This window comes from Ovis aries, chromosome 1 (assembly GCF_016772045.2).
Source record: "Ovis aries strain OAR_USU_Benz2616 breed Rambouillet chromosome 1, ARS-UI_Ramb_v3.0, whole genome shotgun sequence".
Classification (NCBI taxonomy): Eukaryota; Metazoa; Chordata; class Mammalia; order Artiodactyla; family Bovidae; genus Ovis; species Ovis aries.
The window spans coordinates 208,420,986-208,539,778 of NC_056054.1; the positions used below are offsets into that span (position 1 = coordinate 208,420,986).

Below are 118,793 nucleotides of genomic sequence, written 5' to 3' on the forward strand. Positions count from 1 at the left end.
AAAGATGAACCTGGGAAAGTAGGTTGGAGTCAGATTATATAAGGCCTTGCAAGGCAGATATATTCAATTCAGTAAGTAAGTGGAAAGCGCTGCAGGTTCTCTGAGCCAAGAATGAATCTAATCAGTATTGTGTTATGGGAAAACTCATTTGACAGAAATGCATGGACTGGATCAAGGTAGAGAAAGGCAGGAGATAACATGTATGCATGACACTGAAGAATTTACAATAATAAACTGCTATGATGAGGTACTACTACACACCTATTTGAAAGGCTGAAATTAAAAAAACAAACACTGACAATATCAAGTGCTGACAAGGACTCAGAGCAACTCGAAATCCCCATACATTGCTGGTGAGAATGAAAAATGGACCAGCCGCTCCAGAAAATGATTTGGCAGTTTCTCATACACTAATCATGTAATATAACAATCCCACTCATGGTTATCTGCTCTAGAAATATAAAAACATAAGTTAACATAAACACTGCCATTTGGATAGTACATAAGTATTTATAGAAATTCTGTTCATAATTGCCCCCAATTGGAAAACATTCCAAATGTCATTGACCAGGTGAATAGGTAAACAAACTGTGGTACTTTCATACCATGGACTACTACACAGTAATAAGATGGAACAAGGCATTAGGCTGAGTGAAAGAGGCTAGTCTCAAAAGGTTTCATACAGTATGATTCCATTTGTATATTAATAACATTCTTGAAAAGACAATGCTGTAGGGATGGAAGACATACCAATGGGTTTTAGGAGTTAGGGAGGGAGGTAAGATAATAGTAATAATGAAAGGATGGCATGAGAAAATTGGGGAGGATGATAGAACTGTTCTGTATCCTGATCGTAGTTATGGTTACAGGAATCTGTACATGTTTTTAAAATCATAGAACCACATACCAAAAGAAAAAGATCAATTTCACAACATGATAATTTAAAAAAAAATTTTTTTAAACCCCAAAACCAAACTAGCATAGAAAACAAGACATTTTCCATTGTTTGAAATATCTACTAGATATTAGCATAAATAAACAAAAGCAATGTTAAATGGGAAAAAGGAATGGAAAGTAGAATTTTAGATTCACACATTAATCCAGGGTCAGAAAATATTCAAGAATGGCTGCAACAATAGGTGTCAACCTACATACTCTTCTAGAACCTTGCTATTCCTCCGTCAAGAAGTTTATGTCGCTATATACAATGGATATTACTCAGCCATAAAAAGAACAAAATGACATTTGCAACTACATGGATGCAAGCATAGATTATCATATTAAATGAAGTAAGTCAGAAAGAGAAAGACAAACGCCATATGATATCACTTATAAGTGGAATCTAAAATACGGCAGAAATGAATCTATCTACAAAACAGAAACTGACTCATAGACATAGAGAACAGACTTGTGTTTGCCAAGGGGAGGTGGGGAAGAGGGATGGACTAGGAGCTTGGGGTTGGTAGATGCAAGTTATTACATTTATACTGGATAAACAACAAAGTCCTAATGTATAGCCCAGGGAACTGTATTCAATATCTTGTGATAAACCAAAATGAAAAAAGATCTAAAAAAGAATGTGTATATGTAAATAACTGAGTCACTTTGCGGTAAAACAGAGATTGGCACAAAATTGTAAATCAACTAAACTTCAATCAAAAATATTTTTTTTCTTAAAAAGAGATTTATGTTCCTATGACTTGAATTTGTGACTATTCAGACCAAGAGAGAATGCTGAATGCTACACTATGTGCTTCCCAAAGTTAAGTCATAAAAATTCTATACATTTCCTCATTCTCTTAAAAGCCTTGCTCTTGGAACCAAGCCACTGTAGCGTAAGGAATTCCAAGTAGCCCACAGAAAGGCTTAACTTTAGAGGAACAAAGACCCTGGCTGATCTTCTAACCAACAGCTAGCCCAATAGTGCCAGCCATATCACCCAGCCATCTTGAACGTAGAGTCAAACTAACTGACACTGTCCAGAAAAGAGCAGACAGTGTCAGCAGAGCCCTGCCTAAGCAGGCTTTTGTGAGCAATATAAACAATTGCTGTTGTGGTAATCCACTAAGTTTGGAGAAGGCTGGTCACACAGCATGCATGCATGAGTGCTAAGTCGCTTCAGTTGTGTCCAACTTTTTGCGACCCCATAGACTGTAGCCCACCAGGCTCCTCTGTCCACGGGATTCTCCAGGCAAGAACAGTGGAGTGTGTTGCCATGCCCATCTCCAGGGGATCTTTTGGACCCAGGGGTCAAACTCACATCTCTAAATCTCCTGCATTGGCAGGCGGGTTCTTTAACCACTAGCACAACCTGGGATGTCCCCCACTAGTGCTACCTGGGAAGCCCCCTAATTCAATGCTTTTTCTCACTTATAAGCCAGTAGATCAGAGTGCCTTCCTGGTGTGTGGTACAGGTTTCCCCCACTATTCAAAAGCAGAACCTTCTTAGGAAACCATTTGTAAGCCAAAATGGTCTAAAGTGAAGAAGTAATTATGTCAGGACCAGTCTTGCTAATAGAAGCACAAAATAAACCCAGATAAAGCCCAGATGTTCACAGACACAGTTCAAAGCTATGGAGGCTGGATGCTGAGTGTGTTTCTCAGGAAAGGAGCTGGGTGGTGCCACGCTCCCTGCTGCTCTGGGTGTGCACTCCCTCTGCCAGGGCTGTTGGAAAACAAATGCTGAATGCTATTTTCGCCTTTGCCTTTTTTCCCCCATAAAAGCAAAAATCATTCTTGGATTTCTTTCAGTTAGTAAAAAAACAGATTCTAATATATGTCTTTCATAAATGTGAAGTGGTATTAACTGTTGAAAAGGTTGGGGGATACCTGTATTCAGAAGAATTTGGGGGATGGTAATGAGGCTTAGAGGGAAAAAGTCCTTTTCTGATTAGTGAAATTATATGTAGGGCACAGTACTGAGTGATGGCATCACTGCTATTTGCCAATCCTGTTAAGATCCAGCACTCCCATTTTGTATACTGAAGAAGTCAGAATGCAGGCAGGTTATGACCTGCTCACACAGATATTTAGTACAAGAGCCAAAGCTCTAAATCAGGTTTTCTGATGTGCAGTTTAGTATTCTTTCCAATTTGCCTGTCCATTTTCAATAACAGATTCCAGAGACATGAACCATAGGACCTAGTGCGGCAAATATACACTTGGGTGATTCTGTTTCCCCTCCTATGCCTGAGACAGACATTATTAATCAAATACAGTGACTAAGGTCACTGATGTGCATATAGACAATAGACCCAAATTGCCATTAGAGAACCTGAGAAGAAAGATGCAAGAGCTTTAACTTATTTGTATTAGAGAACAGATCAGAAGAACACGGTAAAGGCGGGTTCAAAATATAAACTGTAAAAAGAGCTGATATCAAAATGCAATGTGTGTGAGCAAGAGGGAAGGGTTTGGACATGACTGCCCAGGATTAAGGATGTCCGAGACAACACATCAACTCACTTCTTAGAGTCTAAGGATTTGCTTCTTACATCCTTAAGGAACTCTGCTACAAATCCTATTAAAAATTTTCCATTAACATTTTTGAACTATTTAGTTGTAGTTAGAAGAAAACCTGTTACTTTAGATATGCCATTTATAGAACTTGGTGTCATCCTGAATACAATATTGGAATGTATACAACACATACAACAGTCCTGTACTGGGATATTGTACACTTTGACTGTTGTGTTCTTCATAATGTACTTGGCATTGTCTGACAGCAAAATAGGCTCAGAAAAACAAAACTAGACTATTTCTAAAAGGCAGAGGAACCAGAAATCAAATTGCCAACATCCACTGGATCACTGAAAAAGCAAAAGAGTTCCAGAAAAACATATATTTCTGCTTTATTGACTATGCCAAAGCCTTTGACTGTGTGGATCACAATAAACTGTGGAAAATTCTGAAAGAGATGGGAATACCAGACCACCTGACCTGCCTCTTGTGAAACCTGTATGCAGGTCAGGAAGCAACAGTTAGAACTGGACATGGAACAACAGACTGGTTCCAAATAGGAAAAGGAGTACTTCAAGGCTGTATATTGTCACCCTGCTTATTTAACTTCTATGCAGAGTACATCATGAGAAACACTGGGCTGGAAGAAGCACAAGCTGGAATCAAGATTGCTGGGAGAAATATCAATAACCTCAGATATGCAGATGATACCACCCTTATGGCAGAAAGTGAAGAAGAACTAAAGAGCCTCTTGATGAAAGTGAGAATGAAAAAGTTGGCTTAAAGTTCAACATTCAGAAAACTAAGATCATTGCATCCAGTCCCATCACTTCATGGGAAATAGATGGGGAAACAGTGGAAACAGTGGCTGACTTTATTTTGGGGGGCTCCAAAATCACTGCAGATGGTGACTGCAGCCATGAAATTAAAAGACACTTACTCATTGGGAGAAAAGTTATGGCCAACCTAGACAGTATATTAATAAGCAGAAACATCACTTTGTCAACAAAGGTCCATCTAGTCAAGGCTATGGTTTTTCCAGTGGTCATGTATGGATGTGAGAGTTGGACTATAAAGAAAGCTGAGCACCGAAGAATTGATGCTTTTGAACTGTGGTGCTGGAGAAGACTCTTGAGAGTCCCTTGGACTGAGATCAAAGAAGTCCATCCTAAAGGAAATCAGTCCTGGGTGTTCACTGGAAGGACTGATGTTAAAGCTGAAACTCCAGCACTTTGGCTATCTGAGGCTAAGAGCTGACTCATTTGAAAAGACCCTGATGCTGGGAAAGATTGAAGGCACAAGGAAAAGGGGATGACAGGATGAGATGGTTGGATGACATCACTGACTCAATGGACACAAGTTTGAGTAAGCTCTGGGAGTCGGTGATAGACAAGGAGGCCTGGCATGCTGCAGTTCATGGGGTTGCAAAGAGTTGGACACGACTGAGTGACTGAACAGAACTGAACTGAGGGTATGATTTAAAAGCCGAGGTTATGAACCTATGCACTGTGGATTCTACCGTAGCTTGCTGAGAATGGGTTTCAGATTCATCCAATATAGAACCAACAGCAGAGCTTCTCTGAATTTGGTTATAAGCGAGCAAAACACCCTGCAGAGGCAACGACAACTGAACTCCCAGAAAAATAGTGATCCCTCTTCTCCTTTCTATGATTCTGAGTAGGGGCCTGAGGAGGCAGGTATGAAGGCTGAGTAAAAGAAGTAGCCAGGTGCCTTTATTTATTCATTTGTCCACCGTGTACTTAGAATCTACAAGGTATTCTGCTAAACATCACAAAGAACACAAGGATGAAACAGACAGGAATTTTGTCTTCCAAGGTTCTCTAGGGGAGACCCCCTCTCCATCCTCTTTTAATAGAATAGGATTTGCCAACATGGGCTTAATGAGTTAGAAACCTAAATATCAGCCAGTGGAATCCAAACACAAGAACACTGGATTTAATTATTAGAAGCAGGCAGGATACATCATTACACAGTTGTCTACACAAATCCACAGGCTTGAAGAATATTAATAATACCTACCTTTCTTTCTTTCTCTCTTCCTTCTCTCTCTCTCTTCCTTCTTCCTCTCTTTCCTTCTCTCTCTGTCTTTCTACATGGATTACATTAGCATGTGAAAGATTACTAATTGCTGGATCAGTTAGATGTATCGCTGTGTTTTTAGAAAATTATTCCTGCTAAAGAAATTCTTTTCATCATTTCCACTTTCAGATTTATAATACAGGCTTGTCCTTTAACAAGTAAGTATTCTTTTCAGGGAAATGTGCAGCAGATGTGGCAAAACAGAAATGTAATATTCTTGGACGTGGACTAGTTTGGATAATAATTAAACTTTTCTTTCTTGTACTTGGACTTTATTCTTTCAGTAATTTCTCGGTCCACATCAAATTTTCAGGAAGGTTGAAGTGATCATTTTATGTAGCTTATTCATAAATCTCCAAATAATTGGCAATAAAATTCTTGTAACTTTTTTTTTTCAGGTTTTTGTGTTTAGGAGCTGTTGATTTATATTTCCCCTAATCTTTCCTGGAAGAGAATAACTCAGTATTTTCCATTGGGTTTTCCTAAATACCAGTAACTTGCTTTTCAACTGATAATCTTAACCCAACCACCTCTCAAAGAACTATAATATCTGTTAAGTGCCAGTGCACAGGCAGGGGACAGAAAAGAATCTGAAAGAAGGTGGGCATTGGAGTCGATCCAATCTGAATTCCATATAAAGTCTGTGACACTGTGTAATTCTATATAAATTACTTAATCTCACTGACCCTTATGTTTTTTTTTTTGATCTGTAAAACAAAGATAGACTGCACATTGAAAAATTAGTATGAGAATTAAGTACAATTCTCTAAGTACAAAAGAAAGCAGGGAGCCTGGTACATAATAGGAGTTCCTTAAATAATAATTTCCCTTTGCTTCCTCTTAAACATGACAATGATAATGCTCAGGATTTGATTAATAAAACATAAATAGTTACGGCTGCAAACTATTCAGGTCCCAATCAACTTTTCAGACACATATATGTAGAAGATTTGGCATGTCTCCTCCTTTTTCTTAATGGAAACAAGCACCCCACATTAAGGAAAATAAAAATCTGGTGGTGGGGGGTGGGGAACCACCTATAATTTCATCGTCCTAGCACCACAGCTGTTTCCATTTTTGTCATGGTCTGGCTTTTCTACAAAGCGGTCACATCTTCTCCACTGCTGCAGTCAGGGTGTGCTCATCATGAAGGTACTAAAAAATTTATTTCAGGGAGCTGCTGAAGAAGAAATCGAAGGCTGCGGAGGTGTTAAAGTTCTCTCAGGATATTGTTCGAACGTTTCTTCACAGAAACTCCACAAAGAACTCCTCTGCAGTTTTCGCTACCCGGGGCTGTTTCTTTAAATTGTTTGACGTCAGAGAAGGAATGCTATAGCAACAGTCTGTCAAACTGGATTTAACTCAGAAGAAAGATGGGGGTGGGGGGAGAGGAAAATTGCTCCCGGGCGGCACTGACTTCAGAGGAAGCAAACTGGGTAGATACATTCATTTTATGACATTTTAAACATAAAACAGCCCTAGAAATCTGGAAAAAGTCGGTTGCATGTGGTTTAACTCATGCAGAGATGAGAGAATTGACAGGGTTATCTGGAAGGCCCGGTTTCATCAACGAGAGCAGTAACAATAACTTCCAAGCGTTGATCATTTATTCAGAGGCAGGCTCTGTGCAACCGTTACCTCATTAAAAAATTTCGCACCTTCACGAGGTAGGTACACTAGCCCTACTTTGCCCACGATGAAACAGTCCATGAGACGGTACACGGTCACACAACTAGCGACAATAGAGCTGGGATCCCAAGGCAATTTTGGAAGTCTCGGGGCTTCAGTTCACAGAATGTGAAACCTAAATGGAACCTTGAGGTCTCCTAAGTCAGCCCCTCTATCCAGCCCAAGAGCAAGCTGAGGCCTGCGCGGTGGCAGGAAGGAAACTGGCCACATCACTTGGGCGCTCCTCAGAAGTGTGCTTCGGAGTCCAGGCGCCTCACCAAGAAAACGAAACTGCCCGGGGAATTAATGTTTTTCTTCTCCTTCTAGCAGGAAACGAGAGAAAAAATAGGAAGCAAAAGCTGCGCGCCGCGCCAGCAGCTTTCGCCCCCCGACCCCGGACGCGCAAGCTCCAGGATCTGCGCGCGCCCGCGGCGCGTCCCCGCCGAGTCCGCGCGCCTCGTGCCTCGTGCCTTGCGCCTCGAGCCACGTCCCCGCCCCGGCCCCGCGCGCCGCGGAGTTGGCTGCTGGGCGGCGCGGGCCTGGGTGTGGTCGGCGGATCTTCGCGGCGCTGGTCTTCGCGGTGCACTGCGCTCTGCACGCTGGCTTCGCGCGCCAGGGGCTGCTGAGCGCCCAGCCGACCTCCGCACCCCCAGTCTACGCGGGCCCCAGGTCCCTCCAGGTAGGCGGCGGCTGCGCGAGCTGCAGCTCGTCGGTGCGTCCCGCTGGGGCAGGAGTCGCCGCGGTTCCGCCCTGGCGGAACCCGGCCCGAGAGGCGGCGCGGGGCCGCCCGGGCGGAATCCGGCTCTGGAAGGCGGCGCGGGGTCGGCGAGGTCCCTCCTGACTCGAAGACTGGGGACTCCGGGAGGCGGACCTTGCCTGGGAGGGACGGGGCGGGTGCGCCTCGATGGCACTCCGCTCGGGTGCGGGGACCGCCGCTCGGCCGCCGCTTCGGGCACTTCCTGGGCGGCTCGGACCGCTGGCTCTGGGCAGCGAGGGGCGGTCAGTGGTCCTTGGCCTCCAGACCCCTAGTTTCTCTCCGCGCCTGGAGGCCCCTCCAGGGTATTGGAACGCGAGTTCTTGTTTGTCCCGAGAATAGCGGTTATTCAGGGCTGCCCAGAAGGGTTATTGGGTGGTGAGCGCTGGGAGAGAGGAAAGTTCTCTACCGAGTGCTAAAAATGAGTCCAGTATTTTCATGTTAGATTTATTTTGAAAAGGATGTGATGATCAATATTTGGTGGATATTTGGTGGAGGTGGAGATTAAGGATTTTGAATACTTGTAAGTTCAGTACATGATAAAATGTTTTTTCCTTTTCTCTCCGTAGTCTTTTTCTGCTTGGCGGATTCATGTTGATGTATGGCAAAACCAATACAATATTGTAAAGTAATTAACTTCCAATTAAAACAAATAAATTTATATTTAAAAAATAAAAAAAGATTGCCTTGTAGTTTTATTGCTATTTGGTAGAGGAAGATAGAATTTCCCAAAGTTTAAGAACAGACTTTCATTTGTTTATGGAAGCAGTGCTTTGTTATTGTGCGTCTCTCTCTCTCTCTTCCTTTTTTTCCCCACTCCTTCCTTTTCTCTTAGTAAAGGGTGTGGATGCGTCTTTCTCCCTCCACAAGCAAAATAGCTCTGTCTGTGGATTAGCACCCTGCTGGAAAGTTTTCTTAAGACATTCTGCATTGCGTTGTTGATGCATTCTAATCATCTTAGTATTGCAAATTGAGATTGTGACCTTTAAGCGCATCTTCTAGAACAGAAGTAGACCACACACCGATTTACTAAGATGAAAGAGAAATCATTACTAGTTGTCAAGGAAAACGACGGTCTATAGGATAAAATTGTATGCTTTGAGTCTCATTGCCATTGCACATATTAAGACTCTTATGTGGGGCTTTGGGGTTATTACTGATTCTAGGCACTGAAAGTTTATTGTATTTTTCAGTATTTAGTTAAAGGTCATTTAAGACTTTCCATGTTACATTTTGGTTTGTAGATTACTTTGAAAGTAAAATAGAAACTTAGAATACTGCTTTATTCAGTGTCCTTAATTCTCTTGTGTGTATACGAATTTATAAAATTATAAGATTGGGTAATATTGCTTGTAATACATTTATGTTCATTTCTTTGTGAGCTGTAGGCATTCCTTAGTTTACTCTGAGTTGTTAGCAGTTAACTTGCAGAATAATTTATATTATTACTTTCTCCAGCTTTATTGAGATATAATTGATACAATTAACATATAACATTGTGTAAGTTTAAAGTGTACAAAGTGATCATTTGATATATAAATTGCAAAATGATTGTGGAAGTTAAGGTTAGTTAATACATCTATCACCTGCTATAATTAGCTCTGTGTGTGTGTGTGTGTGTGTGTGTGTGTGTGTGTGTATAGGACATTTAAGATCTGTTCTACGGAGCTTTCAAGTATGCAGTGAAAGTGTTAGCTGCCCAGTTGTGTCTGACTGTTTGCCTCCCCATGGACTGTAGCCCACCAGGCTCCTGTCCATGGGATTTTCCAGGCAGGAATGTGGGAGTGGGTTGTCATTTTCTTCTCTAGAGGATTTTCCTGATCCATGGATTGAACCTGGGTTACTCCCGCATTGTAGGCAGATTCTTTACCATCTGAACCACACTGTAGTCACCATGTTGTACATTAAATGCCCAGAAGGTATTCATCTTATAACTAGAGGTTTTTAACGTTTGATCAACATCTCCCTAGAATGGTTTCTTTTAAATCACTGGCACTTTAGTATGTCAGCATATATTTTTATACCTTTAAAAATAGATTCTGGGACATTCTGAAAATTGAGAATTGGAATTACGTGGACATTTTTTTTTCTCTTACCAAGTACCACCTGCGTATGTGCATGATCAGTTGGGTCCCACTCTTTGTGACCCCGTGGACTAAGTAGCCCACCAGGCTCCTTGTCCTTGGAATTTTCCTGGCAAGAATACTGGAGTGGATTACTATGACCTCCTCCAGGGTATCTTCCTGACCCAGGAATTGAACCCAAGTCTCCTATGTTTCCTGCACTGCAGGCGAATTCTTCACTGCTGAGCTGCCCAGAAAGCCCCAAATACTGCCTGAGATGGTGTGATTTCACAGATTCCTTTCAGGCATGTTATTGTAGCACTTTACGTTGTTAATCTGCGTTTATCATAGGAACTACTTATTAAACATATGTTCTGGGCCAGGTGCAAGAGGCACAAATTCGATCCCTGGTTCAGGAAGGTCCCCTGGAGAAGGAAATGGCGACCCACTCCATTATTCTTGCCTGTAAAATTCCATGGACAAAGGAGCCTGGCATGCTGCAGTCCATAGGGTCACAAAGAGTTGAACACGCCTGAGAGTGCGCACTCATCTGGGCCAGGGGCAATGCTGTACGTTACTCTGTTTATGTCCTATGCTAACATGGTAAAAAGGACATTATCCATTTCTACAGGTAAGAAAACTGTGGCTCTGAGATGTTAAGTAATAACTTGCCAGTGGTTATGTAGCTATTAGGTAATTCATTTGGGATTTAAGGCCAGACCTCTCTGTGAAGTTTATGTTCTTCCCTCTGTGCCACACTGATAGCATCATGAGGAATAACCCTGTTACTCATTAGCATATAAGTAAAATTTCCAAGATGTTCCTAGAGATGTGAGCTTATTTTTCTAGTGCGATCATTGTTGTCTGTCAGTGCTATTATATAGGTCCTCGTCTTAGCCATTCTCTTCTCACCTCTTTTCCTCTTAAATGTCGTCTTAGCCATTCTCTTCTCACCTCTTTTCCTCTTAAATGTCTAGCTCAAGTTTGAAACTTCCCTCTTGCCAGGGCAGAATTTCTCCTACTGCCATTGATAGGTTGTAATTGTTTAGTTGCTAAGTTGTGTCCAACTCTTTTGTGAGACTCCTCTGTCCATGGGATTTCCCAGGCAAAAATACTGGAGTGGGTTGCCATTTCTTTCTTTAGGGGATTTTCCTGACCCAGGGATTGAGCCCATATCTCCTGCATTAGCAGGTGGATTCATTATTACTGAGCCACCAGGGAAGCCCAACATTAGTAGGTAGCGTTAGCTTAATTATCCTTCTAAATAATAACCCTATTTTTATGTGAGTTCTCTAGAGCCATAGATATTAGTAATTTGGAAGGTTTCAAACAGTATGGCAGTCTATTTTGGATTATGGGACTTCTTCGATGTCCCTCAAATTAAGCCAGAAAGAATTTTGATGGATATTTCCTTCTGTAATTATCCTGTCCCTTCTACATCTTCACTTTCAGTTTCTGTGGAATTATTTACAAAATAATTCAAACATTCTGTTATGTCTTCCGTCTTAAAATTCTTTCTTGATCCAGTATTCTGTCCCATTTCTCTGTTCCATATGGAGAAAACATAATATTTTGATATAGCAAAAGTAAATAGAGAAGAGATAACCATAAATTAATTAGTTATCTGTGGGAAATGGGTAAGAACAGAGTAAAAGGGATGGTGGAGGGAGTGGCTATGCTCTGTCACACCTTTTTGTGTAGTTATGAGTTTTGGAAACTTTTTAATATTTTATATATTTCTTAAATGAAATTAACAAGGTTGGGAAGGAAAAAACTTCTAAAACTGAATACAGACAGCAGCAGATGAACTGACTGTACTTTAATAACAAATTCTCAGAATAAAAAGAAAATGAATCCAAGTAAACTTTTAACACAGAATTTGATTAGATACCTTTAACCTAACATAAAAGGACTTACAAAAATAAAAACAAGAAATCTTGAACCAAGTGTAGTAGGCTGTTATGTATAGTGGTAGAGAAATAGCAGTTTTACAATTGTTCTGTGTGTATTGTAGGACTGAGCAAATGAGTAAATTCCTTGCTATGTTGGGAACTAGGATTTTCACTATAGAAGAAGGGAAATAAAAATAGGAAATAGAAGAGGGCAGTGAAGACCTCGGCAATGTTGGATGGGAATTAGAGTTATCCATATGAACTTGTGATTAAAATATCCATTCATACAGACATGCATATAATTGCTAATTCTGTGTAATGAAAGGGCTAGAACTAATGACACCCTAGTAGCAGTGAGCGCAGCTAGTTTGCCCAAAGCTAAATGGCAAATTCTAGGGCTCAGTTCAGTTCAGTCACTCAGTTGTGTCCGACTCTGCGACCCCATGGACTGCCAGGCTTCCCTGTCCGTCACCAACTCCCAGAACTTACTCAAACTCATGTCCATTGAGTCAGTGATACCATCCAAACATCTCATCCTCTCGTCCCCTTCTCCTCCTTCCTTCAGTCTTTCCCAGCATCAGGGTCTTTTCAAATGAGTCAGTTCTTCACATCAGGTGGCCAAGGATTGGAGTTTCAGCTTCAGTATCAGTCCTTCCAATGAATATTCAGGACTGATTTCCTTTAGGATGGACTGGTTGAATCTCCTTGCTGTCCAAGGGACTCTCAAGAATCTTCTCCACCACCAGAGTTCAAAAGCATCAATTCTTCAGGGCTCAGCTTTCTTCATAGTCCAGCTCCGACATCCATACATAACTACTGGAAAAACCATAGCCTTGCCTAGAAGGACCTTTGTTGGCAAAGTAATGTCTCTGCTTTTTAATATGCTGTCTAGGTTGGTCATAGCTTTTCTTCCAAGGAGCAAGCCGTCTTTTAATTTCATGGTTGCAGTCACCATCTGCAGTGATTTGGAGTCCCTCAAAATAAAGTCTCTCATTGTTTCCATTGTTTCCCCATCAGTTTGCCTTGAGTCATGGGACCGGATGCCATATTAGTTTTCTGAATGCCAAGTTTTAAGCCAGCTTTTTAACTCTCCTCTTTTACTTTCATCAGTTCAGTTCAGTTCAGTTGCTCAGTTGTGTCTACCTCTTTGCGACCCCATGAATTGCAGCACGCTAGGCCTCCCTGTCCATCACCATCTCCCGGACTTCACTCAGATTCACGTTCATCGAGTCAGTGATGCCATCCAGCCATCTCATCCTCTGTTGTCCCCTTCGCCTCCTGCCCCCAATCCCTCCCAGCATCAAAGTCTTTTCCAGTGAGTCAACTCTTCCCATGAGATGACCTAAGTACTGGAGCTTCAGCTTTAGCATCATTCCTTCCAAAGAAATCCCAGGGTTGATCTCCTTCAGAATGGACTGGTTGGATCTCCTTGCAGTCCAAGGAACTCTCAAGAGTCTTCTCCAACACCACAGTTCAAAAGCATCAATTCTTTGGCGCTCAGCCTTCATCACAGTCCAACTCTCACATCCATACATGACCACTGGAAAAACCATAGCCCTGACTAGACAGACTTTAGTCGGCAAAGTAATGTCTCTGCTTTTTAATATGGTGTCTATGTTGGTCATAACTTTTCTTCCAAGGAGTAAGCGTCTTTTAATTTCATGGCTGCAGTCACCATCTGCAGTGATTTTGGAGCCCCCAAAAATAAAGTCTGATACTGTTTCCACTGTTTCCCCATCTATTTCCCATGAAATGATGGAACCGGATGCCATGATCTTTGTTTTCTGAATGTTGAGCTTTAAGCCAACTTTTTCACTTTCCTTTTCACTTTCATCAAGAGGCTTTTAGTTCCTCTTCACTTTCTGCCATAAGGGTGGTGTCATCTGCATATCTGAGGTTATTGATATTTCTCCTGGCAATCTTGATTCCAGCTTGTGTTTCTTCCAGTCCAGCATTTCTCATGATGTACTCTACATATAAGTTAAATAAGCAGGGTGACAATATACAGCCTTGACATACTCCTTTTCCTATTTGGAACCAGTCTGTTGTTCCATGTCCAGTTCTAACTGTTGCTTCCTGACCTGCATACAGATTTCTCAAGAGGCAGGTCAGGTGGTCTGGTATTCCCATCTCTTTCAGAATTTTCCACAGTTTATTGTGATCCACACAGTCAAAGGCTTTGGCATAGTCAATAAAGCAGAAATAGATGTTTTTCTGGAACTCTCTTGCTTTTCCATGATCCAGTGGATGTTGGCAATTTGATCTCTGGTTCCTCTGCCTTTTCTAAAACCAGCTTGAACCTCAGGAAGTTCATGGTTCACGTATTGCTGAAGCCGGGCTTGGAGAATTTTGAGTATTACTTAACTAGCGTGTGAGATGAGTGCAATTGTGCAGTAGTTTGAGCATTCTTTGACATTGCCTTTCTTTGGGATTGGAATGAAAACTGACCTTTTCCAGTCCTGTGGCCACTGCTGAGTTTTCCAAATTTGCTGGCATATTGAGTGCAGCACTTTCACAGCATCATCTTTCAGGATTTGAAATAGCTCAACTAGAATTCCATTACCTCCACTAGCTTTATTCGTAGTGATGCTTTCTAAGGCCCACTTGACTTCACATTCCAGGATGTCTAGCTCTAGATGAGTGATCACACCATCATGATTATCCAGGTCATGAAGATCTTTTTTGTATAGTTCTTCTGTGTATTCTTTCTATCCCATCTTCTGCTTCTGTTAGGTCTATACCATTTCTGCCCTTTATTGAGCCCATCTTTGCAGGAAATGTTGCCTTGGTATCTCTAATTTTCTTGAAGAGATCTCTAGTCTTTCCCATTCTACTGTTTTCCTCTATTTCTTTGCACTGATCACTGAGGAAGGCTTTCTTATCTCTCCTTGCTATTCTTTGCAACTCTGCATTCAAATGGGTATATCTTTCCTTTTCTCCTTTGCTTTTTGCATCTTTTCTTTCTCAGCCATTTGTAAGGCCTCCTCAGGCAACCATTTTGCCTTTTTGCCTTTCTTATGCTTGGGGATGGTCTTGATCACTGCCTCCTGTACAGTGTCACAGACCTCCGTCCGTAGTTTTTCAGGCACTCTGTCTATCAGATCTAAGCCCTTGAATCTCCTTGTCACTTCCACTGTATAATTGTAAGGGATTTGATTTAGGTCATACCTGAATGGTCTAGTGATTTTCCCTACTTTCTTCAATTTGAGTCTGAATTTGGCACTAAGGAGTTCATGATCTGAACAGTCAGCTCCCGGTATTGTTTTTGCTGACTGTATAGAGCCATCTTTGGCTGCAAAGAATATAATCAATCTGATTTTGGTGTTGACCATCTGGTGATGTCCATGTGTAGAGTCTTCTCTTGTGTTGTTGGAAGAGGGTGTTTGCTATGACCAGTGCATTGTCTTGGCAGAACTCTGTTAACCTTTGCCCTGTTTCATTCTGTACTCCAAGGCCAAATTTGCCTGTTACTCCAGGTGTTTCTTGACTTCCTACTTTTGCATTCCAGTCCCCTATAATGTCCAATAATGAAAAGGACATCTTTTTTGGGTGTTAGTTCTAGAAGGTCTTGTAAGTCTTCATAGAACTGTTCAAGTTCAGCTTCTTCAGCATTACTGTTGGAGCATAGACTTGAATTACCATGATATTGAATGGTTTGCCTTGGAAACGAACAGAGATCATTCTGTCGTTTTTGAGACTGCATCTAAGTACTGCATTTCGGACTCTTGTTGACCATGATGGCTACTCCATTTCTTCTAAGGGATTCTTGCCCACAGTAGTAGATATAATGGTCATCTGAGTTAAATTCTCCCATTCCAGTCCATTTTAGTTTACTGATTCCTATAATGTCAGTGTTCATTCTTGCCATCTCCTGTTTGACCACTTCCAGTTTGCTTGATTCATGGACCTAACATTCCAGGTTTCTATGCAATATTGCTCTTTTCAGCATCAGACTTTACTTTCAGTTCCAGGGCTGGAGAAGGGAAAATACAAGATGAGGATGGAACACGAAGTAAGGAAGTGTTTTTTAAGAAAATGGGGGCATGTCAAATCTGAGAGAATTGGGGCATCACAATGAGTAATATCAGTAATGGATTATAACTGATTGAATACAATCAGAATCCCCAAGTCCATAAAAATAAATAAGAAAAAGGGAAAAATTCTTCCTGGTGGACAGCCAATAAAAACTGTAGAAGGAACAGTAGTTAGAAAAGTCACTAGTTTGCAACCATTATGGTAATACTGAGTCAGGCAGATGTTACTAGTGGAGGAAGTTGGATGGAGGAAAGGATATCACCAGTTTCCAGTGGACTCTCTTGAGATTAATGACCAAGGGGGATACAGTAACTTCACAGTGGAGAAGTCTGTCAGGCATCAATCACCACAACCAAGTGATCAAAATTAATATCACCAGTAGTGGGAAAAACATGTTCTTCTTGACGCACTTGAACTAGGGAATGTCGTTACTTTCCTGTGGTATTTATAAAATGCATAACCAAAATCTAATCACAAGGAATCAATAGACGAATTTTAATTGAGGATTGTTCTAAGTAACTGGCTTGTACTCTTCCAACATGCTAATGTTGTGAAAGACAAAGAAAGGCAAAGGAACAGTTTCAGATTAAAGGAAAGAGACCTGCGAATTAAATTCAGTGCAGAATCCTGGATTGGATCTTGAATTGGAAAGTCCACTCTAAGAACATTGTTGGGTTGTTGGCAAAATTTGCATACGTACTGAATATTAAATAATAGGATATCAATGTTAAATTTCCTGAATTTGTTCATTGTACTGTAGTTACAGGGCTTCTCAGGGGGCGCTAGTCATAAGGACCCCGCCTGCCAATGCAGGAGACGTAAGTAACGTGAGTTCGATCCCTGGGTTGGGAAGATCCCCTGGAGGAGGGCATGGCAACCCAATCCAGTATTCTTGCCTAGAGAATCCCATAGACAGAGGAGCCTGGTGGGCCACAGTCCATAGGGTCACGAAGAGTCAGACACAACTGAAGTGACTTAGCACAGCACTGTAGTTGCATAGGAAAATGCCCTTGTTCTTGGAAGGATACACAGTGAATTATTTAGGAGTAAAGGGTCAAAATACCTTCAGTTTACTCTCAAATGAATAAGCAATAATGATTATTACATATAAAGAGAGCAATAAAGCAAAGGTGGCAAATGTTAACGGTAAATCTAGGTGAATGGAATAAGAGTGTTCACTGTGGTAGGTGGTGGTTTAGTAGCGAAATCAATGTCTGACTCTTTCTGACGCCATGGGCTATAATCCACTAGTCTCCTCTGTCCATAGGATTCTCCAAACAAGAATACTAGAGTGGGTTATCATTTCCTCCTCCAGAGGATCTTCCCCATCCAGGGATTGAACTTGAGTCTCCTGCATTGCACACAGAGAGTGAGCCACCAAAATTTTTCGACTTTAAGTTTGAAATTTCAAAAACAGGCAAGTTAAAACTTCGAAAACTAATAAAGCTACCTTGTGTTCAGAACTTTTTCAAAGGTTGCATTTCGCCTGTGTCTGCTTCTCAACTCCTCACTTCCCATTTTCTTCTGAACCTGTTCCAGAGACTTTATCTTTCCTGTGTCCCAGAACCATTCTTCTCAGTGTCATCAGGGGTGGCAGATCTCTGAACCACGCAACTCCTTCCTTGTAGAAACATTCTTTCCCTTGACTTCCGGGACACTAATTCTGATCTTCATCTGGCCTCACTGGCTATGGCTTGTAATTCTTTTCCAGCTCAGTTAATGGTATCACCGTCCATCCAGATGCTCAAGTTTAAAACTCCTAAGAGTAATCCTGATTCACTCCTCCTATGTTTATTGGCAAGTATTATGGGCTCTATCCTAAAGAAAATCAACCCCGAACACTCATTGGAAGGACTGATGTGGAAGCTCCAATACACTGGCCACCTGATGCAAAGAGCTGACTCATTAGAAAAGACCCTGTTGCTGGGAAAGATTGAAGGCCAGAGGAGAAAGGGACGACAGAGGGCAAGATGGTTGGATGGCATCACCGGCTCAATGGACGTGGGTTTGAGCAAGGTCTGGGAGGTGGTGAAGGACAGGAGAGCCTGGCGTGCTGCAGTTCATGGGGTCACAGAGTCAGACATAACTTAGCGACTGAACAATGGGCTCTAACTTAAAAATTATTCCAAATTTGTCTTATATTTTAATCACTTCCACTACCACTATCCTTGTGTCAAACCACCATCTTTCCTGGCCCAGACAACTGTAGTAGCACCTAACTGGTCTTTCAGCTTCCAGTCGTGTGTCTCCTGGCAACCAGCACGAACTTTAAAAGGTATGAGTCAAATTAGATTGTCTCCCAGTTATCAAAACCCATTAGTGTTAGATAAAATATGAAGTTTTTATTATGGTCTAGAGGCCCATGTATCATGTAGTTGGCTCCTGCCTACCTCTGTATAGCTTCTGCTTTGTTCAATCCCCTCCAGTCTTCACCCCTGTCTCCTGTTGATTGAGCTTGCTAAATTAGTTTCTACCTCAGGGCCTTTGCATTTTACTGTTTTGTGTGTTTGGAGTGCTTTTCCCCTTTTAAGGCATGGCTCATTCACTCATTTCATTCAGGTCTTTAAAGATTAAATTATTTAGAAATACCCTTTCTGGTCATGCTGTAGCTTCTTTTTCCCCCTGCACAGTGCTTTACTTGAAATTGTTATTTATTCACATGCTTTATTATCCTCTCCTGGGCATATGTAGAATAAAGCTCCATGACCACAGGAAACTTCGTTTTGTTTACAGCTGAATCCCTGGAGCCTGTAATGTGCCCTGCATGTGGTTGGAACCCAGATATTTGTTGATGAATGAATAAATGCATTAATATTGCCACCTTTCTGGCTGTAGTTTATTTAACGCTTTTGCCATTGAAGACTGTCTCAGAAAACATCAGTGCTGTTTAAAGTCTTTTGGTGGCATCGCTCAAGATTCTCTGGAAGCGAATAAGTTATCAGCTTTGTATTTCACGACTTCATCTTTCTTTTGTCTGCCCTCTGGTGGAGGGAATACTTATAACCAAGAGATGAGTAGAACAGGTAGGAAGAAGTAAAAATGGACCAACCTTGATTACAAGCTGGACAATTAATTTTTAAACTACAAAGATTTGCAAATTTTATTTTAAAATTTAAAAAATAAAAAACTAAAAAAAAAAAAAGATTTGCAAATTTTAATTTTAAGTAAGCCTCAAACTTAACCATAATAAGACTGGAAAGAATGAAAAGAAAATAGGCAGTAGTTAAAGAAATATCTGGCTTAGGATGAAAAATGAAACTAGCTCCAAAATGGTTTGATTACTTAAAATAATTTCTGCTTAAATATACTTCCTCTCTTAAAATATTTTTAACATTTGTCCATCTTTAGTTCAAAGACATCTTTTTTTCAACTGTGCTAATATTTTCAGCTAACCTTTGTAAACTTTTCCAATTGTCAGTAAACATGTGCTAGAGGAAAAGCCATGTTCAAATCCGAACAGCTGGGTACTAGAGGCAGCTCTTTAACTACTGTGCTTCGCTACAGCCACCCTACAAATGTCCTGTGAATGGTGCGGGTACCAAAGACTTTCCTTTGGTGTAATAGTTATGAACAAAAAAATGCTTGGTAAGTTCACAGCTTGTGTTCCTCAGTGCCGTTTTCCTGATTTGCGTTATGGGGAGCCTCCTCTAGAATTGCTGAGAATTTTATCTTACTTAATTTGTTTTGACGTAGAAATCACATTAAAAGAGTTCAACACTTTGGAACTGTTGACTTCCTAAAATAATATGAAGTTAATGTCCATAGTTAATATTTAAGGCAGTATACAGCTTAAAATGTTTTCCCAGTTTTGCCTTTGTCTGGCCAGTTGATTTATATTTATAATTTTGGGTTATATGAACAGTTGGATAATAACTGTCTGTAAACATTCGTTCTTTTTCTTGTTTTTAATCTTTGTTGCTGCACAGGCTTTTCTCTAGTTTGTGGTGCTTGGGGGCTGCTCTCCGGCTGTGGTGTGCAGGCTTCTCGTTGTGGTGGCTTCTGTTGTGGAGCATGGGCTCCAGGGCGAAAGGGCATCAGTAGCTGCAGCTCCTGGGCTGTAGAACAGAACAGAGGCTCAGCAGTGATGCGCGCGCTTGGTTGCTTCTCACAATGTGGGATTTTCCTGGACCAGGGATGGAACCTGTGTCTCCTGCATTGGCAGGTGGGTTCTTTACCCCTGAGCCACAAGGAAAGCCCTAAACATTGATTCTTAGTCTTCAAAAATGCCATGTTTTTAGAAGCTTTACTCTTTCTTCTTCATCTAACTTGTAACACATGTTTAGCTATAGAGAAATAGAATCTGTACCATAAAGTGCACAGTCTACTTTGGGAGGGACAAAGATGAGGATAGTGGTCTCCATGCCCAAAGAACTAATAACCTCTGGGCTCTTCCATAAGAATTTTTGGTGTTTTTTGTTATGATGACTTTTACCAATGGCTTGAGTCAGTTTTTTTCCCCTTCAGTTTTTATGAGTTCCCCACCTAAACACCTTTACCCAGGAACTGTTTAAAATACAAAAATTGGGTATTAATTCCTTGGTTTGTGAAATTAAAAACCCAGTAATGCAACTAAAGCTGAATGAGGCTTTATTTTTCCAACTGGTATGTGACATAGATGATACATTGTATTTAGGATAATTAACATGGTTTATGGTGACCAGTTTTTATAAGAAAATGATTTTGAAACATTTTTTACTTTCTGGGCTTCTTTAAATGATTTTGAAACATTTTTTACTTTTTGGGCTTCTTTAAATGTATTTAAATGGAAAAATGGTAGACAGCTGATTACTTAAGGAAGTTGAAATTTGTCAACAGGGGATCTTCATTATGTGCATTGGTTACTAAATGGGCCTCTAGGGAAGCTGTTAGGAGGGAAAAGACTTTTTTTTTCTTTTTTAAAAAAATTTGTTTATTTTTTAATTGAAGGGTAATTGCTTTACAGACAGGAATAAACTTTTTGAAAAATGTAGTCTCCTTGTCATTTGATGTAAAAAAGCAAAAGCAGTCGATATTGTAAAAGTTTTAAACTTAGACATTAGTTTTCATGGTTATGTGTTAACCTTTACCTATGGGAATTAAACTTCACCAACAAAGGATTTCATTATGTTTATTAATAATTAATGTGCCACAAGGGAAGATTTGGGGGAGGGAATAACTTTAAAAACACACACACAAAGACTCCTCCATGCCTTAAGATACAAGAAAGGAGAGAAATGTTTGTATGTAAATTCCCCCCATGGTATAACTAATGTTTTCAAGAGGGAGCAACTTTATATATTTCCGGGGATGAGAGGTTATGATGAGATGGTGAAGCGCTAGGAATGTGTGTTTCCTTAATGCTGCTGAAGAGCAGTATTGGTATGTGTGATGGTAGGTGTGGCAGGATGAAAACGTCCATAGACAGCAGAGAAGTGGAGTAAAACTGAGTGTGGCTGCGATGTAAATGTAACTAAGAGCAGGATGTAGCGTTCAAAGCACTCGGTGGAGATAAACCCTGTATTGACTGATGGATTTTGAAGCCATTTTGTTGTTTAGTCACCAAGTCATGTTGGACTCTGTTACAACTCCATGGATTGTAGCCCTCCAGGCTACTCTGCCCATGGGATTTTCCCAGGCAAGAATACTGAAGTGGGTTGCCATGTCTTTCTCCAAGGTATCTTCCTGACCCAGGGATTGAATCTGTGTCTCCTGTCTAGGCAGGCAGATTCTGTACCACTGAGCCAAGAAAAGCCTTTGAGGATGTTACTTGGGATGGGGAACTGGGAATGGAGTGGAGTTCCAAAGAAGCTAATGTAGGTTATAAATTAGCTCTTGGTCTAAACCCAGGACAGCAATCATATGACATTTTGGTGAAGTATGATCCTGAAGTAGCATTGGTAGCCAATATCATATAAGTATACTTGCCGGTTTGTTTGTTTGTTTGTTTGACCATGCTGTGTGGTTTGTAGAATCTTAGTTCTCTGACCAGGGATCAAACATGTGCCCCCTGCAGTGGAAGCGTGGGGAGTCTTAATCAATGGACCACCAGGGAAGTCTCTCTTAATTAGTAAAACTTCAATGTTTTATCTCGTGGGTAGGCATAATAGTTTTGCATGCGTCATGCTCAGTCACTTCAGTCATTTCCAACTCTTTGCAGCCCAGTGGACTGTAGCCCACCAGGCTTCTCTGTCCATGGGATTCTCCAGGCAAGAATACTGGAGTGGGTTGCCATGCCCTCCTCCAGGGGATCTTCCCGACCCAGGGATCGAACCAGCATCTCCTGCAGTTCCTGCAGTGCAGGCAGATTTTTTTACCGCTGAGCCACTGGGGAATGAAATCTGCACTGGGAGGAAGATACTGAGTGCTATACTCATATTTCTACCTCTTATTGGAAACTTTTAAGAGATTTTATGTTTATAACTCTGAACATATGGAATTGTAGCTACCTGTCTATGAATATGTTAATTAAACAAATCACATTTTGTGCTCTCCAGCCAACTCAGCAAATGAGCTAGATCGTGATTGATGTATGTTGCTGCTGCTGCTGCTAAGTTGCTTCAGTCGTGTCTGACTATGTGCGACCCCATAGACAGCAGCCTACGAGGCTCCTCTGTCCCTGGGATTCTCCAGGCTAGAATACTGGAGTGGGTTGCCATTTCCTTCTCCAGTGCATGAAAGTGAAAAGTGAAAGTGAAATTGCTCAGTTGTGCCCGACTTTTGCAACCCCATGAACTGCAGCACGCCAGGCCTCCCTGCCCATCACCAACTCCCGGAGTTCACTCAAACTCACGTCCGTCGAGTCAGTGATGCCATCCAGCCATCTCATCCTCTTGTCGTCCCCTTCTCCTCCTGCCCCCAATCCCTCCCAGCATCAAAGTCGTTTCCTTAGTGGTAAGATTAATTAAAATTTCTTTTATATATAACCAAGAGTAATATGTAACCAAATCTGGTAAATTGAAGGTCTTGTTTCTGGTAAAACAAGCAAATTATGTGACTTTAAAGGGTGTAAGACTTTGTGAGTGAGTGATACAGAAATGAACGATGCATGTTCCTATTCAGAAAACCCAAGAGGTGATAACACTTGAGTGAAGTTATATGAGAAAAGACAGGCTGACAAGGTTATGATCTGTAATTTACATAATCATGATTGATTTTCCTAATATTTGGTTCACAAAGCCTTAAAAACACTAAAACTAGAGGAGTCTCAGTTTAGAGAAAATAGTTTGAGGACTAAATAAGAGGAGATACTCTACTAGTTTACATCACTGACAGTGAATTTACAGAACTAGTTACTTTAAGAGGTTGTTGTTTGTTATTTAGTCACTAAGTTGGTCCGACTCTTTCCAACCCCACAGACTGTTGACCACCAGGCTCCTCTGTCCATGGAATTTCCCAGGCAAGAATACTGGAGTCAGTGCCATTTTTTTCTCCAGGGATCTTCCTGACCCAGGGATTGAACCCTGCACTGGCAGATGGATTTTTGATATCTGAGCCACCAAGGAAGTCCAGTACAGCTAAAAAATACAAGCATACTGAAAATGGCTTCAGAATGTATTGCATTAAGTTTAAGGGAAATCCTTAGTGTGTTGAGTCTAGTCACATTCTCTTGAAACATTTGGTTCTGGTGACATACACTAATTATGTGCCTGGTGGCACTTAACATCCTAATATAATTATTCTTAACTTTGTTGTGAGAAGATGAATTTTTCTGATTGGGGTTACTATGTCTGGCCCAGAGTAGATGTTTAATAACATGTTTGTTGAGTGGAAGAATAAATCACTTAATGGTTTGAATTGACAATAGTTGGAATAGTCTCATTTATTATACACTTAGGACTATAGATAAGAATATAAAAAGCAGGAAGAAAATCCTTTTTTTGAAAGTCTTCCCAAAAAGCTAACTGGAAAAAAGCTATACCTATTCATTTAAAACTTCCATTGTGTCTTTATATATGTATGTGGAAATTTGAAAAGGACACCCTGAGAGAATAGAAACATCCACTCTATATTTATTAATATAAGATGTACTGTGCATCAGGTTTTCCTGTAATACTTGATATTACAGTAATTTTGATTTGTGTTAGCTTTGCCTCAAGACTTCTTCCCCTTCTTTTCTATCTCCTTGATTAAGGTTAATTTTTTAATTAAAATTTTAATATAATTTTAATTTAAAAATTAAATTTAAGGAACTTAGGGTTAAATCCTCAGCTTTTATACACGACAAATAGGCTAAGACATTGCATATGTCACATACATTTAATTTATAACACGGATGTAAAAAATATGTAGGAATGAAACAAAAATCCATTTGCTTGTAATTCCATGAATTTCTATTCCTTTTAAACATTTTTATGCATGACATTTTATGGGGTCCTGGAATTTACCATCTCAGTTTAGGTTTCTGCAATGATCACGTAGCCAGTTCGATGATAGAGCTGCAAATTGTGATCCAAAGTGTTCAGCCCAAGTGAATCTGTTTGTGACACTTGGATAAGGAACTTGGTTTCTTGCTCCAGGCAAGAATACTGGAGTGGATAGCCATTACCTTCTCCAGGGGATTTTCCTGACTCAGGGGTTGAACCCTGGTCTCCCACATTGTGGGCAGATTCTTTACTGTCTGAACCACCAGAGAAGCCCCATTGAAAAGAGGTAATGGCTGCCCCCCCAAAAAAGAGAAAATCAAGATTTTGCCAGATGGATAGTTTCCCTTGAGGAAAAGGAAGATAACGCCTGAAATAGATCAAGAAATTGTTAATGATTTCTTTGTAAAAAATGTGTTAAGCTGAGAGTGTTGAAATAGGAAATCTATAGAGAAACTCTTGTTTCCCTTCTAGTGCCTCTTTTCTCATTCTCAGGTTGTCCTTCAGAAAAACCAAAAACATCTTCATGTTTCAAATATGGGAAATAGTTTTGCTCTATTTTAAAACCAATTGGAAGGGGAATTATTTCTTTATTTATGTATTCCATCTATTATCTTTATTTTTAAAAAAGTATTTAGATGTTTTGCTTAACCAGCAAGATAATATAAATGTCATAAGTGCTTTTAGGAACTTCTTCAGGCATGAACGCACATCCTTGAACTTTCCTCCAATCGAGGGGTTTTAGACGAGAGTTTAGACCTGTAGTTCTCAGATTCCAAGAGGTGTCAGAATCACCTGAAGTGCATGTTAAACACTGGTTGCTGGGCTCCACCCTCAGAGTCTCTGATTCTTCAGGCCTAGCAAAGGGCCCACAAGTTTGCATTTCTGGCAAGTTCCTCAGTGATGCTGACGCTGCTGGGCCTCACCTTTTGAGAACCAGTGATTAGGCTATTGGGTTAAATTAGTGGCTGTCAACCGCGTTTCTTTCCTTACACAACTCATGGATAAGACATTAATTAAAATCTGAAATGCCCCAATCTAGTAGTGACAGTATTGGAGTGGGATGGGCAAGGTACTGTTGGAGAGTCAGGTATTGAGATCTTCAGGAGGTGGGTGTAGTTAGAGGTAGCCCTTTAAAGGACTGAATGTTTTCTCTCCTATCCTCTCCCTCTTTGAACCTTTCCCTCCTCCACGCCTGTTAAGAGAATCCTGGTCTGTAAGTAAGAGTGCAGATGGGGTAGGAGTAATGTAGGTCCTCTCCCAGCAAACTTCCAGCCTCTGGAGTCAGTGAGGAAGCAGTGGTGCTTTTCAAGGGGTCGAGAAGACAAAGAAGAGGTGACATGGCAGGAGAATTGAGATGCTGAGGCCTTGAACAGAATTCTTTATGGTGATAATTTTATTTTCCTTCTTTTTTAAAAAAGTATTGTTCTATCTATTGACCCATCAGCAGATGTGAATATGAACCTGAGTCGTGTTTACGATTATAGAAGTGAAGTGAAGTGAAGTTTCTCAGTCATGTCCGACTCTTTGTGATCCCATGGACTGTAGCCTACCAGGGATCACTCTTTGTGATCCCATGGACTGTAGCCTACCAGGCTCCTCTGTCCATGGAATTTTCCAGGCAAGAATACTGGAGTGGGTTGCCATTTCCTTCTCCAGGGGATCTTCCCAACCCAGGGATTGAACCCAGGTCTCCCGCATTGCAGGCAGACGCTTTACTGTCTGATCCACTACGGAAGCCCTCCGATTATAGCTTCTTCATATATTTCCCTCGTTAGGCCAAATTAGCTCTGACTTAAAGTTCTAACGATGTTTGTTTATGTGTGTTATTTAATCCCTAAAACAATCATTTAGAGGTAGATACTAGTGTCTCCCCTGTACAGATGAGGAAATTGAGACTCAGAATTTAAAACAGTTTCTGTGATCACACAGTAAGTGTAATCATACTCCAACACTTACGAGGTTGTGTGAACTGGGATGAGGTTCATAACCTCCAAAACATGTAGTTTCCTCATCTGTAAAATAAAGATGATATTAGCACTTACCTTCTGAGGTTGAATTGAGGTTGTTAAACGAGTTACTGTGAAGAGTTCTGAACAGTGTGTAAAACATAGTAAGCGCTCAGCAAATGTCATCTCTTAGTTGGCTAAATACTAAGGATCTTTTAAGTTCAGGGGTCATCCAGGTAATCTTTCCCCTATATACTATTACAGGTCAAAAATCTCTTAATCAGCTTACATGGTTGGTGTGCCATGAGAGTTGAGAATCATGAATCTAAATGGGTAGCTTGGCTTTTACAATGAGAAGGTGAAGGCTCAGAATCAGAATTTGGCTGCTTATAATCAAGAAGTTGATTTATGTTACTAGCCATGTGTCTCTCCCTCTCTCTCTGTCTCTGTCTCCATCTGTCTGTCTCTCTCGTAACTACCAATTTTGTAAGAAATTATTTGTTATACTTTAGTGGATTTGCTGTAACTTATAACGAGACAATATGCCAGTAAATTTGGAAAACTCAGCAGTTGCCACAGGACTGGAAAGGGTTAATTTTCACTCCAGTCCCAAAGAAAGGCAATGCCAAGGAATGCTCAGACTAACTCACAGTTGCACTTATCTCACATGCTAGTAAAGTAATGCTCAAAATTCTCCAAGCCAGGCTTCAACAGTACATGAACTGTGAACTTTAAATGTTCAAGCTGGATTTAGTAAAGGCAGAGGAACCAGAGATCAAATTGCCAACATCAGTTGGATTATTGAAAAAGCAAGAGAGTTCCATAAAAACATCTACTTATGCTTTATTGAATGCCAAAGCCTTTGACTGTGTAGATCACAACAAACTGGAAAATTATTCAAGAGATGGGAATACCAGACCGCTTGACCTGCCTCTTGAGAAATCTATATGCAGGTCAGGAAGCAACAGTTAGAACTGGACATGGAACAACAGATGGTTCCAAATTGGGAAAGGAGTATATGTCAAGGCTGTATATTGTCACCCTGCTTGTTTAACTTCTATGCAGAGTACATCATGAGAAACGCTGGGCTGGATGAAGCAGAGGCTGAAATCAAGATTGCCGGGAGAAATATCAATAACCTCAGATATGCAGATGAGACCACCCTTATGGAAAAGAAACCAAAGAAGAACTAAAGAGGCTTTTGATGAAAGTGAAAGAGCAGGGTGAAAAAGTTGGCTTAAAACTCAGTATTCAGAAAACTAAGATCATGGCACCTGGTCCTATCACTTCATGGCAAATAGATGTGGAAACAGTGGCTGACTTTATTTTGGGGGGCTCCAAAATCACTGCAGATAGTGACTGCAGCCATGAAATTAAAAGATGCTTACTCCTTGAAAGAAAAGTTATGACCAACGTACACAGCATATTTAAAAGCAGAGACATTACTTTGCCAACAAAGGTCCGTCTAGTCAAAGCTATGGGTTTTCCAGTAGTCACGTATGGATGTGAGAGTTGGACTGTGAAGAAAGCTGAGCGCCAAAGAATTGATACTTTTGAACTGTGGTGTTGGAGAAGACTCTTGAGAGTCCCTTGGACAGCAAGGAGATCCAACCAGTCCATCCTAAAGGAAATCAGTCCTGAATATTCATTGGAAGGACTGATGCTGAAGCTGAAACTAATACTTTGGCCACCTGATGTGAAAAACTGACTCATTGGAAAAGACCCTGATGCTGGAAATGATTGAGGGTGGGAGGAGAAGGGGACAACAGAGTATGAGATGATTGGATGGCATCACCGACTCAGTGGATGTGAGTTTGAGTAAACTCCGGGAGTTGGTGATGGACAGGGAGGCCTAGCTTGCTGCAGTCCATGGGGTCACAAAGAGTTGGACCTGACTGAGCAACTGAACTTAGCTGAATTGAACTGAACTGATAATGAGACTGTGATTAATCACTGCATAATAGATTGTACTTACTGGAAAAGTGTTCCTTTCTTGGGAATGCCTCAGACATCTTTTAGATAAACTGTTATTTGCTTTTAAAAGAGAGTCTCTTACCCATAATTTGGAGATCCAAAATGCTTTGAAACCGCAGGGTTTTGTTTTTTTCTTGTATCATTAGTGGCAAAACCGTATGTAATTTGAACTCATTTGATGGTACAGCCTAACTTGAACTAATGTGAAACTGTTGCTAGTCCATCTTTTCCCCACTTGATTGTGAAGATACTTATATTTTGCTGCAGAAATATTCCTTCTGGATTATGTGGGTGCTGCCACAAAGTCCAGTTGGGGTGTTATGAAATATGTGTTGATACAATAAGCTCTCAGATTCTGAATTGGCCTTTAGGGCTCAGGATAATGGATTATGGACCTAGGTGAATGTGCACTTAAATTGCTGTTTTCCCTCTTGGACTGCCGACTCCTGGAGAGTAATTCATGTGTAGTCTGGGTTCTTGGCATATAATAGGCATTCAGCAAATGGCTGGTGAGAAAATGAACTTTGCCGGGAATAGCAGTTAGGTGAAGGGAAACAGTGTTGAGAGCAGCATCTTATTTTTTCCTGGAGCACAGACAAAACAGACTGCCTTCAGTTTATAAGAGGCTGAATTGTGTTACTTTGGGGGTACTTAAAAATGTTCAGTGTAATGAGAAATTTGGTAGCAAAATAAAAAACTCAGTGCCTGTATTGTGTCAAGCATCTCTTCTGTTTTCTTCTGTGATTCACTTGTCTCATACAACTCTAGATTTTTGACTCATGAGGAAAGCCACATGGAGTATTTGTAATTGGAAGACTACTTGGGGTGGGTAAGCAAATATGTTTTTAAATTCCTTGGTGAAAATGATTATAAAAACTTCTGATTTTTATATGATTATATGAATAATTATAAAAACAAGTACCTTAACTAATTCATTATGAGCTTATGGGTTTTTTAAAAAAAAATAAAGTATAGGAGTTATGAATCAGGATTACAAAGAAAAGCAGAACATTAGAGAATTTAATTAAAAATAGTAAACTCCAGCCTTTCTGATAAACTCTAGTAAGTAAAAGTAGTTTATACTTAAAATTTTAAAGTACAATTTAAAATATTCTTTCCTGCCTTACATGAGTTTTTAAGATCCATATGAAAATTATTAGTAGCTAAGAAATACTTGTATGTCTTTGACTCATGTGGGTTAAAATAGCTGTTTGCTAACAGAGCAGTATAATTGTACAGTCTACATAATGCCTTGCTTTAGTAAAAATTCTGTGGACATTTAAAGAAATGGAGAGAGGAGAATGTTTGAATTATACAACTATGTTTTTTTTTTTTCATTTCCTTTAATAAATTGGCTTGGGTACAATAACCCATTGGTATTTTTTGATATTTGTTACTGGTACAGCTGAACTTTTAAAAAGATAACTGACAGGCTGCCTTCTGCTCAACTAACAGTGCTTTCACTGTGTGATCAAGTAATTTGAAATGTGTTAAATGAACCAAATATTCATGTTGAAAAAGAACTTAGTCAAGAAGTTATAGTAATTGAAAGAGCACTATGCTTATATCAAACTAATTGCTGTTAAATTATTAGTTTCAAATTGCTTTAGTAACTTCAGTACCATTTCAGAGACTGTGATAAACAACTCTGATTGGACCTTGACCAAAAATCAGCATTAGTGAAATTCCTTGACCATAACCTTCTGATGATTTTTATGTGTTTTTGTAAAGGAAGGTAGAGATGGCTCCTATGTATCTCATACACTTTTGTAACTTCCCTTCCTCCCAAGAGGGAAATTTCTTAACAGTTGGTTGAGGATAGATCTGGAAAAACATAAGTATTTAAGAAATGAATTGAGGAGTGGGGGCAGGAGGGACGAGTCCGCAGTGATGCAGAGAAGGAATAGTCAGTCAAGTACTAGGAAGATCTAGGAAGTGAAGAGTCTGGAAAGCTATTGGAGTAAAGCTTGAATAAGAAGGGAGTGTCATTAGATTCAGCGGAGAGAATTAATGAAATGCCCTTGCATGGAGTCAAAGGAGAGTGGTTAAGACTGGCTTCCAGAGTCACACAGGCTTGGATTCATGTCCTGACTTTGCTTCTAATCTTAGGCAAATCGTTGAACCTAATCTCAGCTTCTTTTTGTCTTTATTTTTATTTCATTCCATTACTTTTATTATTTCCCAGTGGACTTAAGGTGTGTTAAAAAGTATAACTGAGTCATACTGAAACGTTTAAGATTATTTTGTTTGTTCTTCTTTTGAGCAAAAATCGATTTAGATTGGGTACTGCCAAACCAGAAGTGGTTAGAGGTGCTCCGCCACCCACCTATGGAGGCAGGGTTAAGACTTGTATAGAGAAGAGGAGGAAGGGGAGCAAGGGTATTATTTGATTGGCTGTAGCTTCTATGGTTTTTCCAGTAGTCACGTATGGATGTGAGAGTTGGACTATAAAGAAAGCTGAGCGCCGAAGAATTGATGCTTTTGAACTACGGTGTTGGAGAAGACTCTTGAGGGTCCCTTGGACTGCAAGGAGATCCAGCCAGTCCATCCTAAAGGAAATCAGTCCTGAATATTCATTGGAAGGACTGATGCTGAAGCTGAAACTCCAATACTTTGGCCACCTCATGCAAAGAGCTGACTCATTTGAAAAGACCCTGATGCTGGGAAAGATTGAAGGCACGAGGAGAAGGGGACGACAGAGGATGAGATGGTTGGATGACATCACCAACTCAATGGACATGAGTTTGAGTAAGCTCCGGGAGTTGATGATGGACAGGGAGGCCTGGCGTGCTGCAGTCCATGGGGTCGCAAAGAGTCAGACATGACTTAGTGACTGAACCGAACTGAGCTTACATGGTTGCCTTATTTGGTAAACTAGTTAGCTGTAATTGGTTGTCCTTAGGTTTCGATTTCTTAACCTTGAGGCATTTATATGCTTAGGTTTCAGTTTGCTTACACAGGCTGCTTCCCAGGTGGCTCAGATGGTAAAGTGTCTGCCTGCAATTTGGGAGATGTGGGTTCATTCCCTGGGTCAGGAAGATTCCCTGGAGAAGGAAATGGCAACCCACTCCAGTACTCTTGCCTGGAAAATTCCATGAAGGGAGGAGCCTTGTAGGCTACACTTCACGGGGTCTCAAACAGTCAGACACAACTGAGCAACTTCACTTTCTTTTTCTTCAGACAGGCTGCTAAGATATTAGAATCACCTCAGTCTAATGGCTTCCTTGTTTGATTGAACTTGTCCAAGAGTTGTATTAATTGTAAATATATTCATGGATCCATGTATGATTCACTTTTATGTATTTATATTTGCTTGTTTGTTGATAATATAGAAACACCTATAAAGCAAATACCCAACTCAGGAATTTGTAAAATAACAATTGCTTGCAACTACTTGTGTGTTCCTTCCTCCTATTTTATCATTCTCTTGCTTCAGAAAAGTTTTATTGGATATGTATACACTCCTTGGAAGAAAAGTTATGACCAACCTAGATAGCATATTGAAAAACAGAGACATTACTTTGCCAACAAAGGTCCGTCTGGTCAAAGCTATGGTTTTTCCAGTGGTCATGTATGGATGTGAGAGTTGGACTGTGAAGAAAGCTGAGCGCCAAATAATTGATGATTTTGGACTGTGGTGTTGGGGAAGACTCTTGAGAGTCCCTTGGACTGCAAGGAGATCCAACCAGTCCATTCTGAAGGAGATGAGCCCTGGGATTTCTTTGGAGAAAATGATGCTAAAGCTGAAACTCCAATACTTTGGCCACCTCACACGAAGAGTTGACTCTTTGGAAAAGACTCTGATGCTGGAAGGGATTGGGAGCAGGAGGAGAAGGGGACATCAGAGGATGAGATAGCAAGATGGCATCACTGACTTGATCGACGTGAGTCTGAGTGAACTCCGGGAGTTGGTGATGGACAGGAAGGCCTGGCGTGCTGCGATTCATGGGGTCGCAAAGAGCTGGACACGACTGAGCAACTGAACTAAACTGATAGACTCCTAAACAATGTATTATTTAGTTTTAGTTGCTTATGCATTTTGTAAAAATTGTTACGCTGGTATGTGTCTTCGGGAACTTGCTTTTTTCCTCTTAGCAGAATTTTTCAGATTTGTCTATGTTGTATATACCTATAGCTCATTCATTTTTACTGCAATGTAATAAATCACTGTAAAAACAGTGTAGTTATCCATTTCCCTATTGGCAGGTATTTTATTGCTATTATAGGTAATGCTGTATAAATCCAGCTCTTGAGCACATGAGTATATGTACTTAAGTTTCTTTTAGGGCTCATCTATCCAGAAGTGGAATTAAATTATCAGATTGAAAGGTACACATATCATCACCCATGGTAGATATTGCCAGATTGCTTCCCAAAGAGCTATTCCGTCAGAATGTTATCATTTTCCCACAGCTTTGCCACCTCCTGGATGAGGGGGAAAAATTTTTGTTAATCTGAAAGGTATGAAGTTGTTTATTTTCATTTCCCTCTTAACTTGAGGTTGAGTGTCTTCTTGTTTGTATATTGGCTTCCACTGGTTTTCCTGCTGTGATCTGCTGTTTGTATCTTTGCACATTTTTCTTTTGGGTCGTCAGTCTTTTTTATTACTAGCTTGAAGGAATTGCTTTTAAATTCTAGGTGCTGTGGATGTAAAACAGATTGACTGCCAGATATTTCCCTAAGAGGAGTTTTTTGGATTTATTGTAGAGAATTGCAGTTCAGGGTGTGTAACCTTGGCAAATCATGTGCCAGTCTCACCGGGCAAGGAAAGGGGAACTCTTTTATGGAGTTGAAAAGGAAGTTGAGTAGGCTGTAGTAAACAGAGTCCTTGGCTTTCCATTAGCTGTGTCCTTGCCGGGAAAGAAGAATGCATCTTCCTTGGGGGTTCTGTGATGTCACAGGGTGCGAGAGCTCCCTCTTGCTGTCTCCCAACTCTCCTCTTGCTGTCTCCCAACAATTACTAAATTTCTGTTTGTTAATTCTTTACAATGCTAATCCTTTAGTTAAATTTTAGCTTGCAACTGTCCTTTCTCACTCAATCTATGTCTTGGTTTTTTGTTTTTTTTCTTTCTTTCTCTTTGGTGTAGAGTCTAAGTTCTTCTCATCATGCACACACTGTACTTACACAACTGAAGAGGCTAGCTCTTGTAGCTGACCTTTCCTCCTCTCCTCTGTGCTTTTGTTTATAAAGGTAATTGTTAAAAGCATCGTCAACTCTGTGTGTGTGTGTGTATGCATCAGACTGTTAGACTGTTTAATAAGCCTGGAGGGTGATTCTACTTCCATATGTTGGGAGCTGGTTTTTTTTGTGTGTGTTTTTTTTTTTTTTTAAGTGGTGTGTTTGATTCCTCTTTGTCTTCAGTTTTGGGGCTACTTGCCAGGTCTGAGTCTCTAGGAGAAGCTCTACTCAATTTTCTATTATACATATAACCAGTGGAGATGATATATTTTAATTTCAGTCTATAATCACTTTTTTTTTTGGTCAGTAACTCAGGAAAAGTCTTATGAGAGAATGTTTTTGGTTTACTCACTTCTCAGGTTGGGATCTTGATTATTTTAAATACTTTAGATTTAAATTATTTTAAATACTTTAGATAAGACTTTTCCTTATCTATTTGTTGTTATTCAGTCACTCAGTCTGTTTAACTCTTTGAACTGAAGCACGCCAGGCTTCCCTGTCCTTCACCATCTCCTGGAGTTTGCTTAAACTCATGTCCATTGAGTTGGTGATGCCATGCAACCGTCTCATCCTCTGTTGTCTCCTTCCTGCCTTCAGTCTTTCCCAGCATCAGGGTCTTTTCCAATTAGTTGGCTCTTTGCATCAGGTGGCCAAAGTATTGGAGCTTCAGCATCAGTCCTTCCAAAGAACACCCAGGACTGATCTCCTTTAGAATGGACTGGTTGGATCTCCTTGCAGTCCAACGGACTCTTAAGATTCTTCTCCAACACCACATTTCAAAAGCATCAATTTTTCGGCGCTCAGCCGCTTTAATGGTCCAACTTTCACATCCATACATGACTAGTGGAAAAACTTTCCACTAGCTTTGACTAGACGGACGTTTGTCGGCAAAGTAATGTCTCTGCTTTTTTAATACACTGTCTAGGTTGGTCATAGCTTTCCTTCCAAGGAGCAAGCATCTTTAAATTTCATGGCTGCAGTCAGCATCTGCAGTGATTTTGGAGCCCAAGAAAATAAGGTCTGTCTCTGTTTCCATTGTTTCCCCATTTATTTGCCATGAAGTGATGGGACTGGATGCTATGATCTTTGTTTTTTGAATGTTGAGCTTTAAGCTAACTGTTTCACTCTCCTCTTTCACCTTCATCATGAGGCTCTTTAGTTCCTCTTCACTTTATGCCATAAGGGTGGTGTCATCTGCATATCTGAGATTATTGACATTTCTCCTGGCAATCTTGATTCCAGCTTGTGTTTCATCCAGCCCAGCATTTTGCATGAGGTACTCTGCATATAAGTTAAATAAGCAAGGTGAAAATATACAGCCTTGACGTATTCCTTTCCCAATTTGGAACCAGTCTGTTGTCCCATGTCTGGTTCTAATTGTTGCTTCTTGACCTGCATACAGATTTCTCAGGAGGCAGGTAAGGTGGTCTGGTATTCCCATCTCTTGAAGAATTTCCCACAATTTGTTGTGATCCACACAGTCAAAGTCTTCAGCATAGTCAGTGAAGCAGAAGTAGATGTTTTTCTGGAATTCTCTGCTCTTAGTCTGCCTAGCTATACCCAGTGAAGACCTTTTCTTTAGTGGATGACTATCTGACTGGTTTTCCATCTCCTGTCATTATTTTCCATATTTTTCTTTTCCCCACATGGGATTCACGATGCTTTATAAAATGGTTTGCCACTTACCTTATTTCTGTCCTTTATTAATGATTGTGGGTGCAAAGGACTACAGGAGGGCAAGTAGTCTGATAACTTTGTTTTCTCCCAACCAAAATAAATGCCCATAGAGACTTTGCCTCTCTGCTTTTGAGCATGCTGTTAGGTGTATAGTTTGAGGGAGCTACTTAGTAAATTATGCCTCATGCAACAATATTGCCCTCCAGAATTCACAATTTTTGTAGCTATATATCCATAGAGCCATTTCCAATAACCAGATTGGCCACTTCTTGAGATCTTCCTCCTTCAAAGCATTTTATTAGGATTTACCATATTAGGTTTCATCTGAGGGTATCCTTTTGCCTCTTTTTACTCTTATCAGCCCCTGGACTTGTCTGGAAGTAGTTTATAATCCACTAGTCTCTTCTGGATGTAGTTTTTTGGTTGGGGGAGGTATATTCTCAGGAATACGACAGTTGTCAGATGAGACAAAAACATCAACAGAAAGTCTGTTTAATCAAAATATTCTCCCTCGTTAGTGACAGAACTAATAAAAATGGATCAGGTAGGGGCTCTCCAAGAAACAGAATCAGGCATGACTTTCTTAACAGAAGAGAATCCACTTTGATCTAAGCCATTTTGTGCTTGAACAGGTCTCAGTAATTGATGATCTAAGGGAACAAAGTGGTCATGTATGGATGTGAGAGTTGGACTGTGAAGAAAGCCGAGCACCGAAGAATTGATGCTTTTGAACTGTGGTGTTGGAGAAGACTCTTGAGAGTCCTTTGGACTGCAAGGAGATCCAACCAGTCCATTCTAAAGGAGATCAGTCCTGGGTGTTCTTTGGAAGGAATGATGCTAAAGCTGAAACTCCAGTACTTTGGCCACCTCATGTGAAGAGTTGACTCATTGGAAAAGACTTTGATGCTGGGAGGGATTGGGGGCAGGAGGAGAAGGGGACATCAGAGGATGAGATGGCAAGATGGCATCACTGACCTGATGGACGTGAGTTTGAGTGAACTCCGGGAGTTGGTGATGGACAGGGTGGCCTGGCGTGCTGTGATTCATGGGGTCGCAAAGAGTCAGATATAAAGGAGTCTGACACGACTGAGCGACTGAACTGATACTGAACTGATAATGGAACAAATGGCAACCCACTCCAGGTATTTTTGCCTTGAGGGTTCCATGGACAGAGAAGCCTGGAGGGCTGTGTAGTCGACAGGGTCACAAGAGTCAGACACTTAGTGACTAAACCAAGGGAACAAAAGAATGTCAGGCAAGAGAAGTAGCAATAGCAAAGATAATGTATCAGTTTTAAAGACTACCAGTTTTGTTTCATTGGTGAAGATTAGCCCAAAGGGCTCGAGATCAACTAGAACCTAAGGGATGATGATATTGACCTTTTCTGACCCTTGTGACTTTAGTCAACTAAAATTTAGTCTCTGTAGACCAGCCAGGCCCCTTCATGAATCTGCATGAACCCTTAGCTTAAAACTGCCTTAGTTTTGCTGCTGGGGAGATAACTGCTTCGGGAAAGATCCCCTGTGTTCTCCTTACCTGCTGTAAGTAGTAAATCTTCCTTCCAGTTTTTAAGTTGGTTGTGTCTTCTGGTGCAACACCCACCAGGAGGTGAACCCGGTTTTCAAGTAACACTAATCAGTTTTCATTAAAGAACGAAAAGTTAGTTCTTGTTTTTAGCGACAGGCTTGAAAGGCAGGGAAGGCTGCTGTGATATTTTTCAGAGATGAAAATTATGTGGTTGTTGTTTAGCAGAAGAAAAGTAATTTTCCCTCTTACCTTTCTGAGCTCTCGGCTGGGATGTCCTGTAATAAAAGATGAACAGGAGGAAAACAGAAGTATATTGTGAGATACCCAGGGAAAAATGAGTAACGCCCTGAGGTACCCAGGCCACCAGCTTAAATACCATCTTCAGCTAAAGACAGAAGGAAGTTTGGGAGGTTAGAGGGTGGAAACCAGTCTTGAGAGGTTCCTAGGAAAAGCAAGGGTAAGGTTTGATGTGCAGATTGAAGACCTTGCCTTCTCCAATGATAAGACTTGTCATTTGGAGTCATCCCTCACTTATGATACCAAGAAGTACCCTTAAAGTTGGAGATTCCCTTCATAGATGTTACTTTCCATTTCAAAGGGGGTAACTTCTACTGTTGTTTTCAGAGTTGCTCTCGTGTCTGTTTTTTCTCAAAATAATCCTCCTGCCCAAGAGGCATATTTTGGGGTGGCATATTTTGCTACCCTTCACTGGGTGCAAGCATCACAAGGGTTCTGATTTTGCTGTTGGGAAATTTTCTCAGAAAGTCCATTGCCTTATAATTGCCCCCTTATTTTCTATTATGCCTTAAACTTATGCTTAAACTTAGCTGAAGTTTAAGTTTTCTATTAAATAGAATATGAAGTTTACTATTAAATATGAAGTTTTCTGTTATGCTTAAACTTAGCTGAAGTCATTGGGCATGAGACTTGAGAATTCAGAATTCCGTATGAGGATATAGACTCAGATAAAGACAAGTCTGTTTGAAAGTTCCTCAAAAAAGGTCTGTAAGTGATGGTGAAACATAGAATCAGGGAGTTTTTTCTTTTTTTTTCTTAAAGGGAGAGACTTGAGTGTGTAGCCCCTAATGGAACGGATGCAATTAGAAGTGAAATGCTCCCCACAGGGTGTTTGTTGAATGAAAATGAGGATGTATGACTTTACAGTAGACACACTAGCTTTCAAAGCCTGAATACACTGATCAATCGTAGCTTCACTAATAGCAGCATAGACAGTAAGTTCATTCTGATGTAATATGAAGTCTAGTCTCACCTAAGAGTATTCTTGCCAAACACATTTAGCTTGAATATCATCTAGCCTGTAGATGTAACTTCTTCCAATTTATAGATATTACAGAGGATAGAGAAGTGATACCATGAAGAAGTTAACAGAATGTGAGATGTTCTACAGGATAGGTCTCTCCAATAACTCTATTATCATAGAGAAAAAGGAAAGCAGGAGATGGATTCTTCTAGATGGAGAGATTTAGGAAATATAACTAAATGTATTATAGAGTCCTTAGTTGGATCTTGATTTGAACAACTCTGACATAAAAGACCTTGGTGTGATAATGGGGGAAATTTGAAAATGGACTGGGTATTAGTTACTAGATAATTGTTAATATGGGAGGTTTGTTACTGGTATTAAGGTTTAGTAGGAAAATGTCTTGATATTTTTGGAAATGTGTACTGAAATATTTTAAAGTAGTTTGATATCTGTGTTTTAAAAAATTTATGGAAGTATAAAAATTTATTTTATTTATATTTGATTTATAATGTGTTACTTTCTGCTATATAGCACAGTGATTCAGTTATACACAAATGTATATATTGTTTTTCATGTTCTTTCCCATTATAGTTTATCACAGGGTATTGAATATAGTTCCCTATGCTATATAGTAGGACCTTGTTTATCCATATATAGTTTGTGTCTGCTAATCCCTAACTCCCAATCCATCCTACCCACGCCTCTCCCCTTTGGCAGCCACAAGTCTGTTTTCCTTGTCTGCAAGTCTGTTTTTGTTTTGTATTAATAGATAAGTTCATTTCTGTCATATTTTAGATTCCATATATAAGTGATATCTTAAGGTATTGTGATATCTTATGGTATTTGTCTTTCTCTGTCTGACTTATTTCACTTAGTATCATAATCTCTGGGTCCATCCATGTTGCTGCAAATGGCATTACTTTATTCTTTTTTTGGCTGAGTAATATTCCACTGTAGATATGTAGCATATTTTCTTTATCCATTGATGTCTGTGATTGACTTTAAAATACTTCAGCAAAAGGAACAAAAGTTGGAACAAATACAGTAACAATATTAACAATTTGTAAACCTTCATGGTGGACATTATGGATGTCCGTTATACAGATTTCTCTGCCTCTTTCTGTGTTTGCAATTTTTCTAAATAAAAAGACAAAAACAGTTGAGAAAAGTGAGAGTTTCATGAACTAGGTGAAAAGGGATAATCAGAAGTATAAGGTTACTAAAAAGATAGGGATAGATAGAATTTAAATCTCAGGGGGAAGAATTGACCCAAATGACAGAAAACTCAGCTCCTCTATCATGAGGAGGAGGAAGCTCCTTCTGTTAAGGAAGGAAACTCCTTCTGTTAAGCTTCTATTAAAGAAGCTCCTTCTTCCCTTCTATTATGAGAATCGTTGATACTGAGCAGACGCAATGGGTGAAAAGCTGCATAGAGTAGCCAGCTAAAAAGCTTGCTTGTATAAACTTGTAGTAGAACTAATGTGCCCTCCCCTGTTTGACTTTTCAGTCAGTGTTTGGTGGTTTGAGCGCTGACTGAAAGAAAGGAGGGTGTTGGGGTTGTTGAAGCTGTGATTTTTGTCTGTTGAATGTGACCAAATAGAAGGGCAGGGGAAACTAGGGTGCTGGCAGAGTTGTCCGTGAAGTGCTGGACCTGGAATCTAGCCTGAGTGAGAAGGAAAGTGCAACTTGGAACTCAAAGATGAGAAAGTTCTAGAGATCTAATGCACAGCATAGTGATTGCAGTCAGCCATGCTGTATTATGTACTTTAAAGCTGCTGAGAGACTAGACCTTAAATATTCTCTCCATAAAATAGAAATGATAATTATGTGATGCAAGAGAGGTGTTAATGCTTTGGTGGTGATCATATTGCAAAATACCAAATCAGCACGTTGTACATCTTAGATTTACACAAGGGGTAAAGGGGTCCAGTTGGGTGCATATGTGCTATCAGTGAAGGTTGTTCTGAGAACTAACATTTGAATCGAGGTAAAGGTGCAACAAATGAAAATATCAGGGGCGAGAGGCTTCCAGGCAGAGGTAAGAGCAGGTGCTGAGACTGAAGCAGGAGCCTGCCTAGTGTGTTCACTAAGAAAACTTTGTAATGTTAAGAAGGCTTTTGCGTGTCTGGACCAGAGAGAGGGGGAAGAGGGAGCAGAGATATCATGTTAGAGGGATATATAACAGATTGTGTAAGACTCTGCATTGATGTTGTTGTTTAGTTGCTAAGTTGTGTCCAACTCTTTGTGACCCCATGGACTGTCTCCCACCAGGCTGCTCTGTGCATTGGATTTCCCAAGCAAGGAAACTGGAGCAGGTTACCATTTCCTTCTCCAGGGAATCTTTCTAACCCAGGGATTGAACATGCATCCCCTGCATTGCAGACAGATTCTACTGCTGAGCCACCAGGGAGGCATAAAGCTTTGTAGGTCAAGATAAACAGACTTTACGCTGAGTGGAGTGAAAAGCTATTGTAGAATTTCAAGCAGAAGAGTGACTTGTATTTTCAAAGGATCACTAGTTTGCTATGTTTAGAATAGACTGGAGAGTGGGCAAGGGAGATAGGAAGGAGACCCGGTGAATGATAGTGGTGACTTAGACCAAGGTTGGAGAAGGCAATGGCACCCCACTCCAGTACTCTTGCCTGGAAAATCCCATGGATGGAAGAGCCTGGTAGGCTGCAGTCCATGGGGTCGTGAAGAGTTGGACACGACTGAGCAACTTCACTTTCACTTTTCACTTTCACGCATTGCAGAAGGAAATGGCAGCCCACTCCAGTGTTCTTGCCTGGAGAATCCCAGGGACGGGGAAGCCTGGTGGGCTGCCGTCTATGGGGTCGCACAGAGTCGGCCACCACTGAAGCGACTTAGCAGCAGCAGCAGACCAAGGTAGAGTAGAGGTAATCAGAGTTGGTCAAATCCTGGCTGTTTTTTGAAAGAATGCCTGACATGATTTGCTGGTGGATTAGAGGTAGGATATAAAAGAAACTGAACAGAGAAGGGTGACTCCAAGGTTTTTGGCTTAAACATTTGAAAGGACAGAATTGCCATTTACAGAGATGAGAAAGACTTCAGGATGGTGTGGGGTTCACTTTTGAAGTAAGTTGAGGTGCCTTTTAGGCATCTAGGTCCGAATGTCTCTTGGTATCTTTGGAACTGTTGTAAAGTGTTTCTCACTGGACTCAGTTCTAGTACTAATTGTCTGTAATTTAGTCTTGAATACTACTACTCAAGGTGTCTCTTCCATCCTCTCATCCCATTCCTCCATAAAATCTTAAGTAAATAATCTAGGTCTGTATTTACTAAGCCATTTTAAGTTCTAGTAGTAATGATTGCATTTGAGATCAGAAGAACCAATTATATGTCAGTATTTAAAAAGTAGGTTAATATGTAAACAGAGAAGTGAATCAGTCTTCCTCTTTCTCTTTTGTACAGGGCTTTGATTTGTTAGTTTCTACCGTGAGGAAATTCAAGGATGAGTGAGCTGGAACAACTGAGGCAGGAAGCCGAGCAGCTACGGAATCAGATCCAGGTAAGAGCAAACTTTTTCATTTTGAAACTGTATTAACACTTTTATGAACTACTAGTGATGAACAGTGGAGAAGGCAATGGCACCCCACTCCAGTGCTCTTGCCTGGAAAATCCCGTGGATGGAGGAGCCTGGTGGGCTGCAGTCCATGGGGTCGTGAAGCGACTTAGCAGCAGTGATGAACAAAATTTGAATATTAGTTTGCATATATTAAATAATTTTTGAAGTGAGAAATGGTCACTTTGTTTTTATCATGCCTCTAAAGAACACCCCAAAAGACATTTCTAACAAATACCTATGTGGACCAGTGACCTCTCTGTCCCTAAGAGGTTAATATTGTACATGTAATCCCTGCTGACATCATCCTCTTCTACTCACCTGGAATCACAGAATTAGTGCTTTTGAACTGTGGTGTTGGAGAAGACTCTTGAGAGTCTCTTGGACTGCCACTAAGTCACTTCAGTCATGTCCGACTGCAAGGAGATCAAACCAGTCAATCCTAAAGGAAATCAACCCTGAATATTCATTGTAAGGACTGATGCTGAAGCTGACGCTCCAATACTTTGGCCACCTGATGTGAAGAGCTAACTTATTAAAAAAGACCCTGATGCTGGGAAAGACTGAAGGCAGGAGAAGAGGATGACAGAAGATGAGCTGGTTGGATAGCATCATCAACTCAATGGACATGAGTTTGAGCAAGCTCCAGGACATGGTTAAGGACAGGGAGGCCTGGAGTGCTGCAGTCCATGGGGTCTCAAGGAGTCAGACAGACTGAACAACAACAATACAATGAGGCAGATATTATATTGTAATATACTACAAAATTAATCTCTAAAACGTTAGATTGCAGAAAAATATTAAAAGTAATTAGTGGCATAATGCTGCTTCTAAGTCGCTTTAGTTGTGTCCAACTCTGTGACCCCATGGACTGTAGCCCTTCAGGCTCTTCTGTCCTTGGGGTTCTGCAGGCAAGAATTCTGGAGTGGGTTGCTGTTTCCTGCTCCAGGGGATCTTCCTAACCCAGGAATCAAACCCGTGTCTCTTTTGTCTCCTGCATTGTCTGGCGAGTTCTTTACCACTTGCGCCACTTGGGAAGTCCAGTGGCATAATAAAGACAAGTCTGTCTGCTTTACTCTTGGAAGTCAACTCAAAACAGTAACGAGCATGAGGAACAAATACAACTTCATCTTTAACAAAATTTTAAAACACTCAGAACTTCAACCCTAATATAAGGAGGGAAAGTCATCAAATATCAGGGTGTGGACAGGCTCTAAAAGGAGAATTCTGAGGCTGTGAATCTTATATTCCCACAGGGACAGCATCATTCCTTTCTTTTGGAACAATGGAAACATGCTTCTCTGGACTGAAGAATAGCAAGGAAGGCAGAGATAAAAAGGAAAGGGTATAGACATGCCATCTTTTAGGAAGCTCTTGGTGAGCAGGGTAGAGGAGAGACTAAATTGTGTGTAGTGTGGTGCTACCTACTTTCCACAGGGAAAAGTAAGAGTTAACTTGTAAATGAAGAACCTCATTATGAAGCAGGAAGAATCCAAGTTATTAGTAACTTGGAGCACTCCTGTGATCCTCCAGTATGAGCGATATGAATCTTTTGCAGCAGTAATTTCAGAATACTTACCTAATTTAAAAGTTAAGATTTTTAAAAAAAGGAACAATTATAGGATCTATGCAAAGGTATTACAGGAAGGAGAGGAAGGGAGTAGAAAAAACAAGGGGTGGGTAAAGAACAGTCAGCAGAAAAATGTTGATATGAGTGGATTAAAACTATAATCAGTCTTCAGTTCAATTGCTCAGTCATGGACTCTGCGACCCTGTGGAGCGCAGCATGCCAGGCCTCCCTGTCCATCACCAATTCCCAGAGTTTACCAAACTCATGTCCATTGAGTCGGTGATGCCATCCAACCATCTCATCCTCTGTCATCCCCTTTTCCTCCCTTCAGTCTTTCCCAGCATCAGGGTCTTTTCCAACAAGGCAATTCTTTGCCTCAGGTGGCCAAAGTATTGGAGTTTCAGTTTCAACATCAGTCCTTCCAATGAACACTCAGGACTGATATCCTTTAAGATATACTGGTTGGATCTCCTTGCAGTCCAAGGGACTCTCAAGAGTCTTCTCCAACACCACAGTTCAAAAGCATCAATTCTTTGGTGCTCAGCTTTCTTTATAGTCCAACTCTCACATCCATACATGACCACTGGAAAAACCATAGCCTTAACGAGATGGACCTTTGTTGGCAAAGTAATGTTTCTGCTTTTTAATATGCTGTCTAGGTTGGTCATAACTTTGCTTCCAAAGAGCAACCAGTCTTATTCCCAGGAATTCAGGAAGTTAATAATTTAGGTGTGAATGAGAACTCTGAGTGGATACCTTAGGTGTCTAAACAAAGCTGTCAAAGGGGGATTTATTTTGCCTGGGATGATCAGAGAAGGCTTCATAGGCTAATCTCTGAGTTAGATGTTGCTGCCACCACCAGATCTCTTTATCTCACTTGTTCCAGATCCTGAGCAGGAATGACTGACTGGCCAAGCATATTGGTCATATGGCCATCTCATTTTTTAAAATTCTGTTCTCTGTATCTGTAAGCTTGGGTGTTTTTTTGTTTGTTTGTTTGATTGAGCATGTGAGATTGTATGGTATTTGTCTTTCTCTGTCTGACATATTTCTCTTTTAGTGTAATGCCCTCAAAGTCCATCCATGTTGTCAGCATAAGTGGCAAGATATTCTTTTTTATGGCTGAGTAACATTCCACTGTGTGTGTGTGTCCTTTCATCTGTCAACAGATACTTGGTTGTTTCCTTATGTTGATTATTATAAATAATCTGCAGTGAACATGGGGATGAGTATATCTTTTTAAGTTAAGGTTTTTGTTTTCTTTAGATAAATACCTAGAAGTGGAACTGCTAGATAATATGGTGGTTCTTTTTATAATTTTCTGAGGAACCTGTATACTAATATACTATTTTCCATAGTGGCTGCACCAATTAACATTCCCTAACTAACAGCACTCAAGTTTCCCTTTTCTCCACATCCTCATTGACACTTGTTATTCTGTCTCTCTTTAAAATTTTTTTTTTGTTTTTCTGTTTTTAATTTTTTTAATTTTTATATTTTGGCTGCACTATGCAGCATGTGGGCTCTTGGTTCCCCAGTCAGGGATGGAACCAATGCCCCCTGCATTGCAAGCACAAAGTCTTAACCTCTCGACCCCTAGGGGTGTCCTTCTCTTCTTTTTGATGATAGCCATTCTGACAGATGTGAGATACTGTCTCATTGTGGTTTTAATTTTCATTCCCTTGATGATCAGTGATTTGAGCAAGTTTTCACCTATCTGTTGACCCATCTATATGTCTTTTTTGGAAAAATGGTATAAGATAGTGGTCCAGTTTCATTCTTTTGCATGTAGCTGTCCAGTTTTCCCAACACCACTTATTGAAGAAACTGTCTTTTCCCCACTATATATTCTTGGCTCCTGAGTTGTAAATTAATTGATCATAAATGGGTGGGTGTGTTTCTGTGCTCCCTATTCTGTTTCATTGATCTGTGTGTCTGTTTTTGTGCCAGTATGATATTATTTTGATTACTATAATTTGTAATATGTTAATGCCTGGAAATTAAGGCATGTGATACCTCCAGCTTTGTTCTTTCTCAAGACTGCATTGGCTGTTTGGGGTCTTTTCTGGTTTTATACAAATCTTCGGATTATATGTTCTGTTCCTTTGAAAAATGGTATTGGGATTTTGATAGAGATTGCATTGGATGTAGGTTGCTTCTGGTAGCATGTGCTTTTAACAGTATTCTTCCAGTCCAAGAGCACAGAATGTCTTTTCACTTATCTGTGTCACCTTCAGTTCCTTTCTCAGTGTCTGAGTTTGCGGGGTACAGGTCTTCTGTGTGCTTAGTCTCTCTGTTGTGTCCGACTCTTTGTGACCCCCATGAACTGTAGCCTGCCAGGCCTCTCTATCCATGGGATTTCCCAGGCAAGAATACTGAAGTGGGTTGCCATTTCCTACTCCAGGGCATCTTCCTGACACAAGGATTGAACCTGCATCTCCTGTGCCTCCTGCATTGGCAGGCGGATTCTTTACCATTGCACCCTCTGGGAAGCCCACAGGTCTTTACCTTCTTGGATAAATTTAGGTGATTTATCCTGTTTGATGTATCTGTAAATGGGATTGTTTTCTTAGTTTCTCTTTCTGATGGTTCATTATTAGTGTATAGAAATGCAGCAGATTTCTGTATACTTATTTTGTATATTTCTGTGTAATTGTATGTTTACATATTTTTATATATATGCAACTTTACCAAATTCCTTTATTAGTTCTTAGTTTTTGATTGAGTCTTTAGTGTTTTCTGTATGTAATATCATTTTATTTGCAAGTAGTGATAGTTTTACTTCTTCCTATCAAGTTTTAATGCCCTTTGTTGTATTTTTGTTTGGGTTTGCAATACTATGCTGAATCACAGTGGCAAGAGTGGGCATCTTTGTCTTGCTCCTGATCTTAGAGGAAAAGCTTTAAGCTTTCCACCATTGAGTATGATGTTATATATGCATGGTGCTGTATACGTCATATTTATCATGTTGAGGTACATTCCATCCATGTCCACTTTGTTGTGAGGTTTTTTTTTTTAGCCATAAATGGATATTGAATTTTGTCAAAAGCTTTTTCTGCATGTGTTGAGATAACTGTATGACATTTATCCTTCATTTTGTTAATGTAGTTATATCACATTGATTTGTGGGTGTTGAACTGTACGTACATCCCTTGAAGAAATCCCATGTGATCATGGTGTGTGATCCTTTTGATGTATTGTTGAATTCGGTTTGCTAATACTTTGTTGAGGATTTTTGAATCTATATTCATCATGGATGTCAGCGTGCAGTTTTCATTTCTTGTGATGTTCTTGTCTGAAGCGCTTGGCCGATTATTTGGTCACATGTCAATTTCATTTAGTTCTCGTAGCGACCCTGTGAGGTAGATGGTCCTACTTCATTTCGTAGTTGAGGAAACTGAGCCTCAGTGAGATTAAGGAACTTGTGAAGGTGACATAACTTTGAGGTGGTAGGTTCAGGACTCAAGCCAGGTGTATTTTGGTTCCAGAACCGGTGCCATGGGTACCACTATGGACCTGCCTCCCAGCCGGGTCTAACATCTGGCTTTGTAGCCTGTGCTATAGCCACATGAGTTTCTTGTCATTCCCTGAGCATGCACAGCTCTTTTCTGCTTTCTTACTTTTTTCCAAATCTTTTACTTTGCTTACAATTATACTTCCTCTGCTCTAATTTTGCTCCTGGGACTTCTATTCATTGAATCCTAGTCTTCCTCTGAAAAGCCACCTCAAAGTCCTCCACTTGTATTTCTTTTTCTTTTGCTGGAAGGCAGCATGGCCTGGTGGAAAAGTGCATGGATTCCGTCTTTTAATTATTTTGTGATCAGGACACATTTACAGATTTTTTGATGCTCAGTATCTTTGCTGTAGAGTATGAATACTAAAGCCCGCTATGTAGGTTTATGGAGAAGAGTGAAACAAATGACACGTAAAGGATTTAGACCAGTGCCAGTAAGTGGCAGTTCTTTGTACAGCTTTTTAGATTTGTGTTATAGGGTTAATTGCAGCTTGCTTTGTATTATAGTTCCTTGTGCATGTTTGCTTCCACCACCTGTGTCTGACTGGAAAATTCTGTGTCTTAATCATCTTTATATCTCACCAGCATCCAAGTAGAATGTCATGAGCATATAGCTCACTGAATCATCTTACATGATTTCAAGTAACCACATATATGTAAAATACCACATACTTTTCAGTTTAATGTCATGCTATAATTAAAAACCCTTTCTTCCTTCTTTCCTTTTTTTCTCTCTTAATTCCAGAAATGTAACTTAACTGTATGTTTAACTAAGATATAAACACATGACATAGTAGAACTGTATGCTATTTGGTACAGTACATGATTCATTAAAAAAGTTTGTGTTTTATATTTGAGTATCATTGATTAACCGTGATTCATTTTAAATTGAAAAAAAAAACAGAAATAGAAAAAACATAGATTTTCTTTTGTAATTTCTGCTTGTTTGGAGTGAGAAGCAGCACTTTTCTCTTACTTTGCACAAAGATGTTAATATCAGAGCTTGCATTTCTTAAGATGAACAGTAAGAAATTCGGCTGTTAATTGGGAATGAACCCCTTATATTCAGTTTTATAGTGAATATAACTGTTCATTAGACCAAGTTCAATAATGTTCACTTGCAGTGTTTTAATTGTGTTGTTAATATTAAGGCTAGCTCTGTGAGGGCAGGGATTTTTGGTCTGCTGCTGTTTCCATGGTGCCTAGAGTAGTACCTGACACAGTGTACAGCAGACATTTTTTATTGAATGACTGAATTAAGAAAAATAACCTAAACAATGATAGTTCATTTTCATAAAGCTTAAAATCAGAGAGTTCTTTTTATAGAATTTAGTCTTCAACTGCACCATTTTTGGACATGGCTCAGGCCATCACTGTCATTTCTGAAAGTTCTTTTCATTGTAGGAGAGTGGGCTAAATTATTCCCTGCCAAATCAGGTTTCTAAACCCATAATTAAACTGAGAATGAGAGAATCAAATCATATGTTTGTGTAACTACTTATGAACACCTTTATATAGAAATATTCTAAGTGTTTATAAATAGGTCAAAGGCCACCAAAAAGATCATATATCCATTTAGCCTTTGTTGTAGGTGATAGGTGGCATTTTTCCCCTGAATGAATGGAACAAGTTGTCCTTTGGGGACATTAATTCAACAAATAGTGCCTGCAAAGCACAGTGGGGGAAAACAGAGTTGAAGACAATACTACCCTAACCTTTAGGGGAAAATGTTTGGAACAAATCTAGTTGGAAAAATGAATTGTGCTCCCCCATGTATATGGGGCTTCCCTGATAAAGAAAGTTGGTAAAGAATCTGCCTGCAATGCAGGAGACCCTGGTTTGATTCCTGGGTGGGGAAGATCTGTTGGAGAAGATCTGGGTTCGATCCCTGGGTTGGGAAGATCCCCTGGAGAAGGGAAAGGCTACCCACTTTAGTACTGGTTGGATCTCCTTGTGGTTCAGGGACTCTCAAGAGTCTTCTCCAACACCACAGTTCAAAAGCATCAATTCTTTGGTGCTCAGCTTTCTTTATAGTCAAATTCTCACATACACAATGACTACTGGAAAAACCATAGCCTTGACTAGACAGACCTTTGTTGGCAAATAGTAATATCTCTGCTTTTTAATATGCTATCTAGGTTGGTCATAACTTTCCTTCCAAGGAGTAAACATCTTTTAATTTCTTGGCTTCAGTCACCATCTGCAGTGATTTTAGAGCCCCCCAAAATAAAGTCAGCCACTGCTTCCACTGTTTCCCCATCTATTTGCCATGAAGTGATGGGACTGGATGCCATGATCTTAGTTTTCTGAATGTTGAGCTTTGAGCTAACTTTTTCACTCTCCTCTTTCATTTTCATCACAAGGCTCTTTAGTTCTTCTTCACTTTCTGCCGTAAGGTGTCATCTGCGTATCTGAGGTTATTGATATTTCTCCCAGCAATCTTGATTCCAGCTTGTGCTTCATACAGCCCAGTGTTTCTCATGATGTACTCTGCATAGAAGTTAAATAAGCAGGGTGACAATATACAGCCTTGAAGTACTCCTTTTCCTATTTGGAACCAGTCTGTTGTTCCATGTCCAGTTCTAACTGTTGCTTCTTGACCTGCATACAGATTTCTCAAGAGGCAGGTTAGGTGGTCTGGTATTCCCATCTCTTTCAGAATTTTCCAGTTTATTGTGATCCACACAGTCAAAGGCTTTGGCATAGTCAGTGCTTTTCTGGAACTCTCTTGCTTTTTTGATGATCCAGCGGATGTTGGCAATTTGATCTCTGGTTCCTCTGCCTTTTCTAAAACCAGCTTGAACATCTGGAAGTTCATGGTTCACATACTGTTGAAGCCTAGCTTGGAGAATTTTGAGCATTACTTAACTAGCGTGTGAGATGAGTGCAATTGTGCAGTAGTTTGAGCATTCTTTGACATTGCCTTTCTTTGGGATTGGAATGAAAACTGACCTTTTCCAGTCTTGTGGCCACTGCTGAGTTTTCCAAATTTGCTGGCATATTGAGTGCTCAAAGCATCATCTTTTAGGATTTGAAATAGCTCAGCTGGAATTCCATCACCTCCACTAGCTTTGTTCGTAGTGATGCTTCCTAAGGCCCATTTGACTTCGCATTCCAGAATGTCTGGCTCTAGGTGAGTGAACACACCGTCATGATCATCTGGGTCGTGAAGATCTTTTTGTACAGTTCTCCTGTGTATTCTTGCCACCTCTTCTCCCCACTAGTAGCCGCTAATTTGTTTTTTATTTTTAAGTCTTCCTTTTTGTTGTATTCACTAATTTGTTTTATTCTTTAGATTATACATATAAGTGATATCATGCAGTGTTTCTCTGGCTTATTTCACTTAGCATGATACCACCCAAGTCCATCCATATTATTGCAAATGGCAAAATTTCATTCTTTTTTATGACTGAATAGTATTCCATTATATGTGTATATGTGTGTATGTATTTTCTTAATGCATCATCTGTTGGCAGGCATTTAGATTGTTTTCATATCTTGGCAATTATAAAGAATGCTGCTATGAACATTGGGATACATGTATCTTTTTAAAGTAGTGTTTTCAGGGGTTTTTTGGGATAAATACTCAGGAATGGAATTGCTGAGTCAAGTGGTGTGTCTGTTTTTAGTTTCAGTTTAATTTTATTATTGGGGTATAGTTGATTTACAGTGACCATGTTAATTCCAGGTATACAGCAAACTGATTATCTTTCTGTCAGGTTAGTTTATTTCTCTCCCTCTGTTCTTATCTTGTTGCAACACAAATTTAGAATGGTAGACTAAGTGGTTTAAAACAACAGGCAAGTTACACCTCAGTTACAGCTCAAGCAGACAGAACTTTTATTAAACAGACACTCCCTAGACATGGGAGCAGGCTGACCCCAGAGTCAAAAGGCTTCCCTTTATACTTTCCCTCTCCTCCTTTTGGTTCTGCCCAATGCAAAATAGGGCTTTAACCACCACCAGTCAGGAAAGGGAATGCAAATGGACATATTCAAGTCTGATTGACAGTTGCAGGCTATATAACAACAGGCTTTGTTGCACATGTCTTCCCATAATTCAGCCTGTTGTTACCAGATGTATGTATGTATGGAACATTAAGTTCAGTTCAGTCCAGTCACTCAGTCGTGTCCAACTCTTTGTGACCCCATGACTCGCAGCATGCCAGGAATCCTTAATGGCTTCCTAGCTGCCTAAGGTTACTTAAGTAAGCCCCTGTGGTTTTTTTGTATCCACTGTGTGCTTAAGGCACTGGTGAGAAGTTGGAAAAGTCTCTGTGGTTGTTTTTGTAGGATATCTGTGAGCTTCCTTGGGCATGTCTGCGATGAGGTTTAAAGGTAAGCTTGCATCCTTTTCACCTAGGCCACCCCTCATCACTCATGCCTAACTTCCTACCTAACGTATCCAATCATTTTAAGATTCTTTTCCATATAGGTTATTACAGAATAATGAGTAGAGATTCGAGTGCTGTGCAGTAGGTCTTTGTTGATGATCTAGTTTATATATAGTAGTGTGTATGTATTAATCTGAAACTCCTGATTTATCCCTCTCCCTTCATCTTTTCTGTTTGGGAAGCATACTTTTTTTTTTTTAAGTCTGTGAGTCTTTTTCTGTTTAGTAAATAGGTTCATCTGTAATCATCTTTTTTGGGGGGTAGGGGAGGGGCCAGGCTATGTAGCATGCAGGATCTTAATTCCCTGACCAGGGATTGAACCCATGTCCCCTGAAGTGGACAATCAGAGTCCTAACCCCTGGACCGCCAGGGGATTCCCTGTAATCTTTTTAGATTCCACGTATCAGTAATTATCATACAATATTTGTCTTTCTCTGTCTGACTTACTTCACTTAGCATGATAATCTCTAATCTCTGGGTCCATTGTTGTTGTTGCAAATGGCCTTATTTCAGTGTTTGTTATGGATGCATAATACTCCATTGTATATATATGTACCATCTCTTCTTTATCCATTTATCTATTGATGGACATCTAGGTTGTTTCCATGTGTTGGCTGTTGTAAATGGTGCTGCAGTGAACATTGACATGCCTGTATCTTTAAAAAATTTTTTAATTTATTTTTGGCTGCACTGGGTCTTTGTTGCTGTGTGCAGGCTTTTTCTCTAGTTGTGGCGAGCAGGGGCTGCTATCTAGTTGCAGTGCATGGGTTTCCCATTGTGGTGTCTTCTCTTGTTGTGGGGCATAGTGATAGCTTAGGAGAACGATGTCGGATTCTTGATCGCCGAAGATTTAGCTTCAGGACCAGGGACCAGGCTTGATCACTCAGGAACTTTTGTGTAGCAGACTTTAAAAGTATAAAAGGGGACAGAGAAAACTGACATAGACATCAGAAGGGGGACAGAGAGTGCCCTGCTTCGCCCAGTCTGTGCAAGGGAGCTTTATACCTTGTTACAAAAAAGGGTTTTACCAGACCCACTCCCACAGTATAAAATAACAGGATTAGAACTAACAATAGAAAGATGTTACCAGACCCACCCCTCCAACATACATCTTAACAAGATTAGTCAGAAGGTCCTTGTTAAGGAGAAACGTGTCCTTAAGCAAGATATGTTGTTATACTGACTAATACAAAGCAATGTAGGAAAAAAAGCCCTTTTCTCCTCCTTGAGAACCTCAGACCCCTTTCTCCTATTCAAGAGCCCTGGACCTTTTCCTCCTCAAGGGCCCCAGACTACTTATCAACCTACCTAAGGATGAGCTTTGAGATTGGAATGAAAACTGACGTTTTCCAGTCCGGTGGCCACTGCTGAGTTTTCATTTCAATCCCAAAGAAAGGCAGTGCCAAAGAATGTTCAAACTACCATACAGTTGCACTCACCTCACATGCTAGTAAAGTAATGCTCAAAATTCTCCAGGCCAGGCTTCAACAGTACATGAACGATGAACTTCCAGATGTTCAAGCTGGATTTAGAAAAGGCAGAGGAAGCAGAGATCAGATTGCCAACATCTGCTGGATCATCAAAGAAGCAAGAGAGTTCCAGAAAACATCTATTTCTGCGTTGTTGACTATGTCAAAGCCTTTAACTGTGTAGATCACAACAAACTGGGGGAAAATTCTTCAAGAGATGGGAATACCAACCACCTTACCTGCCTCCTGAGAAGTCTGTATGTAGAACTGGACATGGAACAACAGACTGGTTCCAAATAGGGAAAGGAAGGAGTACGTCAAGGCTGTGTATTGTCACTCTGCTTATTTAACTTATATGCAAAGTACACCGTGTGAAATGCTGGGCTGAATGAAGCACATGCTGGAAGTAAGATTGCTCGAGAAATATCAATAACCTCAGCTATGCAGATGACACCACCCTTATGGCAGAAAGTGAAGAGCTAAAGAGCCTCTTGATGAAAGGAAAAGAGGAGAGTGAAAAAGTTGGCTTAAAATTCAACATTCAGAAAACTAAGATCATGGCATATGGTCCCATAACTTCAAGGCAAATGGATGGCTAAACAATGGAAACAATGAGAGACTTTATTTTGGGGGGCTCCAAAATCACTGCAGATGGTGGCTGCAGCCATGAAATTACAAGACGCTTGCTCCTTGGAAGAGAAGCTATGATCAACCTACACAGCATATTAAAAAGCAGAGACATTACTTTGCTGACAAAGGTCTGTCTAGTCGAAGCTATGGTTTTTCCAGTAGTCGTGTATGTATGTGTGAGTTGAACTATAAAGCTGAGCACTGAAGAATTGATGCTTTTGAACTGTGGTGTTGGAGAAGACTCTTGAGAGTCCCTTGGACAGCAAGGAGATCCAACCAGTCCATCCTAAAGGAAATCAGTCCTGAATACTCATTGGAAGGAGTTTCATGCTGAAGCTGAAACTTCAGTACTTTGGCCACCTGTTAGAAAGAACTAACTCATTGGAAAAGACCCTGGTGCTGGGAAAGATTGAAGGCAGGAGGAGAAGGGGACGACAGAGGATGAGATGGTTGGATGGCATCACTGACTCGATGGCCATGAGTTTGAATAAGCTCCAGGAGTTGATGATGGACGGGGAAGCCTGTTGTACCACACACAGTCCGTGGGGGCGCAGAGAGTCGGACATGACTGAGCGAGTGAACTGAACTGAAGGATGAGCTCTCTCAGTACGGTGCACTAGCTTCAGTAGTTGCTGCTCGCAGGCTCAGTAGTTGTGGCATGTGGGCTTAGTTACCTCTTGGCATGTAGAATCTTCCCAGAGCAGGGACTGATCCCATGTCGCCTGCAGTGGTAGGTGAATTCTTAACGGGTGAACCACCAGGGAAGTCTGTGCATGTATCTTTTTGAATTACAATTTTCTCTGGATATATGTCCAGAAGTGGAATGCTGGATTATTTGCTAGTTCTATTTTTAGTTTTTTAAGGAACCTCCATACTGTTCTCTATCGTGGCTGTACCAATTTATATTCTCACCAACAGTGTAGGAGGGTTCCCTTTTCTCCACACCCACGTCAGCATTCATTGTTTGTGGACTTTTGCACGATGGCCTTTCTTAACTCGTGTGAGGTGGTATCTCATTTTAGTTTTGATTTGCATTTCTCTAAAAATTAATGTACAACAAATGAGGCAAGAATATACAGTGGAGAAAAGACAGCCTCTTCAATAAGTGGTGCTGGAAAGACTTGAAGAGCTACATGGAAAAGAATGAAATTAGAACATTCTGTAACACAAGTGAAACCTAATTAAATTTAAGTTTTGTACAGCAAAAGAAGCCATAAACAAAATGAAAGACAACCCGCAGCATGGGAGAAAATATTTACGAGTGAAGCAGTCAACATGGGATTATTCTCCAAATTATATAAACTGCTCTTGTAGCTCAATATGAAAGAAATAAACAACCCATGCAAATAGTGAAAGATCTAAATAGAGATTTCTCCAAAGAAGACAGAGAGATGGCTAAAAGGCACATGATAAGGTGGTCAACATTGCTAATTATTAGAGAAATGCAAATCACAACTACAGTGAGGTATTATCTCGAAACAGTCAGAATGGCCATCATCAAAAAATCTACAAATAACAAATGCTATAAAAGGTATGGAGAAAAGGGAACACTTCTACACTGTTGGTGGGAAGGTAAATGCTCCATAAATATCAGTTAAGTCCATTTGATCTAATGTGTCTTTTAAGGCTTCTTTTTCCTTATTGATTCTCTGTCTGGATGACCTATCCATTGCTGTAATTGAGGTGTTAAAGTTCCCAATGATGATTGTGTTACTGTCGGCTTCTCATTTTATGACTGTTAGCATATTTGGCCTATTTGTTGAAGTTTTCTCATGTTGGGTGCATTTATATTTACAATTATTGTATCTTGTTCTTGGATCGATCCCTTGATCATTATGTAGTGTCCTTCTTTGTCTCTTGTAACAGTCTATATTTTAAAGTCATTTTCTCTGACTTAAATATAATACATGATACCATAATACTCCTGCAAGACAGCATGGGCAAAATATTCTCTGACATAAATCATAACAATGTTTTCTTAGGTCAGACTCCTAAAGCAATAGAAATAAAACCACAAATAAAGAGATGAGATGTAAACATAATTACCGTATGACCCACCAAGTCTATGTTTAGTTGTATGCCCAGGAGAACTGAAAACATACATACACACAAAAACTTGTATATGAGTAATCACAGCATCATTAATCATAAAACCACAAAGTAGAAACAGCATAAATGTCCATCCAGTTAATTAATGGATAAGCAAAATGTAATATATTCATACAATGAAATATTAGTCATAAAAAGGAATGAAATGCTGACACATGATACAATATGAATGACCCTTCGGAACATTACATTTCAATGAAGGGAGCCAGACACACAAAAATCATGTATTGTATAATTCCATTTGTGTGCATTGTCCTGAGTGGGTAAATCCATTAGAAAGTAAATTAGTGATCACCTAGTGGTGGGGGAAGAGGGAATTGGAAAGTATAGGGTTTCTTTTCTGGGGCGTGATGAAAATGTTCTGTAGCTAGGTAGTGGTGATGGTTGCCCAACATTGTCAATATCCTAACCAATCCAGCTGCACACGTTAAAATGATTAAAGTGGTTAATTTTATGTTACGTGAATTTTCTCAATAAACCAAAGATTGTGTAGTACACTAAGGAGTGTATTTCAAATCTACATTTCCAATGAAAACCTTATTTTAAATCATATCTAGGGATTTCCATGTCTAAATGTATAATCATCTTTATTTCAGGATGCTAGGAAAGCATGTAATGATGCAACACTTGTTCAGGTAAAGTTTTCTTCTTCCTCAGTTTCTTTTACTAATTGGCATGAAATAGCTTGACAACGATGCAAATGACAGATTCTATTTATTAGTATTTAATTGAAAGAAAAATGAGATCTCTATTAAAAAGGCTTTGTAATTTGTCAGATGCTGTTCAAGAGCCTTTTAAAACATACTTGTGAAAATGAAAGTCTGTGAAAAAGTAAATACTATAAAAATACATAGAAAATTAAGGATATTTTGTGTGCTTAAATGAAAAATTGGCTTTCTTTAAATGGTTAAAATTATAAATATTTTACTATATGATCATATATTAGCTTTTTATTTGTGGCTGTTTTTTTTTTACTAAGGTTGGACGGTATGTCTATTTTTTTACTTGTCTACAGAAGATGTTCTTATTGGAAGGTGTGCAAATAAATCATACGTTTTCTTGAGCATCATAGGAATTATTTATATTAAAATATCTTCAGTAACTGTCCATTTATTTTATGTCTACTTTAGTGCCAATTAATTGTTTCTGCTTTATTTTTTGAGCTGTGTCTAAGCTAAAGAATAACATTCTCATTACTTCCTAAAGATCACGTCAAATATGGATTCCGTGGGTCGAATACAAATGCGAACGAGACGTACGCTGAGAGGTCACCTAGCTAAAATCTATGCTATGCACTGGGGATATGACTCAAGGTTTGTACCTGCCATTTTCAAACTGCCTGCAAAATTATTTTCTTGACTCACCACTTGCATTGTCCATTAGAAACAACCTGTATCTATGAAGTGTTTGAAAAAAATGCATCTAATATGACTGCCTAGCTCTTAATAAAAATATTCATTGACACTTTAAAAGTTTAAAAACCTTTAATATGGAAAAGAAATTGACCTCTCAGAAATACCGTTTATTGAATGATTTAGGAAAAGTGTTTAGGATTTCTTTTCTTTGCAGTGGGGTATTATACTTTGTTTATTAACGTGTCAAGGTAGTTTTATTGCATAATAAACATTGAAATTTCAGGTAATAAGGAAATAGTTGTTGAATATTGCTGTACAAGTTACCAGATATTGCTATAATTTATTCATTACCTAAATTCATGAAGGATGGAATTACAAAAAGACATTTCCATTGAACACATCTTTTATTCCCCAGCCACACCCTGCAAGTGTGCGTAGTGAGAGTCCATGTGCACACACACACAGCAGCCATCTGGATTGCAGTCGAATGGTTGGTCATGACTTGTTCACAGGGTTACAGTATGGTCTGTGCTTTTTCCAGAGTATCTGACAATACTACACAGTGTCTGACCCTGCTTCCATAATGGTTGACTTGTTCCTTTGATTTGGTCCATCTAATTGGGAAAACTTCTTAACTAAGAAATTATTTTGGGGGACTTCCCTGGCGGTCCAGTGGCTAAGACTCTGCACTCCCAATGCAGAGGGCCGAGGTTCGATCCCTGATTAGGGAAGTAGATCCCACATGCTACAGCTAAGAGTTCGCATGCCACAGCTTAAGAGCTGGCATGCCGCCACAAAGACCAGAGATCCCCGGTGCCACAGCTAAGACCTGGCGTAGCCAAATAAATAAACAGTTTTTAAACTAATTTTAAAAAACGTATTTATTTGCCATTGTTCCTGGCTGTGCCGGCTTGTTGCTGCCTGGCTCTTCTCCAGTGGTGGTGCGCGGGGCTCCCCTTCACTGCAGTGTGTGGGCGCCTCACTGCGGTGGCCTCCCATGCAGAGCACAGGCTCTAGGGCACGGAGGCTCAGCAGTTGCAGCTCTCAGGCTCCGGGGTACAAGCTCAGTAGTTGTGGTGCGTGGGCTTCATTGCTCTGTGGCCTGTGAAATGTTCCCCGATCGGGGATTGAACCCATGTCTCCTGCATTGGCAGGTGGATTCTTTACCACTGAGCCACTGGGGAAGCCCAACCAATTAGTTTTTAATAGACGTTGCACATGTTTTTTCTCTTCTTCCAGGAGAATCTAAAAATGTTGCTACCTGTTCCTAATGGTTCCCACATCTCAGTATAAATAGGATTTTTGAATAGAGTAGTATAGAACTTCTGCCTCTTCAGAGGGGATAAATGAAAGTATATAACTAACAACCAACATAAAGCTAGGCCAAATTTTTTTTTCTCTTAAATTTAACATAAGAAGTAATCTAACCATTGAGATAGCAAATACATAACTCACAATACAATCACTTGAAAATGTTAATGGTTCTTACGTAAAATTTCCTCAAGACTATTAATCTTCATAGAACACAGAGTGTCAGCAAAGCACCTGTCTCCCCTTGTCTTTCTACCCATTCTGATTATCAGCCTGTTACTTAACTTTTTTCTCAACTCAGTGCTGATGATACCAGTTGTTTTTAAAAAAGCTTTAGTTCCATCCCATACCCTGTGGTTGTATCTGCCCTTTCATGAAACTTACAGTGATTACTACATAAGTACCTGATAACGTTATTTGCCTGTAGTGAAGGGAAATGGGTGGCTGAGTGATAGGAACACAGAACGTGATTCTTTTCTTTGTATATCTGTCCTTTTGTATCTTTTGAATTTTATACCAGAGTGAAAAATAAAATTCCAAAAAAAAACAAAAAATCCAGTGGCGTATAACTTCAGTCAAGAGTTCCTAGTTAGCCTGGCAGACAGAGCTTTCTGCTATTTAAGCCCAGTCTGCTTTTCCCAGCTGTTTATTCTATTTCTTATGAAGTCTGTGTAACTGGGAAATTTTGAAACACCCATTGTATTTTTCCACCTCTTGCCATGGAACTTGCCCTCTTTATAGAGTACAGATTTCTCCAGCTTTCAAAATTCTGCTTTTCAAGACATGTTTTCTTTCGCCAGGCTACTTGAGTAACTCAGTAGTTATCTGTCCCTCATTTGTTTTCCTGTGGCCTCTATTTTATACTACTCCTTTGACTATTTTCACTTACCTAATTTATTTTAGTAAATGTCCTATCTCCACCAGATGGTAGAGGCCCCAAAGGTAGGAGGTATCGCCTATGTTGTGCCATTAATACAGCCTTTCCATCACAGGCTCTCAATTGATATTTTTAGATTGAATGAAACATGGTTGTTAGACTTACATGTACTTCATTGTCATTATATTTAAGTCAGTATATTCTAAGCCAGTCAACTAAGAGCTACCAAAATCGTGAATAATACCTAGAATGTTGTCACCATGAAAAAGTTGGATTATAACCAGAGACATTTTTAGTAAAATCTCTTAAAAAATTTTAATGTTGACAATTTTTGGCATGCAGAATATATTTTTTTAAGTTGAGAATGTTTCCTGGTATCAAGTTTTTTATTAGAAAAATTATATTTGTCTTTTCTGAACTGTTCTACATTAATGCAATGCATAATTAATTTAAACTACTTTTTTCCTCTAAGTGTCACATTATTTTTGTGTTTGCTCCTCTAGGCTACTAGTCAGTGCTTCCCAAGATGGAAAATTAATTATTTGGGATAGCTATACAACAAATAAGGTAGAATTTTTTAATCATCCTCTTATATAACCTTTTATTTGGTTTGATAAACCAGTTCTTTCCTTTATTCTATTAATTCAAGGTTACAGTTTCTTCCTGGGATAAATTTATTCCATTAATTTTTACTTAGGTCCTCTCTTTAGGCCTAGTATTTACTTTTAATATTTAGCCCTTTTTTTATTCCCAAAGACAACTCTAGGAATATAGTTCAGTGTGTCTTGAGTCCCATATTTCATACTCAAATATTAAAAGATAGTGTGCATCAGTTTTATATACAAATGATTTTTGTAAAGTTCCCATTTCCTAATGTGACAATGACCTATAGTTTTATTTTTAGTTGTGGATAAGCTGGAATGTTAGGCATTGATTTGTGTTTCTGGGCTGTTCAGAAGATTGAATAGGTTGGAGGCAGATTACAACTTGTTTAGATCCCTTGGTGGTAAAAACTAGTGGGTTCTTCTGATGTCTCCTGGAAAGAATTCCTGATGTAGAGGTGTTGAGTGGTAGTGGAAAAGCTCTGAGAAAACGCTCACAAGTCAAATACTTTTAGATTCTACGTACACTTATACCACTGTTTCCATTAAAGATTTAGAAGTACTATTTTGTGAAGCAAACAGTAACTTCAGCCTGCTTGAGAATTTGAAAGCTAGCTAGGATAGATTTGTAATAAAATAGTTTTCTTAGTTTTTTGGTGTGAATTAATGACTTTCAGCTATATTTTCCTAAAATGAAAAATACTCTTTTGGGTTAAGTGAGAGCATAGTAATCACACAATATATTGACTCTGTGTCTGGGCCATTTAGCCTTGATGTTCCCATTCACACTAAACTGTGCTACCTGATTTGCAAATGCTTGATGTTGGGTAATAAGACATCAGACAGTGGTGTGAGTAGATCAGTGCAAACTATTACCATTGTTCAAATTCAAGCCCAGAATACGAGTTATTAGAACACATAGTTCTTCGTGGAAGGACCATTCTGTTCAGCTCCAGTTCTTGTATTGTTCAGTGTTCTGTTGTGGGAAATTCCTCTTTTGAACACTACGCAAAAAGCCAAGAATTTTATTGTTTTTTTTTCCACCTTTTACACTTAATATTTCAAACAGCTCTATTAGTATTGAAACATTCTCTGTCTTTGTTCTTCCTAAAAGAATACTTTCTGAAAAGAGCACTTAAATCCAAATGATTTGCAATATGTAGAAAATATAACGGGCATTTTAGTGTGCGTTGTTTTTTTTTATTCAGTTTCTCAGCTCATTGTATTCTTTAGTTTACTTGGCTTATTTTTAAGCTGTATTTACGTTTGAGTAATATCTGCTTCACTGTAAGTAGGTTTGAAAAATCCATGACTTTTGTAATATTAGTTTTGATGCTGTGTTTGTTCTGCAGATGCATGCTATCCCTTTGCGGTCTTCCTGGGTGATGACCTGTGCTTATGCTCCCTCTGGTAATTATGTCGCTTGTGGAGGACTGGACAACATCTGCTCTATATATAACTTAAAAACCAGAGAGGGCAATGTGAGAGTGAGCCGAGAGTTGCCAGGTCACACAGGTAAGCTTCGCTGCATCCTGTCCTTTCCTCCCAAATTTGACTTCTCTGAAGATCAAGGAGAAAGAGGGACAAAAGGGGCTCAACTGACCAAAGGATGCATGTTAGTCAAGTGAGAATGGAAATTACTGTCAATCTGAGAAGCACCGACTTTTGATAATTATTCAAATGATGACTCTACTTCTATTTACCTTTTAAAAATAGTATTTTTTATAAAAATTACTTATTACAAAAAATTCAAACAATAATGAATACAGAAAGAAAGCAAATATGATTTTCTGTATTCTTTGCAAACCTATGACAATTATGACATTTGGATGCTTCATTAGGTACTTGAAAGTGTGTGTCAAGATACATTTATGAAGTATTTTTTCACTGTGTGATAATGCATTGCTTTATTAGTGTGCACACCATAGTTCATCAGTATTTGGCTAGCAGTGTTCATAGGAATTTGTTGCCACTTACCAGGTTTCAGCCTCTCTGAATTCTTGGAAGTACTGTTTGGCTATAATTTTTATAAAATTTCTATAATGGTATTCCTCCTGCTATTTCCATATTTTGAACAGCTGGTGAATTCTGAGCATTCAAATCCGCCTCTCTTTTTTTGAGTCCACCTTTTTAATGAAGCTTTCACTGAGATTTTTAAAGTATTTCTCCAAGGTACTTAACCCAGTCTGCTATAGATTATAGATAATATTTGTATTAAGGCATATCCTTCTCCTAGGTAATTGTAGTAGGTGGAAGGGACTGGGTCTTTTACTCAAGTTTGTAACTTTCAGAGTCATTGACATAGTAAATACCTAAGAGAGGGTCTGTTGGTAAAATAAAGTTGAAGGCAGCATAGAATTGGAAGTTATTAAAAGTAGAACTATAGATTTTTCTAACAAACACTTGTTGCCCAGGTATTATATTTTTAAAATACATATTACTATTTTATATGGTAATCGAATTAATCAGTGATAACCTAACATTTGTTATCTCTATGCTGTAGGCTACTTGTCTTGCTGTCGGTTTTTAGATGATAGCCAAATAGTTACAAGTTCAGGAGACACAACTTGGTAAGTTTATTCCAGAAGATTACTAATTTGAGGTTGAGCGTGGTAGTAGGAATTAATGCAAGAGGGGAGAATAGTCATTAATGATTTCTGTCTGTTTTTGACTATAGTGCTTTATGGGACATTGAAACTGCCCAGCAGACCACCACATTCACTGGGCATTCTGGAGATGTGATGAGTCTTTCCCTGAGTCCTGACATGAGGACTTTTGTTTCCGGTGCTTGCGATGCCTCTTCAAAATTATGGGATATTCGAGATGGAATGTGCAGACAGTCTTTCACTGGGCATTTGTCGGATATTAATGCTGTCAGTGTAAGTGAACAGCATTTCTAAGGAAAATTTATTGTGCATATAAAGTGTTGAACTCCATAGTATGATTTTAACAACAAATTCCCTTTAAGGATTCTATAAATAATGTGTTCTTAACAACATTTAATCCCCAATTAATAAGAGTTTGATTTTTTTTTAATGGAAAGGTTTTAATAGGTCTAAGTCTTCATTTTCAGGGGAACAGGAATAAATTTAATTTCTAGATTTACAGGGCAAGATAATCTTGAACAAAAAAGTGGATCCAGAGTATCAGCTGTGTTCAGAGGAGAACAGTGTCCTATATCTCCACAGTCAGGGGAACAACCCCAAGAGAGAGCAGTCAGGAAGACAGAGGTGGCTATTTAATGTAGAGAGCATAGCTTTTGAAATCCACCAGACCCTGGATTGAATCTTAGTAATCTGGGAATCAGCTGTGTGAGATCAGGTGGGCTACTTAACCTCTGTGAGCCACACTTTCCTCCATAGGAATAATGCTACCGTGGTGTGGAAACTAAATGAAACGAGATGGATGCTCAGTAAATGGTATAAATTATTTATCAGCTCCTTCATATTAAGGAAAAAACAATTCAGACATGTAGCCACAAGTAGATTAAGCCCAATAATAACTCCATATATATGAGAGTGACCTAGACATACGTGTATAAATTAAAGCCAAAAGGCATTTTGAATGACAATCAAAATGGTTTATCAGTCAGGACTGAGGGGAGGGGTATTAGAAGGGGTATTACTCCTTGACTTAGGTAAATTGTACTATGCAGATCAGATGTCAGAAAGTATACAGGTGACTAGATTTTCCAAAAGTACTGTAATTGCTACTGTATATATGTATAAGATGTACTCTGATTTTGCACTAAGATATTTTGGGGATAAATTTTATTTATCATGTACATGTTGAAAGTCACTTTTATATCATCTTTTAGAGAATATCAGAGAAAGTAAAGGCTCTGTGACCTCCCCTGCTATTAGGCCAGCTTAGCTTGCAGAGTAGAATCTTAGAGCAGGCACATCCAATCCTGTCGATCTCACATCCCACCGCCTTTATCAAGTTGATGATCTCTTCTGTTCCTAGTTTGCTGCAGATTTATCAAGAATGAGTGTTGAAGTTTATCAAATGCCTTTTTTTCATCTGTTGATATGATGATGTGGTTTTATCTTTTTCAGTCTGCTAAATGGTGAATTTACATGAGTTGAATTTCAAATATTAACCTAACCCTACATTTAGCCTCACTTGCCTTTCATACATAATCATTTTTTATTTACTGGTGGATTTTGATATGTTGAAATTTTAAGATTTGCATCCATATTGATGTTATGATATGATTTTTCATTTCTTGAGAAATTTTGTTCCCACTTTGGTATTAGCTTAATGCTAGACTCATAGGAGGAGCTGGGAAGTTAACACTTTGTGTGGAATTGATAAGATTTCATCCTTAGTTGTTTGGTTGACTTTGCTGTCTGGCCAAGGTAGTTTTCTTGTGTGAGAAGAAATTTAACTAAAAATTTAATGTCCTAATTAGATATAGGCCTACTTCAATGGCACCCCACTCCAGTACTCTTGCCTGGAAAATCCCATGGATGGAGGAGCCTGGTAGGCTGCAGTCCGTGGGGTCGCAAAGAGTCGGACACGACTGAGCGACTTCACTTTCACTTTTCACTTTCATGCATTGGAGAGGAAATGGCAACCCACTCCAGTGTTCTGGCCTGGAGAATCCCAGGGACGCTGCCGTCTATGGGGTCGACAGAGTCGGACATGACTGAAGCGATTAGCAGCAGCAGCAGCAGGCTATCCGTTTCTTCGTGAGCAAGCTTTGGTAGAGTTTGCCTTTCAAGCAATTTGGCTCTGTAACCTGTGTTGTCAGATGTGCTAGCTTACAGTTGTTCATAATATTCCCTTAGTTTTCTTTTGATAGCTATGGAATCTATAGGGTATCTCATTCATGATATTGGGAATTTGTCTCTTAGTTTTTTCCTGATTGGTCTTGTGGGTTGAATTGAATACCTCTAAAAATTTACATGTTGAAGTCCTAAACCCCAGTACCTCAGATTGTGACCTTATTTGAAAATAGTTATTGCAGATATAATTAATTAGTTGAGCCATCCTGGAGTGGTGTCCCCCTTAATCCAATATGACTCTTGCTCTTAGAAAAGGGAAATTTAGAGACAAACACACAGTGTTAACAGTGTGACGAGACATAGGAAGATAGCCAGCCCATCTGTAAACCAAGGAGATTGGCCTAACAGACCCTTTTTAGGCCTCAGACACCTTGATTTCAGACTTCTACCCTCCAGACCTATGAAATGATAAATTTCTGTTGTTAAAGCCATTCAGCTTGTGTTCCTTTGTTACAGCAGATCTAGCAAACTAATGCATTTGGTTAAAGGTTTATCGGGGCTTCCCTGGTAGCTCAGTTGGTAAAGAATCTGCCTGCAATGCAGGAGATCCATCCAGGTTTGATCCCTGGCTGGGGAAGATTCCCCTGGAGAAGGAAATGGCAACTCACTCCAGTATTCTCGCCTGGAAAATCCCATGGACAGAAGAGCCTGGTGGGCTACAGTCCATGGGGTCACAGAGAGTCAGACACAACTTCATCAGTTTTTAAAATTTCTCTTCTCTAAGAACCATTGTTGGCATCAAAGAGTCTCTGTTTTCTGTTTGATTGATTTTTCACTCTTATCTTTATTTCTTTTCTTCTGCTTACATGGGTTTTGTTTGCTTTCCTGTTTCTCATTTCTTAAGGCAGAAGTTGGTATCACTGGTTTGAAACCTTTCCTCTTTTCTAATATTGGAACTTAAAGTTATAAGTTTCTTTCTAAGCATTGCTTTTTGCTACATTCCACAAATTTTGATTCATTTTCATTTAGTGAAAAATTCTTTATAATTTTCCTTTTGATCTCTTTGACCTATGAAGTTATTTAGAAGTAGCTTCTATAGTTTTGAATATTTGTAGATTTTTAAGATATCTTTATTTTTGTGTTTCCCTGATGATTAGTGATGTCGAGCATCTTTTCGTGTGTCCCTTTGCTGTTTGTATATCTTCTTCGGAAAAATGTCTATTTAGTTCTCCTGTCTGTATTTTAATCAGGTTATTTGGGTTTTTGATACTGAGTTTTGCAGATTGTTTGCATGTTTTGAATATTAACCTTGTTTTGGATATATTGTTTGCAAGTATCTTCTCTCACTTAGGAGGCTGCCTTTTCCTTTTGTCAATAGTTTCTTCATTTTTTCTAGTTTGGTTTAGTTGCATTTGTTTAATTTTGCTTTTGCTTTTCTTGCCTGAAGGGACAGATCCAAAAAAAATATTCCTAAGACCTGTGTGAAAGAGCATGCGTGTGTTATTGTGTGTTAGTCACTCAGTCGTGTCCGACTCTTTGTGACCCCACGGACTGTAACCCACCAGGCTCCTCTGTCCATGGGATTCTCCAGGCAAGAATACTGGAGCGGGTTGCCATTTCTTTCTCCAGGGGATCTTCTCAACCCAGGGGTCAAACCCTGGTCTCCTGCATCACAGGTAGAGTCTTTACTGCCTGGGAATTCACTGGCAGTCCAGTGGTTAGGACTCTGTGCTTTCACTGCAAAGGGCCTGAGTTTGATCCCTGGTCTGGGAACTAAAATCCCACAAGCCACACAGTATGGAAAAAAAGAAAAAAGCATACTGCCTATGTTCTAGGAGATTTATGGTTTCAAATTTATAAATCTAAGTATTTAATCCATTTGAGATTATTTTTATATATGTGGTATGAGAAAGTCATCCAGTTTGATGCTTTTGCATGGAGCTGGCCAGTTTTCCCAACACCATTTATTGTCTTTTCCTCATTGTATATTCTTGCCTCCTTTGTTGTTGACTGTGTGTTTTTGGATTTATTTCTGGGCTATTCTATTCCATTGATCTGTGTATCCGTTTTAGTGTCAGTAACATACACTTTTGATTCCTGTAGCTTTGTAGTATAGTTTGAAATCAGGGCCTGTGATACCTACAAAAAATGGCTTTATTTTTTTTAATATAAATTTATTTTAATTGGAGGTTAATTACTTTACAATAGTGTATTGGTTTTGCCATACATCATCATGAATCCGCCACAGGTATACACGTGTTCCCCATCCTGAACCCCCTCCCTCCTCCCTCCCCGTACCATCCCTCTGGGTTGTCTCAGTGCGCCAGCCCAAAGCATCCAGTATCATGCATTGAACCTGGACTGGTGATTCGTTTCATATATGATATTATACATGTTTCAATGCCATTCTCCCAAATTATCTCACCCTCTCCCTCTCCCACAGAGTCCAAAAGACTGTTCTATACATCTGTGTCTCTTTTGCTGTCTCGTATACAGGATTATCATTACCATCTTTCTAAATTCCATATATATGCGTTAGTATACTGTATTGGTGTTTTTCTTTCTGGCTTACTTCACTGTATATAATAGGCTCCAGTTTCATCCACCTCATTAGAACTGATTCAAATGCATTCTTTTTAATGGCTGAGTAATACTCCATTGTGTATATGTACCACATCTGCTGATGGACATCTAGGTTGTCCTGGCTATTATAAACAGTGCCTCTATGAACATTGGGGTACACGTGTCTCTTTCAGTTCTGGTTTGCTTGGTGTGTATGCCCAGCAGTGGGACTGCTGGGTCATAAGGCAGTTCTATTTCCAGTTTTTTGAGGAAATCTCCACACTGTTCTCCATAGTGGCTGTACTAGTTTGCATTCCCACCAACAGCGTAAGAGGGTTCCCTTTTCTCCACACCCTCTCCAGCATTTATTGCTTGTAGACTTTAGGATCACAGCCATTCTGACTGGTGTGAAATGGTACCTCATTGTGGTTTTGATTTGCATTTCTCTGATAATGAGTGATATTGAGCATCTTTTCATGTGTTTGTTAGCCATCTGTATGTCTTTGGAGAAATGTCTGTTTAGTTCTGTGGCCCATTTTTTGATTGGGTCATTTATTTTTCTGGAATTGAGCTGCAGGATTTGCTTGTATATTTTTGAGATTAGTTGTTTGTCAGTTGCTTCATTTGCTGTTATTTTCTCCCATTCTGAAGGCTGTCTTTTCACCTTGCTTATAGTTTCCTTTGTTGTGCAGAAGCTTTTAATTTTAATTAGATCCCATTTGTTTATTTTTGCTTTTATTTCCAATATTCTGGGAAGTGGGTCATAGAGGATCCTGCTGTGATTTATGTTGGAGAGTGTTTTGGCTATGTTCTCCTCTAGGAGTTTTATAGTTTCCGGTCTTACGTTTAGATCTTTAATCCATTTTGAGTTTATTTTTGTGTGTGGTGTTAGAAAGTGTTCTAGTTTCATTCTTTTACAAGTGGTTGACCAGTTTTCCCAGCACCACTTGTTAAAGAGATTGTCTTTTCTTCATTGTGTATTCTTGCCTCCTTTGTCAAAGATAAGGTGTCCATAGGTGCGTGAGTTTATCTCTGGGCTTTCTATTTTGTTCCATTGATCTATATTTCTGTCTTTGTGCCAGTACCATACTGTCTTGATGACTGTGGCTTTGTAGTATAGCCTGAAGTCAGGCAGGTTGATTCCTCCAGTTCCATTCTTCTTTCTCAAGATTGCTTTGGCTATTTGAGGTTTTTTGTATTTCCATACAAATTGTGAAATTACGTGTTCTAGCTCTGTGAAAAATACCGTTGGTTATATATTTTTTAAAGTAAATGATATTAGAAGGAAAATGATAAGCTATATTTGCCACAAAGAAAACAAATTTATTCTTCATTTTATTCCTGCAGATCAATAGGTCCTAAAAAAGCAATACAGACGACCAGTAGATATATGAAGAGAACTGATTTCTTCTTTGTAAAAAGTGTTGAGTAGTGCCACAATATCTGAGAAATGAGATTCACAAACTAATAATGCATAGTTTTTTTCTGTGTGTGTGTGTGTGTGTGTTTGCATGTGCGCACGTGAGAACATTTAGTCTACTGCTGGCTTCACTTCATAACCTAGCCTAACTGGATGATTTAAGTTCTCTTTTATAAAATGTTTCTATTTATTTCTTATAATGAGGTTTTTGGAACATGTCTTTGAGTCCACGTTCATATATGCTAAGTTGCTTCAGTCATGTCTGACTCTGTGCAACCCCATAGACGGCAGCCCACCAGGCTCCGCCGTCCCTGGGATTCTCCAAGCAAGAACACTGGAGTGGGTTGCCATTTCCTTCTCCAACGCATGAAAGTGAAAAGCGAAAGTGAAGCCACTCAGTTGTGTCCGACTCTTTGCGACCCCATGGACTGCAGCCCACCAGGCTCCTCTGTCCATGGGATTTTCTGGCAAGAGTACTGGAGTGGGGTGCCATCGCCTTCTATAAATACTATAAATAGTAATATTTGATTTAAATGTTTTAGTAAAACATATGGAGGATCAGAGGCTTCCCTGGTGACTCAAGGGCTAAGTTTCCACCTGCCAAAGCAGATGTGGGTTGATCCCTGGGTTGGGAAGATCTAGAGAAGGAAGGATTTGCCTGGGAACTTCCATGGACAGAGGAGCCTGGCAGGCTCCAAGTCCAAGGGGTTGCAAAAAAGTGTCTACAACTCAGTGACTAAACAACAGAGGACCGGAGCCAGGATTTATTGAATATGTGTCTTGTGCAGAACAATGGGTTATGGGTCCTTTGTGTGTGTTATTTCACTCTGCCCTAACCAACATGCTAAAGCTGAAACTAAGGCTTCCCAGGTGGCACTAGTGGTAGAGAACCTGCCTTCCAACTCAGGAGACATAAGAGATGCCAGTTTGATCCCTGGGTCAGAAAGATCCCCCAGAGAGGGGCATATTCTTGTCTGGAGAATCCCATGGACAGAGAAGCCTGGTGGACTACAGTCCATAGGGTTGCAGAGTCAGACACGACTGAAACGACTCAGCACGAAGCATGCATAAGGCCCAAGTGTTCAGGAATCTTCAGGGATTAAAATCACTCACCTGACCCAAATCCTAGTTGAAATTTAAATCTAGGTCTGTCTTACCCACTCCTGAGAGTCCCTTGGACTACAAGGAGATCTATCTAGTCCATCCTAAAGGAAATCAGTCCTGAATATTCATTGGAAGGACTGATACTGAAGCTGAAATTCCAGTATTTTGGCCACCTGATGTGAAGAACTGACTCATTGGAAAAGACCCTGATGCTGGGAAGGATTGAAGACAGGAGGAGAAGGGGACAATAGAGGATGAGATGGTTGGATAACATCACTGACTCAATGGACAGGAGTTTGAGCAAGCTCTGGGAGTTTGTGATGGACAGGGAAGCCTGGTGTGCTGCAGTCCCTGGGGTCATAAAAAGTCGGACACAAATGAGCTACTGAACTGTCTTACCCCAGAGTCCATCATTACACTGCCTTAAATAACTTTTGTGTACTTATATGGAATAAGTGTTTGTTGCTTTTCTTTCTAGTTTTTCCCAAATGGATATGCCTTTGCCACTGGCTCTGATGATGCCACTTGCCGGCTCTTTGACCTTCGTGCAGACCAAGAGTTATTATTGTATTCTCATGACAATATCATCTGTGGGATCACTTCCGTAGCTTTCTCAAAAAGTGGGCGTCTCCTGTTAGCTGGCTATGATGACTTCAATTGTAACGTATGGGACACACTCAAAGGAGATCGTGCAGGTCAGTAAATTGATACACGTTAGTTTTTTGTCAGGAAACATGAAGTTTCCTATCAGTTGTTCTTGAGGTCTCCTGGATACCCTGGGGAATGGCAACCTGGCAGTTTTCATTCATGGCTGTTGTTAACCTTTGAGTTCAGTCACAGTTCATAAACCGCATTTATGTTTCTATTTTCTAAAGAGTAATATCTGATTATATATTTTCATGTTTGCTAAGTTTTGACATAAAGATGAACAGTGAATATAATTTAGTGTGGTCTTCCAGATTACAGTTTGCTTATAATCTGACAGGAAACAGTGTAATTGCTGTGCATCCTCTTTTTGGTTCAGATCTTGTCTAGGAAAGGGCATAGAATCACTGTCTCCTCTTAATCTCATACTCTGAGTTCTCCCCTGCAGCTTCTGAAATTCTAGCATCAAGTCATACTGGGGACTGTCATTAGTAACAAATTACCGAGTGACTTAAAATATTTTTTAGAATCAAAATTATATGCAAAGAATCAATTAGGTCTACATGGGTTATTACTGAAACACAGCAGTCTTCTGACCTCAGCCCATATTTTCTGCTCCTAGAGGTAGCTACTTTTACGTATTTATTTCTGTATCTTTAAATAACATACCTGTATTGATTTTTTAAAAATTAACATTTAGGCATTATCTCTTGAGGTTTGGCTTTAACATCCTTCCTCCTACCTCAGCTTCCTTCTTCGGATTTTTCCCATGTAGTGAATTGTTTAGAACATCAGTCAGTGTTTATTACACACTTATGAATTTTTAAAACAGTACTTACTGCTGAGCAGTGACGTATGTATGTGACTTCTTTTGCGATGCAAATTCTTAATATTCTCTAGGGTCAAATCATTGGACCTTCTAATTTTTTGGCTCACATTCTTACTTTTGATGTGCTTCTCATTACTCTTCAAACTTTCTGCAAGTTTTGCTATGTCTGGAGGTAGATTCATTTCCATCTATCATTCTGAGTATTCAGTGGACCTTTTCGATCTTGAAACATATACTCTCTAGCACTGGAAAGTTTTAGGGGGCTCATTTAATCAGTTGCACATTTTTCTCCTTTATCATTCTCTTTGTAGGACTCCCATTATTCTGATGTTGGACTTCTTGGACTTTCCTTTGACTTTCTTAGTTTCTCTATTTTCTATCTGTCTTTTTTATGTTCTGGGAGAAATCCTTGCTTTTTCTTTCCATGAACCATCTGTTAAGCTTTGGTTTTCCATTTTTGCTGCTATCTGAGTTTCTTTTTAAGGGCATTCTTTTCTTCATGAATAAAAGTCTTTTGTTTCTGTAGGGTCATTAATGAAAGCCTCTCTTGAAGTTTTCTTTAAGCATAATCTTTTGTTTTCCAAGTTGCCTTTTCTCCCCCTTATTTTTTTCAGTCTCCTGTATAGTGTATTTCCTTGAAACTCTGATGATTTTTAGCCCGACTCTTTGAGATCCCATGGACTGTAGCCTACCAGGCTCCTCCGTCCATGGGATTCTCCAGGCAAGAATACTGGAGTGGGTTACCATTTCCTTCTCCAGGGGATCTTCCCGACCCAGGGATCGAACCCAGGTCTCCCGCATTGGAGGCAGACGCTTTAACCTCTGAGCCACCAGGGAAGCCCTAATTATCCTTAAGATTGAGGCATTAAAACTGTCTAAAAGCCCTCTGTGTATGCTTGGGGTGTACTGGCAGTAGGCCTCACTGAACAATGATCTGGCCAGGCTTTCATTAGGGAATTTCTGATATGTCTTATGACCTTTTCCCCCTTGGGTCTGCTGTGTTCTCTGATGTGGATTTTTCCAGTTTTCTACCTGGAATCTCTCTGACTGACAGTTTAGGGGCTGATTTCAGGAAGACAGCTGGAGTGCGAAACAGGAAGTAAACTTTCCTTATTCCCCAGCTTTCAGTGGTTGCACTGATCTCAGCTGTGCCTGTTTTCTTCCAGTTAAGAGACCCTCTTGTTCTCTCTCTAGCATGTCTCTAGTCTTGTGTTCTGGGCAGGATGATAAATCATCTGACTCTGCAGAGTGAAGGTAGAGACCTGGAGAGTCTAATCGATGCCCAGATGTTTTCTAATGCAGTCTTTATTTACCCCATCTTTGCTCCCGTGGTTCCGGAGATACTTGGTTCCACTAGTTTCTGACCCCTTTGGAGCTTCTGCAGTCATTTTTGTTGTTGTTGTTGGCTTATCAGATCATTTGAACTCAGCATTTAGGGTCCATTAATAATCACCAGCAGCATACAGCTCACAAACAGGGTGTGTCCTTAGCCTTTTAAATTCCTATACAGTTTTAAGGTTTCTGAAGTAGAGGCAGTGTCAGCATTACTAGGGATAATTTTCTACAACCTCTTAAGAGACTGCAGAAGAGTTCATGGTTTAGCTGATTATTTTTTTGAGGTATTAGGTGGGTTTTGCCTGGATTGAATCAGTGTCCATAACAAAATAGAAATGTGTTTGTTGTTCATATTTTTTAACATCTGCTTGAGATTTAGTTTTGCTTTGCTGATAGTTGTTTGGTTTCAGGTTGACTCAACTGGCTACTTTCACCTTAAAATTGAATTGTGACATGAATTGCTAATTCATTCTTCTTTCCAATATGATCTGGAGTATTTAGTCACAGTGGTCATTTTTTGTTACTTCAACCCATAATGGTAAATTTGACTTTTTCCAAACATTGCTATACAGAAGGTACTGCAGATAATATTAAAGAGTCATACAAGATTAACTTCTGTGCCTGAGATTGGGTGAAAATGATATGCTTAATTACATGTGAGAGATATTGCAAACTCAAACAGTATGTTAAAGAAAGATTGAGAATTTGATATAGTCCGATTTTTTAATCTTTACATCTCATTTTCCTCCCAAACAGTTGGGAATATTTAATTTTATCCTGTCTGGTGGTCAGAAGATCAGATAAGCTTAATATTCAGAATAAACTAAAACTAGATGAGTTTGATGGTTTCACAGAGTTATGACCGAAACATTCCAGTGTTAGTGGTTAAAAGAATAGAGTAAATTATGTTGGTATTTTTGGTGGTGTATTCTTATGCTTCTGTTGTTCTGGTGGTAAAAGTTCATTGAACTTCATTTAAAATTATTACCAAAATTCAGAAGTATCATGAACTTATTAGTGACATAAAAGTCTACATGTTTTTGAAGAGATGATTTTGAATATAAGAAAGCATCGTTATACATTTTTTAAAAATGAAAAACAATTTGATGCATGTCAGAAATTCCTGTAATACAAAGAAATTTTATTTTATATACATGCCCATAAGTACCCATCTAAGATCTTTCTGCATACACTTGTTTAATCCTAAAACTTGCCCATCGCTAACTTTTCATTGAACTTTTGTCTTTCAGGTGTTCTTGCTGGTCATGACAACCGTGTCAGCTGTTTAGGTGTAACTGATGATGGCATGGCTGTGGCAACAGGGTCTTGGGACAGTTTTCTTAGAATCTGGAATTAACAACACATGCAAATTTTCCATTCTCCACTGATACCTGGAGAAATCAGTACTACAGCCTATAGCTGTGAAAAAGAATTTACCTTATATTTGCAGGTGAAGATTTTTCTATTGAGATTATTATATACAAAAAAGAAGCTTTCAGTAAACTACAAAATAAAAAAGGTGAAAACAAGGTAAAGGTGCTTGCTGAGATCAGGACCAGTGTATTAATCTGAGGAGTTGAGCTCATTTAACCTTGATGAATTCTTGCTTGTATTGTCTAATTCTTTATTTTGTGTAGACAGAAATGTACACATTACAGCAGCCTATCATGTTAGAATGTATGTTTGCATTTCTTCAGAATTACATTTTTAACTTTATATAGAAGTATCGCATTTTTGTGTTCTGTAGTGGAGGAACAAGGCACAGTGATACACAGAAGTGAGACCATACATGTGTGTATTGTTTAAGAGAATATCTCCTTGAATTCCAGCTTTCTTTTTGATCTGGAAGAGATCCTGGTTGCTTATTGTTTAAGAATGCTGACAACAGGGACCTACTATATAGCTCAGTGTTATGTGGCAGCCTGGATGGAAGTTTGGGGGAGAATGGATACATGTATGTGTGGCTGAGTCCACTTCGCTGTTCGCCTGAAATTATCACAGCATAACCGGCTATACCCCAATACAAAACAAAAAGTTTAAAAAAAAAAATGCGTCAGACGTAGGTACCGCTGAGGGGAGTCTGTGTGAGTATCAAGAGTTTCTGTCTCATCCTCTGCCAGCTTATCAATTTAAGTAAGTGCTTATGTTGAGTCCTTTAAAGGGGACATAATCTAAAGGCCAGGGAATGTCACTCTGGAATTTGAGACGTACATAAGAAACTCATATTCTGTTAACAGGTAGATAGCAGAAATCACATGAATTGTTCTTATTTTTTAAAGTTAGATATGATCAAATGACATTTAGCATTCTAAATAGGCTTTCCTACTGATTTCATCTTCTAGAGGTGCGTTTGCAGGGTGCACTCTCAACATTTGGACTGTCTTTGCATCTGCAGCAATTTTCCCAGTGTTTCCATCAGTATGTATCTAGGAAGGACACAGTGTGTGAGGGCATGATGATTTAGAAAGAAGTATACAATCTAACAAATCTGTTACAAATAGTTACAATGTAAGGTTGCTTTAAGAATGTTCATATAAAATCTGAATTGATGTCAACTCTCTGTGTCTTCAAATATTTAAAAAGTAAACATTCAAGCTTTTTGATCTTCTGTACCATTTCCTCCCACTAGGACAAAATACTGGTTTCTAAGTGGTTTTGCTTCAAAGGATACCTAGATCAAAGTGATCCCCACTTTAAAGCCAAAAGAAAATTCCAAGAACAGTTCTTAAAGGAGTCAGAGGAAAATACTAAGCCATTTCTCTGCTTGACAATGATATAATGTGTTTATTACTAGAATGAGCCCCCTTGAATTTAAACAAAGATACTTTTGCTCTTGAATTTTCTCTTACAAATAATCTAAATGATTGACAATAGAAGATTGTTAAGTCTTGCTTGATAGTGAAGTCATGGAGTTTTTCTAATATAGAGGTGCATTGTTTTGTACTTAGTAAACTGTGTCAGTTATTGTTGAGCTAGATCTGTTAACTTTTGATCACCTGTAATCCTAAATACTCCCAAATTTTACTTGTAAATTTCCATTTTAATATTGTGGATATGCTAATAAGTACATCAGCCATAAGGAATTAACTGTTTTAGGATACTAAAAAGAGAATAAAATGGAAAAAGGAAGTTAAGATATAGGACCAAAAAAAAAAAGACTGTTGTAGATGGCAGGCATGAATGTATATACATATAACAGGATTTCTGTGAATTTCTGATGTTAATGTTTGTGGACTATTTAAAAAGTGATATAAAAAGCCGCTCTTTGAGATAAGGCAAGACAATTTTTAAGGGACAGTCATTTCCAAAAACAGGAGTGAGGATTATCGTGTAGTTCAGCAATTTATTCCAAAATCCTGTTGAAGCAAGCACTTGTAGCATGTGCAAAATTGCCTTCTATATATGAAGAGTATCTCCACTAGTTTGAAAATGATTCTCGTAACAAGATAATTTAGAGGCACAGACTGTACGGATTCTGTGGTCTTAAACATGTTAATAAAAATGACAATATTATTAAACTTTTTGTAGGTGGTTAAAAGGCAGTTATCGTAATTAAACATGTACTAGGCTACTGAAAATTAACCACTATCATGGCTGATTATACATATGACCAAATGGTGATACCATATTAACTAACTTACAGGTTAAAACTTTAGTTATCTAGTGATTTGGGTCCCACTTGCTAAATTTGTGTACTTGCAGTCTGAGTTCATCTGATTGTGTATTTAAAACTTCCTGAAATGGGTATATTTTATAGACGCACAGTACAGCTTGAATCTTAGTTTTTCCAAACTTAAAAAAGGCCAAATGTAGTTTTAAGGAATTTGCATCAATATTACAGTTCTGGTGCCTGATTTTTTTTCTTTTTACCTAAGAAACATTTAAACTTAATGTGCCTCAGTTGGGTTTATTTGTAGATTCTTTAATCATTGCATAAAGAACAGTTAAGATATGGCAGTATTTTAAAGGCAAATATTCTTTTCTGAAAGAGGGGTGATGGCCTTGTGTTCAGCAAATCAACCCATAAACCTCAAAAAAGCACTTCATGCTCTCAGCAAGGACACTGCCTCCACTTTGATGGACCGGCCTCATTTTTGGCAGCTGTGCTATTAGAGATTTAGACTAAATATTCAAGTTTCTTCCCTAGCTCAAATTTTTATAGTTGTGAAACCATGGTTACAACAGTATATTGAGTTCCATCTTTAGAGAGGCAAAGATTTAGGCTTAATATCTCAAGAGATACTTAAGTATCAGATACTTCTTAATTCTGCAAGAGGGCTTACCTGGTAGGCAGTCTCCTTGTTTTAATTTAGACTCATCTGAACTGATTAATATTGCATGATGATAGTAAATTAGTCTCTTTACATAATGGAGGTAGGTGCTTCGGGAATATGTTAAGTAATTTTAAAGTTAACCTATGAAAAAGAAACCTTGGCTTCTTCAGGTGACAAACTGAAATTTTTGAAGTTGCTAAAAAAAAAAAAATACTGTGCCAATATTATAAAACTAACTTTCTCCAACACTTTTGATATTTTAGATTTATAAATTACATTCTGTTTTAAAAATGAAGATGTTCAGGGAAATTTATGCTTATTAGTGAGTGTCTCACAGTTTAAATTATAACAGTTGAATACTTGTGGCTTACCTGTTGATGTGTTTAAATGTAATGGAAACTGATTAAAAACAATCTCCCAAATGGGCCTACGATTTTAGTAATAGATTCTTTCTAAAATCTTTAGGGTGTGAGTTAGGCTTAAAAACATTTTCAAATTATTATGTTCAGTTTCTAATTTCCCTTTTGCCATCGTGGAAAGCAAAATTTTAAACTATTTCTTACCTCATTTGAATTTTGAAAAAAACCCACCAGTCAGAGACTATCTTGTGAGAAATGGTAGCACAGTGGATAATACTGGTATTTTAAATTAGACTAAATAGAATGTGACGCACCCTTCGTATTTACTACTTCTCCCATTGTTCATTGTAAGTTGCCTTAAATTCAGTGCTATATTTAAAAGTATTGGTTATAATAGGTACTCAATAAAACGGTCTGTAGTTGAATGTCTAAGCTAGCATTGCTTTAAAAAGTAATTTATTAATCAGAATGATGGTACAACTTGTGTTTAGCAAATTTGTTTGCATGTTGATAAAATTTCCTAAGTCTTTTTTCTTAAAACCAGTTATTGAGCCTATAAAATAGTTGACTAATGCAGCATATGGAAAAACCGGTTAAATTTTAGTTTCAATTGATGTTAAGTGTGCCCGACAAAATCTTACATCATACAGTATTTTTTAATTAATAGAACTTCAGTGATATACTTGGTAGATATTCAAGCCTTTTCTGTCTCTTACACAATGGTGCTCTATCTATTGTTTTCTCAAAGAAGCATCTGAACACTTGCATTTGCATATTCTTATCCAAAGGCATTCACATCTAATGGATTTTTTAAGTTGATTAAAATGTTTTTCTTCACCTAGAGTGGTTTCTACAACACTTGTGGCCAACTGAACCTGAATGTCAGTAGTCTGTGGGAAAGGTGAATGTATTAGATTAAAGCTCTTAGAAAAAAGCTTTAAACCAAACTATGTACTTGTATTATGACTTAACAGTATTCTTGAATCATTCTTGCAGTAATTCATTCCTTTATTTGTATAGTAGCTCTGTGAAATAATGTTGCTGTGAATTGATATTGTAATCAATAAAGTGCTTTTAACCAGATTTCACGTGGCATGTTTTAAATCGTTTTTAGTAGGATTACTTTTTTAAGTCTCACAATTAGAACTCCAAGCCCAGCAGTTCATGCTCAGCTCTGATTCCATTATCTAAGCATTCTCATCATGAAAAACGCATTGGCTGCCAGAAGCAAGGAAGAGATTGGTGGTCCAATGACCTATCCTATAGTAAGTACTGTTTACGCTGGCCTACTGTTAAAAGGCCACAGATTTTAATTAAAAAGCAGAATTTAAGTCATTCTTCCCTTAAAGCTCCCTTAGGATAAATACAAGCCAGTTTCCCCAAGATAGCTTATATCTTGCGGTAAAAATCATCAAAAATAAAAGATTAAAACTCACTAAATGCCAGTATAAATGTTCTATTTATCAACTTTCAGGCAAACAAGTTTTATTTTCACCTTGCATATTATAAAAAGTCTAGGTTTGTAAAAAGCTGAAGCTTATACAAAGTTTATAAATAATCCTGCAAACACACAAGTAAATGTGCAGTAACTTTGAACATCAGCTATGAATCACAATTCTTTATCATTCATGGGCTTGGTCATAGGTGAACTTACCCCAAGCATAAAGGTGGGCTTCATTATTTTAGTGTCCCACTTCCAACATTCATATATTTTCAAACTTGATCAGGCAGAACTGGATTCAAGCTACTGATGGAAAATTTAGTATAAACTTACTATAGTAAAACCACTATTCCACACTTCCCAAATTTTGGCATGCATCAGGATCACCTTCAGGGCTTGTTAAACCAGAAACTGTTGATCCCCAAACCTAGTATTTGATTCAGTAGGTCTAGGATGAGCCCCAAGAATGTAATTCTTACAACTTCACTAGTGATACTGTTGATTGAGGGACTGAACTGTGAGAGTCACTGTACTTAGCACTCATGGGCTAATACCAAACCACTGTACTATTTCAGAAGTTCAAGTACTGGTGTATAAAGATTAAGGCCTTCAACTTGTAACCTTAATTAGCAGTACCCAGTCTTAAACATCAGTTTTTTCTGTTGCAGTTGTTACTTAGTCCCACTTCTTGGTGACTTGTATAATTTTTTGGTTATAAAGCCACAATGTTAGCTATAAACGAGTATCTGGATTTGAATATTGCATTCTAGTACCTGATTTGCATAAACAAACATTAAAGGCTTCTATGGCCTAAATAATTTTATTTTCTCCTTAAAATAACGTGAAAAAGTGTTGCACCTGTAATGAAAAGACTGAATAGTATCCAAGAGACTTAAACATACAGAAAAAGTACTGAGTATTGAAGAAAAAAAGCCTGAAACATTATCCCTTCCATGGAAGAGCACCATCAGCTCTACCAGCCAAATGCGCTGTCTTCTGGGATTGTGGATTCCTAACATGCACCTGGTGATGTTGATTCAGTGGGCCTCAGAACTATTTTTGCATAGCAAAGCCTTAGACCAGTTTTTCATGTTTCCATATAAGTTTCTATTAGTTTTTTAACATAGAAACAAACACAATATTTTAACTCAAACATTTTCATTAAGGTAAAAAATAAAATCTTTAACCATGCCCTGTCAAATTCATACAATTAAATAAACATAAAAATCACCGTGGGGGACAACCCAGAAGTATCCTTGGCAAATACTTTTCGAAGAACAGCATTTTTGACTGTAGCCACCCAAAATTCAGATCTTCCATCTCTTTGGCTATTTTTATCACTTCAAACTTAACTCTTAAAATAGAAAGCTTTCCTTACTGGAATCACAGCTGAGGCTGAACGTGTTTCTTGAGAAACATGAGCAGACTAGACCCAAATACTTTCATAAAGGACTTTTTCTAATAACAGACCTATACACTGCTTTACATCAGTTTCAGTGGGAATAAAAGGGAGTAAAAATAGCATTGTTTATTAGTGGTTTACATACCTGTCAGGATGGCAAAAGTGATTGTAACCTGCATAAATAATACACTCAAGAATATTCCACACTCCTTTAGGGTTACAGCAATACAAACAAAAATAAAACAAAAATCTGATTATCCCCATTAAAGTCGGCATCAAAAATTAGTTTTGAGAAAGAAGGTGAAAGGAGCATTCTCTAACTCCTGGATGCCAGGAAGCAGAGTTTTTCAGAATCAAAAACAAAGAGAGCCCTAATTAAGAGCAAGGCCCCACCCCTCAGGGGTCACAGAGTTGTTTCTTTTGCTTTAAACTAATTCATCATTTTCACATATCAAAGGATTTTTCTTTACCCAAAATTATAGAGACACCATAACACTCATCAGAAGTGCAAACACCCGGAGATAGATCAATACCAGGATCTACTCAAGGATTTGCTATTTAGGGGTATAGTTAGTATAATTCATACTTAAAATCACTTCATAAAAATAACCGTCCAAATCTTCCAAACTCCATTTTCTCCTATGATGATCACCAAAGCAATCTCTATTGTTAAGATTCTTCTTCTCTGCTTGAATGCAGAAACCGCTTAGTAAAATTCTCCAGCTGGTTTTCAAGTTGAACAGCTTTATTTCTAATTAAAAAAAAAAGAATAAACACCAATCTAATTATCATAAAGGTCAATGAGAAAAAAATGCATCCCATCCAAATCTTGAAAAAAAAAAATCACTAGTTAGCTGTTGCTACATTAATCTGAATTCAGATCCACTCTTAAAAAGCATTTACTATATATGCTACTATAACTTAGTAATAAACACAGACTCCACTGGCCAGGAAAGATATACTGAGATAAAATTTTTAACAAGAATGAAAAGCCTACACATACGTATACCCATGGCTGATTCATGTTGAGGTTTGACAGAAAACAAAATTCTGTAAAGCAATTATCCTTCAATTAAAAAATAAATAAACTTAAAAATTGAAAACAAAGAAAAGCTTAAGAGATAGTGGAGTCACACCACCTTACAAAGAAATTTATCCTAAGTCACATGAAGACTTAATTGTTCCTGAATTCCCTTTAAGTATAAAACATAGAATAAGTGGTTTTCTGTATACATACAGTAGCTGGCAGATGTCAGGACCATAGTTGCCAAAAATATATATATTTTTTTAATATTAAAAAACTGTATATAAAGAAACCAAATGCCCATAAAAAGAAAGCAGGTCTGTGTCTCCCATTCTCATAATGTGCCATGGTGTACACACATACTTAAATGAGTCTCTCTTTCCTTCTTGGTCTTGTTTTGTATGTTGCTCAGTGGATATTGTCAAGGTCATATAATTTAAATGTACTCCACTGTATATTTCTTCAGAAAATGCTCCTGAGATACCTAAGTACCAATAATCTATCAGTTTTTTTTTAACTATAGCAAGATGAAAAAATAAAAACATACCTCAGTTAAAAATTGTTTTCTATTGGATACTGTTTCACCAGATTTGAAAGGTTGTATTTGGGATGATCTAATTTAAAATAGGAGCAATGGATCACACGAAATTCGCTTGGGTGGCAGGTGGTGTGTGTGTGTGTGAGAAAGGATGCTGGGGTCTAAGTCACAGGCAGTCACGTTTCCAGAGACTCTGAAACAGAAACGCGATGTGAACGTGACCACTGATGAGACTCAAATATCATGCATGGACAGATTGTGTGTGTGTGTGTCTGTCTGTCTGTCTGTCTGTCTGTCTGTCTGTAAGGATGTTGGGGTCTAAGTCACAGGCAGTCACGTTTTCAGAAACTCTGGAACAGAAACGCAATGAGAATGTGACTGGTGATCAGACTGAAATACCATGCATGGATAGATTGTGTGTGTGTGTGTGTCTGTCGGTAAGGATGTTGGGGATAAGTCACAGGCAGTCATGTTTTCAGAGACTCTGGAACAGAAACACGATGAGAATGTAACTGCTGATCAGACCAAGATACCATGGACAGATATGTGTGTTCCAAAATTCAGGTCACAAGGACAGCCTCTCCAATTTGCAGACATTGCAAACTGTTTTTATACAGGCAGCTATATGTAGCATGTGCCCTGGTAAGTAGTAGCAGAAATGAAATGATGCTTAGTGATTCTCTCAGACTTGTAGTTGAGCGAGCTAATGCGTAGCAAGTTAAGAACCGTCAAGAAGTATAGACCTTGTGCTAATACTTCTAGTCTTGACTCCCCAAAGCAGAACTTATTTAGGGTCCAAAGAATCCATGACAAATCATATTAAAACCATAATTCCACTTTATATTAGGATATCTTGTTTACTTCTGCTGCTTCAAATTTAAGTATACTTATGAGTCCCCACTGAGATGAGAAGTTATGAATCTTGGATACATAGGACTGAAAACTCATAATTTTAATAACAGAACTGCTCTAAAAAAGGACAAATATAGCTTAACACAGGGCTCTAAGTCTGGATCTAAAAAAGTCGCTTTAATTCATACTTTTTTGCTGTTGAAATTAGTTTTCACTGAAATTATAAAACCTATGGAATTAAATATGGAAAATTATAATTAAGCCAATGCAGAAAGCCAAAAATTTTAACATAAATTTGCTAGCAATTTTACATAATTGTATTTTGGTAATGAGACCAGTAAATGTTCATATTATTGAAAAGAAAAAGTTCAAATACCTTAAGAGCTTTGAATTGTTTTGTATTTTCTCCAATTGATCTATTTCTTTGGACAATCTAGCAATTTCTTCTTCTAGATGACTTTGTGTAATATCAACTTGTTGGCACAGGCGAGCAAAAGTGGTTGCCATTTCCCTTAAAATAAAAAACAATTTTATCAGCAGTCATGAATGTCTTTTTAAAATGAATAAGCTTTAATTTAAAGCTTACATTAAAAAAGTCACAAGATTAAAAAATCCCTAAGACATAAGGTATCAAAGAACATTGCTAAGAATGGTATGAGGGAGGGTAGAGTGTATGGTACTTGTAAGCTTAATATGACTGTGGGCTTGATTTCATCTGGCCTCAAGACAAATGCTCAACAGGTAGTAACTACTCTGCCATTTTGTTGTGAATGTGAATAACCTATTTCTTCAGCAAATATTAAGCCTTACTTTCATCCCCTACCAATAAGAACAAATTACTGGAAACAGGAAAGGAAATTTCATGAACTTCTGTGACTTAGTCAAAAATACTTTATAGCAACATTTAACTACATTTCTAGAGTCAAAGGGTGTATCTGTGTGCTAGTTAATATGTTAACTTTGGCAAATATTGTATATTTGCTATTGGGAGCAAATGCCTAGTAGGTGTGTACCACTGGACTTTGATTGACTGACTTGTTTTTCTCTGCAACTCTTCTCCTATTCTCTTGCCCATCTTCATCTTTCCCATGGTCTTTTCCCTCACCCATCTCTCCTCATCTGACCAAATACCAAGATTAGACAAATGAAGCATCTATTTTAACATTTTACTACATTAATATTTGGCTAGTATTATTTTATTTAACTGGAATAATTATTTGAAGTTGCCTCTGTTAAAGTGTAAAGTCATGTAAGAAAGAATACAACTTTTAATTTACCATAACTTCTAGCTATAGTTATTGTCAGATGGTAGGTGATTAATGTTTGATAATGATGAATGGAAAGCTTCATTCTGTTTTTATGAAATGTGAACCTCAACTGATTTCTTTCGGAGGTCTACATCATCCTCATTAATATAAATAAATCAAAATTAACACCATTAAATAAAATAGGAGCTCATAAATATTTGGGAAATGAATGGACTAAATCACTGGTCTCAATTCTGTGACCTCGTTGTTTCCGTTCCCTACAGCTCTAAATAGGTTATTACAGGCTCTGATCTTGTGTCTGAAACAGTTCAATCTTCTGGCAGTTTTTGTCTCCTGAGTCTAAACCACTTTACACACTATACCACTGCCAAGTTACCTGTTTTAGAGCTTAATATTAATGATGTCACTCCCAAGATTCCTGATTATCCAAACCTGTCCTATCGCTAGGCTTATACTCCAATGGACTCCTCTTATGTACACATCTGCCACACTGAAATTATCTCATGTTTCTGAACACATTCCCTTTCTCCCCGACTTCTTGCCTTTAGTTTGGGCTCTTTTCTCTGTCTCCCTCTTTCTATTCTGCACATTCAAATCTCATCAGGCTACCTCTCCTCCAGGAAACCTTTACTGATCCACTGTCCTTTATGCTTTAAGATTCTAGAGCCTCACATTATGAAGCTCTCATTACCTATCATTTTCCATCTTTTAAAAAAAAAATTATGTAAATGTTGCTTCTTCTACTAAATTGCAATTATCTTTAGCTCAGAAAACGTTCTAATTCAGCTGTCAGTAGCACCCTAATACAGAATATTATGCATCGATTTGACTGGGGTCCTATGTATTTTTACTAAATTAACAATAAATAGTTGAGATACATAAAAGAAATTCAGAGGACCCAGGTGTTTATTATTATAATAAAATTCTCTTGGGTTTTTAAAAAAATCATGCCTATAAATCTGGGCTGTAATAGTAAAAACAAATTACATTCACCACCATGCATTTATTTTGAGCCCACTGTTTGATCATTCTATTTTTTCCATTTTGGTGGCAATTATAAAATATGTCCACGTTGTGATAATTATTTGAGTTGTACTCTTATTCATGCATTTCTGCACGTATGTCATACTTCAGTAAAGCTTTAAAACAAAAACAGATGAATCTTTCAACTTACTGTTGTACTTGATGGCTGCAGTTTGCGCTTGTGAAGCTAACAATCATTTGTAGTTTTTCAGTTGCATAATTCACAAATTGCTGTTTAAAGGCTCTCTCCTTGGCACGGGTGGTCCAAGTGAGCCTTTCGTAAAGATACAAAGCTCCATACATACTTAATGAAACAGATATGAGTTTCCAACCTACAGTTTTCCAAATCTGTAAAATAAATTCACAGCTTACTTTGAGAAAGACACTACTAGGGAGACTACTCAAAGGCATTTTAGAAAATGCACTGGCTCTGTACAGATCCTTGAGTTAGATCCATTTTTTAAAAACATTATCTTCCTTTTCTATAAGATAATATGAAATTACTGAAAATCAAGCTGAAAAAGGAGCAGCACAGAAACAGCAGGCAAGAACTTTTATAACCTGCCAAGTATTTGGTAAGTTGATTCAACGTGTCTCAAAAAGGGATGTTAATTTTTTCAGGTCAAAAGTTTAAAAAATCAAAACAAACTACATATAAAATAGACTTCCCTGGCAGTTAAATGGTTAAGGTTCTGCACTTCCACTGCAGGGGATACGGGTTTGATCCCTGGTCAGGGAACTATGGGGACTTCCCAGGTGGTGCAGTGGTAAAAGAATCCGCCTGCCAATGCAGGAGACACACATTTGATCCCTGGGTCAGGAAGAACCCCTGGTGTAGGAAACGGCAACCATCCCAGTATTTTTGCCTGGAATATTCCACAGATAGAGGAACCTTGTGGTTCTTCATGTGGCTGCAGAGGCAGATTGCACACACACACACACACACACACACACACACATGGCAACCATCCCAGTATTTTTGCCTGGAAACACACACACACACACACACACACACACACACACACACGGCAACCATCCCAGTATTTTTGCCTGGAATATTCCACAGATAGAGGAACCTTGTGGGTCTTCATGTGGCTGCAGAGGCAGATTGCGCACGCACACACACACACACACACGCGCACACACACACACACACACACGGCAACCATCCCAGTATTTTTGCCTGGAATATTCCACAGATAGAGGAACCTTGTGGGTCTTCATGTGGCTGCAGAGGCAGATTGCGCACGCACACACACACACACACACACACACACACACACACACACGAGGCAGATTGCGCGCGCACGTGCGCACACACACACACACACACACAGAGAACTGTGATCCCACATACCATGCAGTGAGGCCAAAAAAGAAACAAAAGTAGCCAACAAGTACCTACTTATAGCACAGAGAACTATACTCAATATTTTATAATAACCTATAAAAGAATCTGAAAAAAGCTATATATTTACGTGTGTAATGTGTGTAAACAATCACTTTGCTGTACATCTAAAACATGATATTGTAAATCAAGCTACATGTCAATTTAAAAAAAGGAAAACAAGTAAACCTATGCTGTTAATGACATTAAAAAAAATTTTTTAACATGTAAGAACTACTACAAAAAATAACATTTAATACTTTAAGGTGATCTCTTTGGTATTTGGAGAAGGCTAGATAAGGGCTCTGGATCACTGTTATTCCAATGTATAAGTATTGTTTCTTTGTGTGCTGTGATGGAAATATTACTTAAAAATGTATGTTGTGATAATCATTTCACAATACATACATACATTAAATCCTGTGGTACACCTCAAACTAATACAATTTTATATGTCAACTATTTCTTAATATAAAAATAAATATTTAGGGTGGTGGGAGGGAGGCTCAGGAGGGAGGGGATATATGTAAATTATGGCTGATTCACACTGTTGTGTGACAGAAACCAACACAACATTGTAAAGCAACTATCCTCCAATTTAAAAAATTTAAAAACAAATAAAAATAAATATTAAAAAAATTTTAAAGATTAGACCCAGTTCACTAATTTTAACCTACAACTTTTCATATCATCTTATAGAACCTGGAAACAGAAGTAAACATATCTTTCTTTTCCTGATCTAGCAGGTAGCTTTGCAAAAATTTCAATTTTAATTACACCAAAAAATACTGTTTCTAAAAAAAACAGGTACTGTTTTCTTACCACTCCTCCAACAACGATGATGCCCATAGACGTTCTAGATGTAAGAGAGGCTAATGTTGTTATTAGGGTAACCATGAGTTCTTCCTGTGATGCATTATCTGGCGTTGCTGGGTTGGAAGGAGCAGTGGGAGTAGAAGCTAGAGATCTAGGGAGCTGATAAGGTTGAGGGGTGAAGAATTAATTCAATTAAACAGCTATACATGGAATAATCATTTACAAAATTCTGTTCTATTCTCTTTTAAAATTATAGCAGTAAAACTACAAAAAGAATGACTCCAACTAATGAGTTTACCATAAATACATGAAGAAAATAAAAATGATCTGAAACCATAAAGAATAGATTTTTATAATATACAATGAGTCTGTCTGTAACAATAGGCCCTCAAGTCTCAAGAGAAATTAAAACTGCATATCAAATTTTTTCACACCAAAAACAGTCTTTTAAAAAAAATACTGGGCTTCAAAATTAAAACCTTGAGAATTTCCTTGTGGTTCAGTAGTTAGGACTTCACACTCACTGCCAAGGGCTTGGGTTCAACCTATGGTCAGGGAACTAAGACCCCACAAGCCATGCAGCCAAAAATAATAAATAAATAGAAATAAAAAATGAAAGCATAACAAAATAAAACTTAAAACCTTTACACTTTAAAACATACCATAAGAAAATTAAAAGGCAAGCTACAGACTAGAAAAACATAAATATTTTGAAATCATATATCTGATAAAGACTTACATCTGGAATATATGTAAAGGACTCTTAAAAGTCAGTAAGAAGTCAAATAACCTAATTTAAAAATGAGCAAAAAATTTGAATAGACATGTTACAAAAAGAAATACAAGAATAAGCATATGAAATGATGTTCAAAATCATCAGTCATTAGGGAAACACAAATCAAAACTATCAATACAATGAGATACAACTTTGTATCTGCCAGAAAAAACAGCCTTGATTAGAATGTGGAGAAACAGAATGTTAATATATTGCTGGTGGGAATGTAAAACAGTGCATCTGCTTTGGAAAACAGTTTGGCAGTTCCTCAGAAAGTTAAACATGGAGTTACCATATGGCTCAGCAATTTCATTCCTAAATACTCGAGAGAAATGAAAACACATGCCCACATAAAAACAGTATATGGGTATTTATAACATCATTATTCATAATAGCCAAAAAGTACAGCAACTCAAATGTCCATCAGTTGATGAACGGATAAATAAAATGTGTGACAGCCACGGTGGAATATTATTCAGCGATACAAAAGAAATGCTGAATACTGACACATGCTACAACATTCATATAGTATGATGACAAATCTTGAAAACATTACACTAAGTGAAAGTAGCCAGTCACATTTGGTATGATTCCATTCATAGGAAATGTCCAGGAAGAGCAAAAATAATAGCTAAAGAAACCTGACTAGCAGTAGGGCTGGTGGTGGAAATGAAGCCTGACTGCAAATGGGCACAAGCATATCCTCAGGGGTGACAGAAATGTTCTAAAACTAGATTGTGGCAATGGTTTTAAAACCCTGTAATTTTCCTGAAAAATTACTGAGTTGATAAATTCAAAAAAGTTTTTTTTTTTAATGATTAAGATTAGAAAATTTACAAAATAAGAGTATCAAAAGTGAATGCAGAGTAACCTACAACAGTATTGAATGAAAATCTGGGGATTGGCTTTCCCTTAAATATAGTAGTATACCTAATTCTAAAATGGCTCTATATCATAAATATTACCGTACAAAAAAGCAAAGCTGACACAGCTAGTTCTACAGAGAAAATCACACAGATGAAATAAAAAGAGACTCTCAACTGGTAGAATCATATACATACCTATACAGTATAGCAATAACCACCTAATAAAAAGCCTACTCAAATAGAAAATTTTAAAAAAAAAGCCTACCAAAAGATATTTATATATAGATAGATACCTGAAAGATAGGCTCTGATAATCCTAGAAGCACCCGCTGAGCATTTGTAGGGCCCAAGAAACGATGGACAAGAGAAGACCAGCCCAGAGAAAAACGAAATACAATATCCTCTTGAAAATCTGAACATAACTTGTGGCAATTTAGGTCATAGCTAAGATCAAATTTCTTGCAAGGAACCAGTGTATGTAGTTTATTCTGGATACCAGCTGGAAGTAATGGCTTCAAATTTTCTAGAAAGAACCAAATTATGATACTTTGGTTAACAACAGTAAATTATATTTTACGTTTTATAAGATACCTAAAAGATATTATAATAAATCTTTTATCATTGAAAAAAAGAGAAAAAACTACATATGAACTTGCAGACATAAATATTACCAATAATTTCTTGCTGGGATTGAAGCATTGAAGCGTTGACTTCATTGGTGCACCGATCAGCCAAATTTCTTCCCATTCCGTCTTCTATGTGCTTATTTAACTCCTGTTAACAATGGTAGTAAGTGTCCACATTATTTTCTTCTCTAGAACATACACAGACTTTATAGAAATGCTAAAACAGTAGTAAACACTAAAATGACTTTATTCTTTTGAAGTGGATAATTTTCTTATGTATTTTATAATTTACATTTATTATAAGAATGCATAGGAGATCTAACAATTTAATCCTGTACTGATTGCCATGAGGACACTAAAATGGCCAAATCACTAAAGAGTGGAATAAGACTCAGTAAGATAAGTAAACTGTATCTGAATAACATTTAACAACAATGTAACTTACATTTTTATATACTTTCAATACACTTGGAGTAGGATGAAACTCAGAACAAAATTCATCAACCAAAACAGAGAGTCGACAAATTTCATCTGTCATTGCACATGAAACCTGGAAATACAAAAAAATCAGAATTAGAAAATTTAAACAAGATGACTGACTACTCAAAAAAATCAAATTGAAAAAACTTAATATTCTTTTAAAGTAACAGATGGATGATATTTTTAGCACTATCAAAAGTATTTTCATTCCCAGATATTATCACAAAGCTAACGTTACCCACCTTATTTGCAACCTCCTCTGTAACCTCCCTGATTTTTTTTTTAACATCCAGTGTTAAAAGGTTCATCTGGTTTCGGATAAAGTCCAGTCTATCAATTTGGTCTTCCCTCTCTTCTATTGAATAAACCCTATTATAGTATGAAGAGTAATTAATATTCAGGATACATTTTAGTTCTAAAGAAATTAAGGAGACACTCACATATATTGAACCATCTGTTAGTATGATATAAGAAAAAAAAAAAAAACACCTTGTATTTCAACATCTAAAAGGGATTCAAATAACATTTCACTCATAAAATGTTTTACAGATGACTGGATAGAAACTGCTCTCTCTCTGCTCCTGTGGTACCTGAATCCTAGAAAGTATTAATAAGGATTCTAAATCTCCACCCATTTCACAGATACAAATATTCAAAACAGAACTAACTCATTATTGAATCTACTTAATGAAGCACCCTGCAAGCTCAATCCAGCCAGCTGCTAGTTTTTGTTAGTTTCCTTGGAATACAGTCACATGCACTCATGTACCTATTGGGTGTAATCGGCTGCTTTTGCTCTAAACTGAAGAACTGAGTAGCTGCAAAATAGACAGTATGGCCTCAAAAGCCTAGAATATTTACTATCTGCTAAATTTGTTAACCCTTGGATGACACAGGAAAACAGAAGCCTGAGATTCCTTTTTTAAATACCTTTAGCTAAAAGAGTTACAAACCATCCTCAATTCACATCTGTTTTTTGGGCCAGGTTTATTTCAATGTTTATATTTTTATAAAAATTAAGGTCAATCCAGTGGACCAATACTTACTTTGGCTACTGTAATATAGCAACTGAGTTCAATATACAGAAACACTGTGACACAGCAGCGATCAGACTCTGGGTTCTGACCCTTTTGTTTATTATGCTGCAAATTCTCTAATTTTATACATAATGCATCCTGCAAAAGTGCCAAAATTAGGCAACAGACCTAGATATGAGTGGAGTTTTCTTCTCAGCAAGATCAAATACATTTAAAATTACCAATTTTATATCATCTTGGATTTAAAATTACCAATTTTATATCATCTTGGATTTAATCTTAGATGCTTTATATCTTTCCATCCATTGGCTTAAGTCCACTTAAAGGTTCAGTTGAGGCTTAACATCATTATGCTTGTAACATCTAGTAACATCTTGATCTTAGTTTCAAGTGTACCAAGTTTGTGAGAACTACCCTTTTCTTTGAATAGTGCTGGTTTCTGTATTCGTTTTCATCGTTATCAGGCAATAATTGAAATAAAATACTGTACTACAGTATGACATATGGAGTAATGCTTACCAAATTCACCTTCTGGCTGGCAGGTAGTACAACCTTGATTGTTTACCAGCTGATATAAAACCACAACTGGCATAAAAGAGTGATTTCAAGGTTTTAACATACGAATAAATAAAAGATGAGTGATAGGTTGAATGTAAAAAAAAAAAGTCACCTGTTTTGAACTTTGAAAAATTCTGTTTAAAGAAATGGTTCTACCGCTTTAAAAGTATTTTCAAGTCACTGAACATTTAAAACTCACAACTCACACACAAGAATACTGAGATCGTATTCTGAGAATGTAATACTGAGAATGTAAATAATGTGTTCAAGGTTGTAAAAAAAAATGCTCAACAGTTTCAAATATTCATTAAAAAACAAGCAAGTAGGCATCAGCTAAACCTATTAGGCTGATGTTAGTGTGAAAGGTATTCAATAATGATAAAAATTTTAGATCAGTCTTTTCATATTGACACAAAAATAATTTTTATTTTGCAATAAAATGAATTCATACCTTTTCTCTGCTGCTGCCACGTTTATTGAATCCATTATGTTTTTCACAGTTTCTAGTATCTGTTTAGCTCTGATAGTGTGCTGTTCAAACTTTGTTTTCACTGCTGACTGCGAGATACACTCCTGCGAGGGGCCCAAGCCATAACACATTACTGTAATTCCATCCAAACATTTTCAGGAATTTAAACACAAAAACTTGCTGTTCATAACATTAACCAAAACAGACATAAGGAAAGAAAATAAATGAAACATAAACACAACTTAAAGTTATAAAAGTTAAAAAAAGTCAAGGATTCAAAAGTAAAAAAGCTTTAACAGCAAGTTCATAGCTTTGTGTAATTTTACACAGTAATGTGCAATGGATCTTTGACTATACTATCTTCAAAAACAAATTAAAAAGGGTACTATTTTCAATGTTCAAAAAGATTTCCTATTAGATTACTAATTTTACTTGGATCACCTTTAATCTATTTCTAGTTCATCTATCTTGATCTTTCTCAAATTTGTAATTGATAATCTCATAAAGTTCTTAAGCCATGCAACCAGAATTCTACATTGAAAAAAATTAGTCGAATGATGCCACATAAAATTCATAAAAGAACTTCTACAGATTAAAGCCTGAACAAACTGAAAAGTACTCTTTTAACAGTACACAACATAGTATTTTAAATTGTTTATAGAAAATATCTATAGCTATTTCTAAGATAATGCCATTATTGTCATGGGACAATATAGCATGTGCATACAGGTCAGAAGGATACATTATCTCATGTTTTACTTTCAAGTTAACTGCAGCTCTTAACTTACTAACAGTTCTACAAATCAGTGATTCATGACGAGTATTTTTTACACAGAGAATAATACAAGAAAATGCATCACATATGATCATGGATGTTTCTTTTGTGAAATTGTTTCAATTTCAGTATGTGTGCATACTGCTTGTTATTTAAAACACTTAGTGTGATTCATCACTTAAATCTTAGCAAAATTATTAAATTGAAATTGACCTTTCACTTTTACTTCATAGAAAGTCTAATTCTGAAAACAACTTCAAGCATCTATAGAGAAATGCTAGCTGGTCTTCAAACAATCAAGAAACACTCATCTGGGTTACAACATCAATACTCAAAACAGATGTTCTGTAGGACATCATGTTCATTTTTTACAATAAATTTTTAAAAGGATATACCTTCCAACTCTCTAATATTTCCATGAATTTATTTTCTTGAGCTTAATATAAAACTGGTACAAACTGTGATAATTACTTCCTAAAGTAATACTATCCTTTATCAAAATAAATAGCTTTCAAGTTTTAAAGGTAGTCAGTACCCTAGCACTGTTATTCATTACCTTGAAATCATTGGTATACATTTAATCAATGTCCTATTTATAATCTATATTAAGCCTTTACATTTCTAAAATGATTATTTTGTTCACTTCACTTTACAGAAAGTGAAAGCACTCAGTCATGTCCGACTCTTTGCGACCCATGGACTATACAGTCCTTGGAATTCTCCAGGCCAGAATACTGGAGTGTATAGAAAACAAAACAGATTCATTTCTTTAGCTCCAGGGTACATGAGGATAATTCATTTAGCTAACAGTTTCCTTAACTCAGAGCCCACTACTTTTTTTCAAAGCATAGTCTCATTTTTGCTCGTCAAGTTCATTTATAAGTTTCTCAATTATCATTAACCTTGAAAAGATTAGTGTTAGGAAGTTAAGAGTATTACTGTTTTGTACATGCCAGAGCAAAAGCCACTAAAACTACATAATATCAACCATAATATCAACCGCTTATTTTTTAATGACCAAAACAAAGCTTTGATTTTACTTTAAATAACTGTCTCATTAATTGCCAAATTAACCTTTACAAAACTATAAAAGAATAAGAATAGTTTTAAAAGAAAAAAAGTTAAAAGAAATTCTATGTTCCTCGATGAAGCAGATCTAGATATCAGCAATGAAGACCCCAAATTTGTAGATAACAGCACAGTATTAGAGCTAGACTAGACAAAAAGGAAAAATCTCCAAGTTATTACAAGTTATTCCCTGATTCAAAAATATACAGTAGTGAATATGTAGGAAGAAGAAAACAGGCAATTGTTTTCTAATTAAAAAGTATGCTTTTTAACTTTTTAACATCAGAACACTGATGTTCTCACTGATTAGAAAAATATCAAAAGTCAACTACAAAAGGAATACTCTATTCCAAATGAAGTACAGGAAATGCTAATTTAAATAAAGCTTCTTTACTGAACCATTTCTCAGAGTCCTGTATACACTAACGTACTTATGAATCTCCATGGAGGTCACATATAGCCTGCAAATAGTACCCACACTTATTTCATCAGGAACTCTGCTTTCATAAGGTGAAGTTTAAAATACTACACCAGATGATTTAAATTCCATCTTATCAGAATATGCCAGAGGCTGCTTGAAAACTTATTAAATTAGAAGCAAAACAATAATCACATTTCAGTTAAGATCTTCTGATTTTCTACTTACATCCAAAGAAAATAGCTTACAACTAGTCATATGTAGTTACAAATTTATAAGTATTAATATTTATGTGTAATTAAAACATAAAACAAATTTGTCAAGTCTTCTTGATAAAAGACCCCAAATACCCAGTAACATGCTATTTACCACTCCAAACGTGTTACTTGGAAATATTTTAAACTGACAGAAGTGGAAGAAAGAACACCAAGATACCATATACCTTTTAGCTTCTTCTAAATCAAATGAATCTCAAGAGTTCTATGGTAAAGATCAGATTGTTTGATAAAATGATGAACTTGGTACAGTTTTTCTTTTCACAAAAATTGTAAGACTACACACACACAAACAGAAGTCAATTCTGAAAACAGGAAATGGGCATTTAAGGCCACATCTTGTCATCATAACGTTAAAAAAAAAAATCAAGAAAAGTCATATGGGAAGAATCAAAATACCTGAATTTTAATAACTCCTGTATTGAGTAGGAAATGCCAAAAACTATAATTAAAAATTAATCAACAACGAAATCTGGATACTGAAAGCCATGGAAGACATCCAAAGCTACACTCACAGACAAATTCATTCCACTTTTATAATCATAGCAGAAAAAAACTTTCTGTAAACATTAGTTGAACTGAATGACTAACAACCAAAAAATGCTATTTAGAAACTGATAAATTATTCAATTAATCTTTAGAGGATACAGCAAAGCAATAAAATCATTGACAAATCTCAATTAAGATTAAAATATATATATTTCTTATATACTTTATCTAATGATATATCTATATATAGGTATATAGACAAATATAGAAAAGGAATACAGAAATTTTTAAATAAACAATTTTATACTAAATTATAAATTCTCAGAAATGTATCAATTTATAAGAAATCATAAATTATCAAAATTAATTTTAAAGGTAACAAACTTGAGCTTTGGCCAACAGTTGAAAAGAGCTGTCAATGTAATTACCAAAAAAAGGTTTGGGCATCAAGACAAAATTGTTTGCCCATATGACTATTTCTTTAGGTAAATTCAAATCACTTTTAGCTAATTCTCATTTTATATCTATCATAGCTTTAAACAAAAATTTCAAACTCTAAAGCCTAACATTCTCTACAGCTTCATGGAAAAGCTATTGCTCATAAATAGTTTTTTCCAAACATAATTTTTAGATTCTCAAAAGAACTTGTAAAATAAAAAAGTGAAATATCAAGTTTCTTCTAAAAACATTAGAAAGAACAGTTCCCAACTCTTCCTGATTACTGCAATCACTTGGGGAGCTTTAAACATTTAAGAGATTCCTAGGTCCGTCCTAGCCCTACTGGATTAAGTCTCTGGGATAGGTCAGGAGCCTGCAGGTCTCTAAAGTACCTCGTGTGTTTCTCATCACCAGCCAGGTTTGGGGACCAGTGCTCTACAGCACATCTTTTATTCTTCTCATTCCCACCTCTTCAAGGAGATATTCTGGGAAAGCAAAAGCTGTACCAGGAACCAATATGAAAGAGGTATGAGTGTATAACTGAACAGTACATGATTTGGTAGGAGAAATCAAAGATAAACACATACAGACAAAGAAAGAAAAGCTCAATAAATAAGAAAAGATGAGGGAAACAACAAAAGATACTCTCTCCAATATTTTTCCCATGGATGAAATGACTGTTCCTGATAACAGTGGGTAGAGGATTAAATCTCTTATGCAAGAAAAGGGCAAGAATATAAAAATGATCTTTAATTAACTGGGATATCATGTATCCTACAGCTTAACTTGACAAAACACCTATTGATATTCCAAGGACCTCTGAAGAATCAGAAACACCTTACCAAGGGAACAGAGAGTATGCTGTCTTAAACATTTTGTATTTGTCTACCTAATGGTCTTTTTTCTTCTCACCAAATTAAAAGTAGGGGATAGTGAGCAAATGATTAATTTAAAAAATTCTGCCAAGTACATTCAATATTTATGTCCTTAGTACTATTATAATAGTTACTACTTATAAGGAAGAATTATAGATGGAAGTTTTTTCAGTTCTGAGTATTTGTGTTCATCTGGGGGTGAGGAGATATGTAATCTAATAAATACAACTAGACAGAGCTAAATTAGAGCCAAGAAGATTAACAGCTGAAGTATTTTTCAGTCAATCTAGGATGTTTCAAGGTCTCTGAATAAAACACCTATCCCAAAATATAACAGGATCGTCTCTCTCCACTGGCACACACATTAGATATCCCTGCACCTCAGTAGCTTAGATTCCCCTGAAGTATAGGACCTGTATCTTAATTATTCTTGCATCCGTTTGTTTTGTTCAGCACATTTGGCATAAAACGTGGAGAATTAACAGGTGGCAATACAGTTGAGAAATGTAATTAACTTTTGTCAAGTGGTGTTAACTATGTTCTATCAAAAGAAAAGAGATCTTCATTTTGCTCTATTACCCATTCCAACAGCAATTATATTTCTTTAATCTTGTCCCTAACTACTGAATATAGAGTATTATATTCATCACATAACACAATATTAGAAAATATGTCTCATTTAGATACAAATACATTTTTTAAAAAAGAATAAGAAATTACAATCTTTAATTCTCCATTCTTACAGATCATCCATTTCGCAGGGACCTTCTTTCTTCAAACTTTCCTTGCTTCACTTGCTCTGTCAGAAACTACACTAAATAACACCAAAGGTTATTAACAAGGACAGGTAATGAAAACAGAAGATTATGCTCACTTTCCAACCAATGCTAGTTTTATATTAGTCAATACATTCACAAAACTCCTACCTCAAAGATCTGTTCAAAATTCTGAAACTCTTGTAATCTTGCCTGAAAACCTTCTGCAAGTGCCCCACCTGTAATATTTAGGTGAAGAGGTTTAAAACCTGGTATATAACAAGATAAGATATTTGCATGCTACTTTTATAATCTATATTTATATTTCAAAAGGAAATCTATAATGAATACATACCACCTTCTGGCATCCCCTGTGCTTTCTGCTTTCTAGCACTAAGAACTTCCTTTGCAGAAACAAAAAAGATACGATTGCGTGCTTCTAAAGGATCCACAACTCTGAGCTCCTCCACCAAAAAATGCAGGCATCTTTCCATGTGCTGTCTGCGTACCTAGCAAAAAAAGAGGGTATTAAAAGAATTCTAATAACTAAACAAATATGAGTTACAGGCCTATACTAACTCCATTTATAGTGATATTAAGGATGGCATCACGACACAATGGACATGGTTTTGGGTGGACTCCAGGAGTTGGTGATGGACAGGGAGGCCTGGCATGCTGCGGTTCACGGGGTCACAAAGAGTCAGACACGACTGAGCAACTGAACTGAACTGAACTGATTACTATACTATGTAGTAACAGTTGCCTTATACGTTTTTTTATAACAATTTTTTTTCACCTACTTTTTAAAAAATTGGACTATAGCTGCTTTACAATGTTTTGTTAGTTTTGCCTTATAATTAACAAATAAATCTAAAAATTCTAATAAATGAAGTCTGATACTTGCTGATAGGAAATCTTCCTCTTAATGATTCTTCCTTGAACATTTAATTTAAAATTCTGATGGACCATCAAATACTACACAACCATTAAGAAATATATTGTAGCAAATACTAGTACTTAATGGCACAGGGAAAGGTTCTTAATTCTGTATTAAGGATATATGATGTGTACACATATTTATATAATTAATACGTGGCATACAGGCAACACTCACTAAAATGGGCGGCAATTTAATTTCTTCCTTAGGATTTTATTTTCTAAATTTTCTACAATGAAGCTATTAATACCTTTATTTTTTTTTATTAATACCTTTAAAATTAGAAAATAAGTGCTGCAATCAATTTGCTATAATGAAGTTAGTTTCATTTTGGAATCAGAGCATAAACGGTATATTTTTATTCCAAAAAACACTGGGAATTAAAATTTGGGAGAATGTATTAGCTATGGATTAGAGCTGTGACATTAAGTTTAAGATTAGCACTTGGGTATCTAAATTAGGAATAAGGATTAGAAGTTAGTTAGGGTTTAGTACCAGCATTTAACATTATGGCTATGATAAGAGATCTCCATGTTAAGACTTAATAAAAGTAAAGAGGCATGGAGAAGAACAATCTGTGGGTGCTATCTTCTGATTCTCTGATGATTAAATGAGAGCTTGATTTGAAAGAGTATGATCATAAAACAAGTTAATAACAGGATATAAGGTTTCACATTAAGCAAAATTTCAATTTGGGGGGGGTCAGGGGAAGAATGAAAGCAAATAATCTAACATGTGAATAGTGATGGGACAGTATAAATTTTATTTTTTTAATGTATTTTCTAAAGTTTTTTTGTTTGTTTGTTTTTGATCAGGCCATGTGGCTTGTGGGATCTTAGTTCCCTAACCAAGGACTGAACCCATGTCCCCTGCAATGGAAGCATGGAATTCTAACCACTGGACTGCCAAAGAATTCTCCATAAGTTTTCTTTAAAAAAAAAAAAAAAAACATACTACTATTAAGATCAGAAATACCATCAAGCAAATTAAATATTACTTGTACACTAAATGCCAGATTCTTCATCCTTTCTAAAAAGTTTCTAAAATCACCAGCGTGACTAAAATGAGAAACTAAAAGCAAAAAATACCAAGCACTGGCAATGACACAAATCAAGCACCACTCTCAATGTGGTGATGGAAATATAAACCTATATGAGCACTTCAGAAAGCTCTTGGGCTGCATTTATTAAAATAGCATTTTCTTTACCTATAATCCAGGAATTCTACTCCTCAGTCTATACCCATGGATTACTGATTCCTACGTTACTGACACTGTGAGTTGGATAAATCTGGTCTGGGGGCAAGAGCTATTCTCTGTTACAGGTTGTTTAACAGCATTGCAAGCTTCTCCCCACTAGATGCCAGTAGCACACAACCCCTCACAGCGAGAACCACTGGTACATATCCAAGAGACATATACACCAGTGTGCAATAAAAAGACATACACAAGAATATGCCCAGCAGCATTATTCGTAATAGCTAAAAGAAGGAAATTTACCCAAATGCCCATCACTAGCAGAATGAAGAGATCAACTGTTATTCACAGGATGAAAGAGTATACCACAACGAGAATGTACTTCATCTATGCACGAAAGAATGGATATACGTCACACGTTTAACGCTGAACAAAAGAAACCTGACACAGAAGGGGACACTACGTGGTTCCATTACACAAAGTCGAACAACCCAAAAAATTAATTCAGGCTATCAGAGACACAAGTGGTTATCCTTTGGTAGGAGGGTAGAGGCTAGAAAAGCAGGATACTGGGGTGCTGGAATGTTCTGCTTCTTGACCTGGACCCTTACAAAGGTATTAAATTCGTAAAATTCACTGAGCTGGACACCAATGATTTGTACACTTTTCTGTTATGTTATACTTAAACAAAGAATTAAAAAGGATGTTTCAAGATCTAAAATGATTTGACAGTACTGTCATAATACAACTTTATTTCAAAGTAGCTTACTATTCTGTCTACTTAGCACATATCCACTTCAGGTTCTGTACAACTATACTCTTTTCTCAAGCAAGAGAATAGCTGCTTATGATGTTCTACTCTATGATGTGTACTGTTTGCTCAGATACCAATGTACATTACTGTATTTCAAAACTTGAGGGAAAAAAATGTAACTTACATCGTCCATATATTCTGGCTCTGATGCAGAGGCATCCCAACGATTATTCAGGATAAAAATATTAGGCTTGGAAAGTCGCTCATTTACCTTGTGAAAAAACTGTTTTTCCTGAAAAACATCCAACACCCAACAGTATGTTCACTTTTAAAGCTACTTTATTTCTATATTTATACGTGAAACCTTATTTGAATCTAAAAGTTTGAACCATTTAACAACAGTGAGAACACCCAGAACACCCACAAAGATAAAAGATCCCAAAGCACTCAGAACATTAAACTTCCAGAGATGACAAAATTAAAATATAAGAAAGCAAAAGTTAAGGTTTTCCTGCTTCTCTCATGAGTACTGAAATTCAATTGAACAAATATTTATCTGTTTCTACTACATGCAGGACATAAGATACTGCTAGATATGATAGTATATTTAAAAATCTACCTCAAATCTTCTTAAAGATTTAGACTAAGTAAATTAATGTAAAACACATGCATCATAATAAACAATAAAAGCTATGTGCCATAAATGCTATAAAATCCAACTAAAATTAAGAAATGATCTATAAAGGAGGAAGTGGTGATAAAGATGGGCTTGATGGTACCGATAATGGCTTTTTGAAGGATGGAAAATTGAGAGGGGAAAGAATTGTGAGCCAAGAATAACATAAACAAAGGTACCAAAGTCAAGATGTATATCAAAGTTTGTTTATCTGACACCTCAAGAATGGAGTTACTCTAACCCAGATTTTAAACATTTACCTCTTTTTTATACCATCAGGTTGTAAACAGCTGTCAGTGCTGTCAGAGCAACAGGGTTTATGATACAGTCGGGCCACATAAACACTGACAACACAGTGACAAAACAGGACTTGGTGGTAACACCTAGGTTTTAATAGTGTTTAGCCATTTATATGCTTCACTATAGCTCTGGATAGTAGATACAAAAACTCTGGAAAGTTTATTTGAGATATGTCTGGTTCTAGACATCCTGGATAAATACTCTTCTGTGTTTAACAGCAGCTTAGAGTGTACACAGGTAAGTGGAAATCTACGGTGTACACAGGTAAACCTTTGTGAGAAAGTTGACAAAACTCAAAATATGAAAAAAGCTTTGCCTGCCAGACAGGGAGGTGAGGTGGGAGTGTTATATCTTATTTAAAATACTTAAGTCAACAGCTTAACAATTCTGGTGTCTGTTCCTTTAGAAACCTGCAAATAACTACAGTGAATGTCAACAACACACCTTGGACTCAAATACTCACTACAAGCTAGAACCATCAATCCAAAATCAGTCCTTCTAGTCCCACAGAAATGCAAACCCCTTCATTCACCCGTGATATTACAGCTTCCTTCTAATGTATGATTTGGATTTACCTTACTTTTCATAATCAGAAAGGATATTACTTCATATTCTATCACTCAAACAAAATAATGATTAGATCCTACCGTGTTCATTAGAGTTGATTCGGAATTTGCAACCAAAACGAAGACATCAGCATCTAAGCAAAACTTATCAATCCAGCTATCCAGCTCTGTAGTGACATCTGTGCCCGGACTAATGGGAATAAAATAAGAATTATACTTTATATATATATATATGTACCTATATATTTTTTCTTTTTGCCATGTTGCACAGCATGTAGGATATGAAATCCCCAGTTCCCTAATCAGGGACGAACTCACACCCCCTGCACAGAAGCGCAGATTCTTAACCATTAGACCTCCAAGGAAGTCCCTATACATTCTTTAAAAAGAAAATTTAGATTACAGAGAGATAATTTTTTTTTTAACTTTTAAGAATTAGTCGAAGTCTAAAGGACAGATTTCTACCAATTATCAGTCTGAGGCCTAGGAGATTTAAATTACTTTCTCACCTATCAGAGAGCAGTTGTGGAAAGTTGAGAATTGTACGCTATATATTTCTGTTCTGCTGACAACTCCCAGAACCTATCCAACTGACAACTAAACAAATGTTAAAAATGTTTATTTATTAAAGAGAGAAAACTTCATGATTTTTGACAAAACAAGTAACATGAGGAATATTTAAGATCTTTATGCTTTAATATACAATATTTGTTGTTCTCTTTCTGACCTACTCTACTCTGTGTGTCAGACTCTCTAGATCCATCCGCATCTCCACAAATGACCCTATTTCCTTTTTATGGCTGAGTAATATTTCACTGTATATATGTGCCACTTCTTTATCCATTAATCTGTCATTAGATATTTAGGTTGTGTCCTTGTCCTGACTACTTTAAGTAATGCTGCAATGAACACTGGGGTACATGTGTCCTTTTAAATTATGGTTTTCTCAGGGAGATTAAGACTGATATATGTGTGTATATACATACATATATATATATACACACACACACACTACCATATGTTAAAATAGATAGCTAGTGGGAACCCGCTATGAAGCACAGGAAGTCCTGTTTGGTGGTCTGTGATGACCTAGACGGGTGGGGTGGCGGGAGGTCTGGGAGGCCTAAGGGAGGGGACATATGCACATATATAGTTGATTCACTTTATTGTACAGCAAAAACTAGCACAGCATTATAAAGCAATTATATTCTAATAAAAAAAATTTTATGCTTTAGGAGGCTGAAAATAAGCACTAGAAAAAAAATGAGGCTAATGCACAATTTATACTATGAAAAGTATAGTCCAACTGTACATACATTGGCTTGATGTATCCTGTGACCAGCTGGCAAGATAAACAGGTTGGGGTGATGGATACAGTCTGGCCATGAAGTAAAAGAAAAATTAAAACTATTATATCTAAACTAAATGCTTTTAGGCGATTTCTCTGGCAGTTCAATGGTTAGGGGGTGTAAGTTCAATCCCTGGTTGAGGCACTAAGATGCCATATAACACATGGTATGGCCAAAAATTAATTATTAAGAAAATTAAAACATAAAAAAATAAACTCAATGTTTTTATCTCCCAAGTACCTTTTCTCTCATCGAAGCTATTTCTGTTGATTACTTGAAATACTCTTTCAATCAAAAGGGAAGGCCCTCATCAAATTAAAAATAAAATTCCATAAAACACTGAAATTTTAACTTAAAAAAGCATACCACAATTTTTAAAAAATCATTTAACTACTTTTTTTTTGGTTAAGGACTCTGCTAAAAGGACACACCGTTTTATTAAGAATCAATGTAGTTGGATGATTTTTAAAGAATGTATCAAATGCAGGTTAAACAGAAGAGCTAGGAATAAATTACAAAAGCATCTGATTAATTCTTGAACAACGAAAAGCTGTATGAACTGTCCAGCAGTTATTTTGGGAAGCTAGGTCTCAAGAATGATTACTGATTAAAAACAATAACTGGTTACAGTTATCTATCAAAGATATCTGGGCTCCCAAGGATGTTGGTTCAATCCCTGGGTCAAGAAGATACCCCAAAGAAAGAAATGGCAACTCACTACAGCATTCTTGCCTGGGAAATCCCTTGGACAGAGAAGCCTGGTGGGCTACAGTCCATGGAGTCAAGAGTTGGACACAACTCAGCGACTAAACCACAATAATCAACATATCTAGAATCAGACAGTCTCTAAGGCCCAGCTCATTATCCAAACTACAAAGTCAATCTGGTGAAAAAAGTGGTCAGTTCTTGAAATTTCCTGTACTAGAATCATACTGGTAAATCAGCACTTTCATGTAACCATTAAGAAACAAAATAAAAAATAATCCCTTAAATGTTCTGTTACAATCTAGCGAAGCAGAAAAAAGCAGCACAAAAATTAAAAATTTTTATGTAATGCATTCTACACGCAAGCAACATTTCTATTAAACAAAACTTTAACAATGAGAAAACACTTCATATGTAATTTTACCTGTCTACTAAAACCAGGTCATCTCTCAAGAGGGCACATTTTGCCTTTGGCCAAAACACATGCACAAGACACCCAGCTTTCAAGTCTTTGTCCATATGAAGGGCGTGGGCGAGCTGATTAACTGTCTAAAGAGGGAAGGGAAGAAGAAAAAAAACTACTTGTAACAAAATACAAGAAAAATTTTAAATATTAGGACTTGCTTAGCTTATTTTTGCAAAACATGTAGAAAAAGTAGAACTTTATATAATTTGAAATAAAACCATCTGGGGAAATCTTGAAAAACCTGAGGTTAAAAATTACCAAGTAGGAAAAAAATAACAGCCATGAAAACAGTTGACTCATACCATCATGCCAAACAATGTGGGCTGGAAACATTCTAAATGCCCCAACAAATGGCATCCTATGCAACACCTGAACTTGATTAAACTGTATGTATGAAAACAAATCTACAATATATTGAGGGAAAAAAAGCAAATCAGAAAATAGCATATAAAACCATTTTCTTTTAAAACTACAGAGAAACACCAATTTCACTCTATACCAAAGTATTTCCACTGATTTTGGAAGTGTGTGAGTTGTGGAGTTTCTTTTTTTCTAATTGTATTTCCTGACTCTTCTAAGATGAATTTATTGCTTACTAATCGGGGGGTAGGTGCGGGTAAAGGAATGTCACTAGGCAGTATTCACACAAGCATGCTTTAAAGTTAATGACTATGCCCACTCGCTGGGCTGGATGAAGCACAAGCTGGAATCAAGATTGCCAGGAGAAATATCAATAACCTCAGATATGAAGATGACACCACCCTTATGGCAGAAAGCGAAGAACAACTAAAGAGCCTTGCGATGAAAGTGAAAGAGGAGAGTGAAAACGTTGGCTTAAAACTCAACATTCAGAAAACTAAGATCATGGCATCTGGTCCCATCACTTCATAGCAAATAGATGGGGAAACAGTGAAAACAGTGAGACTTTATTTATAGAAAAGGAAAGGGAAGTGAGGTCACTCAGTGGTGTCCGACTCTTTGCGACCCCATGGACTGTAGCCCTACCAGGCTCCTCTGTCCATGGGATTTTACAGGCAAGAATACTGGAGTGGGTTGCCATTTCCTTCCCCAGGAGATCTTCTTGACCGAGGGATTGACCTGGGTCTCTGGCATTGTAGGCAGATGCTTTACCATCAGAGACACCAGGGAAGTCCACCAGGGAAGTTATTTTTGGGGGGCTCCAAAATCACTGCAGATGGTGACTGCAGCCACGAACTTAAAAGACATTTGCTCCTTGGAAGAAAAGCTATGACCAACCTAGACAGCATACTAAAAAGCAGAGACATTACTTTGCCAACAAAGGTCTGTCTAGTCAAAGCTATGGTTTTTCCAGTAGTCATGTATGGATGTGAGACTTGGACTGTAAAGAAAGCTGAGCGCAGAAGAATTGATGCTTTTGAACTGTGGTGTTGGAGAAGACTTTTGAGAGTCCCTTGTACTCCAAGGAGATCCAACCAGTCCATCCTAAAGGAAATCAGTCCTGAATATTCTTTGGAAGGACTGATGCTGAAGCTGAAACTCCAATACTTTGGCCACCTGATGGGAAGAACTAACTCATTTGAAAAGACCCCGATGCTGGGAAAGATTGAAGGCAGGAGGAGAAGGGGACGACAGGGAATGAGATGGTTGGATGGCATCACTGACTCAATGAACATGAGTTTGAGTAAACTCCAGGAGTTGGAGATAGACAGGGAAGCATGGTGTGCTGCAGTCCAGGGGGTCACAAAGAGTCAGACACGACTGACCAATTGAACTGAACTGACTGATGGCCTCTCTTTCCGTTTAAGCTCCCTAAAATATTTCTACTCCTCAAGATGACTTCTGATATACATTTATTTATTATCTTTCATGTATGTGTTAAATTAAACATACAATTAAGTTCAAAGGGCTTAAGACAAAATTAATAATCAAGGAAAGGGCATCAGCACACATACCTCTATGATTCTTTTGCAATCTACATGAAACTTTAAAAGAGAAACATCTATTATCAAATGGCCACAGTAGTCCTGATCAGGGTTGAAGTGAATTTCCACAGTGACAATGATAGGTAGTGTTTTTTTTGCTTCCTTTTATAAACTTTCTGATAGAATTACAAACCTGTGACTCCTTGGTATGGCTTAAAAGTTTGAATATTTTCATAAATATCATCTCATTTATTGTTCATAAATAAATACTGAAGGGTATTAGACCGATTGAGTTACCTGCTGTGATCAAACAGCAAACTCACAGGAGGATGACTAGACCTATGAATTTGCCTACAGTTTAGTCAAAACTAAAATGGCATGGATCTTCACATACTGAACTTCTGTATTTGTGGGAAAGCTCTTATGACTGAAGTGAATATAATGAGAAACAGTGCCTTTTCCACCTGCTTTCATACCAAAGCAAACACCTTGCATCCTAATTGTTTTTTGTTTTGGATGAAAAAACCTAGTGCCACTGAATTCCTTAAGAAATTTATACACGGTAGGGAACTACCGGAGAAGGCAATGGCACCCCACTCCAGTACTCTTGCCTGGAAAATCCCATGGACGGAGGAGCCTTGTGGGCTGCATTCCATGGGGTCGCTAAGAGTTGGAGACGACTGAGTGATTTCACTTTCACTTTTCACTTTCATGCACTGGAGAAGGAAATGGCAACCCACTACAGTATTCTTGCCTGGAGAATCCCAGGGATGGGGAAGCCTGGTGGGCTGCTGTCTATGGGGTCACACAGAGTCGGACACGACTGAAGTGACTTAGCAGCCGCAGCAGCAGGGAACTACCACTGGCCTTTATCTGATAAAGTATAGCATTTAGACATGAATTAGCTTACCAAATATTCCAAAGGCAAAAACAGTTTCTAAAGACACAGATTTGGGTCAAAAACAGATTCCAGAGCCCAATTTTTTAAACAAAGTTTTGTTTAGAAAGACAAGATTTGTGATTAAACAGCGATGACACACTTCAGTAATGTTCTTTTCACTGGGAACAGCACTTTAAAATTTTTATAAACTTTTCATTCTAATTTATCTTCATTTTAAGTTAAGGACAGGTTTGATTCTTCTAAAAATTTAGCTCTGAAGCAAAAGTACTTTAGGAAATCCAAAATATTACTGATGGTTTTAAAAGCTATGACCCTGTATGCAAGACAGCAAAAAAGACACAGATGTATATAGTGGACTTTTGGACTCAGAGGGAGAGGGAGAGGGTGGGATGATTTGGGAGAATGGCATTGAAACATGTACACTATCATGTAAGAATCGAATCACCAGTCTATGTCCAATGCAGGATACAGCATGCTTGGGGCTGGTGCACGGGGATGACCCAGAGGGATGTTGTGGGGAGGGAGGTGGGAGGGGGGTTCATGTTTGGGATCGTATGTACACCCGTGGTGGATTCATGTCAATGTATGGCAAAACCAATTATTAAAAATTTAAAAAGAAAAAAATAATAATAAAAAGAATTAAAAAGTAAAAGCTATGAAGAGAAATACTAATGGTTCTTCCATCTCTAGCAATGCAGACATCTTGTAAAAAGGCTTTCCAAAAGAACAAGTTAAGGACATTATTTCAGGTGCATTATGCTACTAAAGGTCAAACAGTATACCTTCACACTCTTTTTTTCATCTGACCCTTCTGTCATGAGATAGGCTTTATCTCCATCGGTTCCTTCAACACTCAGGAAGCAATTGGTTGTATGGCCAATCCCACTAGGGAGGACTTTATCCCACAACATGGCATTGATAACAGAACTCTTCCCACTGCTTGTCCTGAAGAATGAATACACAAAATCACGACAAAACATAATGATAAAAATTTTGTTCTTTCACTGGGTCAAAGACCAACTTTTTTAGAATGCAAATTTTGTACAAAAATTTCACCAGCTTCCATTTTTTATGAAAAAGTTGACAACTTGATTTACATAACTATTAGCAATGTACATTTCAGAAAAATAAAATGGAGGAAAACAAATCCTACTCCCATAAAGCTATCCTCCCTTACCCTTTTTATCTTTCTTGCTTTTTGATTCCCATCACAAGGTGTTGTCTAATATCCCAAAAATCTGGGCGGGACCTTCTTCACATGCAAAACCCATTCCTGTTTCTTCTTCTCAAGTAGGACAACTGAGTCATCACTTCCCCAACAAGCCTCTTCCCTCCGACTCTGACTCCTACTCCACCCTAACCTGAGGTAGGATCTCTTTCATGGATTTACTTCATACTGCTGTTGCTGCTGCTGCTGTGTCGCTTCAGTCATGTCTGACTCTGTGCGACCCCAGAGACGGCAGCCCAGCAGGCTCTGCCGTCCCTGGGATTCTCCAGGCAAGAACACTGGAGTGGGTTGCCATTTCCTTCTCCAATGCATCAAAGTGAAAAGCGAAAGTGAAGTCGCTCAGTTGTGTCCGACTCTTAGCGACCCCATGGACTGCAGCCTACCAGGCTCCTCCATCCATGGGATTTTCCAGGGAAGAGTACCGGAGTGGGGTGCCATTGCCTTCTCCTTACTTCATACTAGACTCTGCATAAGGTCAAGCGGGTAAACCAAATCAATAAAACAAAAGACAAACAGAAACAGAGCTTGAAGAAAAGTTTTCAAGGACATAAACAAGGTGGTTTAGTAGAGAATAACTGAAAAGGAACACCTTAGATAGCTTGATCTGGAAAGGTTTCTATAGTATCATTTAGAATGAGACTTAAAAAATGCAAAGGAGTCAGACACTGAACAAGACACAGAGAATTCTATACATAGGCTACCACCAAGCACTAAAGCCCTAAGATGGGAAATAGCTTAGAAGGCCTACGAGGTTAGCTTAATGAGTAAATAAATTCCTCCACTGATACACAACACATGATATCTGAACAACCAAGTATGGGCCTTGTCATTTGTCTTTGCATCTCTAGTGCCTAACAGAGTGACTGGTACATAGACAGTTAACAAATGGTCCCTAAATTAATGTATGAGCTGTGGCAGAAACCATTCTTTTCACTCCAGAATTTCTTTAAGGCATGGCATGTCTTATTCTTCCTCTGGGAATCATGGAGCTGAAAATCTTTTTGGAAGACACACTTGATAATCAATAGAAACTTAAAAGAGTGAGTCACAAATTAAACTTCTCTGTTTTTCTATTCTTATAATTGGCTAAGAAGCCAATTCTTAGAGATGAGCACCCTTAAAAAAGAAATGACTTTCATAAAGCTTTATTTTATACCAGGAACTAAAATGAACAAATTCTTTTACATGCTAATAGCTTTAACATTTAATATTAGCAGAAACTTCTGTAAACAGGAGGAGAAGGAATACCCTTGCTGAAACATCAAAAACAAAGCTGCAAACTATCCTTGAGAGGAATAGTAAAGAATTACCTGCCAAAAAATGCCACCTTCATGTGTCTCCGAGACAGCACCTCACCAATGATGGAAAGCTTGTTTCTGTACCTCTGTATTTCTATCAGATCATCCTCCGTAGCTACTCGGTCAAGTTCTGGATTCTTATATGTTGCTGTGAAATTAAAATGGTGTTAGACAAAATAATACAGATGAATATTAAGTTAATTATAGGGCTTCCCTTGTAGCTCAGTCAGTAAAGAATCTGCCTGCAGTGTAGGAGACCTGGGTTTGATTCCTGGGTTGGAAAGATCCCTGGAGTAGGAAATGGCAAACCACTCCAATAATTAGAAAACAGAATACTTAAGATGTACATACATTTCAGTTTTGTTCTATATTAACATGACATTTGAAAATAAAAATAGCATGGTATCTGAATATTTGGTAAATGGTGAATGCCTTGTTGCAACGGGTCATTAAGAATACTGCTCAGAATTACAAGATTATTAAAAATTACAGAGGTCCAGTCAAAAGGGTATTTATTTATTTTTAAAATGTTTATTTGGTTGTACCATGTCTTAGTGCAGCATGTAGGATCTAGTTCCCTGACCAGGATTTGAACCCAGGTCCTCTGCATTGAGACAGAGTCTTAGCCACTGGACTACCAGGAAAGACCCCAAAGGGTATTTACTATTCATCTAATACAAAGTACCCACCTAAGACCAAAACGCATTTCTGAACAGAGTAACTAGAACCTAATATCCACCAATTATAATTTCATTCTGACAGGAGCTTCAAATCTTGAACTGAGAAAAGGGATTCACATGCTAAGAGTGAGGTTTGAATAGGTAATGGTTGTTCAGTCACTAAGCTCTGTCTGACTCTTTGTGATGCCATGGACCATAGCATGCCAGGCTTCCCTGTCCTTCACTATGCTCAAATTCATGTCCATTGAGTTGGCAATGCTATCTAACCATCTCATCCTCTGCCATCCTCTTCTCCTTTTGCCTTCAATCTTTCCCAGCATCAGGTGGCCCAAGTACTGAAGCTTCAGCCAACTCCACTGAGCTGGCTCTTTGCATCAGGTGGCCAAAGTATTAAGAGTTTCAGCTTTAGCATCAATCCTTCCAATGACTATTCAGGGTTGATTTCCTTTAGGGCTGACTGGTTTGATCTCCTTGCTCTCCAAGGGACTCTCAAGAGTCTTTTCCAGCACCACAGTTCAAAAGCATCAATCCTTTGGTGCTCAGGCTTTATGGTCCAATTCTCACATCCATACTTGACTACTGGAAAAACCATAGCTTTGACTAATCGGACCTTTGTTGGCGAAGTGATGTCTCTGCTTTTAATACAATGTCTAGGTTTGTCACGGCTTTCCTGTCTCACTTTTCACTAAAATAGATCTGAGATGTTGACTTCACTGTTGAGTTGACAGGGAGATAAGTATAATGGCTAAATGTGGGCCGCTTGACTTTTTAGTCTGGGCATTTACAAGCTGTGCGATCTTTGGCAAGCTGCTTACCTTTTCTGTGCCTTAAGTCCTTTATCTTTAAAACGAGTGATTAAAATCTGCCTCAGTGTTAAGTATTAAATGAGCTATTATTAACTGCTTAGAACAGGACCTCAGACATACACTTCTTAGTTGCTATTAATATAATTCAATCATCCTCCTTTGGTCAGTAGAAATGGGTTTTCTTATGGTATCTCATACAGCACAATGCTCTGGGTGTGTTCTGTATCCAAGGTTGAAAGAATAAAGGATCTTTATATATTTTCAAAAGTAATTATTTTAAAAACTTCGAGAAACTAACCTTCAACAAACTGTGATCCTTCTGTAACAAACTCCAGTAACTGGTCGAAGATTGCTGTAATTGTCTTCTTAGCCAGCACGAAGTGCTTCAATGGAGAAGCAGTTTCTGCCATTATGCTGAAAATAAAAAGTTTGAAAAGTACGAGTTAAAGACACATGAGTTAATGACACTTTTCAGCAACACTGACTCCCCAATGAAACAAACTTCCAAAATATTTATTTGGCTCTGCTGGTCTTAGTTATAGTTTGTGGGCTCTTCAGCTGCAGCATTCAAGCTCTTAATGGTGGCATGTGGGATCCAGTTCCCTGACCAGGGATCAAACTCAGGCCCCCTGCATTGGGAGTGTGGAGTCTTAGCCATTGTACCACCAGGGAAGTCCCCCTAAATAGTCTTATGTAGCTGTTTTTGGGAGAGAAGTGATTTACTCAGACAATTAAAGACTACTTTTGGGCAATATTCCACTAAAATATGTGAAGTCTATTGCCCAAAATTTGACTGCAATTTCTACTTTAGTTCCCTTAATTCTGAGTGCATGTGACTCTATTTTTTACCCCCAAACTTTAAACTTTTTATTTTGTACTGTTAGTTAGTTCAGTCGCTCAGTCGTGTCCGATTCTTTGCGACCCCATGAATCGCAGCATGCCAGGCCTCCCTGTCCATCGCCATCTCCCGGAGTTCACTCAAACTCACATCCATCGAGTTGGTGATACCATCCAGCCATCTCATCCTCTGTCGTCCCCTTTTCCTCCTGCCCCCAATCCCTCCCAGCATCAGAGTCTTTTCCAATGAGTCAACTCGTCACATGAGGTGGCCAAAGTACTGGAGTTTCAGCTTCAGCATCATTCCTTCCAAAGAAATCCCAGGACTGATCTCCTTCAGAATGGACTGGTTGGATCTCCTTGCAGTCCAAGGGACTCTCAAGAGTCTTCTCCAACACCCCAGTTCAAAAGCACCAATTCTTCAGCGCTCAGCCTTCTTCACAGTCCAACTCTCACATCCATACATGACCACAGGAAAAACCATAGCCTTGACTAGACAGACCTTAGTTGGCAAAGTAATGTCTCTGCTTTTCAATATGCTATCTAGGTTGGTCATAACTTTTCTTCCAAGAAGTAAGCGTCTTTTAATTTCATGGCTGCAGTCACCATCTGCAGTGATTTTGGAGACCAAAAAGATAACTGGGGTATAGTCAATTAACAATGTTGTGGCAGTTTCAGGTGAACCTTGAAGGTACTCAGCCGTACATAGGTGTGCTAAGTCACTTCAGTCGTGGCCAACTCTTTGTGACCCCATGGTCTATAGCCTGCCAGGCTACTCTGTCCATGGGATTCTCCAGGCAAGAATACTGAAGTGGACTGCCATGTCCTCCTCCAGGGGATCTTTCAGACCCAGGAATTGGACTGGTGTCTCCTGCATTGGCGAGTTCTTTACCACTAGCACTACCTGGGAAGTCATACATATACATGTATCCATTCTCTCCCAACCCTCCTCCCATCTAGGCTAGCATATAACATGAAGCAGAGTTCCATGTGCTATACAGTAGGTCCTTATTGATTATCCATTTTATATATAGCAGTGTGTACAAGACCTTCTCAAAGTCCCTAACTATCCCTTCCCCTGGCAACCATAAGTTCCTTTTCTATGAGTCTTTTTCTGTTTTGTAAGTTTATTTGTACCATCTCTTTTCAGATTCCACATACAAGGGATGTCATAGGATATTTCTCCTTCTCTGACTCATTTCATTCAGTATGACACTCTCTAGGCCCATCCATGCTGCTGCAAATGGTATTATTTCATTCTTTTTAATGGATGAGTAATATTCCATTGTGATATATGTACTGCATCTTTTTTATCCAGTCCTCTGCAGACAGACATTTAGGTTTCCTCCATGTATCGGCTATTGTAAACAGTGTTGCAATGAACACTGGGGTGCATGTATCCTTTTGGATGTTCTTTTGCAGATCTATGCTCAGGAGTAGGATTGCTGGATCATATGGTAGCTCTATTTTTAGTTTTTTAAGGAACCTCCATACTGTTCTCCATGGTGACTCTATCAATTCCCATAGTGACTATTACATTCCCATAAGCAATATCGGCTGAAACTCCAGTACTTTGGTCACCTCATGCAAAGAGTTGACTCATTGGAAAAGACTCTGATGCTGGGAAGGATTGGGGGCAGGAGGAAAAGGGGACGACAGAGGATGAGATGGCTGGATGGCATCACCGACTCCATGGATGTGAGTTTGAGCGAACTTCAGGAGTTGGTGATGGACAGGGAGGCCTGGCATGCTGCAATTCATGGGGTCTCAAAGAGTCGGACACAACTAAGCAACTGAACTGACTGAAGCAATATAGAAGGGTTCTTTTCTCTCCACACCGTCCAGCATTTGTTGTTTTTGGATTTTTTGATGACAGCCATTCTAACTGCTGTGAGGTGATATCTCATTGTAGTTTTGATTTGCATTTCTCTAATAACTACTGAAGCTGAACATCTTTTCATGTGCCTATTGGTCATCTGTATGTCCTCTTTGGAGAAATGTCTATTCAGGTCTTCTGCCCATTTTTTTGAATGGGTTATTTGTTTTCATGCTAATAAGAGTGCATATGACTCAACTACATCAGGGAACAGGATGAGTGAGATGAAGCCAAGTTCACCAACACTAAGTTACTGTCTCTCAATCTGGACCTCTAGGTGGGTGGAGGTAGACAGGTAGAGTGAGTAAATAAAACTTCAACATCATATTAACGTTTGACGCAATACTAACGCTTAGAAATTAATTTTCGTCGCAACAAATAAGGAGGCAAGCTTTAAAAAGAGCAATACTAACGTTTAGAAAGTAGGAGTTCTCATCGCAGCAAATAAGCAGACAAGCCTTATAAAGAGTATCAACATTTCCAGCCAAAGTAACAAGAACTTCAAGGAATTTAAGTTAAGAAAAATAATTTTTGGTGGTAGCTTCTCATAAAAAGCACCCAACAAAACCGATCACACACCGGTCTAATCCTCGTGTGCATGTGTGTAATATGGAGCAGAGCAGCCATAAAGAAGGCTGAGACTTCCAAGGGGTCAGAAAATGACTGACCGAAGGGCTGCATGAGAAAGCACGGTGAGAGTAACCACCCGGTTCAGCCGGTTGTGAACGCCTGCCTTGGAGAAAGGCCTTTCCCGTCCTCCACACCAGGCGCGGGAGCCCCGCCTGCGGGGCTCGGGGCCAGACCCCACCCCCGTCCCTCGAGCCTTTGCCCGGGCCCGGCCGCCCGACTCCCTGGGCTCTGACCTCGCGGGGTGTGCGGGCCCGACCCGGGCGCCGGCCCCACTCGCAACCCCTACGGCTCGCTCCTTTGCCGCAGACCCGCGGCGGCGCCTCTTCAAAGAGCGCCCCGCGCACGACTCCCCGCCCCCTGTTCCCCGGCAGGACGAAGGTCACCCGAACAAAGTGAACCGATCCGCGGCCGAGACAGCGGGCACTCACACAGTCCGGGCTCCGACTTGTCACCCAGTAACCGCACCTCAGCCACAGCCCTCAAGCAGCCTCATTCTCCCAAAACATGCTGGGAAACTAAGACGGGGCGGGAGAGGCACGAGGGCGGTTACTTCCGGTCTCCTGCCCTCCCGGATTTTGTTTGGCTCCATGACCGGAAGTGCGTCTTCGCAAACGTCATATTTCTTAAGGGCAGAGAGCAAAGAGTTTTTGTTGGCAGAGAATGCTGCTACAAGAATGCTTTTCAGTTCCCCTAACTTCTGCTTCGCCTCCGTCTGCCTTCAGAATTTTCAAAGCTCTGCCCAGCCTCGGCGTAGCTAGCTGCCAGCGGTTGGTGTAGTGAGGGAGAGCGAAAAGGAGAGGTGCGGTGAGATGAGGTTGGGTTGGGTGCCAGACAAGGAACCTGCTTGCTCGGCCCTCAGCAATAAAGAAAAACCTTTTGACTGATAGACTACCTTAGCTCTGTGTGTGTGTGTGTGTGTGTGTGTGTGTGTGTGTGTGTGTGTGTGTGTGTACGTGTGCGCGCGTGCGCACGCGCGCCCTCACTCGTGTCCAGCTCTTCGTGTGTCCAACTCTTTGCGACCCCGTGGACTCTAGCGTTCTAGACTCCTCTGTGTACAGAATTTTCCAGGCAAGAATACCTGACAAGGTTGCCATTTCTTACTCCTGGGGATCTTCCAGGTCCAGAGATCCAACCTATCTCCCGCCTTTGCAAGCGTATTATTTATCACGGAGCCACTCCTTGACTCAGTTCAGTTCAGTGTTGTCCCCATGGACCGCAGCACGCCCAGCCTGCCTGTCCATCACCAACTCCCGAAGTTTACCCAAACTCATGTCCACTGGGTCGGTGATGCCATCCAACCATCTCATCCTCTGTCCTCCCCTTCTCCTCGTGCCCTCAATCTCTCCCAGAATCAGGGTCTTTTCAGATGAGTCAGCTCTTCACATCAGATGGCCAAAGATTTGGAATTTCAGCATCAACAACAGTCCTTCCAATGAACACTCAGGACTGATCTCCTTTAGGATGGACTGGTTGGATCTCCTTGCAGTCCAGGAACTCTCAAGAGTCTTCTCCGACACCAGTTCAAAAGGACCAAGTCTTCAGCGCTCAGCTTTCTTTACAGTCCAACTCTCACATCCATACATGACTACTGGAAAAACCATAGCTTTGATTAGAGGGACATTTGTTGACAAAGTAATGTCTCTGCTCTTTAATTTGCTGTCTGCGTTGGTCATAACTTTCCTTCCAAGGAGTAAGCATCTCTTAATTTCATGGCTTCAGTCACCATCTGCAGTGATTTTGGAGCCCCCAAAATAAAGTCCCCATTGTTTCCCCAGCTATTTGCCAGGAAGTGATGGGACTGGATGCCATGATCTTAGTTTTCCGAATGTTGAGCTTTAAGCCAGCTTTTTCACTCTTCTCTTTCACTTTCATCAAGAGGCTTTTAGTTCCTCTTCACTTTCTGCCATAAGGGTGGTGTCATCTGCATATCTGAGGTTATTGATATTTCTCCTGGCAGTCTTGATTCCAGCTTCATCCAGCCCAGCGTTCCTCGTGATGTACTCTGCGTATAAGTTAAATAGGCAGGATTAAAATATATAGCCTTTTTCTATTTGGAACCAGTCTGTTGTTCCATGTCCAGTTCTAACTGTTGCCTCCTAACCTGTGTACAGATTTCTCAAGGGGCAGGTCAAGTGGTCTGGTATTCCCATCTCTTGAAGAATTGTCCACAGTTAGTTGTGATCCACAGAGTCAAAGTTTTTGGAATGGTCAATAAAGCAAAAATAGATGTTTTTCTGGAACTCTCTTGTTCTTCTGATGATCCAGTAGATGTTGGGAATTTGATTTCTGGTCCCTCTGCCTTTGCTAAATCAGCTTGAACATCTGGAAGTTCATGGTTCACATATTGCTGAAGCCTGGCTTGGAGAATTTTGAGTATTGCTTTACTAGCGTGTGAGATGAGTGCAATTGTGCAATAGTTTGAGCATTCCTTGACATTGCCTTTTTTGGGGATTGGTTTGAAAACTGACCTTTTCCAACCTGTGACTAGTGCTTCTCAAACTTTGTACTCAGGAATTTTGTACTTGAGGATCTTATTAAACTGCAGATTCTGATTCATTGGGTCCAAGTGTCCATTTCTAACATCCCTGGAGTATTGCTGCTCCTGGTCTGCACATGGCTCAAAGGAAAGTCCTGGGACTTTCTATAGTTGGCAAGTGACACAGTTTTGCAATTAAAGCCACTTCATCCTTCTGAGCCTCAGGTACTTCATCCACAAATGCAGAATACTAATACCTACTTCATGGTAAGAGTGAGTATCCAATTATTCAACCAAACACTAACCCTAGGTATTTTGGGGAGATTATTTGTGATTAACATCTATAATCAGTTGACTATGTAAAAGATGGAGAAGCTCTATACAGTCAGCAAAAACAAGATCGGGAGCTGACTGTGGCTCAGGTCATGAACTCATTGTCAAATTCAGACTTAAGTTGAAGAAAGTAGGGAAAACCACTAGACCACTCATAGACCGTTCAGGTATGACCTAAATCAAATCCCTTATAATTATACAGTGGAAGTGAGAAATAGATTCAAGAGATTAGATCTGATAGACAAAGTCCCTGAAGAACTATGGACGGAGATTCATGACATTGTACAGAAGGCAGTGATCAAGAACATCCCCCCAAAAGAGAAATGCAAAAAGGCAAAATGGTTGTCTGCTGAGGCCTTACAGCTATGAAATGAAGAGAAGAGAAAGGCAAGGGAACATTTCATGCAAAGATGGGCACAATAAAGGACAGAAATGGTACAGACCTAACAGAAGCAGATATTAAGAAGAGATAGCAAGAATACACAGAAGAACTGTACAAAAAGATCTTCATGATCCAGGTGACCACAATTGTGTGATCACTCACCTAGAGCCAGACATCCTGGAATGCAAAGTCAAGTGGGCCTTAGGAAGCATCACTGCAAACAAAGCTAATGGAGGTGGTGGAATTCCAGTTGAGCTATTTCAAACCCTAAAAGATGATGCTGTGAAAGTGCTGCACTCAATATGCCAGCAAATTTGGAGAACTCAGCAGTGGCCACAGGACTGGAAAAGGTCAGTTTTCATTCCAATCCCAAAGAAAGGCAATGCCAAAGAATGCGCAAACTATTGCACAATTGCACTCATCTCACACACTAGTAAAGTAATACTCAAAATTCTCCAGGCCAGGCTTCAACAATACATGAACCATGAACTTCCACATGTTCAAGCTGGATTTAGAAAAGGCAGAGGAACCAGAAATCAAATTCCCAACATCCATTGGATCATTGAAAAGCAAGAGTTCCAGAAAAACATCTACTTCTGCTTTATTGACCATGCCAAAGCCTTTGACTGTGTGGATCACAACAAACTGTGGAAAATTCTGAAAGAGATGGGACTACCAGACCACCTGGCCTGCCTCCTGAGAAATCTGTATGCAGGTCGGGAAGCAACAGTTAGAACTGGACATGGAACAACAGACTGGTTCCATATTGGGAAAGGAGTATGTCAAGACTATATATTGTCACCCTGCTTATTTAACTTATACGCAGAGTACATCATGAGAAACGCTGGGCTGGATGAAGCACAAGCTGGAATCAAGATTGCCAGGAGAAATATCAGCAACCTCAGATCTGCAGATGATACCACTCTTAAGGAAGATAGCAAAGAAGAACTAAAAGAACCTCTTGATGAAAGTGAAAGCAGAGAGTGAAAAACTTGGCTTAAAGCTTGATATTCAGAAAAATAAGATCATGGCATCTGGTCCCATCACTTCATGGCAAATAGATGGGGAAACATGGAAACAGTGAGAGACTTTATTTCCTTGGGGCTCCAAAATCACTGCAGATGGTGACTGCAGCCATGAAATTAAGACACTTGCTTCTTGGAAGAAAAGCTATGACCAACCTAGACAGCATGTTAAAAACCAGACACATTTGCCAACAAAGGTCTGTCTAGTCAAGGCTGTGGTTTTTCCAGTAGTCATGTATGGATGTGAGAGTTGAACTAGGAGAAAGCTGAGCGCCGAAGAATTGATGCTTTTGAACTGTGGTGTTGGAAAAGACTTTTGAGAGTCCCTTGAACTGCAAGGAGATCCAACCAGTCCATCCTAAAGAAAATCAGTCCTGAATATTCATTGGATGAATATTGATGTTGAAGCTGAAACTCCAATACTTTGGCCAACTGATGGGAAGAACTGACTCATTTGAAAAGACCCTGATTCTGGGAAAGAATGAATGTGGGAGGAGAATGGGATGACAGAGGATGAGATGGTTGGATGGCATCACTGACTCGATGGACATGAGTTTGAGTAAGCTCCAGAACTGGTGATGGATAGGGAAGCCTGGTGTGCTGCCGTCCATAGTGTCACAAAGAGTCGGACACGACTGAGGGACTGGACTGAATGTAAAAGAGGTTAATTCAGGTAATCTAGGTGATCCAATCAATCAAAAGATTTTAGAGCAGAGCTGATATTTCCTTAATAAGGGCATTCTGCCTGTGGACTGCAGGATCAACTGTTAGTTCCTGCTGAAGCCTTACTGATGACTTGCCCTAAGTGCTTTTTGTTTTAAACAAAATTTTAATTCTCTCACAGTCATATGGAGGCCATATGTCTACAGTCTAAATGTCTGCAGGACTAAGTTCTCTCTGGAGGCTCTAGGGGGAGGTTCCTTCCTTGCCTGTTCCAGTTTCTAGTGGCTAGAGGCATTCCCTGGTTTACATCTCCTGCATTGCAGGCAGATTCTTCTACCATCTGAGCCACCAGAGAGGCCCTGCCTTAAAGATACATGGCACCCATCCATCTCTGCCTCTCTCTTCATACGACCTTCTGCCCTTGTCTCAAATCTCTCTCTCCTTCCTTTTATATGGCCACTGGTCAGTAGATCCAGTATGGGAATTGGGATCGTGGGTCCTAAATCCAGGTTGATCTCATCTCAAGATCCTTAACTTATCTTCAAAGGTGCTATTTCTGAGTAAGATCGCATTCACAGATATCAACAGTTAGAACTTGGA

The 118,793-nt window shown here is 38.5% G+C and overlaps 2 protein-coding genes across 3 annotated transcripts; one reads left to right on the forward strand and one right to left on the reverse strand.

Moving 5' to 3' along the window:
• Positions 1–7,768: 7,768 nt before the first annotated feature.
• Positions 7,769–77,634, forward strand: GNB4 (G protein subunit beta 4). Of its 2 annotated transcripts, none has more exons than XM_004003133.6 (10): positions 7,769–7,906; positions 41,313–41,409; positions 55,745–55,783; positions 56,355–56,461; positions 59,195–59,258; positions 60,646–60,808; positions 61,797–61,863; positions 61,971–62,172; positions 69,588–69,804; positions 73,169–77,634. In XM_004003133.6, exons 2-10 carry the CDS (start codon positions 41,353–41,355, stop codon positions 73,273–73,275), a joined length of 1,023 nt encoding a protein of 340 aa, XP_004003182.1. In that variant the 5' UTR covers positions 7,769–7,906; positions 41,313–41,352; the 3' UTR covers positions 73,276–77,634. The 2 variants fall into 2 exon arrangements, with proteins under 2 accessions (XP_004003182.1, XP_060249423.1); XM_060393440.1 differs by lacking the exon at positions 7,769–7,906 and adding an exon at positions 35,727–36,231.
• A 357-nt stretch (positions 77,635–77,991) lies between these two features.
• On the reverse strand, positions 77,992–113,836 carry MFN1 (mitofusin 1). Its single transcript, XM_004003134.5, has 18 exons — positions 113,743–113,836; positions 110,270–110,385; positions 108,498–108,633; positions 106,742–106,904; positions 103,113–103,237; positions 100,716–100,824; positions 99,277–99,384; positions 96,562–96,715; positions 96,378–96,445; positions 91,096–91,217; positions 89,292–89,418; positions 89,015–89,119; positions 88,615–88,717; positions 88,237–88,466; positions 86,309–86,461; positions 84,251–84,447; positions 82,185–82,319; positions 77,992–80,145 (listed from the first exon to the last, which is right to left on the reverse strand). Exons 2-18 carry the CDS (start codon positions 110,379–110,381, stop codon positions 80,064–80,066), a joined length of 2,229 nt encoding a protein of 742 aa, XP_004003183.1. The 5' UTR covers positions 110,382–110,385; positions 113,743–113,836; the 3' UTR covers positions 77,992–80,063.
• Positions 113,837–118,793: the final 4,957 nt, after the last annotated feature.

Excerpts from the sequence above, each read along its gene's own strand:
- GNB4 (XM_004003133.6), top strand. The coding sequence starts at position 41,353 with ATGAGTGAGCTGGAACAACTGAGGCAGGAAGCCGAGCAGCTACGGAAT. Across the intron at positions 55,784-56,354 it reads ATGATGCAACACTTGTTCAG|ATCACGTCAAATATGGATTC; the intron begins GTAAAGTTTTCT and ends TACTTCCTAAAG. Across the intron at positions 60,809-61,796 it reads AGAGTTGCCAGGTCACACAG|GCTACTTGTCTTGCTGTCGG; the intron begins GTAAGCTTCGCT and ends TCTATGCTGTAG.
- MFN1 (XM_004003134.5), bottom strand. The coding sequence starts at position 110,381 with ATGGCAGAAACTGCTTCTCCATTGAAGCACTTCGTGCTGGCTAAGAAG. Across the intron at positions 96,446-96,561 it reads ACAGGGGATGCCAGAAGGTG|GTGGGGCACTTGCAGAAGGT; the intron begins GTATGTATTCAT and ends TAAATATTACAG. Across the intron at positions 82,320-84,250 it reads TGCAGCCATCAAGTACAACA|GGAAATGGCAACCACTTTTG; the intron begins GTAAGTTGAAAG and ends TTTTATTTTAAG.